Source organism: Mrakia frigida, assembly GCF_051309035.1.
Source record: "Mrakia frigida strain ATCC 22029 unplaced genomic scaffold BDY24scaffold_7, whole genome shotgun sequence".
In the NCBI taxonomy this organism is placed as follows: domain Eukaryota; kingdom Fungi; phylum Basidiomycota; class Tremellomycetes; order Cystofilobasidiales; family Mrakiaceae; genus Mrakia; species Mrakia frigida.
This window is the reverse complement of record NW_027481274.1, coordinates 482-114166: the sequence shown is the minus strand read 5'-3', so window position 1 is coordinate 114166 and position 113685 is coordinate 482. Positions and strand designations below refer to the sequence as shown.

Here is a 113685-nt window from a genome sequence, read left to right as displayed (position 1 = left end):
TATCGCTGAACAGAGCCTTCATCAAGCTGACGAGCTCGTCCGTCGAGAAGTCGATGAGCGCGCCGGTCTCGAAGAGGTAGGAGATGTCGGCAATGGAAGCCTCCTGTAAATTTAAAGTGGGAAAAGGGTAAAGGAGTCAGTGACGGAGAGTGCAAATGAAAAGTAGAGGAGCAGAAGAGAGAAGAGGAGAGGGACGAACGAGAAGCTCGGAGAGGTAGCAGAACTTGAGCCAGAGCGGGACGAAGGCTACCACCGATGAGGACTGTGAGCCCCGAAGGAGAGTCACAAAGAGAGACGTCGTTAGCAGGGGGACGAGAAAGAAAATAAAAGGAAAACGAGCGACGAAGCACTCACCATTCCGACCTCCTCAACAAACAGCTCTTCCAGCGGATGAATCATCTTGCACACCTCGTTCAGGCGATGGCTCTCCTTAGTGGTGATATCCTGCAGAGCAATGGTCTCTTGTAGCATTCGAGCGAGGACGGAGTTGAGGATCGAGCCGAGGGCGGAGAGGAAGAGGTGGGTCGAGAGGATGGGCTGAGAAGAGGATGATGGGAGAACGAGGTAGGTCAGTCGGCAGGAATCGAGAAAATCCCCATATTGGACTGCAGACCGGAGCACTGAGACTAGACTGACCTTGTAGACTCGACTGAGCAGCTGCATCTTGAAGACGACGCGTTTGAGACACATTTCGAGATCCTTCGACCGCTGGAGACTACTCGAGTCGACGAAAGCATGGGCTTCGTCCAGGATTTCCATCATCGCATGACTTTGATGAGCCTGACGTGGAGAAGATTTGGTCGAGAGTCAGCGAATCGGCTTTTCGTTCTTCGCTCGCCCAGTGTGCAAACGACTCACCAACTCTCCAGCAAACCATCTCTCTCCCAAAGCCCTCATCTTCTCTCCACTGATCGACGACTCTCCTCCTTCCAACCTTCGAGCCTCCTCGGCGAGCCAAGCGCAATCGTTGACGAACTGCATCGCCAGCGCTGGAACCTCCTTGATCTTCGCCGGATGGGCGACGGGCATCAAGGCTCGGTAGAGTGAGAAGATGTCGGGAAGAGCTCGAGCGAGGGTGACGGACGGTTGAGTTGGAGGTGAGGAGTCGAGAGGAGAGATGTGGTCGAGTCTGTTGAGGGGAAGAAGAGAGTCAAGTCAGTCGACGCGTCTTGATGAAGGAACGAAGAGTAGACTCCACACTCACGGAAGCAGCTTCATCGCTTCAACATCTCGTATCACCTCTTCAGCAATTTCAACCACCAACTTCGACCTCACACTCACGACCATCCGTTCAGTCACGATCGTGGGTCCTCTCCTCTCTGGAACAACCTCTTCGACGACCTCCTCCGCTTCCTCCGTCGCAAACATCGGCGAGTCCAGAGGCGAGTTCTCGGATCCTTGTCTCCTCGACGACGATCCCAGGGAGAGGTTCGAAGACGAGTGCTTCTTCCCCAACTTCATCCCACCTCGAACGACCGGCGAGCTTCGTTCCTCCTCTACGACTTCCTCCCTGACCGACGAAGAGGTCGATCCAGACCGCACGGGCGAAAGAGTTGATCCAGAGTGACCTTTGGATTTGGCCTGAGCCTTCTCGAGTCGACGAGCTTGACGAGGAGCGACCGCTGAAGGAGTGAGAGGTTTCGAGGACGCGTCGTCGTCCGAGTCGGGGTCGAATCCCCATCCATCGACGGATTGTTTGCGACCGTGAGAGGGTTTGGAGAAGGCTGGTGGTGGCTTGGGAGGTGAGGAAGAGGGGGAAGCGTCGAATCCCCATCCGTCGTCTTCTTCTGGTGGTTCGGCGATGACGGGAGGAGGAGGAGGTGGTGGAGGAGCAGGAGGAGCTGCCTCTGCGTCTTCGTCGAATCCCCATCCGTCGTCCTCGACCGGTGTCTCTTCCTGCGCCAAATCGACAGCCATCTCCTCCTCTGCCGGTAACGACGACGGCTCTTCGACCAGCTTGTGTTCCGGCGCGTCGACGACCATAGGGACGACCTCCAGCTCAACGAGCGGAGGATCTCCCTCGTCCACAACTCTCTCCCGAACCCACTCCCAACCCTCCCACCCTTTCCCTCCGGTCTCCTCTCCAGCGATAATCTCCCTTGCCCGTCCCAATACATCTCCTCTCCTCCACCGAACCCACTTCGTCCCCGCTGCTCTTTCAAACTCCCTGAGCTCTCCAGACCTCGGTCCTCCGATTTCCTCCTGCCAGCTTGCGAACTCCCGACACGTTTCGATGAAGGCTGGAAGACCTTCTGATCGTAGATTGGGGAAGGAGGGTTCGAGATGAAGAGTTCGGACGAGAGGGAAGATCGAAGGAAGAAGAGTGGGGAGTGGTGGGAGATGTGCGTTGGAAGTCGAGAGGAAGGTGAGGAGGGAGGTGATGAGAGGCAGAGTGTAAGGGACTGAGGTCCAGGTTGCTGAGGAGGATGAAGAGGAGTGTGGCGGTATGGGAGAGAGAGAGAATCGGAAGATGGAGAGGGTCCCGTCCGTCGAAGTCGAAGTGGAGATGTATCGAGTCGAGCTTGATTGGGAGTTGGGAGATGGAGGAGGGACGGCGGGAACGGAGAGGATGGGTCGGAAGACCTGAGTGATGAGCCGGGTCGTGAGATGGGTGATGTGAGTTGAAAGTGTCGAGAGGGTCGAGAGGGAGGCGATGAGAGATTCCAGAGACACTGGAAGTGAAGAGGCCGACGCGTCGAATCAGAAACAATCAGCTCGTGCTTGATCGTCCTTCTCGAGAAGAAAAGACCCTCGGTGCAAGTCGAAAACTGGAACTCACTCTTCTCTGGCTCCTTGATCGTGATCACTCCCAGACCACTTTCCGTCTCGAACCCAACCCTAAGAGCTCCCTCCCAAACTCCAGCGAGCTCCTCAGCCATTCGATCTCTTTCGACTCTCAGCCGTCCCTCCAGATCCTTCTTGAGATTAATCAGACCTCCTCCCTGTCCTCCCTCCACGTTCCATGACCACTCTTCGCGATGAAGCAGGTCCGAGCAGACCTTCCAGTCGGCTACAGCGTTTGGTAGCGACTTGGAGGAGAGGAGGGAGGAGAAGGAGGTTCGGTAGGAATGAAGGAGCTCTAGGAGGGTTTGGCGATGAAGGGTTTTGGAGTGAGAGTGAAGAAGTGTAGAGTGGTTGCGTAGAGTGACGAGGAGCGGTGGGATGAGTGAGGTAGTCTAGAGGTGCGGGCAGACTTCAGGGTCAGGAAGAGCGAGATGGCGAGGGAAGGAAGGAGAGAAGAGCTCACCGGATGGCCTTCCACGTTCTCCTCGAGGCCAGTGACCTTCTGCTCCAGCTCAGCCGTGTTGGCACGAGCGTCGAGGCTACCGTTCAGCTGAGAAGATATCCTGGGGTACTCATCAACGACGAGCTTGAGAATCCGGCTCTGAAAGCATCGATGGAAAGGAGGGAGGGAACGTCAGAGCCCCGGCTCGACCAGCTGTTTCTCTCGCTCTCCTTGATCTTTATACACTCACCTTGGTATCGTGAACATCCTTCTGGACCCTCTCCTTATGCTTCTTCACCTCCTTGGAAGTGAGAGTTGACCATTTCTCCTTGACGAGAGGTTCGAGAAGAGAGTCGACGTGAGCGGAGGAGGTCGAAGGAGGAGATGTCGAAGTGGATGGGACGGTCTCCGAGGAAGTAGGAATGGAGGAAGATTTCTTGAGATGAGAGGGAACCTCGAACGCCATCTGAGGGTGAAGGAGAACGCCTGAAAAGGTCGAAAAAGGAAGGCGTGTGGATTGGGTAGATGGATGTTGAAAGGAGGAAGCGACTTGAGTTTCGCCTCCCCTCTTTGAACCCAAAACACGACGAGCTCCTCCCTTTGCATTTTTTCCTCTCCGTCTCCCAAAGTCGTCCCAAAATCGCATCGGACTAGCAGCAGCGTCTGAACGTCCTTTTTATTCTCTACAATGTCGCCTGTCTCGCTCAAAGGAGTCAGGCTCTTGATCCCTCCTCTCGCTTCCCCTCGCTCCCCTCTCCTCCGTCCGCGCTATCTCAGAAAAAGCGTTTCTCGCGTAACTAACAAGCAAAAGGGAATGGATCTGCCTCAAGGTCTTTTCCCAGCGGCTTCAGCCTTCAGGAGACACGAGCGATGTGAGCTCGACTCGTTCTCGTTCCTCTTCCCCCTCTCCTCCTACTCTCTTTCGACTGAACTTCAAGCCTGATCTTCTCAGGTGACAGTTACGCCTTCAGTTGAAGAAGACGTTCTCACTCACCGAGACGGAAAGGTCTAGGTCCTTCTTCCTTGGGTTCCGTTCCTTTTCTTCCTCTGAGCTCGCTTGACCTTCATTCGCAAGATTCACCTTCGGTGCCACGAGAAATTGCGAGACCTGTATCACTTCCTTTCTCTTTTGTCCAAGAAGCTTATCGCCGAGCCTTCTCTCGCTGTTCAGGTGTCTTTCCGTTCTCGGAGACAACGCGCGTTTGCGAACGACTCAACAACTCTTTTCGCTCGAGCTTTCCTTCGAGACTACTACTACTGAGGCCGAGAACTCGAGCAGGAGATAGTATTTGAGGTGTTGAGAGATGGTGGAAGGTTCAAGGGTATTGATGAGCCCAAAACAAGAACTCTGCGGCTGAGTCGAACGCGCTCTCCCTCCCTTTCTCGTTCTTCACAGGATGTGGAATGGAAGGGCTCGTAGATCTGAAAACAAAATCAGCTCCTTGAAGTAGATATGGGTCCATATCAGTGAGGACGCGTCGACGAGAGCTACGCCGATTAAGTCGTGTCGTTTTTTGCTCTCTCGCTTCTCGAGTCCCAGTGAGTCTCACGATTGCCTCCGCTTGGGAAGTACAGACGTGTTCCAACCCTCTCACCCTTCCAGGTCGCTGGATCGAGACCGACCTTACCGTGTCCTTTTGCTGTAGCTGATAATTTTTACTGTCTTTCTGAGCCGGAAAGATCCACGAGAACGAGAAGGACGCTTCTGAGTTGGAGCTGGCGATGCGCTCGCTGGAACGCGTCGTTGGACCTCATCGGTTGCGATCATAAGGCAAAAAGTGGTATGATATCTGGACGGATCATCAAGCAAAGATATCTCAACCCAGGATGCCTACTGAACTAGCAAAGGGAAAGAGTCCTCGTAAATCGAATCTCAAAACGCCTCCTCCTCGTCCCTCGCTCCTCTTCCGACCAGCGGAACACTCTCGTACCCAGCCTGTTCATGATCTACGACCCCCCTCTTCGACGACCACCTCTCCGGTAGCAGTCCTCTTCCAGCCCTCTCCAGCGACGAGGCCAGATTCGAAGTCGAGAAGGAGGAGAACGGTGAAGAGGAGGGAGGAGGGTTGGACGTGGAGAAGAGGATCGAGTTGGCGGGTCGTTTCCACCACTGCAGGAGGAACAAAGGGAAAATCAAGGTGGGTTGGTGATGAACTCGAGAGAGAGAGAGAGGAGAGAAGTATATCCAAAGGTAGGAAGAAACGAACCTTCAACGTCAAACTCCCGCAAACGACACTGACGCTACTCATCGCCATCGCTCCCGCTGCCATCATAGGATGCAGGTGAAGTCCCCAGGGGAGGAAGAAGCCCATGGCGAGAGGAATCATGAGGACGTTGTAGACGCATGCGAACAGGAGGTTGGACTGGGTGAAGACGGACGGGACGTGACAGTCAGCTTCCGAGGTTCGTCTCGACGCGATCAAGATTCAACGACGGTGAAGGATCAGAGCCGAAGACACCGAGAAGGGGAGTAAGGAACGCACCTTGATCTTCCAAACGATCGATCGTCCCAGACTGAGAGCGGCAACGACGTCGAGAAGGTCGCTTCTCATGAGGACCACGTCGGCTGCTTCGATGGCGATGGACGTTCCGGAGGAGAGAGCGATCCCGACGGAAGCTGCTACGAGAGCTGGGGAGTCGTTGATTCCATCTCCGACCTGATTCGATTTCGAGGACAGAAGGAGAGGAGGCAAAGTCAGCTACGCGTCCCGACGAAGGAGAAGAGAAACGGGAAGATGTGATTGAGACTGACCATAGCAACTCCACCTCGACTCATCTTCTCTCCCAACTCCCTAACAATCTTGGCCTTCCCCTTCGGACTCACACCCGCCCAAACCTCCCTCTCGTCGATCCCAACCTCCTTCGCCACCGCTTTCGCCGTCTCGACTCCATCTCCCGTCAACAGCGAAACCGTGATCCCCATCGCCTGCAACGCCCGGATAGCTTGTTTCGACGAAGGTTTGAGAGTGTCTGCCATCGAAACCGCGAGGATGGGAATGGGAGTGGTGGAGGAAGTGAAGGATGCTGGGCGGGAGGGAGTGGAAGGGACGATGGAGACGAAGATGACTGTTCGACCGAGGGAGGTGTGGGCGGATTCGAACTCTCGAAGGGAGCGAGGGAGGTCGGGGGAGGAGATGGAGGTGGAAGAGGAGGAGGTGGCGGTGGAAGAGGAGGAGGTGGCGGTGGAGGGAGAGATGGATTCGGTGATGAAGGACGCGTTTCCGACTCGAAGAATCTCGGAGTTGAAATCCTGTTTGACGTGAGCTTGGACTCCTCGACCTGTGACGCTCTGGAAGTCGAGGACGGTTGCTGATGTGGAGAGGGATTCCGACGTGAGGAGGTTTCGGGCGTGGGTGGAGACGGCGAGAGCGAGCGGATGTTCTGATCGAGCCTCGGCTGCTGCGAGGAGGGAGAGAGCGGTCGATCTTGAGAGGGAAGGGTAGGAGGTTGGGAGGTTGAGTGTAGGAGTGAAAGTGGGAGAGCCCTGGTCCTCGAGTTCGCTTTCTCCGACCCAGCAGAGATCGACGACCGTCAACTTCCCCATCGTGACCGTTCCGGTCTTGTCCAAGACGACGCGTCCGACGGCGACCATGTCCTCGAGAGCCTTTCCTCCCTTGATCAGAATTCCATTCTTGGCTCCGACTCCGGTTCCGACCATGACTGCTGTCGGGGTAGCGAGTCCGAGAGCACACGGGCAGGCGACGACGACGACGGAGATGGCGAGTTTGAGGCAGGACGAGAGGTAGGAGACGTCCTCCATCTTGAAGAGCATCGGGAGGGAGGTGGCCGGGAGGAAGCAGTAGGAGAGGAGCATCCAGGAGAGGAAGGTGAGGATGGAAAGGGAGACGACCATGGGGACGAAGAATCCTGCGACTCGATCGGCGAACTCCTGAATGGGAGCCTTGGTCGTTTGAGCGTCCTCGACCATCTTGACGATCTGAGCGAGAGCTGTATCGGATCCTGCTCCTGTGACGAGGACGTTCATCGATCCGAGTCCATTGACGGTTCCTCCGATAACGGTGTCGCCGACCTGCTTGAGGGACGAGAGAGCTTCTCCGGTCACCATCGACTCGTCGACGCTCGAGGATCCTCCTACGACGGTTCCGTCGGCTGGAATCTTGTCTCCTGGGACGATCTTGATGTAGTCTCCCACCTGGACGAGTTCCGTAGCGACCTTCTTCTCGACCGAGCACGTCGGTGCGTCCGTGTAGATGGTAGCGGAGGAGGGAGTGAGAGCCATGAGATCGGTGAGAGCTGCCGACGTCTTTCCTTTGGCGAGGTTCTCAAGGAATCGACCGAGAGAGACGAAGGTGACGAGCATGGTGGAGGTGTCGAAGAAGGTTTGAGGAGGACGGGGGAGGGGTTCGAAGCAGGCGAAGACGATGGCGAGGGTGGAGTAGGAGAAGGCGGAGGTGGTAGCGATAACGACGAGGGAGTCCATGGTTGATGAGCTGAGGCAAAAAGACAAGTGAAGATGAGCCTCTGGTAGTGTATCTGAAAGCGAGAGAGGGTCGAAAGCAGACTCACCGATGTTTTAGAGCGCGCCAGGCGTTGATGTAGAACCTCCTCGCCAACCAGACCTGCACCGGCACCGTCAACGAGAACCCGACCAGGTCCCCTACGAACAACCCTCTCCAAATCCTCTTCCCTACCACCGCCTTCCCAGCAGGGAACATTGGCAGCACCATCCCAAACAAGAAGACGGGGATCGCAAACATCAAACTCCTCCAGAACGTCCTCCTCCACTCTCCAATCTCCCTCGTCCTCTTGAGAGAATCCATCTGGGTCGAATCGCTCGTCGTCGACACGACCGCATCGAACCCGAGAGCCTGGATCTGTTCGACGAGGTCTCTGAGTCCAACGAGAGAGGAGGTGTAGGTGGTGAGGCTGAGGGAGGAAGCCGAGTTGACGGAGGAGAGGAGGTTGGTGGTGAGGACTCCGGGAATGGCGAGAAGGGTGGTTTCGACGAGGGTGAAGTCTGAAGGGGAGGCGAGGCCGTAGACGCTGATCTGTTCGTTCGGGAATGGAAGGCGAAATGAACGAGGGTCAGCGGGAAAGAGATCTAAACGCGTCGTTGTCCAATGAAAAGAAGGGAGGGAAACGAAAGAAACGAACCCTTGCTGTCGAGACCGTTGAAGGAGGAAGGAGGAAGCCATCGAAACCGACGTCGGAGATTTCCTGGAGAGAGGAGGGAGGGAAGCAGGTCAGCTCTGAGGTGGAGGGGAGGGAGGAAGGGCAGGAGAGAGAGAGGTCCGCAACGGAGACGCAATCATGCAAAACGAGGGAGGGAGGGAGGAGAGCTCACCTCGAGGACTTTGTCGTCGTCCCAGCCTGTTCCATCAGGTCCTCTCCAAGCAGGATCGTACTCGATGATTCCTCGCTCAGCTAGAAGAGCGACCTTGACAGAGAGAATCCCTGGCATCTTGGAGAGACTGCTCTCTATCGCGTTGACGCAAGCACCACAGGTCCTGAAAGGAAAGAGAGAGAGAGACGATCAGATTAGGCCGTAGAAGCAGTAGACTTCAGAGGTAGACAAGAAGGGAATCAGGATGGTGGGGAGGTTGTTGATTCGATCTTGATCCAGGAAAAAAGAGGAAAAAAAAGCAAGAAGAGAAGGAGAAACCTTCAAACTCACATGCCTTCTATCCTGAGCTCAACTCTCGAGACCTTGCTCCCTTCCTCCGCTGAAGCTGCTAAGAACTCCTCCTCTTCTTCTAGTAGATCCTCGTCTCCTCCTTCCAACAGTCGTAGTTTCCCTCTGGGACTCTTTGCTCCGATAGAAGCAGAGGACGAGATCGAGTTGGGAGCGAAGAGGGCGGACAGGGGAGTCGACGGGAGGGAGGACAGCAACGACGAGAAGCCCATCGTGCGAAGAGAGCGAGGAGGAGGGAGGATGAGGAGGAGGAGAGAGTGGAGAGGTGAAGAGAAGGCCGTAGAGAGTGAAAAGTCGGCCTTGTGAGAAGAAAGAGGGTGGTGGTGGTGGTTTGAGGATGGATGACTGAGAAGGGGGAGGAGGAGGAGCTTGCGGCGGACCGCAGAGAGGACGGCTGGAACCAGAGGCGATAAGAAAAACGAGTGAAGATTTTTTGATCGAAGGCAGTCCTGCTAGCCTTTGATAGAGAGAGAGAGAGAGAGAGTCGTGGTTGAGAGTTGAGCTCGAGAAGGGGAGAGTGAGAGGGAGAGGGGGTGTCGAGGGAGACGGAGAACAAAGGAGGCGACGGGGGACGAGCTCATCCGAGACTGACCTTCGTTGTGAGGCGAGAAAATCTTCAGATCAGCTCTTCAAGAAGTTGAGTTTCAAATACTCGAAAGAATGGAAAATCTAAAAACAAGGCCGAAACTGAGCCCGAAGATCAAGATCAACAACGACCTCGACGCGACTGGCGTTTCTCCTCCCAACATCGACCTCCTCTCTTCTCCCATCCTCCTGCCCTCCCTCCCTTGGATGCCCCCCTCTACCCATGCATCCTCCTCGTCCTCTTCTTTCCCCGTCTCCCTCCTCCAACAACTCGTCCAGAAAGTAGTTCCTGAACTATCTCCTCCTGGACTGGGTCAAGAACCAAACGATCCAGATCAAGAGGAAGATCGACTTGAACGACTGGACGAGCTCGTCACTTACTGCTCAGAGATCTTAGGAGCGTGAGTCTCTCTTCTACCTCTATATATACTCGAAAGGCTGCTCTGAGCGGTGTCAGAAGTAGTAGAATCTCTGGACGGAACGAACGGTTGAGCTTGGAAAGAGAAGGGAGGAAGGGGAAGGAGACCAGAAGCTGACCTTCTCCTCTTGTCTACTTTCTTTCCAGTCGCCTCAACGATCCTGGACCTTCATCTATACGAACTCTCTCGGATGAAACCAAGAAGAGACTCCTGGCTTCCTCCTCTTCGAATGGAACCGACAAAGCAGTCCGGTTCAGCAATCTATGGAGGAGAATCGAATCCACCGTTCGTCCTTCTCCTCCATCTTCCTCCTCGGCTTCTTCAGGCTGCTCCCTTTCTATACATAGCCTGACCTACACCTCATCTTGAACTTTATCAGAAAATTCTCACCTCTCCAACCTCCCATCTTCAGTTCCTCCTCTCCCTCTCCGACTTGAGCTCAACTTCCTACTCCGCTCCTCCCACCTTCAACGCTCCCATCCCCTCGTCTTCTTCGTCGACAGCACCCACTCTGAAATCCCTAGGATCCCTTCGAGAACCGGACTACGATGGACTCAGACCAGAGTCGAGATCTAGTGCAGCTGGAGGAAGGAGGCCAAGATCGCCAGCTCCAGCTCAACAAGGTCGCTCTCCTCGAGATCCTCCTCTTCAGCCCTCGAGGGAGCAGAGGGAGGATGCTGCCGCTGCTACTGCACCTGGATGGAAGGGGAAAGGGAAGAGTAGAGCCGATGCGCTTAGAAGCTGGATGGCTGAGAAAGGTCAGTCTGAGCTCTTGGTGTCGTTGCGAAGGGAAGGAAATCGATTGTTGTTGAGCTCACCTCTCCTTTTCTCCCTCCTTCTTCCAGGCAAACCTCTCATCCCCGACTCCCTCCTCCTTCGAGACTCCCTCTACCTTCTTCAAGGAATCGATGGTCGCTTCGTCAAGTTCTTCGTCCCCGTCGAGGAGCCCAATCCTTACCGGAGACCAGAGGTCGATCCTGAAGTGGAGGAGGAACCGTTCAGGCTTGTGTTTGAGGACGATGCGAAGGTGCGTCTCGACTACCAGAACTACAGAGTCGAGAGAGCTGTAGATCTGACCTTTCAATGTGTCGCATACGTTCCTCTCCAGCTCGGGACCATTCCAACTCCAACTCGAACGCTCATGGTGTCCCTCGCCGAGATCGGTTGGCTCTGTCGAAGCGTCGAAGACTTCGTCAAGACCTGCCAGGAAGAAGGAAGAGATACTGCTATAGGAGGAGGGACTCACGCTGCACCTTCTTCGAGCATAGCCGGTGGACTGGTTCAGCAGGTTCGTGCCTCCCTCTGCTTTTGTCTCTTCGCTCTCGTCTAGACCCTCAAAACTGACGCGTCTTTCCTTTCGTGTTGCGTCCTCAGAGTCTCTGCCACTTTCTCCAAACTCAACTCACGGCCTACTACCACCTCGTTTCGATCCTGGAGACTCAGATGACGGAAGGAAGCTCGGAACCGGGCGCGTCGAAGCAGGAAGGAGAGACGCTTTTGGAGGGAACAGGATTGACGCTGATGCGACTGGGGGTTTGGACGAGGGAGGTGCGGTTGAAGATGAGGCTGATGAGTCTGATGGTGGAGGATTGTCGTTGTGAGTTCGAGCTCTCTTCGTTTCCTTCTTGTCATACGTTGGTGGAAGAAAAGAAGCGTGTTTCGAATTGACTCGGTTTCTTGTTTCTTACTGGATTCAGCAAGTCAAGGAGGAGCTCTCGTCTCTCTCATCCACGCCTACACTGAGAACGGAGATCCTTTCGCTCGAAGCTTCACCGATGCTGTTCTCGAAGAGGTCAGTCTCTCAAACTTCGCCTTCTTTTCCTTCGTCGCGTCTTTCTCACACATTCTCCCCTTCCTCTCTTTTGCTCTCTCAGGTCTCCAAACCCTTCTTCGACTCCCTCCAACGCTGGATCTTCCAAGGAGAACTCCACGACCCGTACTCGGAGTTCTTCGTTCGTCTCAACCCCGATCTTGCAGACAAGCAGTTCGGCAGGACGAGGCCCTTCCCTGGAGTCGACGATGCTGGATTCGAGGATGGTGGGCAACGAGGAGGTGCTGGGAGTGGAGCTGGGATGGAGAGTCACGAGCTGTGGGAGAGGAAGTATCTGTTTAGGAAGGAGATGCTGCCGAGTTTCGTGAGCGAGGAGTTTGGGAGGAAGGTGAGTCTCGCTTTCAAAGCTCGTTGAAGTCCGACCTGAGAGCTGATCGATCTGCTTCCTGTGGGTACAGATCTTCTCGACGGGGAAAAGTTTGAACTTCATCCGGTACAGCTGCCACGATTCGGATTGGATTGCGACGCGAGCGAAGTTGGAGAACGCTGGCCGAGGTGCGTCTCTCTTCTCCCTTTCTTCCCCTGCCTCATCTCCCAACCTTCGTCTGACCCTTCGTCCTCTGAATGAACAGTCCTCAAGTACAGCGACATCGCCGGTCTCGAACGATCCATCGACGCAGCCTACGAGATCGCCAGTCGTCGACTCCTCGAGGTCTTCTTCGACAAGTTCATGCTCATGGACCACCTTCGAGCTCTCAAGCAGTACCTCATGCTCGGACGAGGTGACTTTGTCGACCTCCTCATGGAATCCCTCTCGTTCGTCTCTCTTTCCCTCTCTCAATCTCTCTCGCTCTCTCTTCGTCCGCTTCGAAGTCCCTTTTGACGCGTCTTCGTGTCTCTTCCTTCTTCCCCAGCACCGAACTCTCCCGCCCCGCCAACCACCTCTACCGCCACAACCTCACCGCTCAACTCGAGTCCGCCGTCCGAGGATCCAACGCTCAGTTCGACCCTCCAGACGTTCGTCGAAGGCTCGACGCTCGAATGCTCACGTACCAGCACGGAGAGATCGGATGGGACTGCTTCCTGCTCGAGTACAAAGTCGATGCTCCCATCGATACGGTGCTGGATCCGAGAGCGATGGAGAGCTATTCGAAGATGTTCATTCATCTGTGGAAGCTGAAGAGGGTGGAGAACGCGTTGACGGGGAACTGGATGAGGCTGACGGCGGGAGCGAGGACGAGTCACAGATCGAAGGGTTGGTCGCTTCCTCTCCCTCTTTTCTCTTTTCCCCGTGCTCTCGACTGACCCATCTGTTCGTTCGCCTGCAGATACCCGTCAAGAATGGCACCACTGTCGAGTCGTTCACGCCGAGATGGTTCACTTCATTCGTCAACTTCAAGCGTTCTACCAACTCGAGGTTATCGAGTGCTCGTGGCAGGCTTTCGAGGATCTGATCGCCAAGAACGACGATGGACTGGATGGACTGATGGAGGCTCACAAGGACTACCTGGGACGACTGGTCTCGAGGATCCTGTTGGTGATGCCGAAGTACAGCAAAGGAGAGGTGAGTTGGAGTCGAGCGAGGACGTTTCTCTCGTTTACTTTTCGTTCGTTCGATGTCTGACACCTCTCATCTATTCCAAATCGCAGGAGACCCTCCTTTCCATGGTCCAAGAAACCTTCAAGGTCATCCTCGACTTCAAGACCTCGACGGTGAGTCGGTCGCCGCGCATCTCTCTCGTTGACGGCTCCCTGACCTTCTCTTCTTCCTTCTCTCACTCCCAGGAGACTCTGTATCGATATACTCTCGAGGACGACGTTCGGATAGACTCTCAGCGAGATGCTCAACGAGTGAGTTTCAACCGTTATCTACCTCTTCGACGGGATCAAGAGCTGACGCGCTTTTGCTTTTTCCTCAACTATCCAGGGAGTTTTCACCCAACCTTCCCTCGGACCACCCCTCAAGAGGAACGATGCCGAGCTTTCTCGCCTTCGGGCTCAGATTCGAGATCAGAGTGGACGGTTCCAAAGGCTCGTCAACGCGATCGTCAGCAGCGCTTCGAATCGTGAGTTTTGGCTCTCTCTCTCTCTCTTTTTTCACTTCTTCGTAACCCATCGACCCGGAGCTGACATCGTCTTTTCAACTTGATATCACAGACTCCGATCCGTACGTTCTCTTCCACCTTCCAGTCGACCTCGAATAGAAGAAGCGACGCTGACCATGCCCTTTCCCTTTCGCCTCAAACAGTGAAGTCAAGCTTCTCGCCATTCGATGCTCCTACAACGCCTTCTACCAAGCCAAACCCCTCAAGGAGAAGCGTCGGGACGACAAGTCGAGCAGAGGAGATCGGACAGCAAGGTCGACGGCGTAGATGGAGCATTCGAGACGAGCTCTCGTCTTCCCTTTACGGGATGGAGACGCTGGGTCCGGTCGCACGAGGGGGACCCTAGAGATCTACTGAAGACGCGGGAGCAATGTAGTTGGAAGGAGAGGGAGGGAGGTATCAGGGGAGGGACGACCTCGATCTCGGAAAGATCGTGGTGGGTTCGTTTCGTTTCCTTCCACAGTCGGGATCGACGCATTTTTTCTTAGTACGGGCTCAACGCCTTTTGTATTTGGCTGTTTTACGCATCTGCATGTTCTCTTGTTCTTCTGGATCTGAAGGAGACCACAAGAACGCGTTCTTCGACGCCCATCCTTTCAGCCCACGACTTGAGCGCTCTCTCGCCTCTCCCTCCTTTCTTCGACGCGTCTTTCCGTCGAAATCTCGCTAGGTCAAGATCCATGCACATCGTATCTCGACTGAACGACGAAATCGTCTCTCTCTCCGATCAGAGCGGATATATCCTCGGCAAGGCCAGCCCTGGTCCGTTCGGCATCCCGATATCAGCCCTGTCTTGAGCTCTGGACTTTCGCTCTTCGCCGTCGGAACAGTCCTGCTTTTCCCTAACGCCCACCACAGCAAACCCAACGCTTTATTCTCTCTCTCCTCTCACCCAAGACTGGAGCGATGTCGATAGTCCCCTCACCCTCAGCTCGAACTAGGACGAGCTCTAACGCGACTCTCACGGACGCGGCTGAAACGAGGAGGGAGGACGAGAAGGTCAACGAGCAGAATGAGAAAGACTCGTCTGACTCCCCTCGCCCCTCCGATCTCGAGGAGGGACTGGAGGTGAGCGAGGAAGTGGATCCATATACCAGGTTTTCACGTAAGTCTAATTTCTTCATCTCATTCCAGAGAGAGGAGAACGAAAGAGTTCGAGGGGAGGGAGAAAAGCTCAAAGCTCGCTGCCTCCTCCTTCCTCTTGTGACTCTATTTCCCTCTTCCTCTGTTCAGCCGGCTGACTCCGTCCCAACTCTCTTCGTTTCGGACGCTCCAAAGCTCGCAGGAAGACCTTCATCACCTCCACCGTCTCGTTCGCGGCTCTCATGGCTCGTGAGCTTTCTTGCCTCTCCTTTTTTGCGGACTGTTCTCCTTTGTCCTTCGGGATCGCGTTGATTGACCGCGATCTTTCTGCTTCGACCAGCTCTCGCCTCTTCCGCTTTCTTCCCTTCCATCCCTAATATCGCTACCGACGTAGGCTCGACGCAAGAGGTGATCAGTGAGTCCTCCTCTCGTCTCGTTTGACAGAAGAGAAAGGAGGACCGTGGAGGTCTCCAATCTCGTCGCTGTAGGACCTGACTCGCCTCTCTGCTCCTCCTCTGCCAGACTACACCGTCGCCATCTATCTATTAGCACTGGGAGCAGCTCCTCTGATCTGGGCTCCTCTATCTGGTTTCTACGGCCGGAAACCGATCTATCGTTCGTCGTTCTCCTCTGCTCTTCTTCCCGAGGGCGACGGCGCTGATCTCCCGACGGCGCTCTCTCTTCCTCCCGTTTCGACACTTCTGCAGTTGTTTCCCTCCCCATCTTCGTCGCCGCATCTATAGGAGTTTCCTTCAGTACAAATTTGGGAGCGTTGATCGCGGCGCGGATCTTTCAGGCCATCGGTGAGTCGAAGGGAGTCGAGCGGTTGAGCGCTGAGTGTTTCGGTTCAACTGACGTCGATTTTGATTCGATGTTCAGGGTCGAGTGCAGTTTTGTCGGTCGGAGCTGGGACGATCGGTGATATATACTGTCCTACAGAGAGAGCTACTGGTGAGTCTGCATGGAACGAGCTCGTTGTTCGTTCGAGCACGCGTCGTTTCCAACTCCTCCTGTGCCTGAAGACGCGCCAGTCTGACTCCTTCTCTTCTTTCCGTCACCGCTATAGCCATGGGCCAGTTCTACTTGGGAGCCGTCAGTGAGTGGAACTATCCGCTCGTTTCAATTGCGATCCAACTTGAACTGACCTCTCCCCTCTATCTTCCTCCTTGTTCCCTCTTCTAGTGGGTCCAGCATTCGCTCCCGTCATCGCTGGAGTCTTTCAGGAGTACACGACTCCGGGATGGAAAACCATGCAGTGGTTCCTGGCTGGGATGGGTGCGCTGGGTTGCTTTCTCGTCGCTTTCTTCCTGTGAGTCTCTTCGTTCACCTCTTTCTCCCTCCTTCATGAACCTACTGAGATGCGCTCTCTCTTTTTTCCTTCTCACTACAGCCCGGAAACCTGGCACGGACCTACTCCTCATGATCTAGCGAAACAGGCAACGGGGAAGCGTTTTGTGATCTACTGGTTTCATCCTTTCCGGGCCGTCGCTTTGCTCAAAATGCCCAATATTCTCTTGATCGTGAGCGCTTCTTCCTATGATCTGAGTTTTTGAGGACGGAGATCTGACCTCATCTTTCGTCAAAACTGGTCCTTGTTCTCCAACAGTCCCTCAACTCGTCTTTCACTCTTCTGACGACCTACGTCTTGCTCGTTCCTCTGACTTACACCATGGTCCGTTTCCTCCTCTCTTCTCCCACTTTCCGCTTCTGACATCACAACGTTTTCGTCTCGCAGGCACCTAGATATGGGATCTCTAACGTCGCGATAGTCGGTTGTCTCTACCTTCCTCAAGGTTTCGGAAACATCGCTGGGTCTCGAGTCGGAGGAGTCTACGCAGATCGAACCGTTGCCAAATGGATCAAGAAGCGAGGATATCGTGAGTCTCGACCACTCTGTTCTCCTTGCGTTCGACGACTGACCGAAGATGCGTCTTCCTTTTCCAGGACGTCCCGAGGATCGTTTGTACAGTACGCTTTTTGGAGGAGCTGTCGTGCTTCCTGTAGCGATTCTCGGAGCCGGTTGGTCTATGGATACTGGAGCTGGAGGGGTCGCTGTTCCATGCGTCTTCTTGTGTTCGTATCTCGTCTCTCTATTAGCTCCTGCTCTCTCTTCCTCGACGGTCGACTGACCTTCTCTTTTCTTTCACAGTCCTCTCTGGAGTCGGTCTCATGTTCGTCCTCGCATCAGCAAATACTTATTGTGTTGACTGTATGCAGAAACGATCTTCGGAAGTCATCGCCATCGTACGTATCTCTCGAAGCTCGAAGACGGGGGAGGAGGGATGGGAGGGGGACGGGAAGCGTCTGGTTCTCCCTGCGTCTTCTTCGACAACAAAACTGACCTTTCCCCTTTCGAACATCTTTATCCCTTGCAGAATAACTTCGTCAGATACGCTTTCGCAGCAGGAGCCGTTCGTTCCCTTTCCGTTCATCTCTGTTAGTCGGACGCGTCGCACCCAACGAACGACTCATCTCTTCTTCTCTTCCCTCCTTCAGTCTGCCGGAATTCTTCCTCTCGTCAAAGCCATAGGCGTGGGACCAGCCAACACCATCGCCGCAGGACTAGGTCTCATCGGAGTGGTTCTCGTCCTGGCCATCATTCGTTGGGGAGAAGGGTGGGCGGGAAGAGGACCGCCTGAAACTCCTCCCACTACTCCTCCACCTGCTGCCATCGGAGAGGAACCCTCCAAGCTTGAGGAGAAGGCAATGGAGGACGCGAACGGGTTCGAGCCTATCGATGAGGCAGCGAGGGAGGCGATCGAGGTCGATTTCAGGGAAAGGGGAGATCATGCTTTGAGTCGAGGGAAGTCGTCGAGGAGGACTAGCGAGCCGCCGTTACCTTTGTTGAAGACCTTTTCGATAGAGCATCCTCATCCAGTGTAGTAGTTCTGTTCTTGGTTTTCTGCTTCTCGTTCATGGCCTTCTTTGCTTAGACTTCTCGTTTCGTTTCGTCGCGTCTCGATCTCGACGCGCTATGTTTTCCTTTATGTTTGATGCCGATGCTTTCGACGTCGTCTCTGTCAGTGTGACCAAAGACTTTCATCGATCAAAGACTTTAATCGATCCTTCTAGCCTCGATGACCCCTTCGAGAATCCCTGAGAGCGAACGTGTCCGTCCAACAATCTCACTCCCTCTCAGAGTCGCTACGGATTCCTTCTCGGTCGTCGAAGGTTTGTGTGAGATATGCTGATGGAGATAAGAGCAAGGCGAGCGAAGAACGATCAGCTTTTGAGGGTCAAGAAGAAAGGAAACGAACCCAGCCTCACGCTGAGCTCGAACGACGACTTTCGTTCTCGGCAGCACGCTCGCTCCCTGCAGTCCTTCCAAGACCATCATCTTCTCGTCTTCCGTCCCAACCACAACCGTCACCTCACCGATCATCTCCAACCTCTTCTCAACCTCCCAACGGATCATCCTCTCCCTCAAGCCCTCCTCGAAGATCGTCCACCAAGAAATGACGCAGATCAAGCGAGTCTGAAGCTCGAGGTCAGCGAGAGTGGTGCACATACGCACTTCGAGGGATAAGAGAAGAAGAGCGAGCTGTTTGTAGCCTCTGATGGTGACGTCCTGGTAGAGAATCGGGGAGGAGAGTTGAAGGAAGGCGAGGGAGACGAGGGAGGTCGAGAAGAGCGTGGGAGGATCGCAAAAGGAGAGGATGTGGCCTTTGATTTCCAGAGGGAGGGACGGAAGTGGTCGAGATTGGGGAGTCGGGAGTAAGGTGGATTCCATAGCGGTACGAGGAGCAAAAAAGGGTGTCGAGAGATCGTGGAAGATGGGAGGAGAAAGAGGAGGAGTTGAGCTCGAAACCTCCTCTTCCCTTCCTCCCTTCTCCCTCCCAACCGCATCGACGAACTCAAACCCAGACTACCCCCTTGACTCTCTCACCTCCACCTATCATCCACTGCTATGGGACGAGGACGATTCGCAGGACTTTCCCTTCTCTACATCCACGGTTCGTCTCTCTTCTCTTCTCCTCCCCCTCCCTCCCTCCTCCCTCCCTCTCTTCTCCTCTCTCTCGTCTCCCACCATCTAACTTTCCTCTCTTCTCGCTTTCCCCACTCTTTCTTCGAACCTCCTCTCAGCCGCCAAATTCACCATCTCCCCTCTCTCCAGCTCAGGCGCCAAACTCCGGCTCGTCCTCCCTTACTTCTCCACTCAAAAAGCCGGAACCGTCTCCTACTCTGCCCAGCACCCTCCTCCCAAACCCAACGCCGCTCCTACCAACTCGCTAAACATCTCGGTCGCTCTCGTCCAACCGGGGAAACCGGCCGAGGGACAGGAGGTCAAGAACGAGGACACCATGGAGGTCATCTACTCGGACGGGGAGGTGTTGAAGATCGTGCTCGAGGAAAGCCCGAACGCGCTGAGTATTTTGCAGAGGGTGGAGAAGCATGCGAGGGCGTTGAGGTTGAAGGCAGAGGCGTTGCAGGCGTAGGATTATGAGCTTTTCTGGAAGCAAGAAGGCAGAGACGGCAAGGAAGGAAGGAAGGGAGAAGGAAAGTGTGAGCTTCGAGCGAAGGAAGGAAGGTGAGCATGGTGGCCCTCCTTCTCAGCTATTTTCTCCTAGAAACCGTATCGGCTGCTCAGAGAACCACCATCAGAGCCTTCAGTACACTCCCAAGGAAATACGGTCTCCGAGGAGACCTCTAGAGGAAGATGGGCTCTCTTTCGGAAGCGCGACCTTGCTCTCCCCCTCCCTCTCGATATCTCTCTGCACCTGAGTTCACGAGAGCTCTCCGCTGTTTGAGAAGCCCGGAAAGAATTTTGCTGTCGAAAAAAAGTCAATCTACAAAAAGGTCCGAGCTTGCTTTTTCGCGTCGACGAAGATCGAGCTTCCTCTCCGCTCCCTCCTTCCCTCCAAACGACGACCCACTCTCCTTCTTCTCTCGTTCCTCTTCAGCTCCGTTCTACCCAGGATGGTGAACCCACCTCGACGTCGTCAAATCCCTAGGGAATCTCCAGGTCCTGAAACCTCTCTCCAATCTATAGATCTCGACCACAACGAGGTTCGTCCCCTCTCCTTACCCTCCCTTCTTGCCCGCTGTCAAGCTCAACGAGCTGGCTCCCTTCCTTCCTTCGGCTCCTACTACAAGCAGAAAGCCATGCCTCTCCCTTACCGTGGTCTTCCTTCCCAAGCTCAGCCTAGTCACTTCAAGGAGGATTACGAGGACGTCGGGAAGCCGAGCTGGAAGAAGAACGAGAAGCTCATCAGCTGGGGGGTCGCGGGTTTGTTGATGGCTCTGGCGGCGGTTCTGAGGTTTAGGGGGATCAGCTGGCCTGATAGTGTTGTGTGAGTGCTCTTATTTTCGTCTCCAAGAGGTGGACTGAGGTGGTGGAAGGGTGCGAGGTCGAAGGAGCGAGGACGGAAGGGAGATGGGAAGTGAAGAAGGGAGGAGAGACGAGTTGGCACTTCGAGAGCTCTCTCAAGGGGAGGGAGATTGGATATCTACGACTCGTAAGCTGACTTTCTGTTCGTTGCCGTATTGCTACAGCTTCGACGAGGTTCACTTCGGAAAAGTGAGCTTTGCTATCTCGATTCTTTCAGCTCTCTCTCTCTCCCTTCTTTCCTCACCTCGACCTCACCTCACCTCACCTCACACCACCTCTCCTTCCTTCCCCTCCCTCCTTTCCTCCCAACCAGTTCGCCTCCTACTACATCCTCCGAGAATACTACTTCGACGTCCACCCTCCTCTCTCCAAGATGCTCCACGGTCTCGGAGGCTACCTCTCAGGCTTCGACGGACAGTTCGACTTCGAGAATATCGGCGACAAGTACTTCGACCCCGAACAAGGAGTCGACGTTCCTTACGTCGGGATGAGGAGCATGCCGGCTGTGTTTGGGAGCTTGACGGTGGGAGTGGTGTACTGGATCATGAGGGAGAGTGGATATCCGGTGCTGGTCGCTGCGTTCTCGGCTGGGTTGATTCTCTTTGGTGAGCTCGAACGTTTCCTTCCCTCCCCTCCCTTCCCTGCGCTCATCATCTGCTCGAGACGTGCTCTTCCTCGAGCTCGAAATACTCAGCGACTCTGTACTGACTTTGTTTTCTCTCGACTACAGATAACCTCCACATCACCGAAACTCGACTCATCCTCCTCGACGGAGCTCTGATCCTCTTCATGTCCATGTCGCTCCTCTCCTACATCAAGTTCCACCAACTCCGATACCGAGCCTTCTCTACCAAATGGTGGAAGTGGCTCCTCCTCACCGGATTCTTCCTCGCCTGCACGCTCGGCTGCAAGATGGTCGGACTCTTGACTTTCTGCACGATTGGAACCGCCGTCGTTTGGGATCTCTGGCAGTTGATGGATATCAAGCGACCCAACCCTATGACCATGGTGAGCTCTCATCAACCTTTCAGGTGTAATCGGCTTCGAAGCTGACGTCCTCGTCGCTTGTTGCGTCCACAGGAACGATTCTCCCAACACTTCCTCGCACGCGTCGTCGGTCTCATCCTCCTCCCTTTCATCATCTACCTCTCCTTCTTCTGGGTCCACTTCAAGATCTTGTGCTACTCGGGAACGGGAGACACCTTCATGAGCGCTGCCTTTCAGGAGACTTTGATGGGGAACGAGCTTCTGCTCAACTCTCAGGGTTCGTTTCGTCTCCCTTCCTCCTTCGCTTCGACGAGGCTGACTTTGTTCTTCGCTTTGCTTAGAGATTCGCTACTACGACACCATCTCCTTCCGACATAAGGACACCAACGCCTTCCTCCATTCTCACGCTGAGAAGTACCCTCTTCGATACGACGACGGTCGAGTCTCGTCTCAAGGTTTGTCGTCTTCTCGTTCGAGCTCTTCTTTCGAACCGAGCTGACCTCTTCGCTTCCTCTTTCCTCAGGTCAACAAGTCACCGGCTACCCTTTCAACGACACCAACAACAACTGGCAGGTCCTCCCCACCAAGGAACTCCCCGAAACCGGTCGAGGCCGCGTCGTTCGAAACAAGGACGTCGTTCAGCTCTACCACGTCAACACCGATTCCTTCCTCCTCACCCACGACGTCGCTTCTCCTCTCACCTCCACCAACCAGGAGTTCACCACCTGGCCCAAGTCCGACATCGACGCGAGGTACAAGGATACGGAGTTCCAGATTCTCGTCATCGACGGACATGAGGGAGAGCCGTGGAAGACGAAGAGCGGGTGGTTCAAGTTGATGCACGTTCCGACGAGGGTGGTGCTGTGGACGGGGACGACGGCCTTGCCGGAGTGGGGGTACAAGCAGCAGGAGGTCAACGGGAACAAGGCTCCTCAGGAGAGGAGTGCGACGTGGTACGTGGAGGAGATCATCGAGGATGAGAGTGAGTTGAATTCGACGCGTCCTTCCCTCGCCCCTTTCGACCTTCGTTCTTCCTCCCCTGACCTCGTTTCTCTCGATTTCGAAAGCCATCATCGACTTCAAGAACCGGACGACCAAGATCGAGCCCAAGAAGGTCATCCCGATGAACTTTTTCAAGAAATTTTTTGAGCTCCAAGTTCTCATGCTTCAGCACAACGCCGGACTCACAGCTTCCCACCCTTACGCTTCGGATCCCATCAACTGGCCGTTCGATCTCACGGGGATCTCGTTCTGGACCGAGAACGATCTCAAGATGCAGGTCTACGCGATCGGAAACGTCGCTGGGTGGTGGATCTGCGTGTTGGGATTGAGCGTGTTTGTGGGAGTGATAGGAGCGGATCAGTTGGCTAGGAGGAGAGGGATTGAACCGATTGAGGATCGTAAGTCTCATTATTCCTCGATCTGTCTCACTCTCGAGCCTTTGCGTTCATTTTGAACGATTCGTCGACGCGTCCGAGAGCTGACTCTTCTCCTCCCTCCATTCCCTTCTCCTTCCTCCGTTTTCCTTCCACAGACCTCCGAAACCGACTCTACAACAACTCTGGCTTCTTCGCCATGGCCTGGGCTTTCCACTACTTCCCCTTCTTCCTCATGTCGCGTCAACTCTTCATCCACCACTACCTCCCCGCCCACCTCGCCTCGGCTTGCGTCGCAGGATCGGTCCTCAACTTTATCCTCACCGAATCCATCAACTACCCCGTCTCCGTCGCTGGACGGACGACCAGGCTGAGACCCAAGTCGAAAGCAAAGGTCGGGAGGAAGAGCTTGATCGTGTTTGGAGCGTTGAGTTTGGCCGTCGTAGGGACGTTCGTGTTCTTGAGTCCGTTGACGTATGGGAAACCTGGGTGGGTTCCCGAGCTGTTTGCTCTAGCTTTCCGTGAGTATCTCAAGCTGATTGTTTCCTTGTTTTTTTTTCTTCTCCTCGCAGGCTGGAAGGAGACGAGGTCAACCGACGGCGGTTGCTCGACTCGTGGACGCTTCATTTCGGTCAGTTTTTTTCGTCCTCCTCTACCCTTCGTTTCAGCGAAATAGATGACTGACTATCGTCGCTTGCTTTTTTGGCCAATTCAGCCAAGTAACCGTCTACGTCGGCGAAGGTCGAACGGATCCGTTGACTTCTCGAAGGGTTCGAAGGAGGGACGTTCTTTTGTTCGAATAGCATCTTTTGTGGACATTTTTTCTTCTTCGTTTTTCTCTAGCTCTTATATACAACGTTCCTTCATCAAAATCAAGTCAGAAGAGCATTTTCGTAGGCAAGAGGGAAAGGGCAGGAGGTAGGAGAACTTGATTTCGAGCTCACGATCGCTCCCTCCCTCCCAACGTCCAACTGCCCTTTCAGCCCTCCAACTCCTATTCAGCGACAGCAGATTTGATCCGGTCCTCCCTCGAGACTATACCTCATTACTACGGAAACCAAAACGACCTCTTGAAGCAGCTTCCTCCTCCGCCTTTGAGGTGTCCTTCCTTCCCTCCCCATCTCCTTCCTTCGCCTCTCCCCTCCCCTCCTCACCATGTCCATTGCAGGCTTGATCTTCCTCTCTTCGGCTGGGTAAGTCCTCTGTCCGAAATCTGTCTTCTACTCTGCAGAGACTAAAAGGTCCTTCCCTTCTGCCCTCTGCAGGAAATCCATCATCTCGACCCCTTTCCGACCTCAATCCCTCCAGCACATCTACATCCAGTCCTTCCTCGCAGCTCAAGCAGATTCAAAACTCTCGCCCTCCTCGTCTAGGGAACCGAAGGAGCTGGAACCAGTGTTCTGGGTTGGAGAAGAGGAGGGAGTGTGCTGCTGGGTAGAGAGAGGAGGGATGACGGTCTTGTGCCCCTTGGTCAAAGAAGGTGAGCTCGATTCTCCTTCCCTTCGTGCTTCTCGTTCTTACTTTATCGAGCCACAAGAGAGGAGTTGAAGCTGACCATCGACTTCTACTTGTGTACAGCCAACCCTCTGCTTGGTTTTAGGTTCATGGAGGTCTTCCTAGAGGTGCTCGAGGAGTATCTCGGCGAAGTGCGTTGCCCATCCTTCTCTGCCTTGCGTGGAGCTCGACGTGCTAACTCTCGGTCGTCTTGCCGCTCCCACAGGTCTCTGAATCAACTCTCAAGGATAACTTCGACATCGTGTATCAGGTGAGCTTCTCGCCTTCCCAGAAGGTCGAGCTGAAGCCCCTCGAAACGAGCTCACCTTTCTCTCCCTTCCTTCTCCTTGTTCAGCTTCTCGAAGAGATGCTCGACGAAGGCTCGCCTCTCACAACCCAATCCAACATCCTCCGAGACATCGTTCTCCCGCCTTCGCTTCTCAACAAGGTCCTTTCGGTCGCTGGAGTCTCAGGGTTCGTTAGACGACTCCCTCTACCGAGCTCGCTGGAAGCTGACCTCTCTTTCTCGTTGATCTCGTTGCCATCAGACTCGGCCCTCCTCCTCTGCACCAACCTTTCTCGAGCCCGATACCTTGGAGACGGCCAGGAGTCAAACACATCAGCAATGAGATCTTCTTCGACTTCGTCGAGAGCTTGGACGTCGTGCTGGATCGGTGAGCTCTTCTCCCTTCGATGGGTCGTTTCGACTAACGACTGACGCTTCTCCTCTTTCTACGACTCTCCCAGACACGGTCAGGCTGTACGAACTGATCGTTTTGGTCGTATCGAGTGTAACACCAAGCTCTCAGGTGAGCTCGTCCCTCCTTCAGATCCGTCCCTTCGAATCTGACGCGTCTTTCTTCCTTCGTCTCTCCAGGAACCCCCGATCTTCTCTTGACGTTCACCAACCCAGCACCGATATCAACTCCAGCCTTCCACCCTTGTATTCGGTTCGTACTTTCTCTTCTTCTCCGAGAGAGGGAACTACCTCGCTGACGTCTCTTTCTCTTCCCTCGCAGGCTTTCCAAATTCGAGCAGACGTCTGCCCTTTCCTTCGTTCCTCCTGACGGCAACTTCCGCCTGATGGAGTACGCTATCAAGGGTCCCTCGAAAGGACGTCCGGCGAACGACGACTTCGGAGTCAAGATGAAGGTCCGGACGAAGCTGTCGGAGACGGGAGGTGAGATCAAACGCATCGAACTCTTCCTTGCTTCTCTCAAGCTGACTCTCGCGTTCTTTCGCTCGAACAGGTACTTTCTCGATCACCGTATCCCCAACTCATGCCTCTCGACCAGTAGAGAACGCCGTAGTGAGATGGTACCTCGGAGAAGGGGTGTTGGGGGAGCGAGTGACGGGAACGGTCACGCCAGGAGGAGTGGAGGGAGAGGGAGGGAGGTGGGAGTTTGACGGAGGAACTGATGTTCGTTTTGCTCCCTTTCGCTTCACGTGAACTGAAAACCTGTGTTCTCAAAACCTGACTCGACCTCTTCTTTCTACAACCAGACACTCATCTGGCGACTCCCAACTCTCCTCCCTCGTTCTTCGACGCGAACTTTCACTGGATCCTTCGCAACGGCTTCGAGTCCTCTTCCCGCCCCTTCGCTTCTGCTCACAGCCAAGATCCATCAGCACTCGCTTTCAAACCTCAAGATTGCTCAGCTCAAGGTCGGAGGCTTGGGAGGAGGGAACGGGGATGCTCAGCCGAAGGTGTTTAGAGGGGTGAGAGGGAGAGTCGAGGTCAAGATGGAGGGTCGATGGTGAGCTCTTTCGCAGCTTCGATGTCATTCGCCTTCCACGAGCACACTGCTTCGTCGGAAGAGCTGTGGCCTATAGGAGAGTTGCGAGGCAGTGAGGGAAACAAACCGACCAAGGTCGAGTCGACATCCTACGAGACAGAGGACTGAACGGCTCCGACACCTGTCGTAGCTCGGAACCAGCTCACAATGACTTTCTCGAACACTCCACAAGCTCTGTATACATCGCTTCAACCCCAGGAACGAACCTTCCAGATCTTTTCTACGAGCTTGATAAACTTTCAAGAGTCTGTTATCTCATTTGGGAGCTTCTCAGCTCCACGAAGGAAGAGGCTGAACGAGCGACGCGATCGAAGTCCTCCTTTCTGTTCCCTTTTCTCTTCAGTAGTGAGTCTCATCTGCTCAGCTCTATCTGTTGTATGGTTCTCAGATCGGATGCAACTGACTTCTGACTCTCTTATTGGTTGTTTACTACTCGGCTCCTCGGCAGACAGAGTTGATGAATCGTGAACGGAGAAAAGAAAAAGGACCAGCCATCTCCGTTTTCAGCGAAGCCCCGTAATTGCCCCCAGCCTGAAATTGACGGAGGGCTTCTTCGGTACCTTGGGCCCAGACTTTTCACGTTCACTGATCCTTCTACTTTGGGATCTGGTCGATCTTTTCACCTTCTACCCCTTCTTCTCTCGTTCTTTCCTTTCAACCACCACTCCTCCCCTCCCGTCCTTCCCGTCCTCTCCAAACCTCCCTTCGTTATCTCCCCATCTACCTTCCGCCACTAGATCTTCGAAGCAGGTCTTCCGAAACACGTTCTCCACGTTTATCGACAACTCAGACATCATCAGTTTCACTCGGACTTCATCGAGCAAACCATACGGAAGGTCCACTTCGCTTCCCTCGCTCCTCCGCCGCGCCTCCAAGCAACCCTTCTTCTCTTCAACCACTACCCCATCCCTACCCCCCCCCCCCCCCCCCCCCCCCCCCCCCCCCCAGCGCAGGATCGCACACCATGCTCTCTCGTCAGGAACGGTCCCACAGAGCTTTGGGTCACTCGAGGTCGGATTCGATCCTCTCTGGTTCAGCGGCTGCCAATCTTCTCCAAGGATTGTGAGTTCGCCACCTTCCTTTCCTCATCTCTCCTGCTCGCTTCCGGAACTACTCGAGACTGATCTTCGTTCTCTCTCTTGTTCTTTTCTCTCTTCCTCGCAATTTTCTTCTCCAAGATCTACCCCTCACGCCTCGGAATTTCACTTCTCCTCCTCACGGCACTCTCGCAACGCCTCCTCCTCGACTTTCCGCCCTCCTCGACCCTCTCGTTCTCCCCCTCCCCCTCGTCGACGAGTCGTTTCCAACCCCCCTCCTCTCCCTACTACCCTCCCAACCCGAAGTCGAGTCGTTCCTCTCATCCCAGGACTAGGATTCCATCTTGCTCAACGAAGAGCCGCGGAGGCGACGACATCCAACTCTCTCCCTTCCCTCTCCGGAGGCGTCAACAACAACTTCGACTTCTCCTCTCCCTCCTCCAACTACTCTCACCCAGACGAGTTTACCTCCTCGGACTCGGACGACTGCCCTCCTACGGAATCGGATCGTCCAGACTCGGTCGCTCCCGCTCCAGAAGTCTCCGAACCCTGGCAGGAATCGGACAACTACCAGAGTCCCGTTTGGGCGAGTCGATGGTCGAGGAGAGGGAGTGAATCGAGTGGGACTGGGACTGCTGGTGGGAGGGCAGGCGGATCAGGAGTAGACCCGTTGGATCGTCATCCTTCGTTCTCAGCCTTCGCAGCGGCGAGAGGACGTCGAGATTCGTTCGACTCTGAATGGGGAGTTGGACCGTCGACGAGCAGGGATTCGAGCACCCACATGAACAGGAGGCTCTCTTCGTCGTCGTCGCTACGGTTTGACAGCACTTCCCAGTACCAAGGAGGAGCAGGACGAGGCCAACCGACGGCTCGACGAAACTCCAACGCGTCGAGCGCTCCCTTCCCCAACTTCCCTTTCCCTTTCCCCGGAGGAGCTCGACGAGGAAGCAAGGCGTCTCTCATCGAATCGTTGAACGGAGTCGGAGGATCTTCGATGAACCGTCAAGACAGCAGTATCTCCATTCGACACTCGGACGACGGAGACGCGTGGGACGATCTTCACGACCCGGATCCAGCAGCCCTCTCTCGTCGGTCCTCCTACGACTCCTCCTTCGCCTTTGACCACGGTCGAGCCGCATCCTTCTCCTACTCCCCTACCGAGCCCTCCTACCTCCAAGCCAAACGCAAGACCTCCCACGAATCCTTCACCTTCGGATCCCTCCCTCGACCCGTTTCCCGCTCGGGCCTTCGTCGAAACTCGTCGCAGGGATCGCTTCGGGGTTTGCCTCGTCCTCCCCCGCCGTCGTTCGGTATGGGATCAGGGAACTCTTCGATTACGGGTGGGGCTGGAGGTCTGATCATGTCGAGGAGAGGATCGTGGCAGAGTCAGATGGGATTGATGATCAGCGGAGGGAGGATGGAGAGGAACATGAGTGTCGATTCGGTTGGAGAGATCGAGAGGATCAGGAGGTTGGGTGGGATGAGGGAGTTGAACAGGAGGGAGAGTGAGGTTTTGGAGATGGGGTGGAGGATGTTGGAGAGAGGTGGGCAGCTTGCGTACGAGGAGAATCAGTGGGGACAGACGATGGAGCCCGGAGTTGTGAGTCGTCTCTCTCTTCTCGCCTTCGCATGGCATCCTATTTATTTGCCGTTGACTCACACATCGTATTTTCCTTGTTCTTCCCTCGTTCAGTCTCACTGGTCTCCCTCAACCGCAGAGTCACCTTCGTCCATCGCTCCAGGCCAGCACGACGACGCGTCGTCGCCGGAACTCCCCGACTCCTCCTCCTCAGCTTCCTCACCTACCTCTCCCATCTACACCGAGAATCGTCGATCGCACTACCCCGGACCGTTAGGAACGTACGAGGAAAGGCTCGCTTCCCCTCTCGAAACCCTCTCTCCCCTTCCTCCCTCGTCGGATCTTCTCACGCAACGACGGATAGGACATCGACCTCAAATCTCCCTCACCTTCTCCTTCGAGTCCTCAGCCAAGAGCTCCCCTCAACTCTCCTCCCACTCGCAGCACCTCTCGGATCCGAATCCAGAGCCGATTCCTCCCTTCGCTCGAGGCCAGCAAGACCAGGACCTCAAGGCTTCCAGGAGGATCTCGAGCTCTCCAGGAAGGTTGCTCGCAGCTATGCTTGCGGACCAGTCATCGGAAGAAACGACGGACACCGGATCGGAGCTCGAGGAGGATCCCACGAGGAACGTCGAGTTCGCCATCGCCAGACGAGGCGCTCTTTCCCCAGTCGTCGTCCACAACGGCAAGGAGTTCCCCATGGCTTCTACAGCCCCTCTCTCCCTCCATCGAAGATCGAATCCACCGACATCTACTCCCTCCAGCGGATCCTCGGATCTCATCTACCTCGCTCAATCCATTCGTGTCTTCTCCGATTCGACCGACGACATCTTCACTCCCCTCCCTGCTCTCGCTCTCCGGCCGACTCTTCGCAACACCCAGAGCATGTCGGCTCTCAGAGGGGAGCACGGAGCGCGGACGTACAACCGACTCGCCGCGTTCAACGAGACGAAGGGTCACAACTCCTCCGGCTGGTCGACGTCTCCTTTCGCAGCTCGGACCCCAATGACTCCTCCAGCAGTGAAGACATCCTACGTCGGTCCTTCGTCCTCGTCGGAAGCGGAGGAGGAAGATCAGAAGGACGTCACTCCTCGAGCCTCTCGACGTCGACCAAACAACCTTCGATCCTCAACGGAACAGTTCGGTTCGGCCTCGTCACCAACGCTATGGGAAGCTCCTTGGACGGATACCACTCGGCTCCCTCCTCCCTCTCTCGTCTACGACAAGACCCCTCCGATGCAGGCCGTCGGTCGACCAGGTCAACAAGAGGGACGCGACGTCTTTTCCTCCACTCCCTCCGCCCACTCCTCCTCTTCCCATCTTCGTCGAGCGTCCGCCAACCCACCAATCGCACCCATACCAGTCCTATCCACCAAACGAAGCGCCATCTCCCTCCCCTTCGAACGAGCCTTCGTCCAACGAGCGCAAGAGGATCGCAGAACTGGATCGATCGGAGGTTCCTTCGCCTCTTCCTCTTCCTCCTCCTCCTCCAACAACTCTACCTCCTACCAGCAATGCACAGGATCAGCCATCCATCCCGACAGCGGCCTCTGCTACTGTGGAGTCGCCTACCTCTCCTCCTCTCGCAGGATGTCCAAACCCTCCGCTCGACTCGCCACTCCCCACCTCCCTCCTCCCCATCTTCGCCTACGACTCCCGAGCAGAACCATCGATGAAGATCACGCTTTCGACAAGAGCAAGATCAGGTTCTCGATGCCCGCTCCCGTGGCGGATCCAGAGGTTCTCGAGAAGATCCCAACGAGATCAATCCCTCTTCCCGCCCCGGCGTCGCCTCAAACCTCGTCGTCGTCGAAACTCGGAGGTCCAAAGAAGGTGTTGAGCAGGCTGTTCGCGACACACAGGAAGACGGCGTCGTCGGGGACGTTTTGAGGAGGGAGAGTCGATGGACGCGTTTTTGGTTTTCGGTTTCTCTCGTTCTCGTTTGTTTGGTTTGATGCTTGTTTCGTTTAGGCGATGGTCTTATTTGGCTTCCTGGGGTCTCTCTACTATCTCTTCTCCTTATTCCCTCTCCGTTATCTCCGAGCCTCGAACGCGTCGAGCCGGTTCTCTCTTGTTCTTTTCTCGATTCGTCTTGCTCTTCAGCTCTCCTCTACTTTTACTGGTTTACTTAACTTACGCTTTTTCATCTGAATGAACCTTCTTAATCGTACTGCTTTCCTCACTGAAAGAACCGCCCAACGGCGATGAACGAAACGGCGGGAGACGCGTCTCGAATCTCTTCCTCGTGTCGCTCAGCCCAGAGATATACGATACTCGATCTAGATATAAGTTACTCGATCCAAAAGGTACGATCCCGTCTGATGCGTTTCTTACTCGGAAGGTAGCTCGACCTTCTTCCCCTCCCAACTCAGCCCGTCCTCCAAATCACCTCTCGCCTCTTTCCCAACAACTCTCAACTCCCTCCCCGTCATCCTCCTCACCCTCCTCCCTCGATCCTCCAAATCTTTCTCTCCATCACTCCCAGCATCCTCCCCGTACGCCTCGGCCCTCAGATGCGTGCTGAGAAGCACCATCTGCGTGCTGAAAAGAGCCTTCCCGGCCGCTTTCGCCAGAGCGTTTTCTCCAGCTTGAGGGTTGAAGTGAGCCAGCGTGAGGGCAGAGAAGAGGTCACCGACGCCTGAGAAGTATCCTGGGATGAGAGGGAAGGAGAAGAGGGTGGTGTTGAGCGGCGAGCCAGGGGTGTAGGACGAGGCAACGGAGGTGAGGGTTGGGTAGGATTCGACGGGGTGGGAGGAAGGGGAGGTTGCGAGGCGGTCGAGGTAAGGGAACGGAGGAGAGGGTAGGGAAGGGTTGGCTGAAGATGGGGGTAGGTTGAAGGAGGTGATGATGATGTGAGGGATGGAGTAGGTTTCGTGAAGGAAGAGGAGGAGGGCACGGAGTGTTGGGAGGGAGGTGATTTTCATGTTGGCGAGGGTTCTGGAAGAGAAAGGGATTAGAGAGATCCATGGTCAGATCGTGTAATCGACGAGAGAAAGTGTCGAAGCCAGGAGGAAAGAGAAGGCGACTCACTCAGCCTCGAACTGATTCGGAGTGATGATCGTCGCAAGAGGAAGCAGCGACCGGTAGATGGGGATGACCGACTCAGCGACGTAAAGAGTACCATGGTCTCCGAGAACAGCTGAAGATGCGAGAGCAAGAAAGTTAGCCTCGGACTCCGAGCTCGACGAGACGGAACGAAGAAGGAAGCGAGCTCACGATCCAAAACGTAAATGAGCTCTTGTCCATGAGCTTCCCTCACTGTCTTGAGCTCCTTTGCCAGATCTCCAACAACGGTCACAGCCTCAGATCCAGGGATGTATCCTGGAATGTAAAAGCGAAACAGCGAAGAAGGGAGTGAGCTTGAAGTCGCGACGTTGAAAGCGGGAGGGCTAGAAAGGAGGGAGGGAGGGAAGGAGGAACCCGTCAAAAGTCGAGCTCCTTTTAACAGCCCGTTCGAGCGAAGTCCAGAGAAGATAGATATCAGGTCTGCTGCACTAGTTTTGGTTCCAGCAGTGTGTCCGTATCCTGAGAAGAGCACCCAAAGCAACGAGAGGTCGAGTCAGCTTCGAGCGAACCCAAAAAGATAACGAGTCGAGACGGACCTGTATGATTGCTGAACTGCACGGTGTTTACAGCATCTACGTCCCAGCCTAACAGTTGGAGAGGGAAGGTGGCAGCCTTATTTCCTAGATAATGAGGCGAGAAGGAAGGTGGGATGAGCTCGAGGAGAGAAGAGGGAGGGAAGGGAAGGGAAGGGAGGGGAGGGAAGAGAGCCGAAAGCTCACCGACGTAGCCTGAGCAAACATGGGACTGAATCGACAGCACACGTCCAGGCTCGATGGGTCCAGTTTTCACGCTGAACGAGGAGGCTTGACCGTTGACTGAGAGAGGAGGAACAGACATCTTGAGCTTGGAGAGAAGGTCGAGGTTGGGAGAGACGGCGAGAGGGATTTGGAATCGACGGTTGTTGCCGAGCCCTTGTTTTTGTTTATTTCTCGAGAAAGCAGGAGGGCAGAATCATGTAGATAGGTTATAGACGAGACTAGGAGCTAAGAGGGTATCGTGCGTGGCATAAGAAAAGGAGAGACAGAGACAAAGAGCCGCTCAGGGACGAGCAGGACGGTTCTTCCTTCGACCTCCCAGGCCAAAGAATCGACGAAGTCTCGTAGAAAACCTCTCTTTGGGCGCTCGGAGTCCCTGAGAGTCAAAGTCAAAAGTCAGAGTCGAAGTGGAAAGATGGTGAAGATCAGCAAGGGAAATCGAGGCAGCAGCAACGAGGACGACGCGTCGAGTCCTTCTTGACTCACCATCGCGTGAAGCTGATGTTTGGCGTCTTTCCTTCCGGCAGAGGTCACGTTAGGGTTGTTGATGGCAGCTAGATAGTGATAAGGGGTGTTTATCAAGATCAGTTCCGAGATCAGACTGAGAAGACGAGCAAGAACAACGCGACGAACCTTTCAACCCTCCCGCTCGTCCAGCACGAGAAGGACCTCGCGAGAAGAATCCTCCGTTGTGACGAGATTGAGAGGTAGCGGTGGTGTGGTGAGATCGTTTAGAGAACATGTTGTGTGAATTTAGAGGGTGAGGAAGAGGACAGGGGTTGGGTTGAGGTGAGTTTGGGCGAAAGAGAGGGAGTTTGAGAGTTTGTGAAGGATGTGGTTCAGAGAAGGAAGCAGGTCAGATTCAAACGCCCTTGTAGTATTTTCTGGAGGAGAGGGGAAACGACCTCATCGATGACGGAGGGAAGAGAGTCGGAGAAAGAAACAAGGAACGCGTCAGATCGAAGAACAGAGGCGAGGAGAAAAGGCTCACAGGGGTAGGCTCACGTTTCGAGACTGGGCGCCACGCTTCGGAGGGGAAAACAGAGGGGTATGTTCGTGTGACGCGAGATAACAAAACTCGTTGGGGAAGGAAGGGTCCAGAGAGAGGGGAGAGCAGACGGAGGCGACGCGAGCAGGAGCGACGACGTGAGACGCAGAAGCTCTCAAAGCCGCCGAGGTGGTACATGGACTAAGTCATATTCTACCGTCTGAATATAGAAGGGTGGTTTTATCCCGTTTCTACACGGAGGGAGGAGTGAAATAGAGGAGGAAGAGGAGCGAAGGCGTCGTCCTGTTCAAACGCGTCCGACCTCCTCCTTAGCACGATTTCTGCCTCCAATACCTCCCAGCTTCGAATGGTCGACTGAAAAAAGTCACCTCCTTCTATCAATCTGTAGTTTGGCGACGTAGAAAACCGGTGAACGAGATCAAAAAAGAGCTGGAGCTCGAGTCGATCGAGGGCAACCCTCGTTTCGCCGCCTTCCGACTCGAGCACTGAGAATCTGGAAGGATTTCTTGAGCGATGAGGGAAGGCAGAGAAAGAAGCTTCAGAATAGAGTGCGATGGTCAAGAGACCACAGTGTGAAAAAGAGATGAAAAAAGACGAGGACCTTGATCAAACTCACTGCCTCCCCTCCTCTTTCCCCAACCTCCCACCCTCCGACCTCCCTTCCTTTCATCTTCCTCTTCCTTCCCTTCCTTCCTCCTGGACGTTCTCCCATCGCCTTCGTCCTTCGTCTCGGAACCTCTCCCTCCGGGCTTATCGGCTTTTCTCCTTCCCTCCCCTCTCTGCTCCTTCGTTGCTGGTCCGACTCGCCCTTCCCTTCCCTCCTCCTTGGTCATCGAGCCTCTCTCCTTTCCTCCCTTCCCTCCCTCTCTTCCCTTGCACGATGCAAACGGCCACCTCCCCCAAGAACCCTTCGTCTTCGTCTACGAAATGGACCAAGATCTTCTCCAAGTTCCCTAGTTCTTCGAGCAGTAGCTTGAAGGGAACGAGATCGGCTTCCTCGACCTCAACGCATTCGACCCTTCCTCCTCCTCCCTTCTCTCCTTCGGCTTCCTCCTCACAAAACGACTCCTCTCACCAAAACGGAAGCTCAGACTGGGACGACTCTCAGCAGCCCGTCACTCCACCCTCGAACGGAAGCGTCCCCGTTCTTCCTCGGCTCAGAGCAGCCAGCGGAAGCTCAGGTCTAGGGACAGGCGCAGTGGGAGGAGCAGGAGGAGGGCTCCTGGGTTCGTCGTCGTCGATGCTCTACACGGAGGAACCGGAGGGATTATCGTTCGACGGAGGACGAGGAGCGAGCTCAGCTTCAGACGGAGGAAGGTTCTCGTCGCCTCTACGCTCAGGAGGAGGAGGCACGCCTCAGACTTCAACGGAAGACGCTGGATCAGAGACGACAAGTCAGCACGTCGTGCACGGTTCGCCAGGAAGCTCTTCTCGTTCGTCGAGGCAGACCACGAGCAAGTCGTCGTTCAGGAGTGACAAGTACAAGGGACTCGGAGGAAGGACTGGTTCGACAACGGCAGCAGCGGTGGGAGGACTCAGGTCGTTAGGAGTGGGCGGAGGAGGAGGAGGAGCTCAACCAGGAAGCTCGCAGATCAGACTCGTTTCGACACCCTCTCCCTCCCATATCACCTCCTCATCACCACAATCTCATCAAGCTGAACCCTCCGAATCCAACTCTCCGACTCCTCAGAACCCCCAACCTCACAGCGGCGCCGGAGGAGCAGCGACGAGATGGCTCCGTCGAGTCGCCTCAGCACCCAACACCAAGCTCTTCGGACTCTCCTCCTCTTCTTCCAACATCCCTCCCTCACCTACCTCGTCCAACACGCCTCGAGTACCATCAGGCTCTACCACCAAGAACGGCTTCCTCTCCCCATCTCTCACCTCCGACTTCCCAACTTCTCCAAAATCCAACGGCGCTCCTCCTCTTCCCGCCCCTGGAGTCATTCCAGCAGGAGGTTCGATGTCCCTCTCGAGCGATGGATCGTCGTCAGGACTTCCCTCGACGAACGGATACAGTGGGAAAAGCAGTTTCTTCGGTGGAGGGAGCAGTAGCAAGGCGAAGGCAGTGGCCGGACAGAAGAACCTCGGAATCTCGTCTGGAGCTACGACTACGACGAACGGAGGATTGGATGGTCCTGGGAAGGCTACCTTCAGGAGGACGTACAGCTCGAATTCCATCAAGCTGAGATCTGTGAGTTTGATGAGAAGTGCTTTGACTCGGAGGGAGGAGAAAGGTTCGACGGCGCTGACCTGATCGTTTTTTTCCTTCCGTTTCTCAGGTCGAGGTAGGACCGAGTTCGTTCCAGAAGGTCAAGCTTCTTGGAAAGGGAGATGTTGGGAAAGTTTACTTGGTGCGGGAGAAGAAGACGGACAAGCTCTTCGCCATGAAAGGTCGGTGCCGCGTCGGCCCTTCGTTGTTTCCTCGGTCTCTTTTCATTTCGAGCTGACTCCTTTGTTCGTTTCTCATATCACAGTTTTGTCGAAGAAGGAGATGATCAAACGGAACAAGATCAAGAGAGCATTGGCTGAGCAGGTGAGCGTCTTTCGTATGCTCTCTCGTTGTGTCGAGATCGATTCTGACCTCGTTCCCGTCGTTCGTTCAGGAAATCCTCGCGACCTCGAATCATCCTTTCATCGTCACTCTCTTCCATTCTTTCCAATCGGAGGACCATCTCTTCTTCTGCATGGAGGTTCGTCTCGTCTCTCCAACCGTTGTTCTGCCTCGAACGAACCGCTAAGGATGCTCGTTCCTCCTTTCAGTACTGCATGGGAGGCGAATTCTTCCGAGCTCTCCAAACTCGTCCAGGGAAATGCCTGCCAGAGGAGGACGCCCGGTTCTACGCTGCCGAGGTCATCGCTGCTCTCGAGTACCTGCATCTGATGGGGTTCATCTACAGAGATCTCAAACCGGAGAGTGAGTCGTCGTTTCGCTCGAGTCACGACCCGCGTCGTTCAACGAGAAGCTGACCCTCTTCTCTTCGACTTCCGCAGACATCCTGCTTCATCAATCTGGTCACATCATGCTTTCGGACTTTGATCTTTCCAAGCAGTCGGGAGAGCCTGGAGGAGCTCCAGCTTTGATTCGGACGAGCGCGTCGACAGGAGTTCGTCCTCTTCCCTCTCCTCTTTCCTCCCACGTGTTCTTTGCTGACCTCTCTTCTCGCCTCTTCTGCAGATGCCCATCGTCGATACTCGTTCGTGTATTGCCGACTTCCGGACGAACTCCTTCGTCGGAACCGAAGGTTTGTCCCCTTCGTGTTTCATCCGTTCGTTCCTCGTCGACGATGGAACCTGACGCGTGCCCTTTTACCTTTCCTCAGAGTACATCGCTCCCGAAGTCATCAAGGGAACTGGTCACACCTCGGCTGTAGATTGGTGGACTCTGGGTATCCTGGTTTACGAGATGATCGTGAGTTTCAACTCGAGTCGTTTCCGTCGACGAGAGGAGTTGAAGCTGACCCTTCCTTCGTCGTTCAGTTCGCCACCACGCCCTTCAAGGGACCTAATCGAAACGGAACCTTCGCCAACGTACTCAAGCACGACGTCACCTTCCCCGACTCCCCTGCCGTCTCGAAGTACGTCTCCGTCGAGTCGCGTCCTCTTCTTCGAGACTCGCTTCTGACTTGCTCGTGTCCTTCTGTCCTGTTTCTTCTAGCAACTGCAAGTCTTGCATCCGGAAATTACTCTGCAAGGAGGAGATTCGTCGGTTGGGATCTCAGTCTGGAGCTTCCGAGGTCAAGCAGCACAAGTGGTTCCTCCCAATCAACTGGGGTCTGTTGAGGAACGAACGTCCCCCCGTCAGTCTGCTTCCTCTCTTCCTCCTTCGTCGCGTCTTCTGACCCCTTTCCTTCCACAGATCGTCCCCGCTACCTCCAACGGTGTCGACGCAGTCAACTTCCGTCATCTCCGTGACTCCAAGTCTCTCGATTTCGAGGACGGTCCCGTCTCTTCGGTTCGTCGTTTCCTCCTCCTCCTTCTCCCTCCTTCGTTCCTAAGCTGACCTCTTCGCCCCTTCTTCCCCACATAGTCCCAGCTCATCCGAGGCGTGGCAGGTCAACCTTCGTCCCCAGGAACGCCAGGCTTCTCGACGCCGAAGGAACTCGGATCGCCAGCGGAGAAGGAGCACAACCCTTTCGGAGAATTCACGAGCGTGACGAAGGATTATGGGGAGAGCTACTAGGGGGAAGGGAAAGGAAAGGGATATAGCTTAGTGTACTGTATGCGGTTTGGATGGGAGGGGTTTCTCTTTCGTACTTCGTGCTTTCGTGCTTTCTTTGGTTTCTGCATCTTCTTCTTGCTCCATCACCTCCCGCCACCACACCGCTACTTGCTTGCTTCTATACTACTCTTTCGTCTTCGTTATTCTCCTTTGGCCCTTCTTTCTCGTCTTACGATACGACTTTTCTTCTTCTTTTTCTTCTCGCTGAACCCTTCTCGAGCTAAAGACGAAAAGGACTTGAGCTCGACGCGTCGCGGTTCTTGGTCTCTTCCTTCCCTCTTTTCCTCCTTCGCTCTCACTATCTCTCTCTCTCTCCCTCTCACACACAGCACACAGACGCACGCGGTCTCACATAGAGCAGAAGGAAACATCATCGCTCTCAACCGAAACGCGTTCAACGCGTTGAAAAAGAAAGACGCAATGTCCCCTCCGTATCTGTCTTCGCACACCAATGATCCTCAGGTGGGAAAGTTATTTCGGAGGGGGTTTCCTTCTCAGTCCAGCCTAACCATTCCCACTCTCCTTCCCTTCAAGACCACTTCCTCCCACTGGAAAGGAACCCTATCAGAGGGTAAACCGAACGAGTGGAGGAAGCGAGCGAGGGAAGAAGAGCGAGAGGAGTGGGGAGTCGGAGAGAGGTAGACGCTGGATCTAGGTCTGAGTTGGGATTTCCCATTCCAAACCTCGACTCTAAATGAATAGAGGAAGGGAGAGAAGAGGGGACCGTAAGACCTTCGAGTGAGGGATCGATTTTGGGAAATCGGGCTCGAAGGTCTTTTGGGTTCGGAGGACCGGGTCTGTGAGACAGGAGGAGGGAGAAGAGAGGAGAGGAAGAAGAGGGAAGGGAAGGGTGAAGAGGCATACGATATATGGTGAGCTAGCAAGGGTATGAAGAGGATCGAGCGGGAGGGGGAGAAGGGCGGGATATGGGTGGGCGGGTATCGAGAGGACGAAAGGGTATAGATACGGTGGGATAATCGTGAAGTCACGAAGGCTGAGATGAAGACAGCTCGAGCGTCGGTGCCCAAACGAGGTAGAGAAGATGTGAAACAAGACGAGAAAGAGAGGGAAAAGAAAGGAATCGACAGCACACGAGCTCACGCGTCCGATCTCTCCTCCCTCCTTTTCCCAGGCGAGACAAAGCTCAAACCTTCACCCCCAAACCAGCCACGATATCCCTCACTCTCCTCTCCAACCGTTTGCTCCCCTCGAAGGCTTTTGGATCCCGAGCTGGTTGACCTGTCGAGGTAGGGGTGTTGGCGAGGTGATGGGAGGAGGCGGAGGAAGGAGTGAAGGGGTTGGAAATGGCGAGGAGGTAGGCTTGGTGGAGGGCGTGGAAGATCTGCAAGAGACTCGACGGTTTGGGAGGGACGTGTAGAAAAGGAGAGAGAGAGTCAGAAGGTCGAGGAGGGAAAGGGAGGAAGGAGTTGAGCTTGAACTCACGACGAGCATATCGTGATCTCTCACAGATTGAGACTGCAACCTCAGCGTGACGAGAATGGTGATGTTGGAAGAAGGCTTGTAGCCGTATCTACAGACACGAAATCAAGGGTAAGAAGCTCGAGGAGGGAACGAATGAGCTCGGAAAGAAGAGAAGGAAAGAGGAAGCTCACACGGCGAGGTCTTCCACGACGACCAACAACCCTAGATACCCCTCCTTGCCTGCTCCTCCACCTGATCCGTTAGCGATAGCGTCCTCTACGTAGTCGAGAGCTGCGAAGGAGATGTGCCAGTGGGTGAGATCCGCTTGAGGCGTTGGAGGGAAGGAGCGGATGTACAGAGGGTGGTTCGTGGGCGAGAGGAACGAGATGGAGGAGAGCGACAAGAGGGAGGAAGGAGAGGGGAGGTCGGGCATTGAAGGAGGGTTCGTAGGAGTAAGAAGGTGGTCTTCGTGAAGGGAGAGGGAGGGGTTGAGGGAAGGTGATGGTTGCGAGTCGAATCGAGAGACGAGCTGGTTCGTTTCGTTGAGCTCGGTTTGCTTCCGTTCTTTTTGTAAGTTTTTATCAGGGATTGGTTAAGTGAGAAAGGACCTACAGCGTATGCTCGAAAACCTGCCTTCATTTCTCTCATCTCGCCGGAGTAATAAACTAAAAATTGACACAGCTCAACGAATTTCGACGAGCTCGACTCCTTCTCCCTCCCCTCCAACTCCCTCCTGCCCTTCTCTCTCGACTTTCTCGAGATGGTGAACCAACCCGTCCCCACGGCCTCCTCAGCGGTCGATCCTCTCTCTTCCTCTGCGACTTTGATCCGAGCTCTCAAGACGCCTGGTCTGAGCTCCCTCGAGAAGGTCGAGCTCGCTCTTTCGGCTTGGGGCAAAGACGATCTCTACGTTCCAGGGAAGAGGGAAGTTTTGTTGGAATGGGTTGTATCGGATATGACAGGAGCTGGAAAGGGAAAAGGGAAGGAGAAGAGTGATGGGTGAGTGTTCAAAAAGAGGGAGAGCTTCGAGGGCTGAAGAGGAAGGAAATCGCGAGCTGACCTTCGTTTCGTTTTCCCTGCCTCGTAGAACTCCTGGACCTCTCCTCTCCCCCTCTCACTGGTCTCTTCTCAACCTCCTCCTCCCTACTTCTTCCTCCAACTCGGCTGCTCCTCTCCCAGCTTCCACCCTCCTCCTCCTCACAGCTTTCCTTCGTCAACTCCCAACCCTCCCTGCAGCTTCGACAACGGCTCTCCTCTTCGCTCAAGTCGCGTCCACAGCCGAGAAGGTTCTCCCTCTCCTTCGAGTCTCCTCGGAAGGACTCCTTGATCTCTTCGGAGACGCTCTCGGAGCTTGGAGCTCAAGGCGGGCTACCGCTGGAGTCGAAGAGGTCGAGGGATGGAAAGGTCTCCTGAGCGTGCTTGCTAAAGCTCTGGAGAGGTCTTTGCCTAACAATCTCAACAGGAAGAAGGTTAGTACCCCGTTCTACCTCTTGTTTTTGAATGCGTGCTAGTTCGCTTTCTATCCAAGACGCGTCGACTTACTCGCTCCCCTCTGCCTCCCTCCCGCCCTCGCCCTTCCCAGCTCTCCTCCACCCACCTCAAATCCCCAGCGTTCCTCCACCTCCTCACCTACCTCCAAACCCTCTCCTCATCTTCAACCCTGACCTCAACGCTCGAAACCCTTCAATCCTCGCTCCTCTTCCCTCTCGAAGTCCTCAAACTGCTCGCTTCCCTCCCCGTCCCTACTCCCTCCTCCAACCGTCCCTCTTCTTCCTCTACCACCTTCTCAACAGAACGGCAATCCCTCACTGCTCTCCCTCCCCAGGACGCATCCATGGTTCCCGCAACCAAGCCGCTGCTCTTCACTGTCCTCGCCAACCTCCTCTCCTCCGACAACGCCAGCTCGAGCGCCGTCCTCGAACACATCCCCTCCGTCTTTGCGTCCTACACGTCCTTGCTTTCAATCAACAGGCACACGTTGTTCCCTCCGAGCAGCAGGGAGACGAGTGTTCCGGCCGAGGTGTTTGCGAGTGAGATGGTTGGGAAGGCGAGTTTGAGGTTCTTGAAGGAGTTGAGGGCGATGGTGGAGGAGTCCGAGGGAGGAAAGGGTGAGGAGAGGTGGGGATGTGTGAAAGGGTTGTGGGAGGGCGTGGAAGAACGAGGAAGGGTTGGAAGGGGTTACGAGGAGGGAGATACGGAGTGGAGGGAGGTGGGGAAAGGCGAGTGGGAGAGGGGAGTTGGGAGGTTGGAGGATTGTGAGTTCCTGGCTTTGTTTTCGTTGAGGATCTGAGCGAGAAGACCTCGGTGTCGGTTGCAGACTCTTCGATCCTGACTTAGGTTGCATCACGTTGTTCGCAGCGAACTCATCCTTGACCTCGTCCGAACGCGACGCGATCATCAACACCCTCGCCATCCTTGTCAAACTCGACCACGATCTCGCTACCCCTTTCCTTCCTCGGTTCCTCGTTTCCATCTCATCTGTTCGTCCCATTTTCGCTCCTTTACTCAACTCCCTTCCGCTCAGAACCTCCCAGCAGGGCTCCCGCTCTTCCCGTCCTCTGACTCTCTTCTTCCCTTCCCTTCCCCTCCCTTCTTACAGATCCCCACCCCTCACACTCCCACGTTGAACTTCCTCCTCTCCCTCCTCTCCTTCCACCGTCAAACCAAAACTCTCCCTACCCTTCTCAACCTCCTCCTCTCAACCCTCGTCTCCCCAACCTCCTCCTCGTCCTACCTTCTCACCGCCCACGGCCCCCTCCTCGGCCTCGAATGGCTCGAGAAGCTTGGCAAGGCGTTCGAGGGAGCGTTGGGTGTTCAAGGACAGATCGGGGAAGGGCTGGAGGAGATCAAGAGCGTCATGAAGACGGTGCTAGATGGGTTGAACACCGTTGGAGAAGGAGCGGTTGAGGAAGAGAACGGAGAGAGGAAGAAGAAGAAGCGTAAAACGTCACCTTCTCCCACCGAAGGGTCCGATACATCAGCCGTTACTACCGGAGGCGAGAAACTTTCCCTCCTCTCCCGTTACGCCAAACTCTACGTCGTCTCGTCTTCGAAACTCCTCACTAACACCCTCCCCACGCAGCTGCTCGAGTCGCTCAAGGAGGAGAACAGGTCGCTTCTTACAGAAGTCGCCATCCCGTTGGTGGAGTTTGGATTGGGAGGTGCGGAGAGGGAGAGGGAGATGGTCCTTGCTGCTGGGTTGAGGTTGGTCGGTGGATTGAGAGAGGTGTTGGGCGAGGAGGAGATGGATCAGGTTGTGGTTGGGACCGAGGGGAGGTTGAGGAAGTTGGGAAAGGAGATGTTGGGGGACAGTAAGGTTGGAGGGGAGGTGAAGTTGGAGATTGTGAGTTCAAATCGTCCCCACAACGCTCGTCTCTTTTTGAGCTTCTCTTCTTACGAAGACGCTGACTCGTTCACGACTGTCGTTGTGCAGAGCCGACTCCTCCTCAACACTCTTCTTATCCCAAGCTCGGAATCCTTCACCCACTCGGACTTGCTCGATCAGATCCTGAGCATGCTCGGAAAGGCTGGGACGGGAGACGACGCGTCGTGGAGTGGATGGGTTTGCGATTTGGAAGGGTCGAAGAAGGTCGCTCGACCTGCTCTTGCTGTTGCGGTTTGGGCGTTGTTGACTAGTGGAGGTGCTTCTTGGATGGGAGTCGTCGAGTGAGTGGATCTACCCCCGTGTTTTCAGACGCGTCTTAGAACAGTCTCTGACTCCTTCCTCGTTCCTTCGTTCGTTCGTCCGCCCCCTCAGTCGACTCGCCACCAAAGCCCAACTCGATCTCCTCGCCTCCCTCATCATCTCCTCTTTCCACAGCCCTCTTTCTCCTCCTTCGACCGCTCGACCCGTCGTCACCCTCCACTCCCTCACGACCTCCCTCCTTCGGCTCCCCTCGTTCTACGAGCTTCCAGCTCTTCGACTCTCCCTCCTCTCCTCCATCGAACTCTTCACCTCTGCCGCCTCTTCGGCACCCACTCTCCTCTCCACCCGACCTTACGAACTTCTTCTCGTCCTCCCCGTCGAGTACATCCCTCGAGCTCAGAGACTCGAGTTGGTCGGAAGGGCTTTGAGGTTGGAGAAGGCTTTGAAGATCACTCCTGGAAAGGAGAAGAATGAGAGGGAAGGTGGGGAGAGGGCGAGAGCGGTGTTGAGGAGGTTTGCGGCCAATGTTGGGGAGGAGATGAGCGGGAACGGGGGTTTGGTGAGTGGTTTCGTTCTCCCTTCTTGACCTCTTCTTTCTTCACTTGCACTCGTTCGAGCAGTTGCTGACCTCGAGATATCGTATTTTTTACTATCGCACAGATCATCGAAGAACCCGTCATCGACTACTTGATGATGCAGTCTCCCTTCGACGAACTTCACCCGTCGACTTCTCTTCGACCCGTTCTCGAGGAGGCGACTTCTTCGCTTCTCAGCAACGCTTTCAGGTGAGTTCCAAGCCAGTCTTCTTTTTTCCCTCCCTATTTTCAAATATTTCGCTGACTTTCCGCTCAACATCGTCTTCGTTCATCCAGGTCTATCGTCAAGTACGCGTCGCCCGAATCGCTCGCTCGAGTCGTCGGCAAAGCCTTCCACGAGGACGTCCACGGACCTTTCGAGGACGCTGTTCTCGATCGAGAGGTCGACATGGAGGATGACGAGGAGGATACCAACTCGAACGAGTTGGACTTCCCTATCAAGAGCTGTTTGCTGCTGCTTCAGGCTTTGAAGGAGGAGTGTAGGGATCCCAAGTCGTGAGCCGTCTCCAACTCTCTCTTCCACCAAAACTTCACTGACTTGTCGTGCTTCTACAGACTCTCCGAGGATCTCAAGCTCGTCGAGCGAGTTACGACCTTCCACAAGACTCTTCAGGAGGGACTCGAGCTCTTCGACCACGTCGATGTCGTTCGAGCGTTGACCATCACGAAAGCCTTCCTTGCTTGGCTTGGCGTCGAGTCGAATGGTAAGTTAAAACAACTCTTCACGTTCCTTCAACTCTATCTATCGGTCGAGAATGACTCGCTAACTCGTCCTTCGCTTCTTCCAGACCTCGCCGGAACGATCACCCTACCTCGAAAGCTCGTTCGCATCTGCCTCGACCTCCCCATCACCGCCCAGTCCTCGTCCACCGAGCTCATCTCGGCTGTTCTTCACTACAACGCTGCTGAGCTCCAGTCGCTGCCTGCTGGAGGAGAGGATCGTCAACGAGCCGTCGAGCTGTTCATGGCGACGTGGTTGGCTTTGAGTGCGAAGCTTCTCGACAATGGTGAGCCTGTCTTCCCTCTTCTGCCAATCTTAGACTCGTATCGACTTGTTCTCCTTCCTTTACGATTCAGGTCTCGGCCTCGAATCCCTCAGGACTCCCCTCGTCGCTTACAGCAAGGCTCTCGTTGCTTCGGAACGAACGAGCATCCTTCTCTCCCTCAGTCAGACCCTCGGATCGGAGGGAACTTCGAGGAGGATTCTGGAGGCTTCGGCGCAAGCTGTGGATATCATTCTGAAGGATGGATCCGAAGGTGAGTCTCGAGCGGGAATCGACAAGTCACGCCGAAGTCCTGACGAGCTTTCTCTCTTCTTTTCCAGTCGCCAACCGATCCGTCATCTCTGGACTTCTCGGTTCGTTCGGAGCGATCGTCGAGAACCTTCCCAGCTGGGAGCTGCTCGCAACCATCGTTGCTATCGTTGAGACGATTTGCTCGGACAAGGTGAGCTTTCTTCGAACGCGTCCTCTGTTTCTTTCTCTTCTCAAGCATCGACTGACCGGTGTCCCCCCTTCTCCAGGCTGCTCATCTCCAACTCCCCGACGCCTGTCTGGTCTGGTCCATCCTCTCTCGATCCCTCGCTCCTCGAACCAACTCCCCAGCTCCCTCTTCGACCACCCTCCCCCACCTCTTCCTCTCCATCACCTCCTCGACGACCTCCCTCATCCGTCACCGACGAGACCTCGTCGCGTCTACCGCTCCCCATCTCAGTACCATCATCATCCAACTCATCAACTGCCTTCGATCCCTTCGTCCAAACCTAGGAGGTCGTCAAACTCGTTCCGTCGTCGAACTTCTGCCAGGATGGATCAACCTCGTTTCCTCTTCCCCTCTCGGGACCGAAGAAGCTCGCTCTTTGGCTCGACTCCTCACCTCCCTCACCGCCAAAACCATTCCTCGAACCCACCAGCACAACCCTTCCTCAACCTCCACCAAAGCGGAATCCCTCGCAACTCCGTTGAGCAAGCACGCTCCGTTCTTGCTGCTGGCGTACGTGAGGTTGTTGACAGATCTGAACTCTGTCGTTCCTAGTTTGATGAGGAGGGAGTTGGAGCCTGGGGTGGGAGCTCTGTGTGGAATGGTTGGGGAGAAGGATAGGGATTCGATCATGGTCGGGGGAGGGTTGGACGGAGGAGGGAAGGGAATCTTGAAGATGATTTGGGCCGAGTGGGAGGGTGGGAGGTATGTTGGAAAGGGTTAGACTTTTTCGCTGTCGATGGTTTTTTGTTTGTTTCGTTGTTTCTATCTATGCTCATCAGCTTCTTGCATCGCTGGAAGCCCAGTTTCGGGAGGGAATAGACGCGTCGTCGACTCGACCTCTCTTCGTCTGCCCTGCTTCGTCTCTCGATCTTCTGGGTGTATATTTCGATGGGTTCAAGTTGGCGCGAAAGACATCAACACATCAGATCAAGTTGTACCAAGCGAACAACGAAGGGAGAAACAGCAAAACGAAAAGAGAAGGATCGCGTCGAAGGCAAAGAGAAGAGATCGGCATGCGGGAGAAGCTAAGCATCTATGAGGGAGGGAGGAATCGTGACTGTATGAGCAAGGGTATTATGGTGAAGATGCGACAAGAAGGTAAGCAAGCCGAGAAGTAGATGAGAAAGGGAAAGAGACGAGACGTGAAGTAGCGAAGGAAGTCGAGAACGAAACGGGAAAGAGACGGACGAGTATTTTTTGTGGAGATCAACAAAGGGGAAGAGGGAAAGCAAAAAAGGAAGCATGTTCTAGCGGTACATATGGTAAGAGAAGAGAGAGAAGAAAGACGTGGCGAACGGGAGTCGGACGAAAGAAAGGCGAGAAGTTCGAGTAAGAAAGGAAGGTGGGCGAAAACCCTACAAGCAACAAAGAAGATGAGGAATCGATTCGACTGCTAGAAAAAGAAGGCACCCCAAGTTGAAGTCAGCGAGATTCTTAAGAGACGGCGAAGGTCCGTCGACGTGACTCACTCATCTCTTCTACTCTCCTCGGCTCTCGTAGTAGTAAAGTGTCGACGACGTCGGCAACTGATACCTCTGGTACTCCTCTTCCTCCTCCAGATAGTCTCCCGAGCTGAGTTCAGGAAGACGAGGGGGTTGAGGAAGAGCGACGACGTCCGCGAACCCGGCACCTCCCCTGCTCGACGCGTACTGCTTCTCCCCGCTCTCATCGACCTCCGCGTAAACCAATCCAATCTCCTCCATGTTTCCGTCGTCTTGCATGTCCTGCTCGTAGAGATCGGGTTGAGGAGGAGGATTGTAGGCGAAACGAGCTGGGTGGGCGTGGTGTGAGGAAGATTGAGCGACGGGAGTGGGTTGTCTGTGAGGTGGAAGGAGGTACGTAGGAGGGTTGGTGGCGGTGTCGGCATCAAAAGGGTAGCTTTTCGTTCAGCAGAAAGGGGAAGAACGATCAGCCGCAATGTCGAAGAGGGAGTTGAAGAAGGATTCGAACGCACGTCTGCCAAAACGATCGATCTTCAGGCTCGATCTTGTAATCGAGAGGTCGGAGAGGTTGAGGATCTGATCCGGAAGGTATGGTAACAAGAAACAGGTGGGTGAGTTGAAGGCGAGAAAGACGAAGCGACGACCCAAAGAACTGACGGAGAAGAGGAGTTGGGTAGCCCGTCATGTTGGAGGAGGAGTTGCTTGTAGTAGATGAACTGAAGCTGTGTTGATGTCGTAGAGGTAGCTGCTGGCTCGAGTAGGGAGGAGAGTATTGCTGGAAGGCCGTTTGAAGAGGATGATGAGCCGAACCGGGAGGTGAGATTGGGTCCTCCCAAGTTTCGTACGAGAGTCTTCGGCCTTGCGACTGCGACTGGAACGACTGTCGAAGTTGAGGAGCGGAGGGCTGGTGTCGAAGTTGAATGGGTGAGGGAGGAAGAGGAGAAGAAGGTTTGAAGTGCTGCTGAGTCGAGGGACGCGTCGAGTCGACCGAGGTGTACGCCCTACGTCTGACGGCCGTCGGTCGGGTCCTCGTCTCCCTCTCCCTCTGATCCGGCTCAACCCAGCCTTGACTGTTCTCAGTCCTATCCAGTCTGCGACCGACGCTCCCTCCTCTCGAATCCTCCTCTCGACGTTCCTCGAAGGGTGCTGCGACGACTGTTCGACGCGTCTCCGACTCGACTCCCGAGCGGTGAGGCTGGGAGAGTTCGGCTCCGACGACGCCGGGAGGGTTGTGGTAGGGACGATTGACGGGGTCGTACGCGTAGGGATCGTGGGAGAAGTCGAAATCGGATCCGTCGAGGCCGGATGGAGACTCGGGAACGCGTCGTTTGAAGGCCATGATCTCCTTGTACGAAGAGCTCCTGGTGAGATACTCGTGAGCTGAGGAAGTCACAAAACAAAACTTGTTCTGGTCAGAGACGCGTCGGAAGAAAATCGGACGAACGTTCGACGAACGTCGAGAACAAGGTAATGAAAGCAGGACTTACTCCAGATCTGAAGAGTGACTCCCTCAGGAAGAGGAGGAACCTCCGGGAAGGCTTGTTCGTAGGTGTAGGTTTTCATGCTAGATATATAATAAGAAGGGCGAGACGGAGAAGATCAGCTGTCGATTCAAGAGGCGAAAGAAGAGGTGAAACGAGGACGCGACGAAGAACTGTCAACTTACAATCCGTAGATCTGCTCGAATCAAAAGAACAGCAGCATCAGCGACAAAATTTGCTTTGACATAATTTTTACAGCTTGAGCCGAAAAGGGTAAGCGAGAAACGCACGTTGAGCTGCCTGTGAAGAAAGAGGGGCGAAACAAGGAGATTCAAGTTCGGTTCAGTGAACAGAAAGGCGAAACGGGTTTCATGGGCTGGAGAACGATGTTTCTGTTCAACTCACCTGGTAAAGCTCGAGAACAGCCTCTGCTGGAAGACTGGAGTATCAAAAATATGGAGAGAAGAAGATCCGCCCGCAGAATCAGCACCCTGAAAGACGACCGCTGTCGCGGCTCGCTCTCCTCCTCCCCTTTTCCCTGGCTCCTTCCTTCCTTCCCTCCCTCCCTCGAGTTTCGCAACTCACCATTTCTACGCTTAAAGAAAGTCATCTTAGACCCGATAAGACCGATGGAATGAAAGGTCAGCACTGCTATCGAGGTGAGAAGAGGCGAGGAAAAGGAAGGAGAGGAGAGACTAACCAATTCCTCCGTCCTCTCTATGAGGATGCTGATTTTTGGAACGAGAAAGAAAGACGGTCAGTACATCCGAGAAAAAGCAGATTTTCAGGGACGTACTGTCTTCCCGAAGGATCCCACCGCATCAACTGGAGAAGAGGGAGATCAGCTTGAAGTTGAACGTCGCGCCTCTCCTCTGCTCGTCCTCGTCCGATAGGGGAGACTCACAGGTAGAACAGCAGAATCGTCGAGCACCTTGAAAAGCTTCTCTATGACTGTTTACCGAGAGAAGAAATGGCCAGAAATCCGAGGGAAAAGGGTCAGCGGAGGAAGAAGAGATGTGAAACGGAGAGCAAGATGAGTTCGAGTGGAGGGTGGGAGGAGAAGAACTCGAACAGGTAGGCTTCTTCCCATCAGCTCTCTTTCTGTAGGTCGAGAGAGAGCGGACGAGTGAAATCAAAGGACAAGAATCAGCGTTCTCTATAGAGTTGGAGAAGGGCACGGACCCAAGGCCGCGCTCCGACCAGGTCTTCCCCTTTCCTGGAAGAGATACGAACGAACCTGCTCTTCGTTCCCTTGGTTGGGGAGGAAAGTTCACCACGAAAGGAAGAGTGCTCTTCCGACGGAGACCGAGGTGCTCGAGGGATGTTTGGAGGTTGAGACCGGTTGAAGTTGGCGTCGGAGGAAGCCTGTCGAAGAGAAGGGGGAGGGAAGGTGGATGAGGGATTCTGGGGTTTCGAGTGGGTGTTTGGTGAGAGAGAAGCCGCTCCGCTTGAAGGAAGGAAGGAAGTGGACGATCTCGAGGAGTTTTGTTGCTGAGAAGGGTTGGAGAAGCCTGGAGGAGGAGGTCGAGACGAACGAGGTCTCTCCATCTTTGAAGCGAGGTTTCCGTTGTGGAGGTTGAGAGACAGAGGAGAGGGAAAAGGAGAAACGAAGAGGTCAGGCTCGCTCCTTTTTATTAAGGTTCCTCGCTTTCGTTTCCCTCCTTTGAATACAGGCAGCAACAGGGGCGAGAGGGAAGTCCCACGAGCGGGACGAGGCCGAGAGTCAACAGCCCGAGAAGGGTAGGAAGGATTTCCTGAGGATATCGAAAAGTGACCAGGAAATTTGACAATGGCCAGTCAAGTTCAGCCGAAATGACGAGTGCTGAGCTGGATTGATCGCACTCAACTTCTCCCTTCTCCTTTCTCCTTTCCTTCGACGCGGCGTCCTCTTTAGACTACGTTATTTGACCCTCCTCGCATCTTCTTGCGTCTTCCTTCTCCCTCGCTGCGATGCTGCCTCGTCTACCGCAAGAAAGAGGAAAAGAAATCAGCCAGAAGCGAAGCGAAGACGCGTCGAAGAGGGCAAGCTCGAAACCCGTTTCGACGACGCGTCGCTGTCCTCCCTCCCTTCAATACCTTGAACCCAAGCAAGACGAAACGTTCGATCGATGAATAAATGTAGGTTCTTGAGAAGAATGCCGAGAAGAAGAAGCTAGCTAACTGAATATGCGAGGGACGAGAGAACAAGAGAAAGCGAGGGAGAGGGAGCGCGACGAAGATAAAACTAAAACAAGGGAGAGACGGAAAGGAGACAAGCAGATTTGATTCGAACAAAGATGACGGAGGTTTCTCTACTGAAAGGAAGAGAAGTATCAGATGATAAAGAAAGAGAGACGAGGCATGCAGCGAAAAGGGACTAAGCAAAGGACAGGCCTTGAAAGTGAAAGGGAAACGGGAAGGCAAGAAGAAAAGAACTGATCAGTTCCTCTTCCTCTAAAAAAGTAGAGAGCCCGCTGCAGACTGATAAATACACTCACATCATCCCCTAACGCCTACTGACTCTCTTCTTATCCCGCTCACCACCGTCGTCCTCTCCTCCCTGCGATCCTCCACCACCTCCATTCCCGTCGTTCTTCGCTCCTCCTCCTCCACCCGAGCCCATTCCCTTGCCAGCCTTCCTTCCCTTCTTCCTTCCTCCTCCAGTACCTCCTCCTCCTGCAACAGCACCCAGCGACGTCCCCTCTCCGGCCTCGTCGCCTGCTACACTGGTCGATCCTCCTCCCTCCGTTCCTCCAGGCGACGCGGCGGTCGAGGACGCTAGCAGATGAGCAAAGCGTCGCTTCGAGCCTGTCGGTTCCCGCTCAGTGATGATCGATCCAGGAGCGTGGTGGTAGAGCGAGGTAGGTCTCGAAAAGAGACCTGTGGAGGAGTTGGGAGAGGTAGAGGTTGAGACGAAGGAGGTTTGGAGATCAGGTGAAACTCCGAAGGTGAAGGTTGATTGAGAGGGTGGAGAAGGGTAGATGGTCGAAGGTGGGAGAGGATCCAAGGTTGATATCGTGGAGGTGGAGGCTTCGGGGAGGAGGAAGGAAGGAGGTTTGGGGTTCGAAGATGTAGGGAAAGAAGAGGAGGAGGTTGAGGACGACGCTGTTGGTTGAGAAGGAGGTTTCCTTCGTGGGACGAGTGGAGAGGAAACGAGGGAGTTCGAGGAGATGGCTGGGTGATGGGAGGGTGTTGACGGGGAGGAAGCTGGAGAGGAAGGGATGGTAGAGGAGGGGACGAGTCGAGGAAGGTGGTTCTGAGGGAAGCTTTGGGGTTGGGTCGAGGGAGGAGCGGAGGATGCGTGCTGTTGGGAGAGATTGACTGTTCCCTCCATGGTCGAAGTTGGAGTGGGAGGTTCGAAACGAACTGATCTCGTTCCCAGGGGCGTTGATCCTCCTGACCTTCTCGACGAAGCAGCTTGAGGAGCAGAGGAAGAGGAAGGAGGAGGAGCGGCAGGAGGCGCCATCCTCTCCCTTCCACCCGAGTGACTCTCCCTGCTAGGATCCCTCCTCCTTCCACCTCCGTTCGACCCAGCAGACTCGGTCCCGTCCCCACTATCGTCTCCGTCGTCCTCATCCTCGAGACGAATAGTTTCCTGCCTAGCTTCAACCCAATCCATGACCCTCCCGATCGTCATGACATTCTCCATCCCATCCGCTGAGTGCTGAGCAGAGAGTCCGTTCTGGATCATCTGAAGAACGTCGGCGAGACATGCTGAGTATCCTGCAGAGTAAGCTCGCTGTAAAGAAGGAGAGAAACGAAGAGTAGAAGGGGAGTCAGCGTGGGTGGGGAGGACTTGAAGGTCAGCTCGACTCTCCTCCTTCCTGTCTCTGACTCAGGTCGTTTCTCGACTCACCTTGGACGTATGGAGACTGCTCTTGTAGAGCGTGGTGATACTCAGAGCAGCAGCTGTAGTAGCACAGAGGACAGAAGAGGTCAGCCCAATGCAAGACCAGGAACGAAGAGGAGAAGGGAAGGAGAAGGGGGAGGGGGCGAGCTCGAGAACGAGAAGCTGGTTGTCTCTTGCTGTACACACTCACCTCTGAATTTCTCCATGAGCTCCTTCTCCGCTCGGGTGAGCTTTGTTGAAGTCGATAGCGACGACGCCAAAGAAGAAAGATCCATACGAGGGGGGATGTGTGAGAGAGAGAGAGAGGAGTGGGAGTGGTCGTTGTTTGAAGGAAGAAGAGCTGATGGACCGTCGGAGGAGAGTCGGGCAGACGAGAGAGAAAAAGTATAATCGTTCGTCTTTCTTCTGCAGAATTCGTTGCTTCTATACTGCTCATCGTCATCACAACCCAATACCAAGAATTAAACCAAGAAAACAACGACCGAGATAAGAAACCTAGAGATCGATTAAGCGTCGTCGGCAGCAGCGTCGGCGACGGAGAGAGAAGCCAGATCGGGAGCGTCCTCTCCAGCACCGGTAGCAGCAGCCTGCTTAGCAGTGACGAGCTTGGTGATCTGAAAGACGAGAGGTAGAGTTTCGTCAGTAAGATGTTTTAGGAAAGAGACGGAGAGGAGAAGAAGTGAGTCTTCTGCTCTCCGTCTCCCTGCGTCGCTCGATCCGTCTTCGAGATGGATAACTCACCTTTCCGATGGCAATGGTCTTTCCCTCGTCTCGCAGAGTGAACCTGATTCGTCGAACGGGATAAAAAGGTGACAAGTCAGCCAACGGAGGTCGGGAAGGGGAAACGAAGGCGAAGAAGACTCACCGTCCGAGCTGAGGGTAGTCGCTGAACTTCTCAACGCAGACCATCTGGTCCGTCTCGAGGAGAGCGATGATTTGCTGACCTGCGGAGATGAAGAAAGAGGATGGTCAGTTTCTCCAGGGCGGCAGGGGAGGGAAGTCGGACGACAAGACGAGAACACTCACCAGTCTTCGCGAACTGAGGAGGCTTCTTCGATTTACGTCCAGTCTTGGCCTCGAGGTAGTGGAGGAGAGACTGTTTCAGAAAAAAATGCGGAGGTCAGCTTTCGTCGAAGGTATGGGGAAGGCGAAGGCCAAAAAGGCGAGGAGACTCACGATGATCCTGACCTCCTCGCTGTTTGAGAGGAAACGTCAGAAGTCGTCAGCGTGAGATTTGTAGGAGAGCGAGGACAGAAGAAATCAGACGAACGCATCAGTGTGAATGTGCATAACGGCCGAGTACCCAGCGGTGATGATGTTCTGCGAGGAGAAAGGACGAGCGAGTCAGCGAGGTCGTCGAGAGAACGAAGGGGCAGACGGACGAACCTTGGAGTCGAGAATAGCGAGCTGAGCCTGGAACTGAGTGGTGGTCTTGACGGGAGCCTGAGCACTCGAAAGGACGTATCCAGGAGAGACCTCGTCGTCGTTAACTCCCTTGAGTCGGATCCGAATGTTGTCTCCCGAATAAGCAGCCTCGAGTTCCTCGAGAACCTCGTCGTAGAGAGCGACGACTTCGACGGGGACCTATAACAAGAGGAAGAAGGGAAGAGTAAGCGTCTGATTGAGATGGTAGTGAAAGCGAGGGGAAACGAGGGGACGAACTCGGTTGGGCATGAGAAGAAGGGTGTCTCCTCGGTAAACTCGACCAGACTCGATCTTTCCGACGACGATGGTTCCGAGATCGTTGTACTTCTCCGAGATGGGGAGCATGAAAGGAGCGTTGACCTTCCTATCGGGAGCGGCCATGCCGTCGAGGAACTCGAGGAGGGTGGGAGACCTGATGCAGAAGGAGAAAAGGTCTCGGATGAGCGACGCGTCGAGAAGGGACGAATCAGAACGGAAAAGAGACTGACTTGTTCCAAGGGCAGACCTCCTTCGTGACCTTCTCCTTGATGTTGGCACCGGTGTAAGCCGAGACAGGGATGAAAGTGACGTCCTTCAAGTTGAAGAGACCCTTCTTGAGGTAAGCGGAGAGCTGAGACTTGATGAACTCGAACCTGCGAGACGAAAGGCCGACGAGCGATGAGCTTTGAGACAGATCGAACATGGGAAGACGAGCTAGTGAGTACTCACCTCTCCTCGGACCACTCGACGGTAGGATCGTCCATCTTGTTGACGACGACGACGAGCTTGGTGATTCCAGCGGTCTTGACGAGCGTCGAGTGCTCTCGAGTCTGACCTCCCTTGTCGAAACCAGCCTCGAATTCTCCCTTTCGAGCAGAGATGACCTGCAGGGAAGCGGGAAAATCAACGCGAATCAGCCTCCTTCGAACGAACTGGACTGCTAAGAAACGAAAGGTAAAGGTCGAGAGGACTCACGAGAAGAGCGACATCGGCCTGAGCAGCTCCTCCGATCATGTTGGCGACGTAAGCCTTGTGACCAGGAGCGTCCAGAATGGTGTACCGCCGAGTGTCCGTCTCGAAGTAAGCTCGACCGACCTCGACGGTCTTTCCCTAGATTGAGGAAGGAGAAGAAAAGGAAGTGAGCACGACCGAACGTCGAGTTGATCTGAGAGACATAGGGCGAGTTCAGACGAACCTTGGCTCGCTCCTGGGGAGTAGAATCGAGAGCCCAACTGAAAGGAGAAAGAAGAGGGAGGGGTCAAGATCAGCATGGTCGAGGACGGAAGGGAAAGAGGGGACGCGATTTTGAGACTTCGACGAACCTGAGGTACCAACTCTCTCGGCCAGCCTCCTTGGCCTCCTTCTCGAACTTCTCCAAGGTCCTCTTGTCAACCATACCCGTCAGGAAAAGCAGCTGTCCACCCATAGTCGACTTTCCAGCGTCGACGTGACCGATGAACACGACGTCTGGAGGAGCGAACGAAGAGGCCCAAACGCGTCAGTTTGACGCCTCGCTGCGAGGAAGTGGACATCATGAACGAACTGAGATGCTGCTTGACTGCAAGGACGAAGGAGATAAGGTAAAGGTCAGTGTTTGCGAGAAAGAATGAGCTCGGAAGCCCGAGCTCGGAGGGAGGACAGAAGGAAGGAAGAGGGAACGAACCATTCTGATCAATCTCCTTTCCACCGTACAGATCCTTCAACTTGTCGTCCGTCAAGTGCTTCTCCACCTCCGCCAACACTCCGTTCGCGTCAATCTTAGCAGCTGCCCGAGTGTAGTTTCCGGTTCCAGTTCCGACCTTGGGAGCGACGGAGGGAGTCGAAGCTCCCGACCCAGGAGCCGAGTCGTCCGTCGCCGGAGGAGGGGCAGCAGCCTTGGGGGCAGCGATCATGGATGGAGGGGCTGGGGAAGGAGATGGGGAGGAGGAAGCCTTCTCGGAGGAGGACAGAATGGAAGGAGTGGAGGCGACCTTGGGTTTGGCGAGCGAGATTCCGATGGACGCCTTGGGAGCGGCGGGTTTGGGTCCTCCCAGCGAGAAGGAGGGAGCAGGCTTGGGAGGCCCGGTAGCCTCTACTCGTACGAAAGGGGTGGTGGAGGGAGCTGGCTTTGGTCCCCCAAGGGAGATGACTTTAGGAGGAAGGGAGGCGAGCTGCTCGGCCTGGGAGGGACCGGAGGAAGGAGGAGCGTAGGAAGACGATGAAGGAGTGTAGCGAGCTTGAGGAGCTTGGAATCCTCCTCCCTGGGGTGGGTTGTACTGGTTGTAAGACTGCTGGTAGCCGCCGTACTGCTGGTTGTTGTACTGCTGGCCCTGTCCTCCTCCGTACTGCTGCTGCTGCTGCTGAGGGTATCCTTGTCCTCCTCCTCCTCCTTGCTGAGCTCCGTAAGGGTTGTACAAGCCTCGCTCTCCTCCCTGTCCCTGCTGGCCTTGCTGAGGGTAGTAAGGCTGCTGCTGCTGACCGTATCCTTGACCTTGAGGAGGGAGGTTGGGGTTCTGAGCTCCGTTTTGAGGCTGCTGCTGCTGTTGAGCTCGAGGGACGAATCCTCCAGAGTTGGGGTTGAAGTTGAAGGCTCCAGCTCCTGGGTTGAGGTTTCCAGACATCTCGACGACGAGGAGAAAGAGGAGGGAAAGGGAGAGGAAAGGGGAGAAGGGGAGGGTGGAAGCTGGAAGGAAGAAGGAAGGGAGAGAAGGAGGAGGTCAGGTCGAGCCAAAACTCGTCACTTTTTTAAAAGTCTTATAGAAGAGGTTCCGATTCTTTTCTTGGCCTGTGCAACTCGTCCGAAAGAGCAGGACTACAGAAAGATGGAGGCGTCTCGGTGAAATATTTACGACGGTCGAAAATTTGTGGCAAGACGAAAGAGAAAGACGCGACTGGACTGCCTTGTGTTTCGACGCTCTTCTTTTCGCCCTTTCCTCTCGAGTTAAAACGAGAATTAAAATACCGCGAAGAGCATGCGATCTACTAGAAACTGGAGTGAAAGATTCTCCTTCCTATCGTAGCAAGCTCCATGACGACCTGCGAAGACGAGTGAAAAGAAAAGAATCAGCAACGTGTGAGGACACAAGAGCGAGCTGATAGAAGCCAAAACTCACCAGCATATCTTCGAAGTCCATACTGGGCTCCTTCAGGACGCGATACTGACGCGCAGGACTGGAAAAGCGAGGAGAGCGTGAAGAAAGGAGGGTCAGCGTCGACGACTCGGGAAAAGAAAGGAAGAGCAGAGAGGCATGCAGATCCGAAGACTCACCATCCATCTCACTTACTCACGCTCATACGCCTACTCAATCGAACCCTCACAACAACCCCCAGGACGCCCTCTCTCACCTCTCTCGCACCTTCTTCGTCGCACTCGTTCGACGACTCGACGCGTCTTCTCTTGCTTTTCGCTCCCGCTTCTCTCTGATCACTTCCCCTTCGGCCTCTTGGTCTATGACCCATCGCACGCCTCAGTAGCGAAACTCATAAACCGATCTCTTCTCACACGCTCGTTCTCGTTCTCTCTCGCGCGAAACAAAAAGAAATCCGATGCGTCTCGCAACTCTCTTCACGTCCCTCTAGTCTATCTCTCTCTCTCTTTGTTCCCTCTCCTCCTCTCTCCTTTCCAACGAAAGTGCACAGGATAGGACGAGGACAACCTGGAAATCTACTACACTACGTCGTAACACCGAACGAGATCCTGAGCCCGAAAGCAAATCCATCCCATCCCATCCCCTCCTCCCTCCCGCTCCTCTCCTCTCCCCTCTATTCCCTACCCACCCCTACTCCCTCACACCTCCCTCCCAATGACTCCCGGCACCCCACCCGCACCCTTATGTCCCCGACTCTTCCTGTTCTTCTTCTTCTTCTTCGTCGCACTCCCGTCCCCTGCCTCTCTCCCCTCCGACGCGACGCTGCCTAAAGGCGTGAGGTTCAAAAGCGGCACCGAGGTTGGACTGGTCGACGAGGAAGCGGAGGGAGTGGAAGTTGGTTTGGGTTTGGACGAGCCGAAGAGACGGAGGGATCCTATCGAGGAGGGAGGGGTTGGGGAAGTGAAGGGAAGCGAGGAGGAGGTGGTGGTGGTGCTGGTGCTGGTTGAGTCTGAGGAGGAGAGAGGGACGGGGAGGGATAACGAGAGGGCGAAAGGGTTGTGAGGAGCGGGAGGAGGAGGAGGGGGTTTGATCGTCGACGAGTCCTTCGCAGCCGACGAGGTAGACGACGAGGAGGAGGATTCCAAAGAAGCTGCGGCAGCCAACAGAGCTAGTTTCTTGTTCTTCTTTTTAAGTTTGTTCTTTCCCTCGAACGAGTTGGCGTTGGACGCGGAGGACGCAGAGGAGGACGAGGAGGTTCCGTTCCCCAGTTTAAGCTTCTTGGTTCCTCCCACGGAGGACGAGCGGGATTCTTGTTCGTCATCGTCGTCTGAAGCGTCTTGGGTGTTGGTTGGTCGTTTGAGGGAGGAGAAGTGAGGATGTTTGGACGAGGAGGAGGAGGAGGAGGTTGAGGGGAGCAGGTTCCCGTCCTTGTCCTTCTTGCGGGCTGTGAGGGTTCGGTAGAGCGCTTGGGTTGGGTTGGCTTTGGTTGTTACGAGGAGGGCACTGAGAGGTGAGCGAGATGCGGGTGAGAGAAAGAGGCAAGACGAAAGGAGGTACGAGAGGTCAGCTCTGGATGAGCTCTCTGCGTCTCCTCCTTCGCTCGTTTCGTTCGACTCACTCTTCCTTTGCGAAATCCTCTGCCGTTTGAGGTTTCCAACCTGGAACGAACTTGCCGACCATGTTCCGAAGGATGGAGATGGACAAGTTGGCCTGAGCTTGGAAGGCATCGAGCTCGGCTGGAGTTGGGGGAGGGAGGAGAGCAGTTGGAGGAGCGGGAGTTGAGGTCGAGGCTGAAGGAGGAGGAGCGACGGCTGCTGCTGGTGGAGCTGGAGTCGGTTCTACCGAGGAAGGAGAGGGGACTTCCGAGTCGTCCGAGAAGGTCTTATGTCTTGACGGTGCCATTCTTGAGTTGTGGTTGAGGAGGAGGAAGGAAGGAAAGGGAAGGAAGCGTCCGGACTTCGAGAAATCGCAAAGAGATTCAAGCTCGGCTCGTCCTTCTTTCCCTTCTCTTTCAACCACGACCCCATCGCAACAGAGAGTTTTCTCGGATATCCAAAGAGAGGAAAGATTAAAAGGTAAGCAGCCATCCGAGTCAATTTGCACACATACTTTGTGAAGAGGGAGAAGGAGAACGTCGAAGCTGACCTCTCCCTTCCCTTCTCTCCTTCCCTTCCAGACCTCCCCTCCCTTCCCTCCAGATCAACCTCCTCCTTCCCTTCCCCCTCTCGGCCATCTACCCTCAGAACCTACTATACCCAACTCAGACATCCTCATACCCACCCTTCAAAAAGGATCAAGCTCTAGATCCCTACGCGTACGTCCGATTCGCTCCGAGAGGGAAGGAAGAGAGATCCTTTCTTCACGACCTCGTTATCTTCCTTCTCCTCCTAGGTCCTGACCTCGCTCAATCTTTCTTTACTTCGTTCCTACAGCTTCGATATCCTCGCACCTCTGGCTTCAACCTACCCCCCTCCCCTTCTCCCCCTCCACGATGCTCTCCCTTCAGCATCCCCCAAGTTCCTCCCACACCCCTCCTCCTTCCTCCGACCAACACCATCAGACTCCCTGGTCCCATCTCGCAGGAGGCCAGAACCACCAGCAACAACAACAACAGCAACAACAGCAACAACAGCAGCAACAGCAACAGCTCGCTTCCCAACAAGCTCTTCTCCCTACTTCCATCCTCAACAACGCTCCAGCTCCAACGTCAGGATCCAACGCAAACCCGAATCAGCACAAGCTCTACCTTCTTCAAGGAGGATCAGTAGGAGAGGAACTCGAGATCATGGAGTTGATCGTCGAGCTGCTCAACTTCGAGACCAGGGAGGGAGCTCTGTTGGAGCTGAGTAAGAAGAGGGAGATGTACGACGATCTGGCGTTGGTTCTTTGGCACTCGTTTGGTGAGCTCTTTTCCTTCCTTCCTTCCTTCCTTCAACTCCGTCGCTTCGTTGCGCTTTTCAGCTTCCTTCGCGGGTGAAAACCTAGCTGATGGGTGCATGTACACGTTGACTGACTCGAATCCTTCCCTTTGCTTTCTTGTCACTACCACAGGCATCATGTCCTCCCTCCTCCAGGAGATCACCCACGTCTATCCTTTCCTTTCCCCAGCAACCCTCTCCGCCCACGCCTCCAACCGAGTCTGCAACGCTCTCGCCCTCCTCCAGTGTGTTGCCTCGCATGCGGAAACTAGGTCGCTCTTCTTGAACGGTTCGTTCCCCTCTCGTTCTTTCTCACTTTTCGTCGGACGCGAAGCTCACTTCCCTTCTTTCCTCCTCTCGCTTTGGATGCTCCTCAGCCCACATCCCTCTGTTCCTCTATCCCTTCCTCAACACTACCAGTAAAACCCGACCCTTCGAGTACCTTCGTTTGACCTCCCTCGGTGTCATTGGTGCTCTCGTCAAGGTTCGTTCTCTCCTTCTTCCTTCCTCTCCTTCCTTCCTTCGCGCCTCTTCGTCCGTCTCTTCCTCCCACCAACCCTCATCTAACCCTCCCTCTGCCCTTCTACACATCTACAGCAAAACGACAACTCCGACGTCATCAACTTCCTCCTCTCCACCGAAATCATCCCTCTCTGCCTCCGAATCATGGAAACCGGCTCGGAACTCTCCAAAACCGTCGCCATCTTCATCGTTCAAAAGATCCTGCTGGACGACTTGGGACTGGCCTACATCTGTCAGACGTACGAGAGGTTCTACGCCGTTGGGACGGTGCTGAGCAACATGGTGAATCAGTTGGTGGAGAGTCAGGCGGTGCGGTTGTTGAAGCATGTGGTGAGGTGCTATTTGAGGTTGAGTGATAACCCTAGGTGAGTTCGTGAACAGAGGCCGAGGCTGAGGCTGGTGGGGTTTTGGGTTGGGGCTGAGTGAGGTCGAGGATGGAGCAGGTGGAGAGGGAAGGGACGAGACGACGCGGCTGACCACTTCGACTCCTCTCTTCTCCCCTTTGCTGCACTCTTTCAGAGCGAGGGAAGCTCTTCGAGCGTGTCTTCCCGAGCCTCTCAGGGATGCTACTTTCTCGGCTTTGCTCAAGGTTCGTTCTCTCGTCCCCTCAACGCTTCGCTTTCCCTTCGACGAACCTGACCTTCGATCTTGCTTTCCTTCTTTCTTCGCTTTTAGGGCGACATGGTCACCAAACGATGTCTCTCGAACCTTCTCATTCATCTTGCCGATCGAGCTGAGTAGATCTGCCGGGTTTCGGTACCGGAAGGGAAGGAGAGAAGGAACGAAGACGCGTTGGATTTTCTCGACTCGACGACGACACGGAATTGACGAGTGAGCTCCGCTTCGATTCTGCCTCGTTCTTTCTCTTCGTTTGCTCTTAATAACTCCCTCCTCTCTTCCTCTCTTTTAGCACTCATCACACCAATGCTCACCACACACAAAACTCCGCGGATCGCACCCTTCTCCCTCCCTCTCCCCCTCTCTCCCTCTTCCACGCTTCACACCCATGTACTTAGTCTACCACCTCATCATCGCTACAACATCATGTACCTCATGCCTCGAACGATCTCCCCTCCATCTACAAATCTACTCTATTATCCATCACCGCCATCTCTCTCTCGCTCTTTGACGCTCTCCCGCGGAACGACTCGACTCGACTCCTCAAACTACGTAGCATGATTTTTTTTTGTTTCCCAAGGAGCTTGCTTCTTCTTCTTTCGTTCGGTTTTCACTCTCTTGTTTGTGTCATGATCCTTTTTTACTTACTCCCTGGCGAAGGAGAAGGGAAGGACGATCTCGAGCGCGACGCGTCGTCGTTCAGCAATCGTTGCTTTCGGTTCGTGCTTTCGTCTTCATCGTCTTCGCTCACAGACCGTCCTAGGTTCGTACGTACATACTTTTTTCGGCTCACCTTGGAGGAAGAGAAACCGACCCGATCCACCCCTGGTCGTTTCAGCCTCGAAAACTCGAGTGTCGAGCGAACGCTTTTCTCCCTTCACATCCAGCTCCAAATGACTCAGGGCATGATCTATCCCCGGGTTCGACCATCGTACTCCAACCACCATCCACCACCATGACTCCTTCCTTCCTCGCCTCAGCTTTAGGTCTTCTTCCCGCTTCGAACTCTTCCACGACCCCGGCGACGACGATCCCTCAACTTCTTCCCTCCCTCTCCCAAACAGCTCTCGGCCTGCTCATTTTGGGAGTAATCTTCGTGCTCTACGAGCTCTTCTGGCTTCCGTATACTTCGCCGCTCAAGAGTCTACCTGGTCCGCCTTCGTCCTGCTGGAATTGGTGAGTCGCGTCCCGAAGTTCCTTTTGATCCCTCAACACGGCGAGATGAACGAGCTGATCGTCGAATTTCTCGTTCTTCTCCTTCGACAGGATGGGTAACCTCGAAGGAGTTCTCCACCCTGAAACCTCTACTGCTACTCTCCAAGAATGGTACACAACGTGAGCGCTTTCTCGTCTCACCCAACTCATCATTCTTTCGCTCGAACGCAGACCGCGCTCGAAGCTGACCTCTCCTTCCCTCAGGTACGGCCCAACCTACAAATTCAAAGGCTTCTACGGAATCCACGATCGTCTGATCACCTACGATCCCGACGCGATCAAGTTCGTTCTCGGGAGGGGAGACCTGTTTGAGAAACCGTGGATCTTGAGGAAAATGCTCGAGCCGATAATGGGGCAGGGTGAGTCAAGTTTGCTCGAGAGAAGTAGGGAGAGCTGACGAGCTGACCTTTGCTTTGATTGGTAGGGTTAATTGTGGTTTCGGGACCTCGACACAAGTTGCAGAGAAAGATTCTGCAGCCGTTTTTTTCTGGGTCGTCGTTGAGAGGGATGTGGGAGATTGTGGTTGAGGTTTCGAATGAGGTGAGCTCTTTCTGTTGATTGTGAGTGCTCAGCTGAAGACTGAGTTTGGTGTTTGTGTACAGCTGGCGGACGTGTGGGACGAGGACGTTGGGAGATGTGATCCTGGAGGGGAGAAGACGAACGAGTGGAAACAGATCGATGTGGTTGTTGGTGAGCTCAGTTTTATCTACTCTTCTCTTGATAGGGTCTAGTTCTGATCTTCTACTTCTCAGGCATTGACAGAGCGACGTTCGACATTATCGGCCTGACGGTTCGTTCTTCAATTCATCTCGATTCGATTTTGACGCGTCGTCTAAATCGAGCGCTCCGTCCCCTTTCGTTCTTCCTCTTCCCACCGCAGGGGTTCGACCACTCATTCAGAAGTATCCGAGGAGATACGGACGAGCTATACACCGCTTTCAAGTCTCTGATGGGTACAGGAGGATGTGGGTCTCCTTTGTGCGCTCGCAGGGCAAACCAAGGCTGATGTCGTTGTGCGTTTCTCTTCTTCGCAGTTGGAGCAAACCGACAGATCCTCGAAGCGGTCATTCCCTTTGTCGGTCGTATATTCGTGAGCTCTCCTTCGAATATCGCTCTCGAGAAGATGTTCAACTGACTTCGACGCGTCGAATCGACCTCTCCAGCCTTCCTCCGCTGCCAAAGTTCAACGAGCGATCAGAAGACTCGGTACCGAGCTCGTTCAGTCTAGGAAGGCGGCTTTGATCCAGATCCAGATATCCGATGGAGATGCACTCGACGATAGGAGGATGGGGGGGAAGGACCTCGTCAGTTTGATGGGTGAGTTCGAAAATCGACGAAGCTGGCTGGCCTTTGACTTTGCGACTGTTTGGCTGACCTTGTTCCACGACCTCCCTTTTCTGTCCTTCCCAGTCAGAAACAGCTTGTCGAAGACTCTTTCGGAAGATCAACGGATGACGGACGAGGAGATCTTCGCTCAGATCTCGACGTTCTTGGTGCGGAGTCGACGCGTCTCGTTTCGCTCGTCCTTGAGCTCATCTTTTGCTCTTGCTTGAACAGTTCGCCGGACAAGACACCGTTTCAGTAACTTTGTCGTTCTTTCTCCAACACCTCGCCAAGAACCCGTCCTCCCAAACCAAGCTCCGAGAGGAACTCGACTCGCTTCCAAACTCGCCGACGCAGGAAGAGGTCGAAGCTCTTCCTTTCTTGACCGCCTGCTTGAACGAAACTCTTCGTCTATCGCCGGGACTACAAAGTACCTATCGAGTGGCGACAAAGAATTGTACGATTCCTCTGAAGAGGAGTGTGACGGTTCGAGGAGGGGAGTTGGTTCGGGACGTGGCAGTGAAGAGAGGGATGCTGGTGCACGTACCGTACGTACTCTTCTCCCTTCCGCTAGGCTGAGGGACTAAACACTGGTGATACATTGCCACTCACAGTACCGAGAGCATCAACACGCTGAACGAAGTCTGGGGCGAAGACTCGTTGGAGTTCAGGTTCGTTCACGACGCGTCGTCGTCGTTCTTTCGCAGCGGCTGAGCTGACCTCGCCCTCTTCCTTTTCTCAGACCCGAGAGATGGATCGAGTTACCGGAAGCCACCAAGTCGAATCCTGGTCTCTACTCCCACATGATGACCTTCCTCGACGGTCCTCGAAGCTGCATTGGGTTTCGACTTGCCCTTTCCGAGTGAGTTCGATCCTTCAGGCCCTCTACTGCTTTACTCCCCAGCTGACCTCAGTATCCACTTTGATCCGTACTTCTCGTCGGCCTCCTAGACTAAGAGCTCTCGTCCTCGCCATCATTCCTCGTTTCGAGTTCAAGGAGGATGCGTCCGTCACTATCGGTCGATTCAACCAGCTCACCACTCGACCGTTCGTGAGCGATCATGACGACGAAAGCATCGAATACCCTACGAGTGCCCTTCCCTTACTGGTCAGGCGAGTGGACGTGTCAGGATCGTTATGAGGAAGAGAGAGGACGAGGAGACGACGCGGACGAGTGAGACGCAGAGGGTAGTTGTCTCTACTTGTAGGGTTGTTCTAGGTTGTTAATTGTATCAGAATCATGTACAACATACCTCTTGTTCTTCTTAGAAGGGAAGAAACTTGAGAACAAGAACTCGAGACGCGTCGAAAAGATGAGGTCGCCTCGCGATTCCTCCTCTCAGGCGCTCGAGCTCGAACTTGCGCGTCCTCTGTTATCTCTGACATCAAGTAACTACTCCTGACTCGACGACGTACCTCCGGATCCGAGAGCGGAAAAGGTGACTCTGAAAATTGGGACGCGTGGGCTGATTTGGCCGAGCTCGCCTTTCGTCCTTCCTTTTCTTTCTCTCTCCCTCCTCTTCTTCCTCCCCAACGCTCAACAACCCAACCTAAGGACCTATCGACGAAACCCCCGTCCTGTAGAAGGTCCATCAAGGTTCAAATGTCAATTCCTCCTCCCACTTGGGATCCTCTCTCGTCATACTTCCGTGCTTTCTACCTCACCCTCCTTCCCTCCCTCCTTCTCCTCCTCCTCCCACCGATCGTCTCCCTCCTCCCCAATTCTTGCCTCCTCACCATCGCTCATCGACTTTCCTCCATCATCGATTACGATCGTCTCCTCGTTCTCGACGCAGGACGCGTCGTCGAATTCGATACGCCGTTCGCTTTGCTTTCGAAGAAACAGGGAGACGAGTGAGCGGTTTTCAGAAGGATGGCGGGAAAAAGTGGGAAGTTTGAGGAGTTGTTGGAGAGTGCTGAGAGGAAGGAGAAGTCGACGTTGATCTAGCAGCAGCTCCCCGTAGAAATTAGATGCGGAACTCGGCTCGACTTCACTTTCTCTTCTCCATCTTCCTCCTCGACTTTTCTCGCCTCGTTCGTCCCACTCGAATCGTCGAAGACTTTCTCTCTCGACGCGTTTTGCATATACCGGGTCAATTCTTTTTTTCTTCCTTCGGGTCGTTCAGGAAATGAACTGCGAACCAAACAGCTCACCGCTGACGATTCGAAAGACCCGAGGCAGGTCGTCGGTTTTCCTCCAACCAACACCCACCCAACTCGCTCGCTCGCTCTTTCTTCGCACGATGGCCGACTCAGACTACGACTCTACTCCCAATGAGATCCCTCCCTTCCCAACTTCCCTCCTCTCGTCGTTGCTGTCGTACCTTATTCCCGCTCCCAACCCTCCTCTCCCTCCCGATCTCATCTCGACTGCCCTCCTTCACCGCCATCAGTTCCTCCCTCCTTCTCTGGACGACCCCATCGCCCACTTCGTACACTCCAAGGATGCCGCTGAGCAAAGAGACGAAGTCGCGGAAGCTCTCGATGGAGTAGGGCGGCTCATGGGAGAAGGGGAGGTGAGCTCAACTTCCTTCCTTCCCTCACTCACCTGACTTCCTCCCCTTTTCACCGAAGAAATCTCTACCGAATTCTGAGCTGACCACTCTCTACTATTTACTACAGCACCCTTCATTAACTCCAGAGTACAACCTCCCGGATCCTCACACTCTACAAGCTCGAATCCTCCTCTACTCGTCCCCAGCTTCCTCGCCGCCTCCGAGCTTGGCCCTCCTCTTCCTCTACGAAGGCACCACCAACGGTTGGAGGTATCACGATCTTCGTCTCCTCTTCTCTTCGGAATCGTCGTCGTCGGAGCCATGGACTTCAAATCTCTCCCAAGCTCTCGCCCAAGCGGAGGAAAGAAGGAGTCAGGCCGAGCAGCAGGAGAGGGAGAAAGAGGCCGCCGTCGCTGGATCTGCTGGAGAGAGAGAGAACGTCGAAGGAGATGGTGTCGTAGCATCTAGCGATGACTTCTGGTCAGGATTCTCGGACGAGGAGGAAGGAGGAGAAGCAGGAAACTCGTCGGCGTCGGCAATCCATCCTCCCTCCATTCCTTCGCCCAACGAACCTCAAACTCCTCCTCTCCACCACTCCGACTCCCACGAAACTCCCTCTTTCACCCCCAGCAGTCCTTCCAACAAACCTTCCTACCTTCACTCGACCCACTCCTCCTCCGCGTCCCTCGATGACTACTGGGGTCGATACGGACAGACCGAAGATGGCATCGCTCCCTCCGCTCCCTCCTCCCCCGGAGTCTCCCTCCACCATCCTACCTCCAACGCCAACCATCACTCCTCCTATCAAACCTACTCCGGGCAGCAGGAGCATCGTCAAGTCTGGGGAACCGGCGGAGAGACGCCGATTTCGTGGACGCCCAATCCTGAGGATCAGTCGAAAGACGATCAAGCTTCCTACTTCCTTCGGAGCGACGCCGACGACAACGAGGACGAACAAGGCGTTAGAGGCTTCTACGCTTCAGGAGGAGGAGATGCCGCAGGGGGGAGACCTCGAGGAAGAACCGTCACGGCGGACGACGTCCTCGGATCGGAGGAAGGAACGTACCCAGTCTTCCCGGCTCCTCCCTTCAAAGGTCTCACTCCAGCTGGATCTCCGGACGTTCCTCTCATGATGGGGAGCTTCTCGATGAGGCAGAAGATGATCGACGAGGAAAAGGAGGAGGAGAGGAAGAGGGGGGTCGACGGAGTGGAGACGGACGCGACGAGGAGCGATGAATCAACACCTTCCCCTCCCCATTCCACCAAATCCGCCCTTCCTCCCTTCACCACGTCAAGCACCCGACCTATCACTCCTCCCAAGATCACCAACGGATTCCATCCTGTGCCTCTCTCGCCCTCCTCCTCGTCGAAACGATCGGTCGCTCAATCTCACCTCAAGTCGGCTCTCTCGTCTCTCCTGCAGATGCATCAGCTCGCGACGGGCTTGGACGGAGGAGAGGCTGCCAGGGAGTTTTTGGAGGTCGCCATGGAGGTTGGGGCTGATGGACTGAAGGGTGCGAAGGAGTGAGCAGGGAAAGGGAGGAGGAGGAGGCGGGTCGTCGAGAGTTGCCTTTGCTTCGTGTAGCTGCTTTTTTTGACACGTTTTTCATGACTTTTGCATCTTCTCGACTTCTTTCTGATGGCGAATCTACTAGACCTCCAACTCTCCAAATTTTCCCGAGAGCGATCGTCGTCCGCAGCCAAAAAGGACTTCGACCTCAAGTTTCCTCTCCTTCCGTCTCCAACTCTCACCCTCCCTCTCCCCTTCTTTAATCATGGCCAAGCAACGCCCCACCTCCTCAGCTCCCAAGCGAGCTGTGTTCTCCTCCTCCTCTACCAAACCTGCTCGCTCCACCTCCACGTCCACCTCCAAGAAGGCCAACAATATCTCGGGTTTCGCTCATCGACAATCCCTCAAAGACCCTTCCCTCTCCCTCGACCCTCTCGACGCCTTCGATCTCATCACCCAGAAGCACAAGCGATCGGACATCACCACTGAGCTCTCCCGAGACGAGGCTGGAACCGGGAAAGGTAGAGGTGGAGGAGGAGGGAAGCGTGGAGGAGACGACGAGGACGAGGAGGAAGGAGAGGATGCCGTTCGAGAGAGGATTCGAAAGATGATCTCTGGAGAGGGAGATGGAGTCGTAGAGGATGACGACGACGAGGAAGTGGACAGTGATGGTGCTTGGGAGGAGATGGGAGAGGATCAGATGGGTTGGGGAGGAGCTTTCATGACTAGGACAGGAAGGAAGAAGGGATCAAAGAAGGTGAGCTTCATCCTTCCCTTCGCCTTTTTTTTAACAACTCGCTTCCTGGTAGTCGGAGGTCCCCTTCTTGACTGCCGGTCGCCTACAGTAACTCACCAATATCTACGCTTCCATTCCTGCAGTCTACATCGTCCTCGAAACCTATGGAAATTAACCTCGACGAAGACGAGGAGTACTCCTCCGACAACGCTGCCGGTCCCTCCTCTCACCCTTCTCTCCGATTCCAGCTCCCAGACTCTCACAACCAAGTTCTCGAGGACGATGCCAACGCTTCAGCCGACGACGATTTCAACTCGGACGAAGGAGGATCCACCGGTTTCATGGACCTTTCTACGATGCTCGACGGACCCATGTCGGATCGAGAAGACTTCGACGACGAAGGAGCTCAGTCTGAGGACGACGAGGGAATGTCCGAGGACGATGACGAGGATGAGGACGACGACTCTGACGACGACGACGAGGAGATGGACGACGAGGACGAGGGAGCTTTGGACCAGCTCGGAGCCTTCGTGAGCGCTTTGAAGAGCGGGAAGCGGAAAGCCGGAGAGGATGGGGACGAGGAGGATGGAGGTGCTCAGAGGACCAAGAGGAGGGTGCTGAAGGATCGTGGGGAGGATGGTAGGAAGGAAGGTGACTTTGGAGCGCCTCTCGCCAAAGGTACGTTCTCTCTCGACGCGTCTCGACGATCTCTTCTTTCTCCTTCGCCCCTTTCCTTGACTTCGCATCCACGACCTGACTTTCGCCTTCATCTCTTTCCATATCCAGGTACCAAACTCTCCCTCTCTGCTCTCCTCCAACCTCTTCCTCAATCCGCTTCCCTCTCCCTCCTCAAGACCGCCAAAGCTCTCGCTCCCGCTGCTCTCGCCGCTCCCCTGCCCACTCGTGCTCAGGATCGACTCGACCGAGAGGCTGCCTATGATGCTACCAAGGAGGAGGTCGAGAAGTGGGCTCCTGCCATGAAAAGGATCAAGGAGGTTCGTTCCTGCTCGCTACCCGACTTTTTCCCGTTCGATCCTTTCGTCGAGCTGACTCGATATCTTCATTTTCCTCCAGGCCGAGCACCTCAGCTTCCCTCTTCAAGCTCAGAAGAAGGGTACCGCTTCCAGTTCGGAAATGACTGCCAAGTTCAAGGTGAGTTCTTTCTCCTCTCGTCGCGTCTTGATCGTCGACCGACGCTGACTTTGAACCCTTCCCTTCACAGCCCTCCAACGACCTCGAATCTGCCGTCGCCAACCTACTTGCCTCCGCTCAGATGTCGGAAGCCGATCTTGCCAAGACCGAGGACCTCGCCATGAACCATCTCACCCTCGAGGAAGTCGCCGCTCGACGAGCTGAACTCGGTCGCCTTCGAGAGCTCATGTTCCGAGCTGAGGCCAAGAACAAGCGAGTCGCAAAGATCAAGTCCAAAGCCTACAGGAAGATCGCCAAGAAGGAACGGGAGAAGAACGCTTCCAAGATTGCCGCCGCCGGTTTCGGTTCGGACGGAGAGGAGGGAGAGGACGCTCAGATGGAGAGGGAGAGGAAACGAGCCACCGAACGAGCTACCCTTCGACACAAGAACACTGGAAAGTGGGCCAAGTCGATGCTCGGTCGAACGGAACTGGATGTCGATCAGAGGAGGGAGTTGAACGAGCAGCTCGAGCAGGGAGAGAGGCTCAAGAGGAAGATCCAAGGGAACGACGGGGAGGAGGAGGAGTCGAGCTCGGAGGAGGAGGGCGAGGGACTGGACGACATCAAGAGGAGAGCTTACGATCAGCTGGAGGATCTGGATGCTGAGATCGAGGAGGACGCCGGAGGGAAGAAGAAGGGAGGAGGACTGTTCGGGATGAAGTTCATGCAGGACGGGATGGCGAGGGCTCAAGTCGGAGCGGACGCGAGGGCTGATGCTCTGAGGAAGGAGCTCGTCACGATGGAGGAGGGAGACGGCGAGGATCGAAGTGGGGATGAAGACGAGCGAGCTGGAGGACCTTCGTTCGTCTCGGTCGGTGGAAACCCTGGTCGAATGCTTTACGGGACCGGAGCCGTTTCTGTACGTTCCTTCTCGACTCTCTCTGCAATCTTCACTTCTCAAATCGAGTGATTCTGATGCTTGCATTCTACTTTATCGTTTACCTCCCACCAGATCCCCAAAACCGTCGCTCCTCCATCCGAAATCTCCGTCGCCTCAACTTCGACTCTTCAATCTTCCCATCTCTCCCCACCCCTCCCCTCTACCACTTCTCGCACCAACACCGCCGCTCCCACACCCGCCGTCGAGGCCAACCCCTGGCTCACTGCCTCGAACGACACCTCGTCTGGACCCAAAATCTCTCGAAAGAAGAACATCGTCGAGGGAGGGAAGAACGGATCCAACGGAGTCGACAAGGTCGCTGTTCAACTCAAGAAGGGACTCAAGAAGACCGACGAGGGAAAGGCTAGGGAGAGGGAGGATGCTGAGGTCGAGATCGATCTCGAGGTTTCGTTGGCTGGGACGGTGAAGAAGGGCAAGGGGAAGACTGCCGAGACGACGTCCACCAAGTCGAAGTCGAAGTCTGCCGCTGAGGGAGGAGCTGAGGACGACTCGAGCGATGAGGATGGAGAGGATGATCTGAGGGTTGGACCCACGGCTTTCAGGCAGAGGGATTTGGTCGCTCAGGCTTTCGCTGGAGACAACGTTATCGAAGTGAGTCCTCCGTGTTTCGTTTTGACGCGTCGGTCGTCTTCTCTCGAACCCTGCTGACCGTCTCAACCCTTTTTCTCTCTGCCGATAGGACTTCGCGTCGGAGAAGCGTCGAGAGGAGGAGGAGGATGCCCCTCGAGAAGAGGATCTCACTCTTCCTGGTTGGGTGAGCCGCGTCGTCTCTGTCTCTCCTTCTCCTCTTCTCGCACTCTTCCTTGCTGACTTCTTCCGTTCGATTGTCTTTCTCTCTACTTAACAGGGAGCTTGGGGAGGACGAGGTGTCAAGAAATCTCGAAACCCCAAGAAGTTCATCAAGAAGGTCGCTGGAATCGACGTCGCCAAACGACACGATTTTGGAAAGTCGAACGTCATCATCTCGGAGAAGAAAGACAAGAAGGGTGCCAAGTACCAGACCAAGGATCTCCCCTACCCTTACACGAGTGCGGCTCAGTACGAGGCCAGTTTAAGTCAGGCTGTGGGAACCGAGTGGGCGACGAGGACGACCCATCAGAAGTTGACGATGCCTAGGGTTGTCGTTAAGGTTCGTTCTTCTCTTGTTTCCTTTGGTTTCTTCAGGGAGAAAACGCATACTGACTTTGTTCTACTTTTTCGCTTGATCTCGAGCAGAAGGGAGCCGTCATTCACCCCCTCGAGAAGGGGAAGAACTGATTTTCGTTTCGTTTTGCTCGTTCGATTAGGATTCGCTTTTCACTTTATCTTTGCACACCTTGGTTCTCTGATCTTTCATCTTCTCTGTTGTATAACTCTCGATCTTTATGATGAACTATCTCCCTCTCGCTGCTTCTTCTTCCCTCTCAAGCTGTCGTTGACGGGGACGAAGAGAAAGACTCATGGTTCATCCGACCCTCATAAAGTTCTCCGCTCCGTCCCAGGTTCCCCACATTCCGAAGGCGTTCTGTTGGGAGGTCGGTGAAAGGAGCGAAGAAAAGAATCGGCTGGCCGTCAGAAAAGAAAGGAGAACGAAGGATCGAGAGCAGAGGGAACGAAGACTGACCTGAATTCGACCCCCTTCATGCTCGACCTTCGCATGCTCGCATCGTTTCAGAGAACCAAGTTGTGGGAGAGTGTAGACTCGAGACAAGACCTCGAAGGGTACCGAGGTCGAAGTCAGGACGAGGAGTTTGGCTGAAGGGCTGAGGAGTGTCGAGAGGGTTTGAGCGACGAGTGCGTTGGTTTTCTGGGAACAAAAGACAAGAACGAGCGAGATCGTGGGTCAGGTAGGCTTCTCCCTATATCCGCACATCTCGTGTCTCGTAGAGATCGTGTCGAGAAGGACGAACCTCGTTCAGATACGGCACGTCGACGACGGCAATGTCGACCGTTCCTTCGAGCTGCTTGTCCCACTTCTCCGGCTCGTGAAGATCATACTTCACGAACCCACCCTCCTCCTTCGAAGGTCCAGTGCTGATGCGTCGGTCCCTTCCAACGACGGGCAGAACATCGAAACGAGCGTCGTACTCGAAGAGGAGGGTTCGAGGGAGGGGGTTGAGGGATTGGAAAGCGACGTAACCCGTCGGCGAACAGAGGAAGGCGACTCGAGTTTGAGGAGTTGGACAGAGGGAGCGAATGGATTTGGCCAGGGAGTAGGCGAAAGGAGTTGAGTACCTGAGGAGGAAGAGGTTTGTCGAAAGCGTCAGGTCGAGGGAGGAGCAAAGGTCGAAGGGACAGAAGCTCGTTGAACCTCACCAAAACTGGGACATTCCTGAAGAGGGAGATGAGAAGTGAGATGTTTGTCAGCTACTCGGGAGCGGATGTTCGTGGAAGCAGAATGGCAGAGGGAGGCGAGAGGAGAGGAGGAAGGAAGGAGGGGAGGAGACGTCGAGCTCACCAAAGTCTTCGGAAACGACTCGCCTGAACTCGTCTACGCTCATCATTTTCTCCTCTTCTTGCTCTGTAGATACAGTTAGAATAGTGGGATCAGCATCGTCAGCCATTTTTGATGCCACAAGGGATTCCACTGACCTCCAACCTCGTCAAAGACGGCTTGAGCCTTCTCAGCCAACTCTTGGAACCGACGCTCCTCTTCCGCCTTGTCGGCCATGAAGGAACCCAGGATGGCGAGAGTAGCAGGATCGAGCTCGAGGGGTGGAGAGAAGGATCTCGATGAAGATGGGGATCCAGGAGCGGACATGTTGAAAAAGAAGGGAGGTGGAGGGTGGCGAGAAAGAAGGAAAAGCGAGCTCACTTTCGATTTGGGCTCGCCCTTCCTTCCCTTCTTTCTTCTTTCCTCTCAACGGTCAACATGGGCTTTTTAGGACGGTCGCTATCAGGAATCAGCTCTCGTACGAGCTTGGGACTCGTCTCCAGCAGAATCCGACTTCTGCCTCGACTCTCTCAGCGGTCAACGTCCGATCTCGCATCAACACCTTCGACGTCCGAGCTCATCCCTCCCTTCCCTCCCTCCCCTTCTCCCTCTTCCTCACTACCACCGTCCTCGACATCTAGGAATCCCACTCCCGTCTCTCCCTCCTTGACGTCGAGGACACCCCTTGCCTCCGAGTTTGCGTTTCCGCTCGTCTTCCAACACCCAAACCATCCCCAACCTTTCGCCATGCTTCACGACGTCAAGTTGGCCAAAGAGACTCGACTCTCCCTCACAGAGGGCGTAGATTATGCTACATCAGTAGGCCCTTCTCTACTTGGCTTATTTCCTTCCCTAATACGACCTGAAACTGACCACGAACTGCTTTCTTTCGAAGGTTGCTCGACGACAGATCGCATCTCGCCTATCCTCGCCAGATCGTCGCATAGTGGCTCGAGCTAGGCTTACCAGCCAGATCGCCAAAATAGTTCGCCAGCAGAAGCATGAGCTAGCCATCTTTGGGGCCATCTCGACCAAGACTCACGTCGATAAAAGCTATCTCTCCCTCGGAATTGTTGTGAGCTTTCCTTAATCCCTTTCCCTGCTCGTCAAGCCCTTCAACTGAGCTTCTATTCTCTTCACTCACTCTTCCAGGTTGAGGACGAATCTAGATCATCCGAGGACATCCTTGCTGGGTTGGTAGAGCCTCTGAGGTCCGCTGGGTTGACGGTAACGACCCCGCGACCCAGTCTCCGTTCGTCCCCTTTCTGTTCTGTTCTATCTCCTCTACCCAGCTCACCGCGTCCATACTTTTTCGCGACTTTTTCGTGTCGAACAGTGAGATGCGAGACAGTTATATCTCCAACTGAGTCGGAGTTCACCGTCGCCTTCGTTTCGTACGTCCACTTCGCCTCGACGCGTTGAACCCTCTGCTGAGTTGAAAGTTGTTTTCTTTCCACAGCGTCCAGTCTCCACAGGACCTCGTCCTCAACTCTTTGGTAGCTTCCTACACCGCTCTCTCCCCGGATGTTCTCGCTCCTCTCGTTCGAGCAGTCACAGCCATCGGACCAGGAAAGGAGTAAATCGCGTTCGCCTCTCGTCCTCTTCGCCTCTTCGTGAATCTAACTTCTTTCCCCTCTCTTTCCTCTTCCCCGCCAGGTTCGTCCACAACGACACTCATCGAAACCAAATGCTCTCCTTCCTCTGCATCGCCTACCTCCAATCCCTGTCCAGTCCTCTTCTCCCCAACCTCCAGTCCAAGGACCTCATCGCCAAACTCAACCCTCCCCCTTCCGAAGCCGCTCTCCCCGTTCGTCGAACTCACGTCGGTCTCGAAACGGTTGACACCACTTTCGTATCGATCGGTCTTACTCCTCCTCTGCGTGAGAAGCTCGGTTGGAAGCAAGGGACGGAGGCGGATCGGGAGTTTGCTCGGGACTGGGTTGGGAAGGGGAAAGGAGGGCCACCTCTCAAGGATCTGCTTCGGGGGTTCTACATGGTTTACGGAGGAAAGGCGCGAGAGATGTTCGATTGGGATACGGGAGTAGTGTCGGTTAGCTCCGGCGGATTGAAGATGAGGCATGATGTCAAAGGGAACAGGAGTTGGAGCAGAGGGACGCTGGTGGTTCAGCATCCTTTCGTCGAGACCATCGTTCGTACCTCTTTCTCTTTCTCGTCAACAAACATCGTCTTAACTTTTCTTCCTTTCCTTTTCGTCCTATTCGCAGAATCTCACGTCGGAGGTGAAGGAAGGACCAGACCAGATCGACGCCATGTTCCACCGTTGCCTCCAGGACGAACTCCTTCGAGACGATGCTCCACCCCTCGAAATGTACATGTACAAATACCGCAATCACTCGAATCCCTCACGTCCTTCTCCTCCCCAAGTCAAGACCCCTACTCGTCCCGCACGAGGCTCTCCCGTCCCGCTCTCCTCCAAATCAACCCTCCCATCCTCGCTACCCACCCGTGGCTCAGCTCAACAGGGATACCGAGTAGTCTGTTCGTCCATCTCTCTCTCTCTCTCTCTCTCTTTCACTCTCTTCGTCTCGAAACTCAACCCTTCTTCTTCTTTCTCGACGCGTCTTTTTTTTCTCTCCTTCCAGTCGAGAACCTCCCTCCTTCGTTCGACCTCTCAACCTTCGACCGATTCCTCCAGTCGGCCAAACTCCAATTCGACGGTCCTGCAGCTCTCGCTTCGCCGGAAGATGGGAGCGTCGTCGGAGAGATCGTGGTGAAGGATCTGGAAGGAGTGGAAGCCGCGACGAAGCTGAACCAGATGCGAGTTTATGGCGTGAGTGTTGCTTCTCCATCGACGCGACGTAAGGTTGCTTGAGATTAGGATATTTTCAAAACTGACCTCGACCCTTTCGTTTCTTTCAGCAACTGATCTCTGTCAAGGTGAGCTTTCCTTCCCGCTCGCCTCATGTTTCTCGGAGGAGACGATTTCGCTGACCCTCGTTCGTTTTCTCCGCCTCCTGCAGCTATCACCTTCAACTCCGAGCTCGTGAAAGGGTCCGGATTCTACCTTTTGCTGGATCTGATGTCGGAAACCAAACCACTTGCTCCAGATCTTTCGTACCAAGAACGGAAGAGACGCGATCAGAGTTGGCAAGACGCGTCCATCTTGCCTGATTGTTCTCGGCACCGCGTTTGCTCCCCCTCCTCTCCGTCGCCTCGGTTCCAAAGGAAGCTCAACGTGCGTCACTCGACCTGAGAAGGATGCAGAGCTGTGAAAAAAAGAGCAGCGGGAAGCGAGAGCATCGCCGAGCGGCAGCCGTTCCTCGAAAGCTTGATGAGGTCTCGCAGTTCGACTCTCCTTCTAACTCTCACCTCGCATAAAAACCTACTTCTCAGCTCAACTGCACCAGAATGTCGAAATCACTACCACCTCCGCCTACACGAAACACTCCTCCCTCCTACTCTGCTTCGTCGTCGTCTGCGGAGCCGGCAAAGGGTGGATGGAAAGAACGAGCGAAGGGATGGGGAAAGGTTGGGATCGACAAGTCCGTGGTGATCTCAGATTGGGCAGGGCACAAGATGAATGGGATAGCAGATAAGGTGAGCTCTCCTTCTATACATTGCTTGAAGAGATGAGCCAGTCAAGCTCAGGATGAAGGAGGCAGAGGACGAAGAGGAGAAGGGAGGGCTGAAGGACGTCGAAGCTGACCGAGACGTCTCCTTCCTTTTTCTTCGAAGGTTGGAAGCGAACACTTCTACCCTGTGACTGGAGATTTCCCTCTAGAGATGGACAAGTGTGCCAGAATCATTAGAGCTTTCACGGGTTCGTCTCTTTCGCTCTGGTCTTTACATGAGCCAAAAGGAGGTCGAGCTGACCTTTCCTCCCCCCTTCTCTTCCTCTCTGATCCAGTGGAAGGAACTGAAACGACCGTCGTCGACGAGAAGACCAAGAAGCAAAAGAAGGTTCTCAGGAAGATCCCTCCCAAGATCATCAAGGACGCTGGTGAGTGGTTCTGACTGGGAAAAATCGGTTGAGGCAGAAGGCCGACGTCTCCTCTGACACCTTTCCTTTCCTCCTCTTCTCCTCCTCCTCCCCACGTTCGATCTACAGTCGGTCTCTGCGTCTTTACAAGCTTTAGGACAGGCTTTGCTCCATTCGGCGGTGCTGGTAAGTCTACCACGTTTTTTCTCGTTCTCTTCGCCGTCCTCTCCTCAATCCCCGAGAGCTTTCAGCCCTCGAGCTGTTTCCTTTTCCCATCAGCTGAACTGACCTTCGCCTCTCTATCACTCCTGCGATTCTACTACAGGTGGAGCTGGAATCGTCGTCGCCAAGCTACCAGACGGAACATGGTCTGCTCCTTCTTCTCTCTCGCCGAACAAGTAAGCTCGAGCTCGCACTTTCCCTCCCTCCCTCTTCCCTCCTCTCTCCAATCGCTCGACGCTGAACCGATGAAACTCTCTTACCTGTCTGCCAGCTTGTCTGCTGGATTCATGATTGGAGTGGACATCTACGACGCCATCCTCGTCATCCGAACTCAAAAGGCTCTCGAGTCCTTCTCGACGCACAAGGCGACTCTCGGAACCGACATCGCCGTCGCCGCTGGACCCTATGGTGCTGGAGCTGCTGCTGAGTGAGTCTTTCGCCGTCCGTAGAGCGCCCTCGATCCTTGCTGATTCGTTGCTACTATCACTTTCGCAGAGTCGGTCTCGAACGTGCTCCCGTTCTCTCTTGTTCGTCCTCCCTCTTGTCTTCTCTCACTCTTCCGAGTCCTCGCTGCCTTTCTCCCTGCTGACCTTTCGCTCGAACTCTTTCAGACGTCCGATCTCGAGGTCTCTACGCCGGTGTTCAACTCGTCGGTCAAGTCTTCGTAGATCGGTTCGAGGAGAACGCAGCTGTGAGTTATCTCGGCTCGACGCGTCGATTCACGAATTCTTCTCAAACTGACTTTCCTCCTCTCTTCCTTCCTTCTTCGAAAGATGTATCAATGGCCCGGAATCAAAGCTGGTGATATCGTTCGTCTCTGCTTTTCATCCGACTCTTTCCCTTTCTTCTCCAATCCAAAATCAACCTCTCAAAGTGCTGACCCGTCTCGCTCTCTCTCTCCCTCCCGCCCTCTCCTTCCTCCCTTCCCACCACCCACCCTACCCATCCCACCACTCATCCTACCCATATCTCCACCCACTCACTCACCCTCAGCTCTCCGGCAAAGTCCGCGTCCCCCACGAAGCCAAATCCCTCCATCTCGCCCTCCTCGACGCCGAATCCGGACGCGCCCAAACCCTCGAAGGCTCCTCCCTGGACGTCGCCGTGCTCATCCCTACCGTCCCGGATGACTTCCAACTCGAAAAGGGCGAGATTCTCCACCTCCCACCCACGCCCACGATGATCGAAGACCGGGAACGAGCGCAGGGGAGGGAGAGGAGCATGGAGATGAGCGAGGAGGAGGCGAACGAGTTGGAGAGGAGGTTGTCGAGGGTGCAGGTGGAGCAGGACGGGGAAGGGGAGAGGAAGAGAGCTGGGTCGGGGGTTTATACGCCGCCGAGCTTGTCGCCTCCGAGTGGTGGGAGCCCGTCGATGGGTGCGCACAGGGGAGTGGGACCTGCGTTGCCGGTGAGGAGGAATCTGCCGCCTCCGTTGGGGGCGAGGGAGGTGAAGAGCCCTCTTGCTTCGACGCCGGATGGAGGAGGATCGCCTGCTGGATCGAGTCTGGATCTTCCGGTCGCGACGACGACCATCAAGAGAGCGGTGCCTCCTCCTCCTCCTGCCGTTGCTGCCCCGTCGGACGAGAAGGATCTGGTGGATTTGGATGTGAAGGAAGAGCAGGAGGAGGTTACGCTCTCGGTTCCCGAGAAGGAGAAGGGGAAGGAGGTTGAGGTCGTCGAGGAGGAGAAGCGGGAGGAGGAGATGGGAGCGGGAGTGGGAGGAGAGCCTTCGCTGCCCGAGTACGAGGACGTAGTGTTGGACGCTCCTCCTTCTATGGACGCTTTAGAGGAGAAGAGGAAGTTGGAGACGATCGTGTAGATTTCTTAGAGGGGGTGGTTGTGGTTGGGTAGATTTCTTTCAGAGTTTTCGTTTTTCGAGGACGACGACGCGTCTTTTCGTCGTCGTTGTTCCTTCGTTTTCGTTGGTGTCCTTCCTCCTTCGGTACAGTTTTGGTGCTTTTTACGAATCTAATGACTCCATAGATCTCTAAACCTCTCTCATACAACGAAGTCCAGCAGAAAAAAGGAAAGAAAAAACAACTCTAAATCGAACTCGACCTCGAAGCCTCGAAGCTCAACCTCCTCTCCTTCCCTCCACCGCCACCCTGTCCCCTCCCCTCAACAAATGTCCCAGCGCCCTCCCCCCCTCCCCATAACTCCTTACCAACCGCCTTCCCTCCCTCCTTCTCACGGCTACTCCGTCTCCTCCGCTGCTCTCCTCGCCGGAACTCCTCGCGTCACCTCCGTCCCTTCCCTCCTTCCTTCGTACCCTCAGAAAGACCCTCCGAACCCGTCTCAAACGAGCATCTACGCCCGACCTAAAGGAGTTCCGGTCTTACCTTCTCCTTATCAAGCTGGAGAGGCGAGTAGACCGCAGCAGTACCAGCAGATGAGGAACGCGGATGGCAGTTTCGCTGGTGGGACGAGTGCGAGTGCGAGTGCGAGTGGAGGCAGTGGGAGTGGAGGTGGACCAGGGAGTAGAGGACCTTATCAAAAGAAGGGACCGGGACCGTTTGCTGTGCCTCGTGAGTGCGGATTCCTATTACAGGTTGATGAAGGAGAAAGAAGAGAGAGAGGGAAGGAGCGAGAGAGAGCTGACCGAGTCTTCGTTCGTTTTGGATTATCAGTCCGTCAAATGATGTTTGGATTCGGAGATGAACCTGAACCTCCAGAGGATACAGTCGCCGTCATGGAAGATCTGTTGGGTCATTTCGTTCAGGAGTTGGTGAGTTCAAAGAAACGCGAGAGCGAGGTGAGCTTGAAGGGCCGGGAAGGAGCGAGTTGACTTCGAGCTTGAAGAAGCTTAGGAGCTTTTCTGGAGGCTATATGGACGGTACGGAATGTAGTTCGGTCTACTGGGCGTCGGCGGATTCGAAGGATCTGAGAAGGGATCGCGGGAAGCAAGGGAAGAGAGACGAGAGGAGAGAACGAGTCGAGCTCAAGCTCAACGCTCCTTCCTCCTTCTTCCCTCCTTCTTTCCCTCGTCCCACCACTTTCTCTTTCGATCGTGACCTTCGTCTCTGTCCCAACACCCCATTCCTCCTCTCTCTCTCTCTCGCTTTCTCTCTTTTCTGATCTTCTAACGCTCTCGCACCTTTCTTCTCCCTCCGTCCCTCAGTGCTCCCTCCCTCCCCTCCCCTCGACGCACCTCTCCTCTTCCAACCCTCCCAAACCCCGTCTCATCACCTCCCACTCCCTCCGCTCCAACCTGTCCTCCTCTCCTCTCTCTCTCCCGCTCCTCTCCCGTCTCCAAGAACTCACCGTCCTCCAGAAGGACGTCAACGCAGCCAAGAAACCCTTCGACGCGCCCACGGACGACATCACGTTTAAAGCTGGAGGAGGAGTGGCGTACAACGAGGAAGGAGCAGAGGTGGTGTTGAAGAAGAAGAGGAGGAGAGTGGGACCGGCGGAGGGTGGGACGAAGAAGAAGAAGAGCAAGAAGAAGGTCGTTGTTGACGGGGAGGGAGCGGAGGGAGCAGAGGGAGCTGCTGCTGCCGAGGGTGGGGAGGGTGCTGCTGGAGGAGAGGTTGAGAAGGAGAAGAAGAAGCTCGGGAGACCGAAAGGGGACGGGAAGAACGTTGGGGCTGGACCGTCGATTTGAGAAGGAGGACGGGAGGAGGGATGGAGGGAGGGAGAGATCTTGATGCAGAGCGCGACAGTCTCTTCTTTCTTTCGATTCGCTTTGCTTTGCGTTCTCTTGAAAAGCCGAGATGAGAGCCAAGCTGGCATGGGTGTAGAGCGTGCTATCCAACGAGAAATGGAAAGGGAAGAGGGAACAGGGCTTCGAGTCGACGCGTCTGTTTCAAGTCGAAGAGGAACTCGCATCTTCCCGTCCTTCCGTGCTTCCTTACGTCCAGTCACTCGTTGTGGTAGCTTTCGCTCCTGATTCTAAATGTTTTTCTGGCCGTGACTCTTGTCTGTCTGTCTCCTCCCATCTCAGCTCGCTCTCCTCCCTGCAATCCCTCCCTCTCCCGTTCTGTCCTTGCTTCCTCTCTCGAAGGGTTTCGTCTGTGAACTATCTCCTTTGCTGGTTTCAACTGTCTCCGACAGCCTCATCACTCCTTAACCGAAACTGTGAAATGGAAAACGACGCTCGAAAACTGTTTGGCGACCCCCTTCCCTTCGGAGTTTGAAAGTCGGATTTTCGAGCTCGCCAATTCCCTTCTTTCCTCCTTCGCTCTTTTCTGGTTTCCAACCATTGCATGCTCCTGAGACGAACTCTCGTTTCCAGATCCCCTTTCACTTCCCTCTTCCACCTCAACCACCCAACTCCATCACCGTCGTTTATCCGACTCTACAGTCCTCCTCAACCGAACCGACCCAACGCCGTTCGAAGAAAGATGTCGCCCGAAGAAGCAAACATCCCCAACCTCCAGAAGGATCCCGTCACCGGGGAGATGGTCTCAAAGAGGTTAGTATATAGAAGTCTTTTTCTCTTGTGATGCTGTGCTTGGATAGAGTGGTGTGGTGGGGAGGGAGAGGAGGAGAGGGAAGGGAGGGAGGGAGGGAAGGAAGAGAGATGACTCGAGCTGACCTTCTCTTTCCCTTCCTCTTTCGCACCTCTCTTTTGTTCTTTCGCACGACTTTAGCAAGCTGAAGGCTCTTATCAAGGAGCGAGAGAAGGCTGAGAAGAAGGCTGCTGCCGCCGCTGCTGCTCCCAAGAAGGAGGTCAAGGCCAAGAAGGAGGAGCTCTCTCCCTCGGTTCGTCTCCCTTCTCCCTTCTCTCTCTCTCCTTCTTCCTCTCTTCGAGCTCGGTGTAGCTTTCTTGCTATACAGTTTACCAATCTGACCTCCATGCGCTTCTTCTCTTTTTGCTGCTCCAGCAATACTACGAGTCTCGATACAACAAGATCAAGGAGCTCCGAGTCTCTCAGGATCCCAACCCTTACCCTCACAAGTTCAACGTCTCCATCGGTATCCCAGCGTTCATCGAGAAGTACAACCCCATCATCACCGAGAAGGGACAGAGGCTTGATGCCGAGACCGTGAGTTTCAACTTCCAAGGTTGAGCGAGGGAGGAAGGAGAAGCAAGCAAGAAGAAGGGAGAGGAAGCTCGAGCTCACTTTCTTTCTTTCCTTCCCTTCCCCCTTTCGACAACAGGTCACCGTCGCTGGAAGGATTCAGGTCGTTCGAGACTCCTCCAAGGGATTGATCTTCTACGATCTTCACTCTGAGGGACAGAAGGTAAGCTTGCATCTTTCAATCTCGTCGCAGAATCGAAGCTGACCTCTCTCCCTTCCCTCCTCCCAGCTCCAAATCCTCGCTCAGGTCCAGTACGTCGTCCTCCCTCCCTCGCCTCACTCTCCCCTCTTCGCCCGTCTGACTCTTTCATATCATTCAACAGACACGCCGCTTCCCCCGAGGAGTTCACCAAGATTCACGACCTTCTCTCTCGAGGAGATATCGTCGGAGTCACCGGATCCCCTGCTCGGTCGCAAGCCGGAGAGCTTTCCGTCTCTGCCAGCTCGATGGTCCTCCTCACTCCCAACCTTCACCTCCTCCCCTCGGCTCAGTACCCTCTCAAGGACCAGGAGGTCCGATACAGGAAGCGATACCTCGACTTGATGATGAACCAGAACGTCAGGGACATCTTCGTTACTCGAGCCAAGGTCGTCAACTACATCAGGAAGTACCTCGATGCTCTCGGTTTCCTCGAGGTGAGTTCGAGCTTGATCAGTTCGGAGTGAAGAGAGAGGGTGTGACGCTGGGTCTTCGGGGTGGTGGGGTTGGAGAGGGTCGCTGAGGACGGCGAGAGATGGGACGTCGAACTGACCTCCTTCGCGTCCTCCCTCCCTCCTCCCCTTCCCTCTCTTCTTCCCCAGGTCGAGACCCCCATGATGACCTCCCTCGCCGGAGGAGCCACCGCCAAACCCTTCATCACCCACCACAACGACCTCAAGCAGGACCTCTTCCTCCGAATCGCTCCCGAACTCTACCTCAAGGAGCTCGTCGTCGGAGGTCTCGATCGAGTGTACGAGATTGGACGAGTGTTCCGAAACGAGCAGATCGACCTCACCCACAACCCCGAGTTCTCCATCTGCGAGTTCTACATGGCCTACGCCGACATGTTCGACCTCATGGAGATGACCGAGACCCTCGTCGAGGGCATGGTCAAGTACCTCAACAAGGGAGAGACCAAGGTGCTCTACCACCCCGAGGGACAGGGAGAGGGCAAGAAGGAGTACGAGATCGATTTCGCTAGGCCTTGGAAGAGGTTCGATATGATCGAGGAGTTGGAGAAGAAGTTGAACGTCAAGTTCCCTCCTGGGGAGACTCTGCACACCGAGGAGACCAACGTTTTCTTGAGGGAGCTTTGCACCAAGGTGAGTTTTCTTGTTCGTTTCGGTTCGTTCTTCCTCTCGCAGCTTGCTGACTACTCTTTTCGTTTGTTTTGCTCTACAGAACAACGTCGACTGCTCGGAGCCCAGGACCAACGCTCGTCTTTTGGACAAGGTGAGCTGCGAGCTTCGACGCGTCGTCCTCACCCTCCTTCGAAACCCAACTTCTGACTCCTTTCCTTTCTTCAGCTCGTCGGAGAGTACATCGAGAACCAGTGCATCAACCCCTCCTTTATCGGTTCGTTCCCTTTGCTCAAGCTGCTCTTCCGTCTCTCGAGCTGACCTCCCTCTTTTCGACGCGACCTCTCGTTCTTTCTTTCCTTCAGTCGGTCACCCCCAGGTCATGTCCCCCCTCGCCAAGCGACACCGATCCCGTCCCGGACTCTGCGAGCGATTCGAGGCTTTCGTCGCCACCAAGGAGATCTGCAACGCCTACACCGAGTTGAACGATCCGTTCGACCAGAGGGAGAGGTTCGAGGAGCAGACGAGGCAGAAGAACCAGGGAGACGAGGAGGCTCAGGGAGTTGATGAGACGTTCATTAATGCGTGAGTACTCGTACTCGTCCTAGCGTCGTATGGGTCCCTCGAGATGATGTCTGGAAACTGACGCTTGTTTTCGTTCATCGTTCGTTTTCTAACAGTCTCGAGCACGGTCTTCCTCCTAGTACGTCCCCAACCCGTTCCTCTCCCGCTTTTCCTTTCTCGAAGCTGACCTTCGCTCTTCTCTGCATCTTTCAGCCGCCGGTTGGGGAATGGGTATCGATCGACTCGTCATGTTCTTGACCAACTCTTCCAACATCAAGGAGGTTCTCGTACGTCCCTCTTCCTCTTCCTTTTCCCTTCGTTCCCCCACCCTTCTCTCCACGCTTCATCGCTGACTCCTTCCCGGTCCCTTTCCCTCGTTCCTTTTCGCTTCTTGCAGCTCTTCCCTGCCATGCGACCAGAGGAGAAGCACGCCGCCGCCGCTGCTGCTCTTCCCGCTGTCGTCCCCGCTGGATCGTCGGGTTCGGGAGGAAAGTAGAGTAGAGTAGGATTTTCGTATGTAGAGGTAGTTTCTTTCGCTTGGTAGTCTATGGACCTCAGTTGAACTTGGAATCGAAGGAGGACGAGGAAAGGACGGAGAGGGAGAAGGACGAAACGCGACGTTCGCGAACAGGCTCGACGAGGGTCCCCTCTCAAACCGAGCGTTCTTGCGATCTCTACATCAATTCGGAACGCTGTATCCTAGATCTCGTCGACTCCCTGCTACAGCTTCGTCCCTCCTTCGCGCTCAACTCGACGCGTCCACCCCCGTCCTTCCCTCCTCCTCGTGAATCCTCTTCAACACCTCCAGCAGCTTCTTGTGCATCCCATCCGACAGTTTCGTAGGTCCATCGCCAGTCAGGATTCGATACGAGGGCATGGCGGTGTAGGTTTTAGGTTGGATCTGAGTTGAGAAGAGGGAGGAGATGAAGATGAGCTTCGAGTCCCTCGGATCGTCAAAGTGGGATCGAGATCGAGATCGAGCTCACCTCTCCATCCTGAACGTATACTGAGCCTATCAAGTCTGAGGGATCTCCTATTCGGCCAGGCATGGGGTAGTTTCGGTCGTCTGAAGTGCGAGGAGGAACGGTTGAGCTCGAGTCGCAAGACGCCTTCCCTCCCTTTTGCTTCCTCCTGGGAGGATCCAGACTCACCATGCACATGAACCCAGCCCTCTTTCCTCCCCTGAGCTTCATTCGAAATACGCTCCTCCCCTTCCTCCAGACTCTCTCGAACGGTGCGATCCAAAACGACGTCCCTGAACGCTGGGTTCTCTTTGAAGCTGTTCAGATCGGCTCCGTCGGCGAGAGGCAGCCAACCAAGGATGGTTTTGGAGTTGACTGAGTGAGGAGGGTAAGGGAGGAAGGAGAGGGCGAGGAGAGGTGGGAAAGGGTGGTAGGAGAGCGGATCGTCGTCTTCCTCCGGCGCAGGAGAAGACGAGTTGAAGCGATGGGATTTGCTGAGTAAGTGGGAGGCTGAGGAGTTGAGGAGGAGATGGCGAGATGAGAGGGTGGGTAGAAGGCGTCGAGGAAAGATTGAGAGCGACATGTCGGGGGGAGGGTGATGGGGGTCGGGGGGAGGAAGAAGGGAGGAAGCGAGATCGTCGAAGCTCACCATCTCGTCGTCAAGGCCACTTCTCTCGTTCTTTCTCTTGATTTTTCGCAGCTTTCTCTTTTCAGCTCTCGACCACAACAACCCGCTCCTCGAGAAGAAAGTATATATTGACGTAGCTTTCTGAGATTCCCAAGAGCCGAGGCCCCAAGGTCATTCTCCCAAAGCGGGTCCCAATGAATCGCCAGCGGTTTCGATCCTCCTTCCCTTCCAACCACTTCCTTTCCTCCTGCCACAACTTTTCGCTTTCAGGAATCCCCTCTCCCTCGTCTCCTCGCCAGCACCTACTAGGACTTCAAGCCGTTCTTCCCCACCTCCAAACGTCCCTGTCCTTTCCCTCAAGCTCAACCAATCAACTTCCTCCCTCGTACGATGTCCCCCTCCGACCACACAACTCCTGATCCTCTGTACCGAACCGCCAACCATCCCTTCTACCCTCCCTCGCTGGTGTTCCCGGACTACAGGGAGAACACGCTTCACCCCATCTATCTCCTTTTGATCTTCTTTGGAGTTTTGGCTGCGTTCCTCGCGTTCGCGGCCAAGATGGCTCGAAGGACGACGAAGGGCAAGATTACTGGCAAGGAGATGGGCTGGGTACTATGGTTTGCTGCGAGCGGGTCAATTCATCTGTGCTTCGAAGGTACGTGAAGATTTACTCTCGAAAGAGCGCTCTTTTTATCGCAGAAGGGAGGGAGGGAAGGCGGTTGACGTCGGGACCGGAGCTCGACGCCGCCGCCTTTGTTTTGGCTTCTTCCATCCCCTTCTGTCTTCTCTCGAGCTCTCTCGCATGGTAGCTGACTCTATACTATTGATTCTACATCTTCAGGATACTTCGGAGCCTTCCACAGGTCGATGGCGCACTCCCTTCACCCTGAGGCTCAGATGTGGAAGATGTACTCGCTCGCGGACTCTCGATACATCAACTCGGACACTTTCACTGGTAAGCCTACTTTCCATCGCACTCTCTCGACTCTTAGCTAACCCTATCTACTCTTATATCTACAGTTTTGATGGAATCCTGTACCGCCGTCCGTCCCAAACTTTCCTTCCTTCACGCGTCGCTCGTCCCTCCCTCCTTCCCTCGAACCTCCCCGCTGAAACTCAACTTCTCTGATCGCTTCTTCCTCTACTAGATTTTCTGGGGACCTCTTTCCATCGCTCTCGCTTTCTGGATGATTCCCAAGCAGTCTCCTTACCGACACCCTGTTCAGCTCGTCGTCTCCCTCGGACAATTCTACGGACTCGTCCTCTACTACGGTATTCCCATGATCGACGAGTGAGTCTCGCATCAGTAACCTTTCGTTACTGTCCCATTCTGACCTTCTACGCTCTCGAATCTCGCCTCAGATACGTGAAAGGACCCATCGCCGCTGTCTCTCGACCTGAGTGGATCTACTACTGGGGAGAATTCATCGGATTGAACGCGCCTTGGTTCTTCATCCCTGCTAGTGAGTCCAGCTTTGGTCTCTGCTCATCTCATCTCGACTCGGGATCCCGTAGACTCGAAGGGAGAGCGAAGGACGGAGAAAAAGAGAACGAGCGCTGACCTTCGTCCTTTCCTTCTTCTTTCTCCTCAGTCGCCATGTACCACTCGGTCAAGGAGATCGCCGTTGCCTTCAGGGTCTCCGGACAGGTCAACGGAAAGGCCATCACTGCCGGAGCCGTCAATGGAAAGAAGAGACAGTAATCGGAGACAAGCTCGACGACGCGTCTTGGGTTTCTCGACGATCCTCCTTTCTTCTTACCTTTTTACTTCATTCTTCCTCCATCCCATCTGGATATTCTAGACGCACTTTTCAACAAGCGTTCATCTGTTTTACTCTATCTGCCTGTCCTTGCTCGACTCCTCTCTCGATTTGTCGTTCGTTTAGTCTCGCTCCCTCTCCCCTCAAAAGACCGCTCCCAAAGTTATTTTTTCGCCTTCTCTCGACCTGTAGATTACAATGGAACTGCATGATAAAGCTGAGGATGAGGTGAAGGATTTTTCTTCACTCGAAAAAGAGTGACGCTGCGAAGTGATCGTCGCACGAATCCGTTGCGGGAAGCTGAGCTCGCTTCTTCCCCTTCAACGTCGACCTATCCGCTATGTGAGCAATCTTTCCTTCTGTAATGCTCCAGAGTGAAGAGCTTTCTTAACTTTCTACACTCCGAGGCGAAGATCTTCGTCTTCTTGCAACCATGGAGGCTCACGCTGCTTTCCATCTCTGTCCCTCCTTCCCCTTCACACGACCCCCCTTCCCTCTTCAGGTTCAACGCTCCTCGTACTCGCCCTCAAGGCTCCTTCGCTTTCAACTCGCAAACTTCATCCTCCACACCAAACCTCACCTCCTCCTACGATCCACTAGCTTTCAACGATCAAGATCCATGGTCCACAGCTCCCTCTCCTTCCTACACTCCTCCGACCTACGCTTCGACGCCAGCTCCTGCTCCTCCTCCTCCCGCTGCTACGAGTGGCTCCGGAGGACCCTCCTCCAACGGGAACTCTGGAACTGGAGGAATCATCGATGAAGACAGGTTGTCGTCTATCTACCAACTCGCTTTGGAAGCTGTAGATCCCTACGGGAGAGGAGAGGGAGGGATCTCGTTGACGGCGGCAGGCCGAGTGCTGAGGTCGTCGGGTCTGGGTTCTTCAGAGATTGAGAGGGTGAGTCTCATCTTCAACTCCTCGAGTGTATACCGCGAAGCTGATTTAGCATATGTGTTGTGTAGATTATCAACATCGTCTCTTCAAACAAGCCCAGGATCACTCGGCTCGAGTTCCACCTCGCTCTCCTTCTCGTCGGTCTTTCTCAAGAAGGCGAAGGTGAGATTGAACTCTTGTATCTTCCTGCGAGATGCACATGCTGATCCCTTCGATTTATACAGAACCCTCCATCGATCGAGCCATCTCTCGTAAACACAACCCTCCAGTCCCATCCCTCAACCTCGACTCCATCACCTCAACCGGTCCTTCCTCCTCCCTCTCGACCTCAGCTCCCATCAACGCAGATCCAGCTCCTTCTTCCCACGTCTCCGATCACACCAGCTCTCCCTCCACCAACTCCTCCCACTACGTTCCTCCAACCTTCCCTCCTCCAACTCGGACCTCCCCTCCTCCTCCTCCTCCAGCTCCAGCTCGTCGCCTTTCGGCTGATCCTTGGTCGACAACCGTACCCACTTCTCCTCCGATACCAACCCTCGCTCCTCTTCCTTCCCACTCTCACTCTTATCCTTCGTCGCTCGTCGCTGCTCCTTCGACAGGATTGAAGGGAGGGTTGTTGGCGATTGATAAATGGTGGGAGAAGGAGATGCGGATCCGAGTTACGTTGGTTCCGGAGAGGGAAGGGAGGTTTTTGAACAAATGGACTGTATATGGGGTAGAAGTCGTGCGACCTGGCGAAGAGACCGGGGGAGTCCACAGACGTTACAGCGAGTTTACGTGGCTTTGGGAGACGCTGCTCAAGAGAGTGAGGTCGCGTCTTTTGAACTCGACTCGCACGACCTCGAACTGATTATTTCGCTCCTACCTTCACAGTATCCTTTCCGATGCATCGTTGGCTTGCCTCCGAAGAGACTCGGAGGTACGTCTTTCCGTCGGACCTTAATCCTCGACGAGAAAGCTGACTTTCCTTCGCTCTCTTCTTTCTAGCCGACGGATCGTTTCTCGAACAGCGTCGTCGGGGGCTTTCGAGATTCCTTAACTTCGTCGTCAACCATCCTACCCTCAAAGCGGATCATCTCGTTCAGGTTTTCCTTCACGAGCCCAACCTTGAGGCGTGGAGAAAGGTGAGAAAGACGAAACCACCTCGCCCCTCGCTTCGAATCGAGAAAGCTGACTTGCTTTCGCTTTCGCTTTGGTTCTCGCAGTCTACGCCGATCAGTTTAGAGGAAGAGAGTAAGGGGAAAGGTCTCAGTGAAAGGGAGGAGATGGAGGTACCTGGAGATCTTGAGGACAAGCTTGCGTGAGTTCAGTCGACGCGTCTCGACTTCGGCTCTCCTCTTCTTCGACTGACATTCCCTCTTTTTCTTTCTTCAGCATCGCTCGAAGACTCCTCACTCCCAAGGTCCACTCTTGGAGCAACATCGTCACCATCTTCGAACGACACTCGAGACGACTGGAGGCTCTCGGGGCGGACTCTTCTCGCTTCGCAATGGCTCTGTCCTCTCTCGTCGAGGCGTCGTCGGAAACCTGGAAGGGAGGGATTCCTGTGAATGCAGTTTCCGGTTGGGGCGGAGAGGAGCGTGAGAGGGATGAGCTGGGTGAAGGGGTCAGGGAGGGCTTGAAGAGGGTTGGGAGGAGCTTCGAAGAGCTCGCGGTCGGTGCTGATCAACGAGTGAGTCCGCCTATGACTTCGAATCCGAGCCGGAAATTGACTTCGATTCTTCTCTGTTCGTTTCTCTCCATAGTCTCAGCAACTTCTACTCGTCACCCTGGAAGCTCTCAAGTCCGAGCGTGATCTCTACCTCGCTTTCAGAGATCTGTTTCTTCGGCACGATCGTGAGCTTCCCCTTCCTCTCTTCCTCGTACTCGTCCTCCTTACTGACCCTCTCTCTGTTGCTGTCTTCGAACCAAGGTCTTTCCCTCGATCCCGTTTCAAAACTCCAGAAGAAGATCGAGCTCGCCCAACAGAAGGTCCTTGCTGTTCAAGCCACGAAGAAGCCCAACTTCGAAGCCGAGGTCGACAAGATTGCTGGACAGATCGAAGCAGCTCAGGCGGAGGTCGCTGGTTGGATGGCTAGGAGAGGGGTTATACGCTCGATGTGAGTCTGCTTTCTTCTTTCCCAGTGGCTGTTGGAGGAAGAAGGGAAGGAGGGTGGAACGAGAGGCGACGCGTCGTGAGAAGCTCGGAGCTGACCTTGCCTTTCTTCTTCTATCTCGCAGAATGTGGTCGGAGCTTGCATTCCTTCTGCATCCGAGAGAAAACACTATGGTTACTCTCGCCTTCCAGCAGTTCGCTAGGGAGGAGGCAACGTACTCGCAAGAGGTTGAACTCGTTTGGAGGAGATTGGAGGAGGGACTGGAGACGATGCCGCTGGAGGGATGAAGACCACAGCTTAGTTTCTGATACTTGGTCCTCGCTTTCCTCGTCTATATATGGTTGTGGTTTCTCTTTTTCGCGGGAAGGAAAGGGGGGGGGGGGCATTAATAGAGAACGGGATCGCCTTCAGTCTCATAGGAAACCAAGCAAACGATCTCGATCGACCTCAAGCCCCGTCCTTTCTTTTTGCTTGCTTGCCCTCCCTTCCCTTTCTTCCCTCTCAAACAAGCATCGACGGAAAACATTCCGGGACCTTCTCCTCCTCTCCTCGACCTTTGAAACTCCCCTCGCGGCGTCTTCAGCAGAGAACAAGGACCAAACCGCTCCCTCGCCTCCCCTTCCTCAAATGACCGATCCCTTCCGTCCTCCGCTAGGTCGTCGTCCTCCTTCCTTCCACCCCAACTTCAGCTCCTACGGCTTCAGCGACGTTCGTCTGGACCCTCCGACTGGTGTGCATGGCCAGCTTCAAGATTCGGAACTGAGAGTCACCGGAACAGCAGTCTTTGATCCTACGAAGGGATCTTCAGCCCTCTCATCCTCTCAGCTCGAGCTCACCTCTTCCCCTTCTCGAGTCAGATTCAGGCAAGCCCTTCCGCTTCCTTCCCTTTCTATCACCATAGATGTATAAATAAGGCTAATCTGACCCTTTCCCATTCGCTCCTATACAGGCTCGCCTCTTCCTCCCATCCCTCGGCGGTGTCGTCCTCTCATCGACTTCGCAAGATCCACTCCCTCCTCTCGTCCCCTCCTCCTCCCTCTTCCCTCTCCGCCTCCAAGGTCTCCTCTCGTCTAGGTCGTCCAGCCATCGCAGTGCCTCTCTACCCACGGCTTCTTGGATCTTGGGAGTCGCCAGATGGGTTATGGTCCATCTTCGAGGAAGAAGAGGCAGAGGGACGAGTTTCGGTCGAAGCTTGCCTCGAGTCCCTTTTAGAGAATCAGAGCAGCAGCGAGGAGAGGAAGTGGGGAGAAGTCCTGGAAGTGTTGATTCAGTGTGTGAAGATCATAGCTGTGAGTACAAGCTTCGTTGAACCTTGTTATAAAAGCTGGTTGAAGAGGAGAGGGCGAAGACGTCGCTTTCGGTTGAGGACGTCGCGTCCTGACTCTTCTTCTTTCCTCGACTTTCTTGCATCAATCTGCAACAGGATCTGCACTTGAGGTCTCTCAGTCTTGTCGTATGCCGACCAGAGTTCTTCGTCTGTCGTCGGATCCCGTCCTCCAGCTCGTCGAACGGTTCAACGATCCAGGTTCAACTCGCCCACGTCGCTGAGATCGTCAAACTCCCCGACTTCGGAACTCAGAGTCGAGCGAGCAGTCCGAAGGAACACGACGGGAAAAGTCCTACTCGAGGTCGATTTGGTGTGATCCAGGAAGTCAGCAGTGAGCTACCCGACGACGTCGAGATCGGAGAAGCCTACTCGGAATCGACGATTCGAGGACACCTTCGCTTCCTCTCACCGGAGACGTTGGGGCTCAAGAATGGCTCGCAGATCGCCGATATTTTCAGCTTTGGAGTCTTCGCATTCGAGGTGTAAGCTCTCACCTTTTTTTGCAGGGGAACGAGGCACAGTTGACGTGAACGGAGACGAACGAAGCTGATCTCCATCTCTTCTCTCTCTCTCAGCCTCACCGGCCTTCAAACGGAGGATTCCTCTCCTAGTCCGACGACGGGGGACCTCCTCGCTCTAATACACCAACACATCACGACTACAGTACCCTCTCTTCTCATCCACGCTCCTCAACTTCCTCCTCACCTCGCTCGGATCGTCACCCTTTGTCTCTCCCCGGATCCTTCCTCTCGCTACCACTCCACGTCCTCCCTTCTTTACGATCTCCTCACTCTACAGTCAATCCTCTTCTCTCCATCTCCGACGTCCTCTAGTCTCAAGTTTACGCCAGGAGCTGTCGATGCCCTCAGTCGGTTCGAGGTCAACCAAGGACTCGTCGAAAGGGAAGGAGAGATCGCGTCTCTTTCGCAGGCGTTGGACGTGGTCAGGGAGACTGGGAAAGGGGGAGTAGTGGTTTGGGGAGTGTCTGGATCAGGAAAGTCAAAGCTCGTCGAGACCTGGACCAACAGCCTGGAGCAGAAGGCTGGGAAAACTCTTTTGGGATGGGCCAAGTTTGATCGTGAGTCCGCCGTCTTCTCACCTGGCTCACGACGTCCCTCTTTCTGATCTCTTTCCTTCTTCGACATCTCAGAACATACCAAGACTCCTCTGAACGGCTTCGTCCAACTGTTCCATTCGGTACTAGACCGTATCTTCTCTGGTGAGCGCGTTTGCTTCGTCCTCCTTCAGATCCACGGTCGAAACTGATCTCGACGCGTTCAAAGATCCCACCGAGGATGCTGCTGCTTGGAAGGCCACCATCGTCTCGGCTCTTTCGAGCCAGGGATCGTCCCTTTCGACCTTCGCTGTCCTCATTTCGCCCGAATGGAGGACCTTTCTGTTCGGATCAGGAGCTGAGTTGGAGGAGAGAACGGAGGACTCGGACTGGGCTCATTTCTCGAGAGGTGCGTCCCCTTTCTTCCTGTTTCGTCCTCTGTCGGCCGCTTGTGCTCGGCTGATGGACGCTTCCTTACTTTCGAGCAGGCTTTCGAAACACTGCTCAGAAGCTGCTGCAGATCTTCGCATCGAAACAGCGGCCCTTGATCCTCGTCCTCGACGACGTTCAGTGGATGGAAGAACAGGAACGAGATCTGTGAGTTCGTCCGGTGTTTCCTTCGTCAGAGCGTTCATTGATCGTATCACTTCGATCCTTTTACGCAGATGGAAGTCTCTTCTGGACACAGGAGGATCGGGGAGGCTCCGACATGTCCTCTGCGTGTCCATCCATCGCGTCGACGTCGATGAGATCGCCCCTTCCGCCGAGCAGCTCCTCTCCTTCGGAGCTACTCCTATCAAAATATCCCGCTTCGATGAGCCAGGAGTCGCTACTTTCCTCTCTCGAATCTTCCACTGGACCGGAGACGACCTTCAAGCCAACTACCTCGTCGCGTTTCTGTTCGATCAAACTCTGGGTGAGCATCCCTCTCAGGCTCTGCGATTCTCTGATCTTTTCTCCACTTCAGACCTGACGCCCTGTTCTATTTCCTCGTCCTCCAGGGACACCCTTCTTCCTCCAGACGCTCACCTCGTCGCTGGTTCAGAACCGAGTCGTCTACTTCAACTTTGACACTCTAAAATGGTCCTTCAAAGTTCTCGACCTTCAGGGTAGGTTTCAATTTTCTCGATATCCATCGCCTCCTATCGTCGAAGTTGACTTCCATCTGCTCTCCCTCAGATTACGCTTCCCCAGGAGTAGATCACTTCCTCGCTCGAAGTCTGGAAGCAGCATCTCCCGACGTCAAACTGGCCCTAGGTGTAGGTACACTCTTCCCTCGATCATCTTCGAAGCAGGCGTGAGCTCCGACGAGCTGATTCTTGTTTTGTTTTTTCTCTCCAGCTGCTCTCCTGTCTTCCAGCTCGAGGAGTTCCGATTTCTCTCCTCGCCGGGCTCCTTCAAAAGTCCATCTCCTCCACGGAATCGCTTCTCCTCTCGCCTCAGTCGTCTTCAGCTATCATCGTCGATGGAGATCTAGTTCGATTCGCTCACGACAGGATCCAGCAGGCTGCTTCGAACCTCGTCGAGAAGGACAACGCCGCTCAGACTCACTTCGCCATCGCCGTCTATCTTCGAACCGCTGGGTCAGAGTATGCTTTCGATGGTGAGCCTTGCAACTTCTTGGAGTCGAATGAGCCTTAGGACCTGACTCTCGTCGTTCTTCTTCGCAGCTGTGGACAACTTCTTACGCTCTCGTTCTCTCGGTCGCATCGTGGAGGATCCGGACGAGTTGGCCTTGCTTTGTTCGTTCCTCGCCGCCTCTATTCCTTGCATCGATCTCAGACTGACTCGCTCTTCTCTGTGCTATCTGGACTGTACAGCCTGTCAAGCAGCCCAACGGTCTTCTAGAGCTGCCTCCTACAATTCTGCTCTCGATTATCTCGTCGCAGCTTCCGAGCTCGTCGACTTCGACACGGACGAGACCTGGAGATCGAAGCGTCACCTCGCCACCCTCTTCGCTCGTACTCTATCCGAGGCTTCGGCCATCGCTGGTCAAGGGGACGATGCTATCCCTCGAGTGAGTGCCTCGGAAGAGCTCGAATTCTGCGAGAGACGACGACGCTGACATCTTCTCCTTTCAGATCCGACGATTCGTTTCTTTCTGCCAGACGAAACTTGAGACGGTCGATATGAGGACACTCCTGGTTCGATTGCTCGTCTCCAGTGGGTACTTTGGTTCAAGCCATACCGTTGAGAGGAAGATAGCGACTGATTTTTTCCGTCTCCTTTCAGCGGGGAAACTCTTCGAGGCCATCGACGAAGCGACGGAAGCTATCAAGACGGCCGGATACGATGCCAACAACCTGCCTCAAGATCTCATCGACACGCTTCCGAGCTCCCTGAGTGATTTTCGACGCTTGGAGGAGAAGGCGTCAGGTCCTCCTCTCGAGAACCCGACGGAGGAGGACGAGCTTGCTGCTGTTCGTCTTTTCATCATGAATCTCTCATCGCCGCTTTGACCCCAAGTTGATCTCCTTTTCTCTTTACTTCAGGCTGTTACTGTTCTCGTAGGACTGATCGGTGAGCCGAGGAAGAGAAGCGGAAGAACAGGCGAAGACATGAGAGCTGACTCGACGCGACCTTTTCTTCTTTCCCCCAGGGACCCAAATCTACGTCTTCCTCCCTGACCACGGCACCCACTTGACGAGAATGTGCTTATCCCTAGCTGCTCGTCATACCACGGCCGCCCAATCTCCCTCTCTTCCTTACCTCGTCGCTCTCAACTGCGTCACACTCTCGAGGAGGACGGATCTGCAGTTCGTCAAGGACGCCTTGGGAGTCTCGAAGAGACTGTTGGTCAAGGCTCGAGGAACGATGTTCTACTGTCTAGGACTTCGTGAGTGTTCACTTCATCTTCGCTGGTCCTATGATGTTCTGAGCTCACACGCTGCTTTCGCTTCGTTCTCTCAAAACAGTCACCGTCGACGTTCAAGCTCATGCGACGAGGAGCCTGAAGGACATCACGTTCAGAGAGTCTTGGGAACATTCCATGAGAGGTGGTGATCTCGATGTACGTGCCTGCTTTTATCTTCCTTCGACGCTACGGAACTGACCAGCCTTTTCGTCCTCGCGTCGATTTCTTTCCTCCTCCTTTCTCTTCCCTCTCGCCCAGACGGCTTCCTACGTCCTAGGACTCGAGTGCCTCACCAGTCTGATAGCAGGTCGACTCTTCCGGGAAGATCTCTCCCCTGCGAAGGAAAGCTGGTTCGACTCCATAGATTCGTTCTCTCCGGCAGGAAGAATCTTGGTCAACATCGGTGAGTAACCTCCTTTTGCTCGCTCCTTTTTTAACCCTCAACTGATCTGGATCTCCTCTCAGCCCGTCAAACCGTGGAGCATCTACAGGCTACTGAACCCGACCTCTCCCAGAAGCACCGCTTCGACGGCTCGTTCATCAACCGAGAGAGAGACTGGCCTATGCTCGAGCACCACACTCTCGTACGTCCTACGAAGCTCGACGCGACGACTCTCGAAGACCGCAGCTGACGCCTTTTTTGCTTCTCTCTTCTCACAGCATCGCTCCCTCTGGATTCTCTGCGAGATGTGGTGCGGACTCGTCTTCCCATCCTCGGATTCGAGGGAGTATTTGTTCAACTTGGTCCACGAAGGAACGAAGATCGAACACGCCATCCACGGCTTCGCCTTCTTCCCCGTACATTCTCCCTTATCTCCCTTCAAACCTTCCTTGTTCTCCTTAACTGACTTCTGTTTCGCACTCTGCAACAGGAATGGAACTTCATCAAGTGCCTCTTCTTCCTCACCCACGGAACGGAGCAGGAGCAAAGTCTCGTCGCCGACTGTCTCGAGGAGGTGGAAGCATTCTCGTCTCCTGATTGGGTCGCCCGAGCTGCAGTAGTGAGGACCCTCGTGCTCATTCGAACGATTTCGACGTCCGAAGGGAGGATCCACTGGTCGCAAGCCCTTCCGTTGATCGAAGCGACTCTCGAAACCTGCGTCGCTGCAGACCTTCCAGGTCTCGTCGGTGAGTCTACCTTCACAGGTCCTACCCTCAAGCATCACTCTGACCCGTATATCCTTCGATCTTTCTAGGTCTCATCTCGTTCTCGGCTGCGATCTTCCTTCAGGCTCAAACGAAAAACCCTCGACTCGTCTCAGGTTACGCCCACTCGGCTCACGCAGGCTATATCGCGTAAGTTCCCTTTGCCGGAAAATGACTGATGTAGACTGACTCTTGCCTTTCTTAATTTTCCTAGTGCGAGGGTTCCCATCATCGAGGGCCTCGTTCTTCAGACCTTCCCGTCTCTGATCCGTCCACCTCCTCCCATCCTCAGCCCGACTCTCGACTTGAATCTTCGATCTCCTCGGGCCTCGTCGAAAGACCTGGAATCAGTATCCCAAGGCTCAAGCTACGGGGCTATCAAGGTCGAAGAGCCTTCGACGGGAGGAGATCAGCTCGAGAAGAAGCTGGACCTCGAGTCCTTCCTCAAGACGACGCTTCTGATCGCTGGAGAGAGGGATTCATCGGTTCTTATCGTCAAGTGAGTAGCAAGTGACTAGGCGCATAGGGTGTGCAGAGGGAGCGAAAGTCGACGCAGCCTTCGACGCGGTCGGATCGCTGACCTCGTCTTCCTTTTCGATTGCACCCAACTCCAAAGACTCATGAAGGTCCTACTACAGTTCACTCGCTCAGATTTCGGAGCTCTTGCTATCGTCGACCCGACAAGTGGCAATCTACACCTTCGCTCGGCCGGTTCTTTCACTGGACTCTCAGCATTCGACCTCCCGCTCACCGACTGCTCTCATCTGGCTCCCGTCTCTTTCCTACAACACGTGGGAACGACGAAGAAGGTGAACTCCTTTCTTTTATCGTATAGCCTCCTTCTCCATGGGTTGACACCCACTTCATTCCTTCAAAGCCCATCACCTCGTCGACGAAACTCCAAGACCTCCATCGAGACTCCTTCTTCTCTTCCTCACTTCCTCGTTCTGCCATGGTTCTCCCGCTATCAAATCAGGGACGCTTCTCCGGAGTAAGTCTCCTCGCTCGTCCCGACATCTCGACGAGGAAACTGACACAGAGTCTCTTCTCCAGGTCGTTTTCCTCAGCAGTAAACACATCGATACGACAGGCAAGCTCTCTTCGCATGCCGTCGAGGTCGTTACATCTGTGAGTCTCCAAACTGTATGAGAATTGCCGACGTCTCAACTGACCTCCTTTTTGTTGTATCGAACCCAGCTCGCCATCCTAGCCTGCATCTCTGTCGAGAGCTCGCTCTCGACCAAGAAGCTAGAACGTCTCGTTACCGAGCGTACCGCTTCGCTTCAGTCGGCGTTGAACGCGAAGCAGACCTTCCTATCCCACAGTAAGTATTCCTTTCTCATCAACGTGTAGTCGGGTGTCGAGCAAGGGCGGGTCAGAAGGGGAACGGGGGAGAGACGTTCGAGATCCGCGATGCTGCGTCTCGATCTTAGACCTCTTCGACTGAAGCTGACTTCTTCCCCGCTGCTTGCTTTTCCCAAGTGTCGCATGAGCTTCGAACTCCTCTATTCGCCGTCCTCGGACTCGCTGCTGTTCTCGAGGACTCCCCTGGTTTGAACTCTGTCCAGGTCAGGCCACATTTCTCTCTCGACGCGATTTGTACTCTTCGTCGTCGATGTTTAAACTGACCTCCTCGGCCTCTTTCTGTAGAGAGAACACCTTTCGACCATCAGGACATCCGGAGAAGATCTGCAGGTTCGCGTTCACCTCGGCTTATCTTTCTCGTTCCTCCCTTCTCCCCGCTGACCCTCTTTCCCTTTCGCGTTCGAAGACCATCATCTCAAATCTCCTCGACTGGTCTCGACTGGAATCCGGGTCCCTACAGGCTGAGAGCATTCCTTTCTCCCTTCGTGATGGTGAGATCGTCTCCGTTGTTGGTTCGAGAAACAATCGAGAGAGCTCATGACGACGACGACGTTGTTTCCCTCCTTCGTTTTACCAGTAATCGAGACTACCGTAGGTCACGATTTCTTCTCCCAACTGTACCATACTCTTTAACGAGTAGTCTCCCTTGCTTTTGTTTTATAGCTCGAATCCGTCGCTACTATGTGTCAGACGAAAGGGATCGAAGTTCTGCTCGCCAACTCGGTCGCAACGGATCCAACCCACCTCCTCCTCGGAGACCCTTTTAGAATCAAGCAGGTCCTTCTCAACCTTCTCAGCAACTCCTCCAAGTTCACGACTGCTTCCGGCTCAATAATAGTTCGCTGGAAGATCACCAAGAATGGTTCGGAGCGAAGTTCGAAGGTCGTTCTGAGCGTCGCCGACACGGTTAGTTTATGCTTCCTTGCCCACCCACCCTTTTTCGCTCGCTGACCGTGATTCTATCGACATTCAGGGCGTTGGAATACCTCCTCAAAGTCGGTCCTCTCTCTCATTTGAATCCGGGGACGACGTTCAGCTTCGTTCTGCAAGATCGAGCTCACCTTCTTGCTTCCCTCTCCCTCATCCTCGTTCATCGTGCCCTTTCCTCCGTACAACCACAGAAATGGATCGTCTCTTCAAGTCGTTCTCTCAGGTCGATTCGAGCATCACGAGATCGCACGGAGGGAGTGGTACGTCTCGATTCTCGTTGATGAAACACGTCAACTCTGAGACTGACTTCGTCTCTCTCTGGCTTCCTTTCAGGACTCGGACTCGCCATCTCCCAGTCTCTCGCTAAGCTCATGGGAGGAAGCTGCTCAGCCAAGTCCGAGCTTGGGAAAGGCAGCACTTTCGACTTTTCTTTCGTCGTTCAAGAGGCCAGCGACTCCCCCTCTCCTTCGCTCTCGTTTCCGCCTCACCAAACCCCTCGGAACGCCTTCCTTCTATGCCCTCTGTCACCGTGCAGACAAATTCTCGAGGAAAAGTCAGTCCTGCTCGACTCGATAGGCTGAAACAAGTCGCTGACCGTTTCCCTTCGTTTTCTTCAGCCTCGTCGCGTTCCGAGTTTTCCCCATTCGAGGTGCTTCAACCGTCCAGGACGCTATCTCGCCCATCAACCCGGAGGGTCTGAAGAACTCTAGTTATGACTTCGTCTTCGTCAATCCTCAACTGGTGTCTCTGGAGATGCTTCGGCAGATGCACGAGCTTCAACCGAACGCGAAGGTGCTTCCTCTTTCTTTTTCTTCCTTCATCTCCCGCTCCTGACCTCTTCCTTCCTCTTCAATCAACAGTTCCTATACCTGCCACGAGTCATCGAACTTGCTTCCGTCGTCGACAAGCTGAGGGTTCCTCATTCTTCGATGGTGACGCGACCGGTCAAGGCGTCTCTTCTTCATGCCGCCATTCAACCACCAAGCGACGACCCTCCGCCCAGTTCTTCGACACCCATCGCTGGACCTTCGTCTGGACTTGACCGAACCCTCGCCAAAGTGGGAATTTCTTCAGTTTCCTCTTGCTACGAGCTCGATTGCTGAATCCTCTTTTCTTTCCCTCGTCGTTCAGGCCTGCCCGATGAAGATCCTTCTCGTCGACGACTCGAAGATCAACATCATGGTGGGCAGGAAGATCCTCGAGCGGTTCGGTTACGGAACCGAGTCGGTCAGCTTTGCTTACGACGGGCAACAAGCGATCACAGCGAGCGAGAAGACGCGTTACGATCTCATTTTCATGGTGAGTGGCCTCCCGCAGTGCTTTCAGCTTTACCACCGCTGACTCTTTAATCTTCTGCGCCGTCTCTAGGACTTATCGATGCCTGTCGTGGATGGGTGCGTTCTCGAGCCTTGACCTTTCACGTCCGACTTCGACTGATCCGTTTTCCCTCAGCTACACCGCCAACGATCGAATCCGAGCATCTCCTCTCACCGGAACTCCTGTTATCATCGCTCTCACTGCCAATGCAGATCGAGACACGAGAGACCTCTGCGAGGAGAAAGGTGCGTCGCAACGAGCTCAATCTTCTTCCAGCTCGTTTCGTTCCGAGCTGCTTGACTGACCATATGACAATCCTTCCCCCTCGTCTACGATCTAGGATTCTTCGCTCACCTCGTCAAACCACTCAATATCCCTTCACTCCACGCCGCCCTTCGTCGAGCCTTCGACGCGTCTCAGAGAGTCAAGGACCTCATCGCTCAGGGACCCACCCCATCGCCAGAAAAGACCGCCAACGGATCTCCGGTCTACCTCGAAGTCTTCCTTATGGGTGAGTACCTCCTTCCTCTTTGTGAAGTTTCTCAAGATCGAGACGTTGGAGCTGATCCTTCGATTTCTTTCGTCTTCGTTTCAGGTTGCTGAACGCGCCCAAACCGTCAACCAAACTTCTTTTTCTCGCTTATTGTCAGCTCAATCTGTGAGTTGCTGTCCGATGCACCTGCAGGATCTCCCGTTTGCTAATTTTCCTCACTCCCTTCGCAGAATATCAGCCCTCGTTTGGTTCGGATCCCTTTGCATTTCTCGTCCTCTCCTTCTCGTGTTACCTTTAGCTCCCTAGACTTTGTCTCTCTTGTTCGTTTGTTGGCGTGCGATGATATCTATACCGACTCTGTTGAGAATCTGAGCCGAACTAATAGAGGCTGGGTTTCCAAAACTGGGAGGGCCTCCCTCTTCTGCGGGGAGGGGAGGGGAGGCAAGAGCTCGAAGCCTCTTCTCCTTTCAACTTCCATCACTCCTCCTCTCCTCCCTTCTTCTCTTTCTTCCCCTTCTCCCCCCCACTCTCTTTACTCAATATGAAGGTTAGTAGGACCTTGATCATGTTAGGCCGCATTGAAAGAGAGTCACTGACCTCTTTGTTCCCTCTCTACACGTCCTTTCCTTCGTCTCCTTCGCTGGCGGTCTCTCTCCTCCTCTCTCAACCTTGTTCTTGACCACCCTCAAAAACCATCCTCTTCCTTCCCACCTTCCAAACTCCACCTCCTACGCGATCCTCTCCTTGTACTCTACGCTCTGGATGTACTCTAGGCTCTGATTCTTGTCGGTGGTGAGTCCGAGTAGCTCTTGAAAGCTCATCTCTTTTCCTCCCACCCCGCTTTGGGTTTCCCTCGTTCGTGCTGGCGAAGACGCGAAGCAGGAACCTACAGAGCTGACTTGTCCCTTCTTTTGTTCTTTCCAGGTTTCGGTACCCGTCTGCGTCCTTTGACTCTTACTCTTCCCAAGCCTTTGGTCGAGTGTGAGTCCCTCTCTCCTTCCCTTCTCGTCGAGCTCTCTCTCTCCCAAAGTCGCGCTCGCTCCTTTAGCTTCCAAGAGCTCACCTTCCTTTCCTTCCTTTTTTAAAACCCAGTCTGCAACAAGGCTATGATGTGAGTATACACCTTCTCCTGCTTCTCTTTCAGAGTCTTTCAAAAGCTGATCCTCCTCCCCGTGTCTCTGTTCTCGCAGCCTTCACCAGATCGAGGTACGCCTCTCCTCCCTCCCCAAGTTCAGCCCTCTGAGACTTTTGGATCTGATCTCTTTCCCCCCTTTCCCTCTTCTGCCCACCTCCTTCTTTCCTTCTCTATCTATCAGGCTCTCGTCAAGGCTGGGGTCAAGGATATCGTTCTCGCTGTCAACTACCGTCCAGAGGTCATGGTCGCGATGCTCAAGGAGACGGAAGAGCAGTTTGGTATCAAAATCACCTTCTCGGTCGAGTCGGAGCCCTTGGGAACTGGTGAGTCTCTGCATCCTCGAGCTCAAGGTTCTATGGTTAGGTCTCGAAGGAGCTGGTCTGGGGAGGGAAGGGAAGGAATCGGCCGGAAGAGGAAAGGGTCGAGATGGAGAGGGAGAGAGAGAGCTGATCGCCGACCTTCCTTTCCCCTCAGCTGGTCCCCTTGCTCTCGCTCGAGAGGTTCTCAAGAAGGACGACTCGCCGTTCTTCGTTCTCAACTCTGATGTTACCTGCTCGTACCCTTTCGAGGAGTTCCGGTTCGTCCTTACTTTCCAACCTCTCCTTCCAACCTTGCCGCTCGTCTTCCTCCATCTTCCTCCTCCAAAGATCGACGCTCACGCAGCTGCTTTGTTCTGCTCAACAGAGACTTCCATCTCGCTCACGGAGGAGAGGGAACCATCATGGTCACCAAGGTCGCTGAGCCTTCCGCCTACGGAGTCGTCGTTCAGAAGCCCAACTCCTCTGTTATCGACCGGTTCGTCGAGAAGCCTGTCGAGTTCGTCGGAAACCGAATCAACGCTGGTATCTACCTCTTCAACCCCAGTGTTCTCGACCGAATTGAGGTGAGTCCTTCGTTCTGTACAGGTCGTGGAAGAGGAGCTGGGTAAAAGGAGGAGGAGCCCTAGAGCCCCAGGGCTGAGCTGATCAGATCTCTCCTTCGTCTTGACCAACTCCAGCTCAAGCCCACTTCCATCGAGAAGGAGATCTTCCCCTTGATCGCCGCCGAGCAGCAGCTTCACGCTTTCGACCTCCAGGGATTCTGGATGGACATCGGACAGCCCAAGGACTACCTGACCGGTTCGTTTCGTTCCTCCTTGATTCCGCGTCGAGCAACCACTCGAGCTCACTCTTCCTTCCTTCTTTCGCTCGATCTCTCAGGAACCTGCCTCTACCTCTCCCACCTCACCTCCCAGCAGTCCAACCTCCTCTCGGATCCTACCAAGCCCTACATTCAGGGTGGAAACGTTCTGATCGATCCTGTGCGTCTCCCTCTTTCGTTTGGACGATGCGTTGTGAGCTCGAGGTTCAACAGCAACCGTTGCTGACTTCCTTACGCTTTCTCTTCTTCTTCTTCCAGACTGCTGAGGTTGACCCTACTGCCCTGTTCGTCCCTTCTTCCCTCGTACTGTGTGTACAACCGATCCCTTCGACGCGTCCTGACCTTTCTTTTCCCTCTCCCTCCTCGCAATAGCATCGGACCCAACGTTGTTATCGGACCTGGTTGCAAGATCGGAGCTGGTGTTCGTCTGCAACGATGCGTCGTCATGGCCAACGCTACCGTCAAGGAGCACGCTTGGATCATGAGCTCCATCATCGGTTGGAACTCTTCGGTTGGACGATGGGTGAGTCTTTTCCCTCCTTCATTGCCATTCGTCGATCGAGCTGACCTTCGTTCCTTCTCACGATCTTTCAGGCCAGGGTTGAGAACATTACCGTTCTCGGAGACGATGTTGCGATCAAGGACGAGCTGTATATCAACGGAGCCTCCGTTCTTCCTCACAAGAGCGTGAGTTACAACCTCCTCCTCGTCTTCTTTTCGTCTCGCTTGTCGAAACGCGTCTCTGATCACTTCTCCTTCGACCTTCTTTCACCCTTCCAGATCTCAAGCAGCATCACCGAGCCCAGGATCGTCATGTGTGAGTCTCTTGTCTTTCTTCGTCCTCCATCCCTCCCTCTCTCTCTCCAAACTGACCCTCACCCTCCCTCCCTCTCCTTCTTTCCAACAGAAACGACCACTCCCTTCCTTGCTTTACCTTCTTCCTCTTCACCTATCATCAAGAACTCCACTCTTCGCGCGTCTGGCTCGCCTCCCTCTTTTTTTGGACTCTTTCGTCTCCCTTCCCTTCCCCGGTCTTTCTCACTAGTCTAGCTTTCTTTCTCTTTTTTAAAAAAAAGCTTGTACCTTTTCTCTCAACCCAACCCCTCTTATAGATCTTTTATGGGCTTTCTGTGAATCGGCGTGCGAAGAGAAAGGGAAAAGATCTCACTTTGGACGCGGAGGGAAGGGCGGATGTCCTCGCTCAGAGACGAGACAGGACAGGAGAGGGAGAGGAGAGGAGAGGCACGCTTGGAGGGTTTGACCACGCCCCTGACTCCCGGACAAGAAAGGACGAGGGTTCGATATGAGAAGTGAGATTGAAGAGATGAGCTCGAGAAAGAGTAAGGAATGGGGATAAGAAGAGAGAGAGAGAACAACACACCCAAAGGAGAAGATCGAGCTCGTGTCGATCGATCGATCTTGAGTGGCGTCGCAAACAAAGTCAGACCTCCTTTACCTTTCCTTTCCTCTGGGAGTACTCACTTTGTTATTTTTTGAGCTTAACCACGACCTCCCTCACCTTCAATCTTTTTCACCTGCACGCTCGTTTTCGATACCCCACCCCCTTAACCTACTTAGCCCCTAACCACCAAGAAGAAGAGCTAGCCTCTCTCTCTCCAACCCAACGCACCAAACTCGACGACTCCCTCTTCCGTCGAACCCTCCCTGCTTCTCCGCCTTCCTTCCTTCTTTCGGAACGCACACGAAACGATTAAAAACTCGCTCGAGGAGCGAGGATATAATATATAGATACATAAGGGATGCCGTCGCCACCTGTCGTGACAGCTAGGACGAGCTCGTTGGGCTGGACACAGGAAGGGGAGGAAACGAGAGCTCGGAGGGAAGGAGGAGGAGGAGGAGGAGGAGGAGAGGTGGTGGATTCGACGGGAAGGAAGGAAGCAGGGTTGACGTCGAGAGGAGGAATTTCTTCGTCGTCGCCTTCGTCGTTTGGATCCCTTGGACGAGTAGGAGCAGGGAGGATTGGAACAGGAGGAGGAGGAGGGAAGCCAGGAGGAGGACAAGCGACGAGCTCAACCTCCTCGTTCCGTCCAGCTCTCTCCCTTCCTTCTTCGACAACGATTCAACGAAGATCTTCCTTCACCACGAACGAACCTCCCTCTAATGCACCAACGGATCCGTTACCTCCGATACCACTCTCGACTCCTCCTCCGCTCGCTACTACAACCAACGCTCGTTTCCCCTCCCCGTCCCCGACGATCCTCCTCTCCCCGCTCCCTCCCTCCTCGTACGGAGGATCCCTAGCTCTCATGCAGTCCTCCCTCGTTCGGAAGAGGAGTTCCCTCGTACTCGGAGTTTTTACGGAGGAACCAGCAACGACAAGTCTGAAACGCCGACCGTCCTTCTCCCCGAACCACCCTCCTTCGATCCCTCTTCCCGCTCTCCCACCGCCCTCTCCCTCTCCAACCACCGATCCTTCTTCGAAGTCGAGATTCTCAAGATCTTCAAGCCCACTTTTCCCTTCGCCTACCATCCCTTTACCACCTCTACCACCGACGACGAGCTCAAGTCCCAGAGCCGTTTCCCTCCAATTCCCAAACCCTCCAAGGTCACCGCGTCCTTCGTCTTCGCTTTCCAACGACAACATCACCACCAGCAACCCTCCTCCCTCGATCTCGTTACCGACGCTTCCGAGAGGACCGAGTGCGTTCAGAGGGAGAGGGACCCCGTCGAGCTCGATGGACGGTGCGGGTGGGTTTGGGTTCGGTTCCGGAGCGGGAGGGTTGGATTCTCCTTTGAAGGGTGTGTTTGGGGATGGCTCGCCCGTGAGGGATTTCTTTGCGAGTGCGGCGGGGAGTCCGCCTGGGAATGGTGCGAACGGGGCTTGGTCAGGGGAGATGAGGAGGAGTTTGAGCTCCGAGGAGAGGGAGAGGTTGTTGCTGGAGGGTCAGGGTGCGACCAAAAGGAACGAGAGGAGGTTCGAGTTGACGGTCGGGAAGATGATTGATGCTAGGGTGAGTAGCCGATGTCATTATGAGGAGGAGTTTTTGGGGAGAAGAAGAGAACTGACTTGACTTCTTCCCGTCGTTCGTTTTGGTTTCGTTCGGAACAGATCATCGGTCCCTCTCTCGATCCCAACCCTATCTCACCCATCTTACCTCGTCGAGCCCTCTCCTCCATACCACCACCATCCCCTCCTCCCTCAACACGAACTCCTACTTCCTCATTATCCACAACAGTCCCCAAACCCTCCCCTCTCCTCCCTCTTCGAACGCGTCTCTCGCTCTCCCCTCCTCCCTCCAAACTAACTCCACCTCCTCCTTCAACCGACCAACCCAACCCAACAAGCACCGCAACAACAACAACCTCGCCCTCCACCTCCTCCGACTACTCCAACCGCTCCTCCACCTTCTCCACCTCCACCGTCTCCTCCCGCTCGTCCACGTCGTCCTCGTTCGGTCACGTCCTCCTCCTTCCGCTCCTCGCCCACGGGCACCCAAGCAAGAAACCGGATCTGCCGAGGGTGGAGGCGGATCCGATGAGTCCTGAGGTAGAACAGGCGGAGTTTGTGGTGGTGGAGGAGGAAGAGACGGAGAGGGACGAAGAGAGGAGTGGGAGTCCCGACGTGGGAGACATGAGGAGGACGGCGACGAGCAGGAGGAGGAGTTCGAGTGGGCTGAAGGGAGCTGGAGTAGAGGAGGATGGATGGGGAGAGGAGAGTTTGCTGGTGGAGGTTGGAGGGGTTTTGGAAGAGGAGGAGAGTGGGGAGGAGGTGAGTCTTCAAACAACCTCGACGCGTCCAGACGGAACGAGACAGAGAACTGACCTCTTTTCCTTCCGTTCTTGCTCAACCTTTGGCTTCTTGTTTCCAGTCCGACCTCGACCTCAAGTCCCCTCTCGCAACCCTAGCTCTCCAATCCCGCTTCCTCTCGCCAAACTCCCGTCTCCTCCCTCGCTCCTCTCCCAACTCGCACTCTCCCTCTCCCTCCAGCTTGTCCCGTCGATTTTCAACCTCCTCCGCAGTAGCATCCCTCGAAGGTGATGGATGGGGAGGATCCGACTCCGAAGAGGACGACTTCCTTTCCTCCTCGCCCAATCGAAGCTCGACGTACAAGGGGAGGAGCTCGCTTCCTCCGCCTTCGATTGGATCGGAAGCAGGGAGGAGTTTGGGGTTGGGATTCAGTGGAGAGACTGGAGGGAGGAGGAGGAAGATGTCGAGTCAGGAACTGGTGGCTTCGTTCCCTAAACCGCCTTCGACGCCGACGACGACGAGTTCGAACAGAGCGTCGCTCGCTTCGGTCGTCGCGTCGGAGGATTCACACGGAGGAGGAGGACTGCAGTTCAGGTTGTCTATTGATTCGACGAACCCCCACCACCCTCATCCTTACGCTTCGGCTCACTCATCTTCAGCCGCCACTCCAACCCATCTCAACAAAACCCCAACCCCCATCTCCCGCCCTTCCTCCGACTCCTCAACCTACTTCCCTCGATCCCCTCCTCTCCCGTCGTCTTCTAGCCACACACCCTCGCCCACCTCCTCCCGACCTTCCTCCCTCTTCTCCGTCAAAAGCCAAGCGGGATCCGTCTTCTCGCAGGGAGGCAAACTCCTTCCTCGACCGAAACGAGGAGGAGAAGACGATGCCGAGTTGGGAGAGGTTTGGGGTCCGGTGGAGGTTGCGTACGCAGAGATGAAGGCTGAGGGAGCTGGTGGTGCTGTCGGTGAGAAGGGTAGGAGTAGAGAGGAGTGGGAGAAGGCAGCGGAGATGCTGAGGGAGAGGAAGACGTTGAGCGTTCAGGCTGCTGGGACGAGAGCGGGAGCGGGAGGAGGAGGGACGGTGCCGTTGAGGAGAGTGAGCTCGTTGATGCAGCCTGGGTACGGAGGGAGGCAGGTTCAAATTGGATTGGGAAGATCTAGTGGTGCAGGAGGAGGAGGGGAGATGAGGAGGGTTTCGAACGGAGATTTGGCACTTTCAAGTCGCATCGGAACGGTCGCGTCGTCCACGCCGTCGAAGAGTTCGATCGCTCCTCCTCCTCCTCCTCAGCAGAAACGACAGATCGCTACGTCGCTTACGATCAGGAAACCAGTTCCGGCTTACACTCCTCATGATCCACCTCAAGCGGCTCCGACGAGTCTACCACCGAAGATGAACGGAACGACCCCAACGGCGAGGAGGATCTCCTCCGTTTCCCACCTTCGACCACCTTCCTCTTCCCACGCCAACACCGCCACCACTTCCTCAGTCGTCTTCCCCTCCTCCTCTTCCCCCTCTACCACCAACAAGACTTCCAAACTCCCCACTGCGATCCTCCCTCCCAAATCTCCCCTCAGGAAACCCTCCGTCTCCCGACGAACCTCCCCGTCCACCTTCGTCGCTCCCATCGCTTCCCTGCTTCCTCTCCCCAAACCCACACCCACCATCTCAGCCCCCCCAACAACCACCATCGCACCACCCTCTCCTTCACCCTCCAAACCCAACTTCCCACCGACCGAACCGCTCAGGATCGTCAAGAAGAACGCGTCGCAGCTCACGCTGAGACCGAGTGCGACTCCTCCTGCTAGTCCGGCGCCTTCGAGTCCGACGAGCTCGCTTGGAACAGGAGCAGGTGGTGGGGTAGGGCCACCGAAGAGGAGGATGAGCAAGGTTCCGGTGCCGCCTAGTGCTTTCAGGTTGCCTTCGCAGCCGTTGGTGAGATCTCCTTAGGTTGCTTGCTCCGTTTCGCTTCGTTTCTTCTCGTTCGATTTTTCGTGATAACCCAATTCAACTATTGTCTTACCATACGCTACGCTACCCGTCTTTGTTTTTCCCTTCCTCTCTTGGACCTCTCCCTCAACCCAACTCTCGTTTTACCTTTTTGTAGCCCTTTCCGTTTCTTTCTCCTCTCCGACGCGTCTCTCAACTCAAGGGGAACAGGTTCCCTCTCGCGACTCCAGCACCTTTTTTATTCGTTTACCTCGTACCTTACTTATCTTTCTTTTACTACTCTCTCTTGTTTGTGGTGTTGTGTTTTCTTGTGTTTCTTTCGGACGATGAGCCGTTTCGCGTCGTTCTCTTCTTTTCGTTGACTTCAGAGTGGAGAGAGAAAGAGAGAGAAATCGATTGATCTGGGTAGATGGGGGTAGTATGGGGTATAGAGAGGGAAGAGGAGGAATCTAGTTCTTGTCGCTGCGAGAAGAGAGGAAGGGAGGGGGAGAGAGAGTGAGCTCGGGTTCGAGAGCAGAGGAGATGACAGGGAGAGGAAGGGAGAGTTCGAAGACTCACGCAACGAAGAACTCGTTTCCGGTAGCGGACTTGTAGGCTCCTCGGATCTGAAGTGTACAACAATTAAAACAGAGCCGGGGGAGGAGAAAGAAAAAGAGGGAGAAAGGAGGAGGAGGCGTGAGCTCAACGGACCCTTCAAGATCGACGGCGATGAGTCGCAGAGACACAGATGGAAGACGAACCTGATCAGAGATCATCTCATCCTTAGCCTGCTCAGATGCACTCTCGCTGCAAACGAAAGAAAAAGGAAGGGAGGGGAAGGGTTCAGAACGAAGCGAAGTGACGACGAGGGAGAGCTCAACATCGACTGGGAAAAAGAGGGACTCACTTCGACTGGTCTCCTCCACCCAGGTACTTGCTCTGGACCATATCGACGGCTTTGTCCAGATAGTCCTCTGAAGAATCCAAGCGAGGGAGAAAAAACAGAGTCAGTCCCAGGGGAAGGGAAGAAACTGGGAGCGAAACGAGATGAGATGGGAAGAGCTCATCACACCGAGTCGTCTCTCACTCACCCTTCGCCTCTCCACTCTCTCCTCCTCCCAGGGCATTGTTCGCCATGCCCATCAACCCTCCTCCTCCTCCGCTCGAGGAGTTCTGCTGCTGCTGCTGCTGCTGGTTTCCCTGGTTGTTCTGGTTCTGCTGGTTCTGCTGATCGTTGTTGACGGACGAGTTTTCGTTTCCGGTGGTCTGGCCGGTGGTAGCTTGGGAGATCTGAGATTTGAGGAAGTCCATGGTGAGGGTGTGAAAGGTAGAGAGAGTTTGAGGTTTAAGGTGGGCAGAGGGAATGAGGGTTTGGGGAGGAGGAAGAGGAAAGGGGGAAAAAGAGCAGCAGTTGCTTGGTTTTTGTCGGGATCAAAAAAAGAGCGCGTCACTTCACTTTTCAGGGGCTCGAGGCCTGGGGAGTTTTTGGGGAGGAAAGAAAATTTCCTCTGCTGCAGGCTGTGTAGGAGATCCCTCTTAAAGACGAGGTAAAAACATACACACCAAGAAGCAGGGGGGACGAGAGAGAATCGAAGGCGAGGAGATGGGGTTCGCGACGCGACTTCGAACATCACTTTCTCTCGTTCCTTCGCTCTTTTGCGATTTCGAAGAAGTTTCATGAGATCGGATCGGGTCGTAGAAGATTTGAAGGCTCTGAGCGTCTTTACTTGTCGCTGCGAGGTTGAAGAATCGAAGGAGGCGCGTCGGACAGAAGAGACGTCAGCACCGAGTCGAACTTGACGACTTCTCTCCCTTCTCAGATCGAACTCACGCGACGGGGACGTCAGATCCGGTGGTAGACTTGTAGGCTCCTCGGATCTGATCAGAGATCATCTCGTCCTTAGCCTGAGAACAAAAGAAAGAAAGAAAGAAAGAAAGAAAGGGAGATGGGAGGAAGTCGGTCGGCGCGTCGTGTTCAGCGAGCTTTGACTTCGAGACTCACCTGTTCGGCAGGGTTCTCGCTGAAAGGAGAGGAAGATGGGTTCAGCAGAATAATAACTAAAGGTGAGAGTAGTGAAGTAAGCTCACTTCGATTGTTGTCCTCCTCCCATCGCCTGCTGAGCGTAATCGACGCCCTGCTAACGCAAAGAAAGAGCGATCAGTCTCTCGCTGGAGGTAATAGGAAGAGAGACGATGACTGCGAACCTTGTCCAAGTAGTCCTCTGAATCAAGATGACACAAAACGAAATAACGATGAGCTCAGACTCCGAGCAACGAGATGGAAAGCAGAGAGTCGAGAGCCTCACCTTTCGCCTCTCCGCTCTGTCCTCCTCCCATCATGTTACTGGCTTTGTCCATGAGTCCTCCGCCTCCTTGCTGCTGGCCGGTAGTAGAACCCGTGTTTCCGGATCCAGAGAGAGCTGATTTGATGGAGTCCATGTTGAGTTGAGATGCTGAAGGGGAAACGAAGAAGGTCAGTTTGAAGCTCGAGACCCGTCGACCTGAGGGCAGGGACGACGGCGAGACTGCTAGACAGAACGACCACTCACAAGGTGATGAAAGATGGGAAGATAGATGGTGGTCGTTGGGAGAGAGACGAGAGAAGGGGCCATGCTACTCCTTTTTCGAGCTGCAGCTTCATGACGCTCGTGCGACCCATCTCGGGAGGTTTTTGAGTGACGCGTTGGACGTCTCCTGGGAGAAAGAGGGTGCAGAGATGATTAGAATGGTCGTAAGATAGGTCGTCAAGGAATACGTAAAGAGTATGGTAGCATGGGCAGATATAAAAGAAGAAGGACGAGGGAGGGAGGGAGGGGAGAGTAAAGTTAAGGAGAGGGAAAGAAAAAAAAACAGTGTCGATAGATAGATGAGACCGCAACAACGGGAAAGATTTCGAAACAAAGATATCAACCGGATCAAACCCTCCCTCCTACCCTATCAAACGCTGAAGCAGAGGACTCCGAGGCGGAGGTCGAGCTCGATCCCTTCCTGCCCGACGCGTCGAGAGGTCTCGAACGCTCGACGGCCCAGCCTCTGGCGAGAAGGACGAAGAAGAGCCAGATGAAAAGGAACGACGTGTTGGAGATGGTCAAGGTGAGGAAGGACATCACGTCGTCTAGGTGCGAAGAAAGAGGAAGGCGAAGAGATGATTAGAAGGCGCGTCAGCGGAGAAGGGAAGAGAATCGATATCGACGAAAGTCTTGCTCACCCCAGCCTGCTCTCATCGCTCCGTATACCACCTGCTCGTTCGACAAGATGAAGACGACACCTCCGCCTGAAAATAAAAAACGGACAGACGAGTCAGTCCAAAGAGGTTCGACGAGAGGGCTCGACGGGTAGTGACGAAGACGCACAGGAAACCGCGAAGGCGGCCAAAGCTTCCGTTGGTGGACGAGATGGGAGGATAGATCGAGGAGGTCGAAGCCACAGAAAGGCGTAGGTGCTGGATAGGGAGAGAAATGCGAAGATGAGTCAGAATGGCGCGTGGAAGGGCGAGGGAGAGAGACAGACGAGTACTTACAGGATCCGGAAGACGCCAAACAGAGCCAAGAGGTTTCCCCAGAGAGCATGGATCTGGATCTGGAACAGGTAGGTCTGATGGTGAGAGCTCATGACGAGACCAGTCTGAGAAAGAAGGAAGAGCGTCAGTCGACTCGCCTGCGAAGTTCGAAAACGAGACGCGTTCGACTCACAACTCCAATGACGAGAGCTGGGAACGGGTTGAACGATCCACTCCAGGTAGGAGGCTTTTCGATGCTTCGAAATCCTCGTCCATCCATGATAGCGACCGGGGCTGCGAGGAGTTTCCGAGCGAGTGTCGATTCGAGCAGCAAGCCCATCCCACCTCCGAAGAAAAACATGAGCGCTATGGAGATATGTTGAACTTGATGAATGGTGAAGCTACTTCCTGGAAGTGCTCCGAAACCTGTCGGAAGAGAAAGAGAAAGATCGGCGGCTGTTCGAACGGAATGACCAGGGGAGAAGAGAAAAAACTCACGTTCCATCCAGGTGTTCGTCAAACCATAGAGGAAGATGATTGTACATTCGGCAGCTGGCGAAGAAGGAGATCAGTCAGTAAGATATCGCATGACCCTCGAAAGGGAAAAAGCGAAGCTCACCCTCAGCCGAAGGAACTCTCCAACCTCCTCGTTTCCTCCTCCCCTCGACGCGTCCTTCGTCTCCCCACCTAGCATCTTTCCCTCTCTCCGTCAGTGACGACCGAGTTCGTCGAGATGTCGGTCGAACGTTCCAAGCCCATCCGTACTCAGCCCACGAGCCGAGATATCGAGCGAAAGTTGCTAGGCCGTACAGCAGGAAGATCGCTCCTTTGATGAGATGGGCGAAACAGCCGTTGCTGTATTCTGGAAAGGCAGAAGAACAGACTAGGTAAGTGCGACGTAAAAGAGGAAGCTGGTGGAGGACGACTCACCAGCTCGACAAGCTCCCGAGTAGACGGTGATTCCGGACAGAAACGACGCGACTCCGAGGACTGGAACGAGGAACCAGAGGAAGCTGAGGAAGCCGAGGAGTACTCCTTGGAGTCGAGTCGGAGCTGGAGAGAGGATCGGCTGATGTTGAGAGGAGTGCGAGTGGGAGTGGTGATGGTGATGGCGAAGAGTGGACGTGGATGATCGAGGGGAGAGTTCCTCGTCGACGCGACCGAATGGAGACTCCGCTGGAGACGAGGGAGAGAAGAGGACGACTTCCTCCTCCTCCGGACCGACTGGTGATGAGAGCTGAATCGATCCTAGCTTTTCCTCGTCTCCCTCCTCCTCCTCCTCTCCTTCCTGGATCGTGTGAAGTCCTACCTGCTCCTCTCGACGGACATCTCCAACCAACTCGTACGTCTCCCGAGCTTCCTTCCTCGAAGGAACTCCCACCAGTCTCAACATCTTGGTTTTCCAGCCACCTTCCTTCATCTCCTCACATGCTCTCCAAAAGTCCCAGCCGCTCAGAGCGAGGAGGAGAACGACGACGATCCAGCCGAGGGGACCATGGGAATTGTGAGCGTAGAGGTCGGGAGTTCTTGATTTGTAGACTGCTGACGAGAGGAGACCGATGAGGGCGAGGAGGAGGGTCAAGAAAAGGATGGGAGTGGAGTAGGGCGTGGATCGAAGAGCGTGGGCTGAATATGAACGAAAACGGGAATCGGATCCGAGAAATGTGTGAGCTTCGTCCTCCTTCTTTCGCTGAAAGCTTCTTGACGAAGGAGCGTAGACTCACCCAGAGGGAACAATAGCAACAGTCCAACCGTCATCCCAAGAGCATGTCCCCAGACAATCCATCCTCCCCACTGGCCTCTCCCTCCAAGTCGCTCGTCCGTCGCGTCCAAATTCCAGTCGTGGGTCCAGTACGAGAGAGGGTTGGGCTGATGATGGAGGAGGATCTCGGTCTCGTTGAGCTCGGTGAGAGGAGTGCTAGCTCCGTGGTGGTGGTGAGAGGAAGAAGAGTGGGCAGGGACGGGTTCGAGGACGACGTCGTCCGAGAAAGAAGAGTTGGAGCCGGGAGGAGGAATCGAAGGTCGGTGTTGCATTCCTTGATGAGCGTCCTCTTCTTCGTCTTCGTCGTCTCCGTGTCGAGGGAGAATCGCTTCAACGTTGCCTTGAGGGAGGATGTCGTTCTCGGAGCGGATATCGGTGAGGGAGAGTGGCGAGGTGGAGGAGAGAGTAGAGCTGACGAGGAGGGTAAGTAGAGGGAGGAGTTGGAGGAGTCGCATCGCTCGCGTGGTATTCGTTGATGGGTATGTAGAGACGTCCAGGGGGAGTCGTTTCCAAGGAGAGACGTCTGCAAGAAAGGAAGAAGATGGCCGTTTGGGGAAAAGGGAGGAAAAAGGAGGAAGGGAGAGGGAGAGTCAGCAGAGCTCGGTCTTTTCGCAACCCAAAGATTACGTCCTTCATTTGGAATTTTCGCTGACACATCTCGACTTATATATCTGGTTCTAGAGAACGTCGCACTTGGGAGCAGAGGGAGGTGAAGACAAGGAGAAGGAGATGGAAGGAGAAGAGCGGAGGAAGTCGCAGACCTCTCGTGAGATTCGCCTCGAGCTCCCACCTTCCTCCTTCGTCCCGCAGAGTCTATTTCAGGACAGTTAGCGATCTAGACGTCGAAGAGAAGCGAGAGAAGTAGAGAAGAAGCGAAGGGGCCGAGGTTGCTCTCCTGGCGAGGGAGGCCAAAAGGGTGAGCTCGACCTTCTCCTTCCCGAGCTCTCCTTC

The 113685-nt window shown here is 54.7% G+C and overlaps 38 protein-coding genes across 38 annotated transcripts in view; 24 read left to right on the top strand and 14 right to left on the bottom strand.

Moving 5' to 3' along the window:
* The window catches only part of BDY24DRAFT_263485 (uncharacterized protein), a 3989-nt gene extending 233 nt beyond the window's left edge, over positions 1-3756 (bottom strand). Inside the window, exons 1-9 of the mRNA XM_076636861.1 lie at positions 3477-3756; positions 3248-3385; positions 2780-3176; positions 1205-2672; positions 859-1129; positions 637-780; positions 355-537; positions 200-262; positions 1-103 (exon numbers count right to left, since the gene is read on the bottom strand). The exon at positions 1-103 is cut by the window's left edge and continues 233 nt beyond it. Coding sequence (XP_076498717.1) covers positions 1-103; positions 200-262; positions 355-537; positions 637-780; positions 859-1129; positions 1205-2672; positions 2780-3176; positions 3248-3385; positions 3477-3692 — 2983 coding nt within the window. The 5' untranslated portion in view covers positions 3693-3756. The remainder of the gene's footprint in view (positions 104-199; positions 263-354; positions 538-636; positions 781-858; positions 1130-1204; positions 2673-2779; positions 3177-3247; positions 3386-3476) is intronic.
* Positions 3757-4993: 1237 nt separating this feature from the next.
* Positions 4994-9500, bottom strand: BDY24DRAFT_381493 (heavy metal translocating P-type ATPase). Its single transcript, XM_076639354.1, has 8 exons — positions 8862-9500; positions 8532-8694; positions 8342-8404; positions 7754-8235; positions 5979-7677; positions 5710-5883; positions 5434-5589; positions 4994-5336 (listed from the first exon to the last, which is right to left on the bottom strand). The coding sequence occupies exons 1-8, from the start codon at positions 9089-9091 to the stop codon at positions 5100-5102; spliced, it is 3204 nt and encodes a 1067-aa protein (XP_076498716.1). The 5' UTR covers positions 9092-9500; the 3' UTR covers positions 4994-5099.
* Positions 9501-9615: 115 nt separating this feature from the next.
* On the top strand, positions 9616-14153 carry SPC98 (Spc98p). Its single transcript, XM_076636859.1, has 17 exons — positions 9616-9865; positions 10030-10168; positions 10263-10641; positions 10729-10910; positions 10992-11171; positions 11258-11480; positions 11581-11675; positions 11758-12042; positions 12113-12209; positions 12287-12470; positions 12569-12909; positions 12983-13218; positions 13308-13367; positions 13440-13505; positions 13582-13720; positions 13812-13821; positions 13903-14153. Exons 1-17 carry the CDS (start codon positions 9672-9674, stop codon positions 14024-14026), a joined length of 2934 nt encoding a protein of 977 aa, XP_076498715.1. The 5' UTR covers positions 9616-9671; the 3' UTR covers positions 14027-14153.
* A 457-nt stretch (positions 14154-14610) lies between these two features.
* Positions 14611-17858, top strand: BDY24DRAFT_359549 (major facilitator superfamily domain-containing protein). The gene is made up of 15 exons (XM_076637849.1): positions 14611-14864; positions 15038-15091; positions 15183-15257; positions 15365-15457; positions 15550-15645; positions 15722-15793; positions 15909-15938; positions 16025-16151; positions 16233-16362; positions 16449-16514; positions 16578-16719; positions 16787-16915; positions 16992-17086; positions 17218-17253; positions 17339-17858. Exons 1-15 carry the CDS (start codon positions 14666-14668, stop codon positions 17723-17725), a joined length of 1731 nt encoding a protein of 576 aa, XP_076498714.1. The 5' UTR covers positions 14611-14665; the 3' UTR covers positions 17726-17858.
* Positions 17859-18609: 751 nt separating this feature from the next.
* BDY24DRAFT_381486 (uncharacterized protein) lies at positions 18610-19336 on the top strand. Its single transcript, XM_076639353.1, has one exon. The coding sequence runs from the start codon at positions 18750-18752 to the stop codon at positions 19284-19286; it is 537 nt and encodes a 178-aa protein (XP_076498713.1). The 5' UTR covers positions 18610-18749; the 3' UTR covers positions 19287-19336.
* A 321-nt stretch (positions 19337-19657) lies between these two features.
* On the top strand, positions 19658-23406 carry PMT4 (dolichyl-phosphate-mannose-protein mannosyltransferase). The gene is made up of 12 exons (XM_076639352.1): positions 19658-19849; positions 19940-20133; positions 20336-20360; positions 20485-20776; positions 20902-21179; positions 21252-21435; positions 21500-21613; positions 21682-22140; positions 22226-22558; positions 22693-23023; positions 23107-23165; positions 23250-23406. Exons 1-12 carry the CDS (start codon positions 19760-19762, stop codon positions 23255-23257), a joined length of 2367 nt encoding a protein of 788 aa, XP_076498712.1. The 5' UTR covers positions 19658-19759; the 3' UTR covers positions 23258-23406.
* A 93-nt stretch (positions 23407-23499) lies between these two features.
* Positions 23500-26066, top strand: BDY24DRAFT_381481 (AP-3 complex subunit mu). Its single transcript, XM_076639351.1, has 11 exons — positions 23500-23727; positions 23800-24014; positions 24113-24180; positions 24255-24299; positions 24384-24502; positions 24577-24702; positions 24776-24837; positions 24906-24978; positions 25048-25208; positions 25279-25448; positions 25532-26066. Exons 1-11 carry the CDS (start codon positions 23690-23692, stop codon positions 25787-25789), a joined length of 1335 nt encoding a protein of 444 aa, XP_076498711.1. The 5' UTR covers positions 23500-23689; the 3' UTR covers positions 25790-26066.
* A 698-nt stretch (positions 26067-26764) lies between these two features.
* On the top strand, positions 26765-30610 carry BDY24DRAFT_381477 (uncharacterized protein). Its single transcript, XM_076639350.1, has 3 exons — positions 26765-26886; positions 27003-28461; positions 28555-30610. The coding sequence occupies exons 1-3, from the start codon at positions 26789-26791 to the stop codon at positions 30328-30330; spliced, it is 3333 nt and encodes a 1110-aa protein (XP_076498710.1). The 5' UTR covers positions 26765-26788; the 3' UTR covers positions 30331-30610.
* Positions 30611-30617: 7 nt separating this feature from the next.
* Positions 30618-32373, bottom strand: BDY24DRAFT_381475 (pyridoxal kinase). Its single transcript, XM_076639349.1, has 6 exons — positions 32226-32373; positions 32043-32126; positions 31861-31965; positions 31657-31761; positions 31471-31579; positions 30618-31377 (listed from the first exon to the last, which is right to left on the bottom strand). The coding sequence occupies exons 1-6, from the start codon at positions 32341-32343 to the stop codon at positions 30771-30773; spliced, it is 1128 nt and encodes a 375-aa protein (XP_076498709.1). The 5' UTR covers positions 32344-32373; the 3' UTR covers positions 30618-30770.
* Positions 32374-32544: 171 nt separating this feature from the next.
* On the bottom strand, positions 32545-33003 carry BDY24DRAFT_413138 (Con-6 family protein; the record flags this gene model as incomplete). The annotated part of the gene is made up of 3 exons (XM_076643144.1): positions 32545-32637; positions 32748-32815; positions 32895-33003. 3 exons carry the CDS (start codon positions 33001-33003, stop codon positions 32545-32547), a joined length of 270 nt encoding a protein of 89 aa, XP_076498708.1.
* A 910-nt stretch (positions 33004-33913) lies between these two features.
* On the top strand, positions 33914-37692 carry BDY24DRAFT_381473 (serine/threonine-protein kinase). The gene is made up of 12 exons (XM_076639348.1): positions 33914-35464; positions 35553-35664; positions 35748-35806; positions 35877-35963; positions 36034-36187; positions 36265-36377; positions 36449-36515; positions 36594-36682; positions 36751-36848; positions 36929-37070; positions 37130-37225; positions 37301-37692. The coding sequence occupies exons 1-12, from the start codon at positions 34151-34153 to the stop codon at positions 37451-37453; spliced, it is 2484 nt and encodes an 827-aa protein (XP_076498707.1). The 5' UTR covers positions 33914-34150; the 3' UTR covers positions 37454-37692.
* A 677-nt stretch (positions 37693-38369) lies between these two features.
* Positions 38370-39413, bottom strand: BDY24DRAFT_381469 (Sedlin). Its single transcript, XM_076639347.1, has 3 exons — positions 39106-39413; positions 38936-39023; positions 38370-38834 (listed from the first exon to the last, which is right to left on the bottom strand). Exons 1-3 carry the CDS (start codon positions 39345-39347, stop codon positions 38637-38639), a joined length of 528 nt encoding a protein of 175 aa, XP_076498706.1. The 5' UTR covers positions 39348-39413; the 3' UTR covers positions 38370-38636.
* A 224-nt stretch (positions 39414-39637) lies between these two features.
* Positions 39638-41547, top strand: BDY24DRAFT_263180 (uncharacterized protein). The gene is made up of 4 exons (XM_076636857.1): positions 39638-39913; positions 40002-40383; positions 40497-41394; positions 41514-41547. The coding sequence occupies exons 1-3, from the start codon at positions 39675-39677 to the stop codon at positions 41202-41204; spliced, it is 1329 nt and encodes a 442-aa protein (XP_076498705.1). The 5' UTR covers positions 39638-39674; the 3' UTR covers positions 41205-41394; positions 41514-41547.
* Positions 41548-43377: 1830 nt separating this feature from the next.
* BDY24DRAFT_263187 (Urb2 domain-containing protein) lies at positions 43378-45426 on the top strand. Its single transcript, XM_076636858.1, has 6 exons — positions 43378-43651; positions 43712-43860; positions 43945-44163; positions 44234-44413; positions 44481-44602; positions 44679-45426. Exons 1-6 carry the CDS (start codon positions 43545-43547, stop codon positions 45357-45359), a joined length of 1458 nt encoding a protein of 485 aa, XP_076498704.1. The 5' UTR covers positions 43378-43544; the 3' UTR covers positions 45360-45426.
* A 218-nt stretch (positions 45427-45644) lies between these two features.
* Positions 45645-46615, bottom strand: BDY24DRAFT_381465 (uncharacterized protein). Its single transcript, XM_076639346.1, has 2 exons — positions 46108-46615; positions 45645-46031 (listed from the first exon to the last, which is right to left on the bottom strand). Exons 1-2 carry the CDS (start codon positions 46503-46505, stop codon positions 45845-45847), a joined length of 585 nt encoding a protein of 194 aa, XP_076498703.1. The 5' UTR covers positions 46506-46615; the 3' UTR covers positions 45645-45844.
* On the bottom strand, positions 46453-48382 carry BDY24DRAFT_263175 (uncharacterized protein). The gene is made up of 9 exons (XM_076636856.1): positions 48358-48382; positions 48262-48289; positions 48147-48171; positions 47967-48000; positions 47852-47861; positions 47747-47757; positions 47568-47644; positions 46738-47460; positions 46453-46656 (listed from the first exon to the last, which is right to left on the bottom strand). The coding sequence occupies exons 3-9, from the start codon at positions 48169-48171 to the stop codon at positions 46547-46549; spliced, it is 990 nt and encodes a 329-aa protein (XP_076498702.1). The 5' UTR covers positions 48262-48289; positions 48358-48382; the 3' UTR covers positions 46453-46546.
* Positions 48383-49650: 1268 nt separating this feature from the next.
* Positions 49651-51733, bottom strand: BDY24DRAFT_381460 (uncharacterized protein). The gene is made up of 4 exons (XM_076639345.1): positions 51581-51733; positions 51397-51449; positions 50039-51279; positions 49651-49934 (listed from the first exon to the last, which is right to left on the bottom strand). The coding sequence occupies exons 1-3, from the start codon at positions 51663-51665 to the stop codon at positions 50047-50049; spliced, it is 1371 nt and encodes a 456-aa protein (XP_076498701.1). The 5' UTR covers positions 51666-51733; the 3' UTR covers positions 49651-49934; positions 50039-50046.
* Positions 51734-51809: 76 nt separating this feature from the next.
* On the bottom strand, positions 51810-55560 carry BDY24DRAFT_348801 (P-loop containing nucleoside triphosphate hydrolase protein). The gene is made up of 15 exons (XM_076637674.1): positions 54458-55560; positions 54338-54352; positions 54117-54261; positions 53990-54026; positions 53770-53904; positions 53524-53678; positions 53304-53447; positions 53053-53227; positions 52777-52974; positions 52661-52710; positions 52567-52585; positions 52417-52486; positions 52256-52334; positions 52132-52174; positions 51810-52004 (listed from the first exon to the last, which is right to left on the bottom strand). Exons 1-15 carry the CDS (start codon positions 55392-55394, stop codon positions 51897-51899), a joined length of 2310 nt encoding a protein of 769 aa, XP_076498700.1. The 5' UTR covers positions 55395-55560; the 3' UTR covers positions 51810-51896.
* Positions 55561-56529: 969 nt separating this feature from the next.
* BDY24DRAFT_381453 (uncharacterized protein) lies at positions 56530-57334 on the top strand. Its single transcript, XM_076639344.1, has one exon. It carries the CDS (start codon positions 56577-56579, stop codon positions 56922-56924), a length of 348 nt encoding a protein of 115 aa, XP_076498699.1. The 5' UTR covers positions 56530-56576; the 3' UTR covers positions 56925-57334.
* A 1019-nt stretch (positions 57335-58353) lies between these two features.
* CAF40 (CCR4-NOT core subunit CAF40) lies at positions 58354-60043 on the top strand (the record flags this gene model as incomplete). Its single annotated transcript, XM_076637308.1, has 6 exons — positions 58354-58762; positions 58914-59069; positions 59158-59264; positions 59378-59667; positions 59822-59891; positions 59978-60043. The coding sequence occupies 6 exons, from the start codon at positions 58354-58356 to the stop codon at positions 60041-60043; spliced, it is 1098 nt and encodes a 365-aa protein (XP_076498698.1).
* A 964-nt stretch (positions 60044-61007) lies between these two features.
* BDY24DRAFT_359526 (cytochrome P450) lies at positions 61008-63630 on the top strand. The gene is made up of 14 exons (XM_076637848.1): positions 61008-61096; positions 61187-61255; positions 61340-61494; positions 61560-61675; positions 61738-61825; positions 61888-61925; positions 62016-62100; positions 62170-62225; positions 62299-62452; positions 62546-62628; positions 62693-63006; positions 63073-63129; positions 63201-63320; positions 63410-63630. Exons 2-14 carry the CDS (start codon positions 61188-61190, stop codon positions 63597-63599), a joined length of 1524 nt encoding a protein of 507 aa, XP_076498697.1. The 5' UTR covers positions 61008-61096; position 61187; the 3' UTR covers positions 63600-63630.
* Positions 63631-64629: 999 nt separating this feature from the next.
* Positions 64630-66582, top strand: BDY24DRAFT_381427 (uncharacterized protein). Its single transcript, XM_076639342.1, has 2 exons — positions 64630-64974; positions 65081-66582. Exons 1-2 carry the CDS (start codon positions 64702-64704, stop codon positions 66479-66481), a joined length of 1674 nt encoding a protein of 557 aa, XP_076498696.1. The 5' UTR covers positions 64630-64701; the 3' UTR covers positions 66482-66582.
* Positions 66575-70677, top strand: BDY24DRAFT_381425 (UTP14 family protein). The gene is made up of 9 exons (XM_076639341.1): positions 66575-67220; positions 67343-67877; positions 67986-68194; positions 68274-68351; positions 68422-69249; positions 69343-69882; positions 69971-70045; positions 70139-70420; positions 70507-70677. Exons 1-9 carry the CDS (start codon positions 66729-66731, stop codon positions 70546-70548), a joined length of 3081 nt encoding a protein of 1026 aa, XP_076498695.1. The 5' UTR covers positions 66575-66728; the 3' UTR covers positions 70549-70677.
* Positions 70631-72056, bottom strand: EFM5 (protein-lysine N-methyltransferase). Its single transcript, XM_076639340.1, has 6 exons — positions 71863-72056; positions 71729-71791; positions 71587-71602; positions 71181-71505; positions 70895-71077; positions 70631-70795 (listed from the first exon to the last, which is right to left on the bottom strand). The coding sequence occupies exons 1-6, from the start codon at positions 72029-72031 to the stop codon at positions 70736-70738; spliced, it is 816 nt and encodes a 271-aa protein (XP_076498694.1). The 5' UTR covers positions 72032-72056; the 3' UTR covers positions 70631-70735.
* Positions 72057-72068: 12 nt separating this feature from the next.
* On the top strand, positions 72069-74864 carry BDY24DRAFT_381422 (uncharacterized protein). The gene is made up of 10 exons (XM_076639339.1): positions 72069-72523; positions 72600-72779; positions 72857-72956; positions 73041-73098; positions 73164-73280; positions 73361-73853; positions 73930-74203; positions 74308-74495; positions 74585-74602; positions 74686-74864. The coding sequence occupies exons 1-10, from the start codon at positions 72143-72145 to the stop codon at positions 74710-74712; spliced, it is 1836 nt and encodes a 611-aa protein (XP_076498693.1). The 5' UTR covers positions 72069-72142; the 3' UTR covers positions 74713-74864.
* Positions 74865-75029: 165 nt separating this feature from the next.
* BDY24DRAFT_381419 (lipid-binding SYLF domain-containing protein) lies at positions 75030-77857 on the top strand. Its single transcript, XM_076639338.1, has 10 exons — positions 75030-75262; positions 75401-75485; positions 75573-75665; positions 75774-75830; positions 75970-76042; positions 76138-76293; positions 76362-76393; positions 76478-76557; positions 76640-76675; positions 76860-77857. Exons 1-10 carry the CDS (start codon positions 75074-75076, stop codon positions 77682-77684), a joined length of 1626 nt encoding a protein of 541 aa, XP_076498692.1. The 5' UTR covers positions 75030-75073; the 3' UTR covers positions 77685-77857.
* A 108-nt stretch (positions 77858-77965) lies between these two features.
* BDY24DRAFT_381418 (uncharacterized protein) lies at positions 77966-79481 on the top strand. The gene is made up of 3 exons (XM_076639337.1): positions 77966-78390; positions 78493-78590; positions 78984-79481. Exons 1-3 carry the CDS (start codon positions 77991-77993, stop codon positions 79464-79466), a joined length of 981 nt encoding a protein of 326 aa, XP_076498691.1. The 5' UTR covers positions 77966-77990; the 3' UTR covers positions 79467-79481.
* Positions 79482-80052, top strand: BDY24DRAFT_381416 (uncharacterized protein). Its single transcript, XM_076639336.1, has one exon. The coding sequence runs from the start codon at positions 79509-79511 to the stop codon at positions 79749-79751; it is 243 nt and encodes an 80-aa protein (XP_076498690.1). The 5' UTR covers positions 79482-79508; the 3' UTR covers positions 79752-80052.
* On the top strand, positions 80030-83298 carry KRS1 (lysine--tRNA ligase KRS1). Its single transcript, XM_076639335.1, has 13 exons — positions 80030-80276; positions 80455-80566; positions 80689-80850; positions 80966-81049; positions 81116-81138; positions 81210-81522; positions 81688-82188; positions 82268-82318; positions 82393-82441; positions 82530-82749; positions 82845-82867; positions 82942-83015; positions 83126-83298. The coding sequence occupies exons 1-13, from the start codon at positions 80068-80070 to the stop codon at positions 83222-83224; spliced, it is 1920 nt and encodes a 639-aa protein (XP_076498689.1). The 5' UTR covers positions 80030-80067; the 3' UTR covers positions 83225-83298.
* On the bottom strand, positions 83270-84295 carry BDY24DRAFT_381412 (uncharacterized protein). Its single transcript, XM_076639334.1, has 3 exons — positions 83880-84295; positions 83715-83794; positions 83270-83629 (listed from the first exon to the last, which is right to left on the bottom strand). Exons 1-3 carry the CDS (start codon positions 84271-84273, stop codon positions 83474-83476), a joined length of 630 nt encoding a protein of 209 aa, XP_076498688.1. The 5' UTR covers positions 84274-84295; the 3' UTR covers positions 83270-83473.
* On the top strand, positions 84296-86297 carry BDY24DRAFT_381408 (EXPERA domain-containing protein). Its single transcript, XM_076639333.1, has 6 exons — positions 84296-84976; positions 85163-85276; positions 85342-85364; positions 85470-85612; positions 85684-85784; positions 85914-86297. Exons 1-6 carry the CDS (start codon positions 84709-84711, stop codon positions 86021-86023), a joined length of 759 nt encoding a protein of 252 aa, XP_076498687.1. The 5' UTR covers positions 84296-84708; the 3' UTR covers positions 86024-86297.
* A 105-nt stretch (positions 86298-86402) lies between these two features.
* Positions 86403-89426, top strand: MVP1 (Mvp1p). Its single transcript, XM_076639332.1, has 11 exons — positions 86403-86423; positions 86584-86980; positions 87046-87139; positions 87202-87782; positions 87851-87896; positions 87965-88101; positions 88183-88277; positions 88352-88649; positions 88723-88813; positions 88890-89076; positions 89198-89426. Coding segments are annotated over exons 1-11 (2091 nt in total). The 5' UTR covers positions 86403-86421; the 3' UTR covers positions 89361-89426.
* Positions 89427-92024: 2598 nt separating this feature from the next.
* Positions 92025-100012, top strand: BDY24DRAFT_381403 (uncharacterized protein). The gene is made up of 38 exons (XM_076639331.1): positions 92025-92051; positions 92120-92370; positions 92456-92563; positions 92634-92713; positions 92796-93057; positions 93125-93196; positions 93275-93471; positions 93536-93617; positions 93687-93874; positions 93947-93974; positions 94054-94290; positions 94370-94464; positions 94567-94711; positions 94774-94892; positions 94969-95106; positions 95181-95436; positions 95505-95604; positions 95669-95953; positions 96071-96263; positions 96332-96445; positions 96508-96582; positions 96652-96778; positions 96937-97022; positions 97105-97149; positions 97226-97310; positions 97397-97410; positions 97483-97725; positions 97793-97814; positions 97941-98009; positions 98083-98302; positions 98367-98541; positions 98610-98807; positions 98881-99048; positions 99118-99143; positions 99202-99311; positions 99407-99577; positions 99662-99724; positions 99790-100012. Exons 1-37 carry the CDS (start codon positions 92029-92031, stop codon positions 99667-99669), a joined length of 4815 nt encoding a protein of 1604 aa, XP_076498685.1. The 5' UTR covers positions 92025-92028; the 3' UTR covers positions 99670-99724; positions 99790-100012.
* A 66-nt stretch (positions 100013-100078) lies between these two features.
* Positions 100079-102965, top strand: PSA1 (mannose-1-phosphate guanylyltransferase). Its single transcript, XM_076637673.1, has 15 exons — positions 100079-100106; positions 100333-100351; positions 100484-100540; positions 100652-100670; positions 100750-100765; positions 100876-101017; positions 101169-101271; positions 101379-101577; positions 101692-101812; positions 101894-101994; positions 102093-102118; positions 102207-102357; positions 102429-102521; positions 102615-102651; positions 102742-102965. Coding segments are annotated over exons 1-15 (1092 nt in total). The 5' UTR covers positions 100079-100100; the 3' UTR covers positions 102744-102965.
* A 1565-nt stretch (positions 102966-104530) lies between these two features.
* Positions 104531-107494, top strand: BDY24DRAFT_369011 (uncharacterized protein; the record flags this gene model as incomplete). Its single annotated transcript, XM_076638043.1, has 3 exons — positions 104531-104806; positions 104905-105564; positions 105665-107494. 3 exons carry the CDS (start codon positions 104531-104533, stop codon positions 107492-107494), a joined length of 2766 nt encoding a protein of 921 aa, XP_076498683.1.
* A 449-nt stretch (positions 107495-107943) lies between these two features.
* On the bottom strand, positions 107944-108784 carry BDY24DRAFT_413120 (uncharacterized protein; the record flags this gene model as incomplete). The annotated part of the gene is made up of 5 exons (XM_076643143.1): positions 107944-107956; positions 108053-108099; positions 108235-108280; positions 108381-108447; positions 108565-108784. 5 exons carry the CDS (start codon positions 108782-108784, stop codon positions 107944-107946), a joined length of 393 nt encoding a protein of 130 aa, XP_076498682.1.
* Positions 108785-109175: 391 nt separating this feature from the next.
* On the bottom strand, positions 109176-110073 carry BDY24DRAFT_381394 (uncharacterized protein). The gene is made up of 7 exons (XM_076639330.1): positions 110023-110073; positions 109780-109926; positions 109679-109695; positions 109562-109608; positions 109476-109494; positions 109305-109378; positions 109176-109206 (listed from the first exon to the last, which is right to left on the bottom strand). Exons 2-7 carry the CDS (start codon positions 109910-109912, stop codon positions 109197-109199), a joined length of 300 nt encoding a protein of 99 aa, XP_076498681.1. The 5' UTR covers positions 109913-109926; positions 110023-110073; the 3' UTR covers positions 109176-109196.
* A 315-nt stretch (positions 110074-110388) lies between these two features.
* TVS1 (Tvs1p) lies at positions 110389-113006 on the bottom strand (the record flags this gene model as incomplete). Its single annotated transcript, XM_076637304.1, has 10 exons — positions 110389-110588; positions 110682-110747; positions 110827-110915; positions 110994-111097; positions 111166-111398; positions 111471-111524; positions 111592-111626; positions 111693-111834; positions 111903-112598; positions 112697-113006. 10 exons carry the CDS (start codon positions 113004-113006, stop codon positions 110389-110391), a joined length of 1929 nt encoding a protein of 642 aa, XP_076498680.1.
* Positions 113007-113685: the final 679 nt, after the last annotated feature.

Coding starts and splice junctions, on each gene's coding strand:
- PMT4 (XM_076639352.1), top strand. CDS start 19,760: ATGGTGAACCCACCTCGACGTCGTCAAATCCCTAGGGAATCTCCAGGT. Junction 20,134..20,335: donor AGCTGGCCTGATAGTGTTGT/GTGAGTGCTCTT, acceptor GTATTGCTACAG/CTTCGACGAGGTTCACTTCG. Junction 22,559..22,692: donor GATTGAACCGATTGAGGATC/GTAAGTCTCATT, acceptor TTCCTTCCACAG/ACCTCCGAAACCGACTCTAC.
- EFM5 (XM_076639340.1), bottom strand. CDS start 72,031: ATGTCCGCTCCTGGATCCCCATCTTCATCGAGATCCTTCTCTCCACCC. Junction 71,792..71,862: donor CGTCTTTGACGAGGTTGGAG/GTCAGTGGAATC, acceptor CTGTATCTACAG/AGCAAGAAGAGGAGAAAATG. Junction 71,078..71,180: donor ACGTGCCGTATCTGAACGAG/GTTCGTCCTTCT, acceptor TTTTGTTCCCAG/AAAACCAACGCACTCGTCGC.
- BDY24DRAFT_381408 (XM_076639333.1), top strand. CDS start 84,709: ATGTCCCCCTCCGACCACACAACTCCTGATCCTCTGTACCGAACCGCC. Junction 85,365..85,469: donor TGATGGAATCCTGTACCGCC/GTCCGTCCCAAA, acceptor TTCCTCTACTAG/ATTTTCTGGGGACCTCTTTC. Junction 85,785..85,913: donor TTGGTTCTTCATCCCTGCTA/GTGAGTCCAGCT, acceptor CTTTCTCCTCAG/TCGCCATGTACCACTCGGTC.
- KRS1 (XM_076639335.1), top strand. CDS start 80,068: ATGCTCCTGAGACGAACTCTCGTTTCCAGATCCCCTTTCACTTCCCTC. Junction 80,851..80,965: donor AGAGGCTTGATGCCGAGACC/GTGAGTTTCAAC, acceptor TTTCGACAACAG/GTCACCGTCGCTGGAAGGAT. Junction 82,189..82,267: donor TGAGGGAGCTTTGCACCAAG/GTGAGTTTTCTT, acceptor TTTGCTCTACAG/AACAACGTCGACTGCTCGGA.
- BDY24DRAFT_381475 (XM_076639349.1), bottom strand. CDS start 32,343: ATGTCTGTTCCTCCTCTCTCAGTCAACGGTCAAGCCTCCTCGTTCAGC. Junction 32,127..32,225: donor TGTTTGCTCAGGCTACGTCG/GTGAGCTTTCGG, acceptor CTCATTATCTAG/GAAATAAGGCTGCCACCTTC. Junction 31,378..31,470: donor CCGAATCAGTTCGAGGCTGA/GTGAGTCGCCTT, acceptor TTTCTCTTCCAG/AACCCTCGCCAACATGAAAA.
- BDY24DRAFT_381418 (XM_076639337.1), top strand. CDS start 77,991: ATGTCCCAGCGCCCTCCCCCCCTCCCCATAACTCCTTACCAACCGCCT. Junction 78,391..78,492: donor GGGACCGTTTGCTGTGCCTC/GTGAGTGCGGAT, acceptor TTGGATTATCAG/TCCGTCAAATGATGTTTGGA. Junction 78,591..78,983: donor GTCATTTCGTTCAGGAGTTG/GTGAGTTCAAAG, acceptor TCCGTCCCTCAG/TGCTCCCTCCCTCCCCTCCC.
- BDY24DRAFT_381473 (XM_076639348.1), top strand. CDS start 34,151: ATGCAAACGGCCACCTCCCCCAAGAACCCTTCGTCTTCGTCTACGAAA. Junction 35,665..35,747: donor CAAGCTCTTCGCCATGAAAG/GTCGGTGCCGCG, acceptor CTCATATCACAG/TTTTGTCGAAGAAGGAGATG. Junction 37,071..37,129: donor TGAGGAACGAACGTCCCCCC/GTCAGTCTGCTT, acceptor TTCCTTCCACAG/ATCGTCCCCGCTACCTCCAA.
- MVP1 (XM_076639332.1), top strand. Junction 86,981..87,045: donor GTTCTTCAGAGATTGAGAGG/GTGAGTCTCATC, acceptor TGTGTTGTGTAG/ATTATCAACATCGTCTCTTC. Junction 88,814..88,889: donor TCTGTTTCTTCGGCACGATC/GTGAGCTTCCCC, acceptor CTTCGAACCAAG/GTCTTTCCCTCGATCCCGTT.
- BDY24DRAFT_263187 (XM_076636858.1), top strand. CDS start 43,545: ATGGAGGATGACGAGGAGGATACCAACTCGAACGAGTTGGACTTCCCT. Junction 43,861..43,944: donor GCTTGGCGTCGAGTCGAATG/GTAAGTTAAAAC, acceptor CGCTTCTTCCAG/ACCTCGCCGGAACGATCACC. Junction 44,603..44,678: donor AGACGATTTGCTCGGACAAG/GTGAGCTTTCTT, acceptor CCCCTTCTCCAG/GCTGCTCATCTCCAACTCCC.
- BDY24DRAFT_381419 (XM_076639338.1), top strand. CDS start 75,074: ATGTCGAAATCACTACCACCTCCGCCTACACGAAACACTCCTCCCTCC. Junction 76,294..76,361: donor GGTGCTGGAGCTGCTGCTGA/GTGAGTCTTTCG, acceptor TCACTTTCGCAG/AGTCGGTCTCGAACGTGCTC. Junction 76,558..76,639: donor GGTTCGAGGAGAACGCAGCT/GTGAGTTATCTC, acceptor CTTCTTCGAAAG/ATGTATCAATGGCCCGGAAT.
- BDY24DRAFT_359526 (XM_076637848.1), top strand. CDS start 61,188: ATGGGTAACCTCGAAGGAGTTCTCCACCCTGAAACCTCTACTGCTACT. Junction 61,256..61,339: donor CTCCAAGAATGGTACACAAC/GTGAGCGCTTTC, acceptor TCCTTCCCTCAG/GTACGGCCCAACCTACAAAT. Junction 61,826..61,887: donor ACAGATCGATGTGGTTGTTG/GTGAGCTCAGTT, acceptor TCTACTTCTCAG/GCATTGACAGAGCGACGTTC.
- BDY24DRAFT_381427 (XM_076639342.1), top strand. CDS start 64,702: ATGGCCGACTCAGACTACGACTCTACTCCCAATGAGATCCCTCCCTTC. Junction 64,975..65,080: donor GGCTCATGGGAGAAGGGGAG/GTGAGCTCAACT, acceptor TATTTACTACAG/CACCCTTCATTAACTCCAGA.
- BDY24DRAFT_381469 (XM_076639347.1), bottom strand. CDS start 39,347: ATGCCCGACCTCCCCTCTCCTTCCTCCCTCTTGTCGCTCTCCTCCATC. Junction 39,024..39,105: donor GTCGTGGAAGACCTCGCCGT/GTGAGCTTCCTC, acceptor TCGTGTCTGTAG/ATACGGCTACAAGCCTTCTT. Junction 38,835..38,935: donor GAGATCACGATATGCTCGTC/GTGAGTTCAAGC, acceptor AGTCTCTTGCAG/ATCTTCCACGCCCTCCACCA.
- BDY24DRAFT_263180 (XM_076636857.1), top strand. CDS start 39,675: ATGGTGAACCAACCCGTCCCCACGGCCTCCTCAGCGGTCGATCCTCTC. Junction 39,914..40,001: donor GGGAAGGAGAAGAGTGATGG/GTGAGTGTTCAA, acceptor CCTGCCTCGTAG/AACTCCTGGACCTCTCCTCT. Junction 40,384..40,496: donor ACAATCTCAACAGGAAGAAG/GTTAGTACCCCG, acceptor CGCCCTTCCCAG/CTCTCCTCCACCCACCTCAA.
- BDY24DRAFT_381465 (XM_076639346.1), bottom strand. CDS start 46,505: ATGCCGACACCGCCACCAACCCTCCTACGTACCTCCTTCCACCTCACA. Junction 46,032..46,107: donor GAGGAGAGTAGAAGAGATGA/GTGAGTCACGTC, acceptor TTCTTTTTCTAG/CAGTCGAATCGATTCCTCAT.
- BDY24DRAFT_381460 (XM_076639345.1), bottom strand. CDS start 51,665: ATGGATCTTTCTTCTTTGGCGTCGTCGCTATCGACTTCAACAAAGCTC. Junction 51,450..51,580: donor GCTCATGGAGAAATTCAGAG/GTGAGTGTGTAC, acceptor GTGCTACTACAG/CTGCTGCTCTGAGTATCACC. Junction 51,280..51,396: donor GCAGTCTCCATACGTCCAAG/GTGAGTCGAGAA, acceptor CCTTCTTTACAG/CGAGCTTACTCTGCAGGATA.
- BDY24DRAFT_381477 (XM_076639350.1), top strand. CDS start 26,789: ATGCTCTCTCGTCAGGAACGGTCCCACAGAGCTTTGGGTCACTCGAGG. Junction 26,887..27,002: donor GCCAATCTTCTCCAAGGATT/GTGAGTTCGCCA, acceptor TTCTTCTCCAAG/ATCTACCCCTCACGCCTCGG. Junction 28,462..28,554: donor AGACGATGGAGCCCGGAGTT/GTGAGTCGTCTC, acceptor TCCCTCGTTCAG/TCTCACTGGTCTCCCTCAAC.
- BDY24DRAFT_381481 (XM_076639351.1), top strand. CDS start 23,690: ATGTCCATTGCAGGCTTGATCTTCCTCTCTTCGGCTGG. Junction 23,728..23,799: donor ATCTTCCTCTCTTCGGCTGG/GTAAGTCCTCTG, acceptor TGCCCTCTGCAG/GAAATCCATCATCTCGACCC. Junction 24,838..24,905: donor GTGTAACACCAAGCTCTCAG/GTGAGCTCGTCC, acceptor TCGTCTCTCCAG/GAACCCCCGATCTTCTCTTG.
- BDY24DRAFT_348801 (XM_076637674.1), bottom strand. CDS start 55,394: ATGTCTGGAAACCTCAACCCAGGAGCTGGAGCCTTCAACTTCAACCCC. Junction 54,027..54,116: donor CGAGAGAGTTGGTACCTCAG/GTTCGTCGAAGT, acceptor TTCTCCTTTCAG/TTGGGCTCTCGATTCTACTC. Junction 52,175..52,255: donor GACTACCCTCAGCTCGGACG/GTGAGTCTTCTT, acceptor TCGACGAATCAG/GTTCACTCTGCGAGACGAGG.
- BDY24DRAFT_381394 (XM_076639330.1), bottom strand. CDS start 109,912: ATGGACTCCATCAAATCAGCTCTCTCTGGATCCGGAAACACGGGTTCT.
- SPC98 (XM_076636859.1), top strand. CDS start 9,672: ATGCCCCCCTCTACCCATGCATCCTCCTCGTCCTCTTCTTTCCCCGTC. Junction 10,169..10,262: donor GGAGGAGAATCGAATCCACC/GTTCGTCCTTCT, acceptor GAACTTTATCAG/AAAATTCTCACCTCTCCAAC. Junction 12,910..12,982: donor GACGAGTCACAGATCGAAGG/GTTGGTCGCTTC, acceptor GTTCGCCTGCAG/ATACCCGTCAAGAATGGCAC.
- BDY24DRAFT_381412 (XM_076639334.1), bottom strand. CDS start 84,273: ATGTCGCTCTCAATCTTTCCTCGACGCCTTCTACCCACCCTCTCATCT. Junction 83,795..83,879: donor GGGCTGGGTTCATGTGCATG/GTGAGTCTGGAT, acceptor CTCGCACTTCAG/ACGACCGAAACTACCCCATG. Junction 83,630..83,714: donor TATACGTTCAGGATGGAGAG/GTGAGCTCGATC, acceptor TTCTCAACTCAG/ATCCAACCTAAAACCTACAC.
- PSA1 (XM_076637673.1), top strand. Junction 101,272..101,378: donor TACCCTTTCGAGGAGTTCCG/GTTCGTCCTTAC, acceptor TCTGCTCAACAG/AGACTTCCATCTCGCTCACG. Junction 101,578..101,691: donor GTGTTCTCGACCGAATTGAG/GTGAGTCCTTCG, acceptor GACCAACTCCAG/CTCAAGCCCACTTCCATCGA.
- BDY24DRAFT_381416 (XM_076639336.1), top strand. CDS start 79,509: ATGCAGAGCGCGACAGTCTCTTCTTTCTTTCGATTCGCTTTGCTTTGC.
- BDY24DRAFT_359549 (XM_076637849.1), top strand. CDS start 14,666: ATGTCGATAGTCCCCTCACCCTCAGCTCGAACTAGGACGAGCTCTAAC. Junction 15,258..15,364: donor CTCGACGCAAGAGGTGATCA/GTGAGTCCTCCT, acceptor CTCCTCTGCCAG/ACTACACCGTCGCCATCTAT. Junction 16,152..16,232: donor TTTCTCGTCGCTTTCTTCCT/GTGAGTCTCTTC, acceptor TTCTCACTACAG/CCCGGAAACCTGGCACGGAC.
- BDY24DRAFT_381425 (XM_076639341.1), top strand. CDS start 66,729: ATGGCCAAGCAACGCCCCACCTCCTCAGCTCCCAAGCGAGCTGTGTTC. Junction 69,883..69,970: donor CTGGAGACAACGTTATCGAA/GTGAGTCCTCCG, acceptor CTCTGCCGATAG/GACTTCGCGTCGGAGAAGCG. Junction 70,046..70,138: donor ATCTCACTCTTCCTGGTTGG/GTGAGCCGCGTC, acceptor TCTACTTAACAG/GGAGCTTGGGGAGGACGAGG.
- BDY24DRAFT_381493 (XM_076639354.1), bottom strand. CDS start 9,091: ATGGGCTTCTCGTCGTTGCTGTCCTCCCTCCCGTCGACTCCCCTGTCC. Junction 8,405..8,531: donor ACGACGACAAAGTCCTCGAG/GTGAGCTCTCCT, acceptor TCCTCTCTCCAG/GAAATCTCCGACGTCGGTTT. Junction 5,337..5,433: donor GCGGGAGTTTGACGTTGAAG/GTTCGTTTCTTC, acceptor TTCCTCCTGCAG/TGGTGGAAACGACCCGCCAA.
- BDY24DRAFT_381486 (XM_076639353.1), top strand. CDS start 18,750: ATGGGACGAGGACGATTCGCAGGACTTTCCCTTCTCTACATCCACGGT.
- BDY24DRAFT_381403 (XM_076639331.1), top strand. CDS start 92,029: ATGGAAGAACAGGAACGAGATCT. Junction 94,291..94,369: donor GTTCTACTGTCTAGGACTTC/GTGAGTGTTCAC, acceptor CTCTCAAAACAG/TCACCGTCGACGTTCAAGCT. Junction 95,107..95,180: donor ACGGCTTCGCCTTCTTCCCC/GTACATTCTCCC, acceptor ACTCTGCAACAG/GAATGGAACTTCATCAAGTG.
- BDY24DRAFT_381453 (XM_076639344.1), top strand. CDS start 56,577: ATGACTCCCGGCACCCCACCCGCACCCTTATGTCCCCGACTCTTCCTG.
- BDY24DRAFT_263175 (XM_076636856.1), bottom strand. CDS start 48,171: ATGACTTTCTTTAAGCGTAGAAATG. Junction 48,001..48,146: donor TTTCTTTAAGCGTAGAAATG/GTGAGTTGCGAA, acceptor TTGATACTCCAG/TCTTCCAGCAGAGGCTGTTC. Junction 46,657..46,737: donor CTACCCAACTCCTCTTCTCC/GTCAGTTCTTTG, acceptor CTTCCGGATCAG/ATCCTCAACCTCTCCGACCT.
- BDY24DRAFT_381422 (XM_076639339.1), top strand. CDS start 72,143: ATGGGCTTTTTAGGACGGTCGCTATCAGGAATCAGCTCTCGTACGAGC. Junction 72,957..73,040: donor GACCCCGCGACCCAGTCTCC/GTTCGTCCCCTT, acceptor CGTGTCGAACAG/TGAGATGCGAGACAGTTATA. Junction 73,099..73,163: donor TTCACCGTCGCCTTCGTTTC/GTACGTCCACTT, acceptor TTCTTTCCACAG/CGTCCAGTCTCCACAGGACC.